This window comes from Ruditapes philippinarum, unplaced genomic scaffold, assembly GCF_026571515.1.
Source record: "Ruditapes philippinarum isolate M1 unplaced genomic scaffold, ASM2657151v2 ctg2557_1_1_1_1, whole genome shotgun sequence".
NCBI classification, from domain to species: Eukaryota; Metazoa; Mollusca; class Bivalvia; order Venerida; family Veneridae; genus Ruditapes; species Ruditapes philippinarum.
In genome coordinates, this window is record NW_026859120.1 from 1 (window position 1) to 144,179 (window position 144,179).

The following is a 144,179-nucleotide window of genomic DNA, read 5'->3' on the forward strand; positions in this document are numbered from 1 at the left end:
ATAGACAATTGTTATATGATAGTTATGAAATAGGAAATAGTAGAGAAAATTGACTATCTCTGTTTGTTTCTAATGCGTCGACGGTTCGAGCCGATTAGCAAGCAATGCACACATCGAAGGGAAACGAATCATATCAATTTTAAACACTAATACAAAAGATATACTTGTACCAACAATACCTTTGATTCATTTGTAAGGTTAGTGCTGACTTATTCGATTGACATATGTCGGTTTGCAAATGCTAAACGTATTGAGCGGGTGCATAGGGTGTGTTTAAAATGGCCATTAATGTTATCATTCCAACTAGCAATTAAAGTATATATGAGCCGCGTCACGACAAAACCAACATAGTGGGTTTGCGACCAGCATGGATCCAGACCAGCCTGCGCATCTGCGCAGTCTGATCAGGATCCATACTGTTCGCTATCAGTTTCTCTACTTGTGATAGGGTTTGTAAGCGAACAGCATGGATCCTGATCAGACTGCGCGGATGCGCAGGCTGGTCTGGATCCATGCTGGTCGCAAACCCATTACGATGGTTTTGTCGTGACGCGGCTCATTTGTTTGAAATGCCAAGGTATTTGACCACACTGTATTACCGGTACCAGTGATAGCAGATTGCTTCAATGATGACAGAAATCTAAAGTTTTCTAATCACTACGGAAAGGTTCTAAACTTGGTTGGTATATCTATATCACCCATATAAGGACAAATTCATTGCTATAGACTTAATGTCTATTGACTGGAGATACTATCAGATAAATATGGTCTCGTTTTCTCATATCATTTAAATATGTTGAGCCAATTAAATATAACAAGTCGGAAAAATATGTGAAAATGATTGTGTTTTGTTCAAAATATCTCAACTTTGAAATAGGCGATTGATTTCGTGTTATATACATAAACATTCACCATTTAAGGTCACACGTGATAAATATCAACCGTGTGGGTCTTTTCATGAGAATGTTACAGGCGTCCAAACTAGCCTGTTAGAAAAGAAAATGCTGTCGTTTTAGGCAGAAATGTATATTTGAAGCTGAATTGTGTAGGTAAATTTAAATTGAGCTAAAAACAGTATTAGGTAAGTTTCTGTATTAAGTAAGATTTCACATATATTCTAGCTTGTCTTGCAAAAATTGATATTTTCCGGTTGAAATTAATTTTAACACCGGCTCATATAATATATGGTATACTCCTTACGTAAGATGAGGCGGATTGTTTTATGTATTAAAATCATTTCATCAATATATCCTTCTTAAATGAGATGATGTTATGTTTATTAATTTAATTTATGTATGCATGCATATGCTGGGTAAACAAATCCCACTAGAATAAAATCGTGCATATCATACGTGTTTATTATAGTCATCTCGATCTGCTATCACGTATTTAAACAAGTATGTATTTTTTTCATTCATTCATTCAGTTATTTATTTATTCATTAATTGTTAAATTCATCAAAGATTTTATTTTTCTACTTTCTTGTGTGAATAGATGCCAGTTTGAATTCACGTAAATGCTATTTAACTCATTAACTAAACATGCAAACTAGATTGGGTTCACTGATTTGCAATCTGCGCGTCAAAAGCATGTCAACTTTCAGATATTCACTATCCCTATCACTTCCTGCATTATTGACACCAATCTGTTTACCATAGCTGGATAGTTTTCTCATATAAAGATATACAACAACTCAAATATTGTCCGAGATGATTTTGAAATGATCATCTTATATGTAATTATCATTTACAAACTTGATACATAACATCAAATCATATCACAATAGATGAAACATACATGTTCATTGTAAACAAATATTAACAAGTGTTTTATCACAGATTTCTTTAAAAAAAAATAAGAAAGAACATTTTTCTATCACAGATAATTTTGCTATTTTTTTCCAAATTACTTCAATATGACAACAATTAAACCTGTAGTGAGTAAATTAACGAAACATCTATAAATACCTCTTTTTCCTCTATATAATATAATCTCACAAATCATTATTTTAGCTCACTGTGACATAATTATCTCCTTTATTAAAATTCATGCCAATTTTCATAAAACATTGAAAATATATTAAAAAGTAAAATATTGTGAAGTACTCAATTTCACACATTACAAACGGCACTTATAATACTCGTATAAATAAATTGCCAAAGTGATGTCAAATTATGCAACAAATTCCTTCACTGCGTTAGTCACGCAGCAGTCATATGCTTACAAATACTTGAAATTAGTCATTAATTGCACATAATATGTAAATTATTATTTGAATCTTGAATATTTTTACTTGTATATTTTTCTAAAGTTATTTTCTGAAATTTTTGGGCTCATCTGGAGGTATGCAGCTTTAAATAATATTTGCAACAGTCATGTAACTCAAAAATTTCTAACGACCACACATGAACAATGCTTTATTTGCGTAATTAAAAATATAAAAAATATGAAATTGTAAAAAAAATACATACAAAATAAGAGTTTTTAATACACATGGTGATTTATCAAAAAGAGGATTTTTTAAGAAATTGATTTTCGAATTCCGTACACATACAGCTTTCACATGAGACTTATTATCCTTTTGGACATGAATTTGAAATAAATGGTCCCTGTCACAGGTACTATTACATCGTATTTTAACTTTTGACTTTATTGCTATATATTAAATTTTTAACTACCCTGTAATATAACGGAGCAATTTGTTTTTCTTTACGCAACCTCGAACCTCATAAACATGAACATATAGAAATGTTTCCGATAATAATCAACATGTTTTTTACATGATTTATGCAGTGTTTAAATTAGAAACAACATATGTTTTTCTTAAACAGGAAATAATAACAGAAATATTTAAAGCAACTCGTCCGCACTTTTGTATTTTGTTTCTTGATGATATTGTTTTTATTATGGAATTGAGAAGTTATTCAAAACGCTTGGAGGTGTATAAACACTTAGATATCGTAGAATTTAAAACAAAAAGAATTAAAAAAAATAACATCTTTAAACTAAATAAGAACAGTTATGAAGAAAATCTATATAATCTATATATCATGCTTTTAATGTGTATGACAAATATTATGACAAATAAATATGTGAGTAGATTAAGAACAAAGTTTGAGCAAGTCGCTTTAAATAATCAAAGAAAATAATACATCTCAAATAGTTATTATGTATGTACATAAATGAAGAAGAAAACAACAGACGCCATTGCATTAAACGGGTAGACTATCATAAATACACAAACACATCTCTATCATCTTACACGTAAAATCAGAAAACAGATACTGGTTTTAAAATCTAATGAGACTTTTCTTTCTTATCAAATCACGTTTCTTTTTATTTTCATTACAATACAGTATTGCGTCATGATTAATATGCATGTAAAATCGATTTTTGGGCATATTCAAACTATTTATCACTTCATAAAGGCCGCAGGTACATTCATTACATATGGTATGTAATGAATTTTTCTAGGAAATAATCACCCAACATTAATTATACTATTAAAATAAACACCGGATTCATCATCTGCATATATGTATATGCAATGTATACTTTGTATTCTTATGTCAAGATTTTGAACTCCATTTGCATACTGACAAACTGCATTCGATAGTATAAGCTAAGACCCTCTGTTATAGGCATTTGGTACTGAAGAATGCATTAATGTTACAAAACTTTAGAAGGGGAGCAAAATGTATTGATATGATTGATGACTGCGATTTCTATTATGAAAAAGTTTTTTTTCTACTATCATCTAAACTAATTGTCTCTGGTCAATTTAACCCTTTGTCCTTCAGGTGTCTTTACCCAACGACGCTCGCCAGTTCTTGTGTTGTATTCATACACATTATTTGTTGCTGAAAATGAGAAATTTACAAGACCTTTACAACATCAATCAAATGATGACAACACCACCGATAAAGCACACCATATATGATGATGTACTCATGTATGACTGTTTCAGACAAAATATATTATGTTTACTTGATTGACAGTTTCCATCGCTATATAGCTAGAAACAAAAATGGAAACTTGACTAAAATCCATTGAGAAGAGTGAAAACATCTTTTTTTTAAACTTGCAAGAGCACGAATTTTCGACAGTTCGAATAAAGATATAGACCATAATTATGAAAAGCACCTGCAATATACTGTATCTTTTGCAACTGATAATGCAAAATACCATGACCGGCATTAATTGCTGTGACTAATGTATGATCCGTTCCGACACAGAGTTACCTTGATAATACTCTCCCTTGAACTTAAAGTAAGTAACGTTTTAAAAATAAACCGTTTAAAGGTTGAACATACTTGGATCAATTGCACGACCATCAAATTCTCTGTTTATCACCATATAATTTGCGCTATCTGTAGGCAAATCGGGTCCGTCTTTAGCCGTTACTTCGGGACGGGGCGGCCTCGAAGCTGGGGGCCGAACCGGTGCTAATCGACGAGGTGGTTGAGAAGTCTCTGTTGGCACTGGGCTACTTGCACGGAGCTTTTCCGGTTTCTTAACAAGTGTCGGACCATCCATTTCCGGACTAAAGAGGTTGACATCTTTTGGTCTATCAACCGATTTGTTGCCTACTTGAAAGGGAACTTTCTTTGTCTGTGGATAAAAATACGAACACCAAAATCATATTATAAGACAAAAATTAAATACATTAACCATAAAATAATTAATTTTGATAGAAATCTTCAAACAAAACGCTATGTATTTGTTAAATATTGATACAGTTATGCTTTAACGTCTCAAATAAAAAGTGACTTTTTAACAAACTTTTAACGAATATGCCATTAAAATAACATTTTGATCAAACAAAGTACTTACAGCTGAAGGCATCGGTAATGCAACTACGGGTGGAGGTAAATGTGATTTATCAAATGGTTTTGGCTCTTTGTCAGCTGAAAGAAAAAACAATCATTGATTATATAACACTATTAAAATATCAAACTATTATTTAAGTTTGCTGTACATTTCACGTACATGGTCTTTTATAACTACTATCACACACATTGTACTTTTGAAAAATTATCATCAAAAGGTAAAATTTCACCAGAGGCTCGTACATTTATACAGAACTTATTGATTAATACATGTTTTGTCAAAGGAAAAAGCATCTTAGTAAAGTATTTGCAATGTTTATCCTGCTGTAATTTTTGAAACATGAAAATCTTTATGATGATAACACAGACTGCAAAATAGAATAAAGTCAACATAATTTAAATTACAAAACGTTCCTGTCCTATCATTTTTTATTTCATTTCATTTATTTACTTATTTAGTTTTAGCTTTATATTGAAAATACCTAATAGGCAAAATAATGACTTGGAATAAATTCGTATGGAAGAAAAAATAAATATTTTGTTCAAGAAAAACTCTGACATGAAGTGTCCTTATCGTGAGGATGACTGTTAAAAGGTTTTTAGCCTACAATCCTAATATATCCACAATATATCCACAAATTGTGTACACAAACCAATGCAAATTAATGGCTTAAATCACAAAAACACACACTGTCAAAAACAAAACACTACAAAACAAATTCCTTTTTCTGAGTGATCTTCAATAAAGACTAATAATTAGTATTGGCATAACTGTTCATATTAGCATGACATAGCTCCCTCTTATCATAAAACATAAAATGTGGCTGCATAATCAAATGGTTAACGCGTCTTATGATCGTTAGCCCCGTCTAATTGTTTTCGCCTTAAGCAAAAAACTTTACAGTAATTGCTCAGTACTGGTTGGTTCCGAAAATGGATTCGAAAGTGTGATTAGAAGTTTATAGCTTCTTTCACAATCGAATTTAAATAGATTTTCGTATAAACTAAAGCCAACAAAGGTGAGACCGGGATATTAAACAAGAGGGCCATGATGGCCCTGAAGTCGCTCACCTGTATATAGGCCCCCCGGAGCGGGGCAAGTTTAAACCCCATGGCTTTTATTTGAATAAACTTGGTAGACACCCATTAGAAGATGTTTCATGCTAAACATCTAAGGTCTAGCTTGTTGGGTTTTTTAAAAAAAAGATTTTTTAAGTTTTTTCTTTACACATATACTAGTATTTAAAAACAATGACACAACCTAGGGCAGGGCCAGTTTTGACCCCAGGGCTTTTATTTGAACAATCTTTGTAGACACTTACCAGAAGATGTTTCATGCTTAATATCTAAACTCTAGCTATTCGGGGTTATTTCCAAGAAGATTTTTAAGTTTTGCTATACACATATAAGGAAAATCAATGTCCCCCGGGGCGGGGCCAATTTTGACCCCAGGGCTCTTAGTTGAACAAACTTGGTAGACTTCCATTAGAACATGTTTCATGCTAAATATCTTAGCTCTAGCTCTTTGGGTTCTTTAAAAGAAGTTTTTTAAGTTTTTACTATATTCATATAGGGAAAATCAATGACCCCCTGGGGCGGGGCCAATTTTGACCCAGGGCTCTTATTTGAACAAACTTGGTAGACATCCATTAGAACATGTTTCATGCTAAATATCTTAGCTCTAGCTCTTTGGGTTCTTTAAAAGAAGATTTTTAAGTTTTAACTATATGCATATAGGAAAAATCAATGACCCCCTGGGGCGGGGCCAAATTTGACCCAAGGGCTTTTATTTGAACAAACTTGGTAGACACCCATTAGAAGATGTTTCATACTAAATATCTTAGCTCTAGCTCTTTGGGTTCTTTAAAAGAAGATTTTTAAAGTTTTTACTATATACATATAGGGAAAATCAATGACCCCCTGAGGCGGGGCCAATTTTGACCCCAGGGCCTTTATTTGAACAAACTTGTTAGACACTCACTAGAAGATGTTTAATATCAAATATCTATGTTTTTTAGAAGATGATATTTAAAGTTTTTTCTTTTGGTTGCCATGGCAACCAGAGTTCTGCATGGAATTAAATTCTTTGAACAATTTTCAAAGGTGACCACCAAAGGGACATTCATGTGAAGTTTAGATGAAATTGGCTCAGCGGTTTATGAGGAGATGTCATTTAAAGTAAAAGTTTACGGACGACGGACGGACGGACGCCGGAGGAAAAGCGATCTCAAAAGCTCACCCTGTCACAAAGTGATAGGTGAGCTAAAAATTACATTCATGTCAGAGTCACCGAATATAATTTACGGAAGCTGTTATTTTCTCATTGAATATGTCACATGGTTATTATCATATATTTCTGTTTATCAAAGAAAACGACCAAAACAAAACATAACAACACACAATATCGCTAAATGTTGGCCTCCGCACATCAAAAAAGGCTAATGCATGCATTTGCAAAATTATTTACAAAAGAAAAAACTAGCTTATATAAAGGCTAGCGCGAGAGCTGGAATGCACCAAAACTTACAAACACCCGTTTGTGGTCTTGAAACGTCTGAAATTATGATACAACGTCTCTGTGAAAAATATTTACATTTTTGATATATCGAACCATATGAAAGCCTCTTGTATACAAGTGCAATTCTAGCAAACAGATGTACTTAATGTAAATCGTATTCGTTACAAACTTAACCTCATTTCATTTGAAATGCTCATGAATTTCATGAAAACAAATTGGAATTATAAAAAGGTCATCTTATTAACAATATAGCCTTTAATGATCTCAACGAATGAATCTTGATAATCTGGATAATGGCATACACATAGTTTTGTAGGTACAACAGCAAAATATTGTCACACTTTCAATAATAAAAATGCATTTTTAAAACAGTAGAGTACTTTTTTTAACGACAAAAGTAAAATACTCCGGGTAGTATTTGTAATGGATGCAATGAGTGACGGAGTGAATATCCGTTTAATTTGTATCTGTGTAGCGATGATTTAAAATAGATATGTACAGGAATTTTGATGGCAAGTGTCAGATGTTCCTGTTTTATAAAACAAGCGAAGTAGTGAACGAATTGAGGGACAGTAAATAACATTGAGAACCTCCTGGTGGCATAGTGATCTGTCAGTCATCCTGCAAACAAATAACGAACCGAAGCCGAAGGCTGAAGTCCTTTCATTGTTTAACGAGGTTGGCTTGGAGGAAATTATATTGTTATGAGGTCTGAATAACTGTAATATACCGCACGTTGCTAAAAATGTTTAAATGTCAAATATAGTATAATCGTATTTTATAAAAATATTCTTAGCTTATATATACTCGTGGATGTCTGACAGCAGGACAATAATGCATGCTCAGGCGGTAACTATACCTCTTCATCTGATAGATGACGTCATTCCGAGTACTGGTTATTATATCATTTAAAGACCCGATGACCATTATATAAACAAACGAGAAAGAAATTTATATAATGAATAATAAAGTGAAATAAGAGAAAAACGCACAGAACTAATAAAAATCTACTTTTATTTAAATCAAGAATCACTTACTAAGGTATATAAAGAATATTCGGAATGTTAAAGCATATTTATAATCATGTTTGTCCCTCGAAAATATCTGGTACTTACTGAATATCATGTTATTTTTGTGATGATATTGATTCTTGGCCACCTTATCGCCCTCGTCACTTTCACCAACTTCCACACGGTTACTATGTCGACCTCTACAATATTTTAACATTTTTATCAACGATTATTTATTTAAAGTAAAAAACAAAAAAGTATAATGTGCCTTTAAATTATATTCTTGCGTTACATGTATTCAGATGGTTCATGTATATGGTCAATGAGTATTTATTTGAAACTGTTATAAGATACCAATATCAAAAAGGTTTTGAGAAATAAAAATGATATCATTTTACGTGGTTTTTTCTTATTGCGCCTTAAAGGGTTATATACAAAGTCTTACCCTGACGGATGTCGCCAAGTATAACATAGACAGGCTATCGCAATAACTACCAGTGCGAACACTGCAGCGGCTACAACTGACACTGTCACAATACCAGGTGTGGTTTTTATCCAGGGTTCAGATTCCTCCTCTGTCGAGTCGGGCTGGAATTTTTCAACCCGTGTTATCACGAACGAAGTCCAGCTAATTCCTGTAAGTATGTTAAAGTTTAGTTTTCTAACTGGCTGTGTTCCTTTTATGGTCATGTTTATGATTTGATATAAAGAATCGGGTTTACGTATTTTTAAGGGATATGGCGATAAGAAAACCATAATGGCCTGTTTATGAGAGATATTTAATAATGCAATCTCTAGCTTTTGTCCAAATTAATTTCTCGAATTCCGATTAGCTTACACGCTTTGTAATCTGTGATGTGAAAACCTTGACGATCGGAAGCGCGAACGAATAACAAGAGTTTTATTGTAGACTGTTACCTACACGTACGCATATAATCAATTGTTACTTTTCATTTATGGTATATATCTTGATCCATAAATGAGCCGTGTCATGACAAAACCAACATAATGGGTTTGCGACCAGCATGGATCCAGACCAGCCTACGCATCCGCGCAGTCTGATCAGGATCCATGCTGTTCGCTATCCGTTTCGATATTTGTTATAGAGTTGTAAGCGAACAGTATAGATCCTGATCAGACTGCGCGGATGTGCAGGCTGGTCTGGATCCATGTTGGTCGCAAACCCATTATGTTGGTTTTGTCATGACGCGGCTCAAATAATTTTTTCACGAAACTTTTGGAAAGTTATACCGCAAAGGAGGAATATATACTTGCATTACTTCTGCTTGGGCAGCGTTCGCGTAGCAGTTAAAAATCCCACGTGCATTTCGATGAAAATACTTAATAGCTGTTGATTTGTACTAATAAGGCGTGGGGCAAAGAATATTATCTTAACACTTTGCTCTTTGTGGGTTTTTTTCTCTTAAGCTAGTCATCTGATAATTTGACAATATGCCAGCGAAGATCATATCATATTCAATAGCTCCTTAGTCAATAAATGTTTATTGTATTTTTGTAATATCGTTATTAGTCCCCTACCGGTTTAACCGGAGGGGACTTTAGGTTTACCCTCCGTCCGTCTGTCTGTCTGTCCGTCTGTCTGTCTGTCCGTCTGTCCGCACTCACAGGAGAGTAATTATGTGGCTAGAGGGACAATAGGTAACTGTTCTTTCTCTTTGATGTCATTCATTCTGTAATTCTTTTATGTGGCTATTTTCTTTTGTGTGGCTAAAGAGAACAATAGAGAGAACAAAAGAGTAGCCACATAATTACTGTCCTGTGAGAACGTCCGTCTGTCCATCTGTCTGTCAGTCCGTCAGTCCGTCCGTCCACAAAACTGGATCCCGCGATAACGCAAAAAGTACTGAAAATATTTTTATGAAACTTGATATATGGATAAATGGCAGTATGGAGATTATGCACGTCTTTTTTTCTACCTATGTTGAAAATTCTGGTTGCTAGGGCAACAAATAGTCTGAAAATATGGCAAATTTAACACATAAACTGGATCCAGTGATAACTTAAAAAGTACTGAAAATATTTTTATGAAACTTAAAATATGGGTAGATGGCAGTCTGGAGATTATGCACATCTCTTTTTCTTTTCTTCCTATATGTTGAAAATTTCTGGTTGCTATGGCAACAAAATAGCCTGAATTTCAAGATTTCTGATTTAAATTTTTCAGCCTTTTCACTATAAGTTCTTTATTTCTTAAGGTGTTTACTTCAAACTTTAAATATAACTTTCTGGTCATCAACCACATCATATGTGACAAGGTTTACAACTCTAGCACAAAAATTATCAGTATTACCTCCCTTGAACTTAGAATTTTTATGTAAAAAAAAGTTGTCTTTTTTAAATAACTTCTTTATTTCCTTAAGTATCTACTTCAAACTTCATATATATGTTTCTTATTATCACTTAACATTTTTGAGAAGGTTAAATACTCTAGCAAGACTATTTCCAGAATTATGTCCCCTTTGAACTTAGATTTTTTTCGAGAAATTGGTATTTTTCACTCCACCTTCTTCATTCCTTATAGGATTACTTTAAAATCCCACATTGTAATAATATGACAAGGTTGTATAAACATAATTTCCTTACTAGGCAGGGAAACTTAACACATTACTGTGATATAGACAAACTTAGAACTCAAAAGATATAAGTTCATTCATGTCATTCATTCACTGGTAAAATTGAATGGCCAATGGCCCATCAGAATGTTGCTGGGGTTCTTACCGGTAGGGGACTTATGGATTGCTTGCAATACTATGATAATTGCTTGTTTTATATTCTTTACGTCAATAAGAATATCGTATGCATTATTTTCAATTTATTATACAAGTTGCTGACGAGATTTGCACGTATATATGCTGGCACCTCGGGTCATATTTATTTCATTATATTTTTCCGTATAAACACGACTGTTTAATCTTTCAACAGTCTTTGATTAAAGGGGAAATAACTCATATATATGCATAACATCAACGTGCAATTATCCCTCAATGTTGAAAACGTACAGTATTATAATGTGCTATATAAATGTACCTGAAATTACGCCAGCAGGAGTACCAGCATCATCAGAGGCTGTTATAGCGTATGCTTCGTCCATGGTTAGAAACTCTTTGTCAGTGTTTAACTCAGCCTGGTCATCAGTAGCATCATCATTCTTTATAACATACACACGTACAATACAAGACCTATGGAAAACCAAAGTTGTAAACAGTTAACACGTTCAATGTAAGACCTGTATAATACAAAAGTTGTAAACACGTAAAATGCAAGACCTGTAGGATGTCAAAGTTGTAAACACGTAAAATGTTAGACCTGTAGAATATCAAAGTTGTAAACACGTAAAATGCAAGACCTCTAGAATACATACCACTTACATCAACATAATGAATTAAAGAATAATTGGATACATACTCGGAAAATGAAAACGAGTCATTGAAAATGAAACCAATTGAATCCAATTAAACTGGAAAACGCTGGTCATTGCATACATTTGATCAAATGTGAAATCAACAATATTACACGAAAAGAACGTTAAAAACATTATTGTATACAGATTTTTTACACATACAATATAAGAACTGTATAATAAAATATTCAGGTAAACACGTGCAATTTAAAAATGTAACACGGTGTCTTTTGTACATTACAAAATAAAAACTGTTGCTTTCAGAAAAAGTGCAAAAATGTGCTATACAATATATGACTGCAGAATACTGAATATCAGTAGTATACACACAAAATTTGAGTTGATGTTAAATTTTACAATCAGAGTAGGTCTACATTTTTATACATTTTTAAATCAGGAATATTATAAATTACAAAGCATTTGCATAAATGTACATTGAATAATATGCGAACTCTTTCGCACACACAAATACATATATCTATGTTTGCTTTGATGTATGCATAAAATATCAAATACTTACGTTGTCGAATCTTCAATTACACACCATCGTTTTGCGAGAGATTGTGCATATGTTATTTGGTAAACAGTGGTGAGTTGGCTAAGGAAAGTTGACTCCATGCCAAGATATGTGCTTTTACTAATGTCCATGTAGTAATTTAGCACAACAGCGGAAGGATCATATGTGTCAATCCTTATAGTTGCTCCTGTTGCCGATACCAATGATGGACTTCCACCATCGGAAGCTGCTGCATACATCCTGTAACCGACACCAGCAGGCGCATTTGCAACCAAAGTTATAGCGCCTGTTAAATGTAAAATTATTTCGGTTTGGGTTTTTTTACAATAAAGGGGTGGTATCTTATTTACAGCGGTATGTTTTAATAACTTCAAACCAATATAATTCATCAGTCTGTCGTCATGCCAGTTACTACACTTAAGATAATGTATAGTTACTGTAATTAAGTTACAAAGGATGGTAGAAATCAAATAAATAAGCATTTCCTGTTTTTCTTTGTTATCGACGCGCGATATACTCTGATATTATACGACCAAAAGGCATTGAATAATTGTAAAATTAAGGATTGTTTGAAGTTTATATCATTGAAAGGGATAAAAATTTACCTGAAGATGAATCCAGGGAGAATAAGTGAGGGTTATTATTTGTTGTCACAGAATAAGTGATATCGGCATTTACTCCATCATCTAAATCAGTAGCTGTAACTGTTGTAATTGTGACTTGGCAATCGTCGTTGTATGCTATTTCAGAATTATAAAACGTAGGTGAAAACACTGGATTGTTGTCATTTTCGTCTCCTATTGTAATCTCTACTGATGTTGTAAATGACAATGGCGGAGTACCCTGGTCCGTCGCGGTTAGCACAAAATTTATATTTTGATATGTTTCTCTATCTATAGGTGACTTTACATAGAGAACAAAGTCTGTAGAATTAGGTTCAATGTATATATTTGCTGTAGAGTCTGAAATAGAAAGCACGATATTTTCGTTTACACCAGCATCTAAATCAGTTATAACCACTGTTACGATGCTAGATCCAGCAGGTTGGTTTTCTGTTGTTGTGGCAGTATATAATGTCTGACTGAAAGATGGTATATTATCATTGTAATCTGTTATTGTTATTGAAACCGTCGCTGTGGCAGTCAAAGTATTTGAACCACCATCTGACGCGCGGACAACAAAGACATACATTGATTGCGTTTCTCGGTCAAGACTTGCTGCTGTACTTATTTCGCCAGTTGACGTATCCAGGACAAAATGAGAGTTATCTCCTTGTGTGAAGTATGCAATAACATATATAACGGCTCCATTAACACCTGTGTCAAGGTCAGTTGCACTCACGCTATTTACAGAGGTTCCAGACGGAACTTGCTCAGATACATTGAAGAAATACGTAGTAGTGGGATCGGGTTGAAATATTGGGTAGTTATCATTAATATCACTTATAGTTACGGAAGCAGTTACTGTTGTGCTTAGTGCTGGAGTTCCATTATCAGCAATTGATACTTCTAACATATACTGGTCAGTCCTTTCTCGATCTAACGTATTCATAACTTGAATAAGTCCTGAGCTACTATCAATATAGAAATCATTATCGGTATTGCCGTTAGTTAAAGTGTAAGTTAAGACACTGTTTTCATTTTCGTCGTCATCAGTCACAGTTAAATTAAAAACAATAGTGTTTATAGCAGTGTTTTCAGCTATAGTTGAATCATATGTTCCCGCTACCACTGGTGGATTGTCATTTACATCAGTTATCACAATAGTATACGTAGCGGTTCCGGTGTTCTGGGACGGTGTTGCGCCTTGATCTGTAGCCAAGATGGTTAATGTGTAACTGAAAGATATTACCTATTGCTGTCAAAATGCATAAGTTATTTAGATTTAAAATTATTCAAAACTTTTATAGTTCTTTCGAATTTTGTATCTCAGAATTAAAAAAAAATATTTTAAATATGCAACTGATATACGTTTACGGTTATTCATATTGAAATTTCCTTAAGATATTATCATTGTATAAAACTATAGAACGAATTATAACTAGAATATGTTTAAGTAAGTAAAAGCAGTACAATGTAAATAATAAAAAAGTATCACCTAGCTGTGTTTTCTCTGTCAATGGCATTTGTAACAGTTATTGCTCCACTAGCACCGTCAATGGCAAACTTGTTTGATATTGGTGAAAATGTATAAATGATTACATTATTATTGTTGGCAGTGGAATCTGCATCTGTTGCAATAGCCGTCGCAACAGTTGTCCCAACAGCAGTTGATTCCAATATTGAAGTAGCGACGTTGGCAGCTTGAAAAACTGGCGTATTATCATTCAAATCAATCACCGTTATTTTCACTACACAAGTAGAGGACAGTTTTGTTACTGTTGCCCCATCTTCCGCTTTAATTACTAGATCATATGAGATAAGAGTTTCATAATCAATGACTGCGTTTGTTGTTATGATCCCGGAAGATCCATCTATAGAAAATATACCTGCCCCTGTTCCCGATACTATGGAATATGTTATGGCCCCATTACTGCCAGAATCACTGTCCGTGGCTATCACAGTTAAAACTGATGATGACGTTGCAACATTTTCATTAACGTTAGTAGAGTATGTATTTGAAGTAAAAGTAGGCGTTTCGTCGTTTTCGTCTGTAATATCGATTGTTAAAGTCATCGTAGCAGTTCGTGTATCTGCTGTGCTTTGTTGTTCAGTGTCTTGGACTTCTATTACCAATGTATATTGAGGAGTCGTTTCAAAATCTAAAGCAGTAGCGACTCGTACAGTACCATCAAAAAGATCTACAGAAAATGCGTTATTTGTATTTCCAGAAATCATATAATAACGTAAAACTGCAAAGTCTCCGGTATCGGAATCTGAGGCTGCTGCAACATATATACTATTACCGACGGTCTCTGCTTCTGATAGTGAAACTGAAACCATTGTTTGTGTAAACGTTGGTGCATGTTCATTTATAGCAACGACTTGAATAGTTACTATTGTTAAAGAACTTAAGACGGGTGTTCCTTGATCCTGCACGTTCACGGTAAGAATATATATTGACTGAGTATTTGCATCAACATTACCGTCAAGTGTTATCCAACCGGTACTACCACCGATACCAAATGGATTCCCAGTATTGCCACTAGTGATAGAATACTGAAGACCGGCTGTTCCAGCTGTCCCTGCATCATCATCTGTGGCTAATACCTGAACAAGACTTGCTGCGGATGCTGCATTCTCGTTTACAGTTATAGCATAAGATGATGGGTTGATTGTTGGATAGTTGTCATTTACATCGTTTATTGTTATAACGAACGTTTCTTCGGCTGATTTCATTGCAGCATCGCCGCTTATCATGTCACTAGCAGCAACAGTCAGTGAAAATGACGCAGTGTTTTCCCGATCAAGAGGCCCAGCCACTGTAATCCATCCGGTGGAGGAATCAATTGAAAAAAGACCAGCCGAATTTCCAGTTTTGATTTCATACCTAACGTCCCCATGGGTTGATCCAGTGTCAGCATCAGTAGCCGAAATTCTTACTACTTGATAACCAAAACTTTCATCCTCGTCTATAGAAGTATCATAAGGTGTACTTTGAAAGACTGGTGTGTTTTCATTTACCGGATCGACGTAAATTATCATGGTAAGGCTTGTGACTAGATTTGGTGCTCCTTGGTCATCTACTTGAACAGTTAAGGTATAGCTTGTTGTTGTTTCATATTCCAGTGCTGCCTGGAGCGAAACGGCACCTGTGCCGGTGTTTATCAAAAATTTGTTTTCGCTATTTCCGCTAGCAATACTGTATAAAAGAGTAGGTGATGCAACAATGTCAAGATCAGAGCAGATAGGAGAAAATATTGTCGTTCCAGGTGTCGTGTTTTCCGCATAAGTAGCAGTAAAACTTGAAGCATCGCAATTAGGATGATTGTCATTCTCATCATTGATTGTTATAACTATACTTGTTGTTGCTGTTAATGCAGACGTTGTTCCATCAGCAACCTCGATGTTAAGGGTATATGATGTAACCAACGGATTATCTCTGTCAATATCTGATTGTGTCTGAATTATACCACTTGACGTTCCAATTCTGAATTTTCCATCAGCATTACCACCTGTTATTGTATATATAAATGTAGTGCCTGATACATCGGAATCTGTAGCATTAATGTCATAAACTGTGCTCCCTATTGCTATGTTCTCGTTTATGGTGACAGTATAAGGTCCTGTCGGGTTGTAAGCAGGAGTGTTATCATTCACATCTACAAGTGTCACTCTAACTATAACATCATTGGTATGCATTCCATCAGAGGCTTGAACGGTTAAGTCAAACGTTGCTGTTGTTTCAATGTCCAAATTTGCATTTGTGGACACAACACCAGAATTAGAATCTACTGTGAATTCAGTGTGTCCAGAAGTAATGGAATACGTCAGAACGTTGCCAACAGTCGTATCTCCATCAGAGCAAGCTACTGTTACCACTGAAGTTCCAGATGCTGCATCTTCATTTACTGAGCCTGTGAATAGAGCTGCTGTACAAATCGGCTCATTGTCATTGATATCGTTTACGGTAAAAGATATGGTAGTCGTACCTGTGCGAAACGTTGCTTCCTTGTCAACTGCATGCACTTCTAATGTATATGATGTAGTTGTTTCATAGTCCAGAGATGCTACAAGTTTTACTTCTCCTAATGTCTTATCTATAGCAAACTTACCGTCACCATTCCCACTGAAAATGCTGTACGAAATTGAGCCTGGAAATATATATGTGCAATTTTGTGACTTTCTTTAATAAAGAACTTCCTACGAATATATGTCATATTTATTTAAATTCAAAGTCTGAGTGTACATCAATCTTCAAATGTAACTTTTCAAGCCGAAAATAGCATTGACAAGAACCGGTTGAACCGGGTGATGATCCCCGAGAAGGTGTTGGACACAAAAAAGTATAAAAAATGAACAAAGGGCAAAAATTCCAAAATTAGGCAAGGCGGAGTTATGTTTTTTTTTGCACTGCACTTCTAATCAATGAGATTTATTTATCTATAAATTTTCCTGATGATATCTCTTATAGTTTTAGAGTTATGTCCCTGGTAAAATTCAAAGTGTAGAAATACACAAAGGGCTATAACTCCAAAATTAGACAAGGCTTTGTTTAGCTTTTTAAGCATTGCAGTTCTATCCAATGGTATCTATCTACCTACAAAGTTTCATGTTAAAATATCTAATAGTTTTAGAGTTATGTCCCGGACAAAAGTCAAAAAATAAAAATTAACAAAGGGCAATAACTTCAAAATAAGGCAAGGCAGAGTTATGATTCTTTGGCACTGCACTTCTACGCAATGAGTAATGTCCCGGACAAAGTTCAAAGTGTCAAAATGAACAAAGGGCAATAACTCCAAAATAAGGCAAGACAGAGTTACGGTTCTTAAGCACTGCAAACCTACTCAATGAGATCTATCTATCTGCAAAGTTTCATGTTGATAACTCTTATAGTTTTAGAGTTATATCCCGGGCAGAGTTCAAATTGTAAGAATAAACAAAGGGCAATAATTCAAAAATTAAACAAGGCAGAGTTACGGTTCATATGCACTGCAAACCGAATCAATGATATCTATCTACCTACAAAGTTTCATGTTGATACCTCTTATAGTTTTAGAGTTATATCCCGGACAAAGTTCAAAGTGTAAAAATACACAAATGCAATAATTCAAAAATTAGTCAAGGCAGAGTTACGGTTCTTGTGCACTGTACACCAACTCAATGAGATCTTTCTACCTACAAAGTTTCATAATGATACCTCTTATAGTTTTAGAGTTATGTCCCGGACAATGTTCAAAGTGTAAAAATAAACAAAGGGATATAATTCAAAAAATAGGCAAGGCAGAGTTACGGTTCTTATGCACTGCACATCTACTCAATGAGATCTTTCTACCTACAAGTTTCATGTTGATACCTCTTATAGTTTTAGAGTTATGTCCCGGTCAAAGTTCAAAGTGTAAAAATAAACAAAGGGCAATAATTCAAAAATAAGGCAAGACACAGTTACGGTTCTTATGCACTTCACACTTACTCAATTAGATATATCTACCTACAAAGTTTCATGTTGATACCTGTCATACTTTTAGAGTTATGTCCCGGACAAAGTTCAAAGTGTAAAAATAAACAAAGGGCAATAATTCAAAAATTAGGCAAGGCAGAGTTACGGTTGTTCATGTGCACTGCACACCTAGTCAATGAGATCTATCTATCTGCAAAGTTTCATGTTGATGCCTCTTATAGTTTAAGAGTTATGTCCCGGACAAAGTTCAAAGTGTATAAATAAACAAAGGGGTATATTCAAAAGTTAGGCAAGGCAGAGTTACGGTTCTTGTACACTGCACATTTAATCAATGAGATCTATCTACCTACAAAGTGTCATGTTGATACCTCTTGTTGTTTCAAAGTTATGTCCCGGACAAGAAACGCGGACTGACGGACGGACGGACAAGGCGGCGACTATATGCTCCCCCAAATTTTTGTCTGGGAGCATAATAAAGAAGATCTAAAATTATATTGAGGTTAATAACTTGGTTTTATTTGTCAAAAATGCAATTGATATGTTTATGTTATGTTTGTCGGAAAGTAAAAGTAAGGCTATGCCTTTCATTTCAGTGATTCAGATTGTCAAAATACTGTCTAATTTTGAAAAAAAAATTATGAAACAACTTACACGCCATACCTTTCAAAAGTTGATCATTTGTATCAATTTATTTACAGGAATAATATACATAAGAAAGTTCAATCAAACGTACCAGCCAATCCTGTATCCGCATCAGTTGCAGCAACTGTTCCGACAATCGTAGCTAAAGGAATGTTCTCATTTTGGTTAAAATTGTATGGATCTAAAGTAAACGTTGGATCGTTATCGTTTACATCTGAAAATACAATAGTAAATTCATTACTAGAAAAAAATGACTATAAAATCATCTATAATCAAAGAAAGAGGATTCCAGTTAGATCTTAAAAACTGTTACAACCTAAAATAAATTTGATTTTATAGTGCCATATAAATGTACATGTAGATTACAAATCATTTTACAAGAATATAAAGAGATTGTGGTTAGAAGTTCTAATTATGTAATATCTGATGATTCTTGTTAAAATTTAACTATCAAAATAAATGATTCATCACCGAAAGTGTAAACTAAAACGACATATTGAATGTGGCGATATGTGCCTACGAAAAGGGAAAATAATGCTTGTTTATACATATTGTAAAAAGAGGATATTGAATGAATGTGAACTCAACTCTAAATTTATTTAACTCCTTGTAAACAATACGAAGTGAGCCTGAGTTTTATCCAAGGAGTTCTTTAAATTAAATACAGAATCTAATTCCCTATTCAATTTATCAGATAACCTTACAAGAATATGGTTTGAGACGATGGTTGCTCCACAATCCTGCACATTTGTCAATGTATTACATGTACATTATTCAAAGACTGTAAGATCAAAAGTGTAAAAGTGAGACAAAAAACTTAATTTACCCACAAGCGAAACCCCAGATACACAACTTAACATGCTGATCAACATTCCTGTACATTTTGTTGACTCTATCTTAAGCACTTGCACATGTGACACAACATGTGAACGGCCGGACGCACGGACGGACGGAGTTAATCTTAATTGCCCTCTCGCTAAAGTGGAGGCGCAAAATTGATTTTAAGAACCAAATACTTTGACCAAAGTAACTAAAATTAGGAGACCATCTGTGGTATGTTTCTATGAAACATGAAATACATTGGTCATTGAATAAAGGCTATAAATTACAACCAAAAGTGTAGCAAGCATTATTTAATATTATAAATGGAGATCATTAAATATTAAAGCAAGGTGGCATTTTAGATCCTGTGCAATACACATCCTCTCTATGGTCTCGGTCATTGTGTGAGGTGGTAGAAATCATTTTCAATACATTTTAAGCGTGCAATATTGATTTTGCGGCCCATGCATAACGGGAGATAGTTAAAAAAAAACTAAGCTATAAACATAATTATTATTCTTTATTATTGCACTTCCTCTGACTAGTCTTTATAACTGTGTGAAATTTTCATAAGATATTATTGGTAGTTTAGAAATTAAATTCTGGAAAAACATTATTAAAATAATTTAAATATCACATAACTTAGCAAGGTAGAAATAAGGCATTTGTAAATTGCAGTTCTTGTTTCTAATCGCCATCATTGTGTGAAGTTTAAATCACAATCCTTCAACACTGTTTAAGTTATTCTCCGGACAAGTATTATTAAATGTTATAAAAGGAGATAATTAAAAAGTACGTATTGTATAGTTATAGTTCTTTGACATTGCACTTCCTTTTACTAATCTCTACAATATATAAAGGTTCAACGAGACATCATTGATAGTTTAGCAGTAAAACGCCGGACACGCATTATTTAGGACACGCATTTTTTAACATTTTCAAGTATCAAAAAATGGAGATAATTCAAAAATTAAAAAATGTGTGTAGAATCATAGTCTTTGACACTGCACTAGTTTTTACAACTGTGTATATCTTCCATTAGATATTTCTGATAGTATTTTTAACTCATTAAAACAGTATAATGGGAATTCAAAAGTAAGTTATGTCGGGTTATGGTTCTTTAAAACTGCACTTCCTCTTCCTAGCCAGTACAGTTGTATGTAGTCTCAATAAGAAACCAGATATGTTTGTAAGCATGTATGCCCCCTATCGGCAGCCAATTAGTCATGTGATTAGGTTATTATACATGACTTCTGACCTAGTGAACAAAAAATAGGGTTATCTACTGGTCATGACTAGTCACAAGGTTATACTTATTGTGACTGCATAGGTTGTGTGCAGCAATTTAAGTTATTACAAATCTTACCAAATAATATATGCATAAATTTTATGAGTCATGTAGGCCTCATTAATGACAGCCAAGTTGTTATATTACATAAGACATTCAAATGTGAATACCAAAAGCATTTTTAGTTTAATATAAAAATATCAAACAAAACAACTTGAGTTGTTGAGTTATTGGTCAGAAACCGTCTTTAAGTACAAGGTCAATATGACACTGACCCCTTGGCCCCAAAATCAATAGGGGTCATATCATGACCAAGACCAATGCACCTACAAAGTATGAGTGCCAGCAGTTATGGGCTTGTCAAGTTATAAACAGGAAACCGTTTTCACCTACAAGGTTAATATGACTTGACCTTTGACTCATTAACATCAAAATCAATAAGGGTCATCTAATTGTCAAGTCAAATGCACCTACGAAGTAAGTTTGAGGGCCAACAGCTCATGGGTTGTCAAGTTAATGATCGTCAACCGTTTTTTCCAACAAAATAAATATGACCTTGACCTTTGACCCCTAAGCCCCAAAATCATTAGGGGGTCACCTACAGGTCATTAGCAATCATCATACCAAGTTTAAAGTTCCTAAACCTAAACGTTTTTAAGTTATAGGCATAAAGGTTATTTAGTTATTGATCGGAAACCGTTTTTATCTTCAAGGTCAATGTGATCTTGACCTTTGACCCCTAACCCCAAAATCAATAGGGTCATTTCCTGGTTATAATCAATCATCATACGAAGTTTGAAGTTCCTAGACCTTAGCGTTCTTTAGTTATTGATCGGAAACCTTTTCTACTTACAAGGACAATGTGGTCTTGACCTTTGACCCCTTAACGGCAAAATCAATAGGGGTATTCTACTGGTCATGACCAATCATTATACCAAGTTTGAAGTTCCTAGGCCTAAGGGTTCTTTAGTTATCACTCAGAAACCATTGGTCTACGGACCGACGGACCAACGGACCGACAGACAAAAGCAAAGCAATATACCCCCTCTTCTTTGAAGTTTGGGCATAATTATTTATCGTTTAAAAGTTATACTCAAAGCAAGCATTTTCAACTCGTTAAATATTACAAACGGAGATAATTCAAGAGAAAGTACTGTAGAGTTATTGTTCTTTGACACTGCACTCAGTACAACTGTAAGTAGTTTAAGCTACATATCATTGATTGTTTAGAAGTTATTCTCTGGAAAAGCATTATCTAACATTTTAAGCATCATTAAGGGAAATAATTGAACAACTAAGAGTTTAAATTAAGAATTATCATTTTTTCACATTGTACTTCCTTTTATAGTCTCTAGAACTCTGTATAATTTGAATTAAGATATCATTGATAGAAGTCAATACTCTGGACAATTATTTTACTTACGATGGAGATAATTCAAATAATAAGCAATGTATAGGTATGATTATTCGAAAATGCACTTCCTCTCTATGGTCTTCATCACTGTATGTAGTTTAAATGAAATTCCTTCAATTCTTTCCAAGTAAATCAACGGACAAGAATGTGAGGGAAGGACGAAAACGGTGCTACTATATCTTTCCTGAGTCGGGGAAGCAGCAAATGCACAAAACGTTGCAATGTGCTATACTAACTCAAAATGTTTACCTGTTATAGTAATGGTTAGTGTTGTAGTAGTGGACATGGCTGATGGAGTTGTGCCGCTGTCAGTGACAACAATTTCTAGTAAATAGTTATCTGTAGTTTCCCTGTCAAACACTACTGTTGTAGTAATTTCTCCGCTAGTCGAAATCAAGAATTCGCCTCCTAATAAAATGAATGTAACACATAATGTGTTGTTTGTTTTTGAATACTGAATTGCATAAACAATAAATCACATTTTTTGTGTCATAAATATCAAGATATTTTCTTTCGGTGTCACAAAATATGTTGTTTTTTTCTCCGTTAAAAATCTTACAAACAAACACATACACTAAATCAGTTAGAAAACACATTGGTACAAAATTTGAAGGGCATAATTTTAACTGAAATGTTATGCATTAACACATCTTTTTGAAATAAACTAATCTTTCCAATTTTCATGTAATTTTGTCGTTTTTATTGGTTCCGAGAAATCTCTTTTCCAGATTTCCATTAGATCCAGTATGTGACTTATTAGCTTGTTTAAATGAAAATGAAATAATATATCTGAAGAAACTAGAAATGTGTTATCATGCCACGGATGCCCCCGCATGCAGCCAAAATTTCAGATGTTATAATATTTAGTTCCAAATTTGTTTGCACAAATTATTTTTTTTATTTTACGTTCAAAGCCCTTAAAACTTTTCAATTTTTAAACCATTTTCATACAATGTTCAAGGCACTGAAATTATTCAGTCTTAACCTTTTGAAAATAGCATATTGCATATTTGTAGCCAAAATAATGGCTACATACATTTCCACAAAAGTATGTGTTTCAAAATTTTTCCAACATTCAGGAAAGATAAGTTCAAAATCATTGAACCACAACCAAATTCAAACTTAAACTGCTTATTCCTAAGATGTATCTATATTATTTTCAAAGTGAAAGGGACATAACTCTGCCAAAAAATCATCAAACCATGACCAAATTCCAACTTGACCTGCCCATTCCTTTGAGTTGAGTATGTAACACTGTTGGGTAGATAATGAACAGAAACTGTAAATTTCATATTATTTTCAAAGTGAAAGGGGCATTACTCTGCCAAAAATCATTGAACCATGACCAAATTTGGACTTGACCTGCACATTCCGTTGACGTATCCATATGTCAAGTTTGAGTTGAATGTGTTATACCGTTGGGGAGATAATAAACAGAAACTGAAAATTTCATATTATTTTCAAAGTAAAAGGGGCATAACTTTGCCAAAAATCATCGAACCATGACCAAATTCGAACTTGACCTGTATTTTCTCATGACATATTCATATGTTAAGTTTGAGTTGAATGTGTTATACCGTTGGGGAGATAATGAACGGAAACTGAAAATTTCATATTTTTTTGTAAAGTAAAAGGGGCATAACTCTGCCAAAAATCATCGAACCATGACCAAATTCGAACTTGTCCTGTATTTTCGCATGACATATTCATATGTTAAGTTTGAGTTAAATGTGTTGTACCGTTGGGGAGATAATGAACGGAAACTGAAAATTTCATATCATTTTAAAGTAGAAGGGGCATAACTCTGCCAAAAATCATCGAACCATGACCAAATTCGAACTTGACCTGTATTTCCTCATGACATATTCATATGTTAAGTTTGAGTTGAATGTGTTGTACCGTTGGGGAGATAATGAACGGAAACTGAAAATTTCATATTATTTTAAAGTAAAAGGGGCATAACTCTGCCAAAAATCATCGAACCATGACCAAATTCGAACTTGACCTGTATTTTATCATGACATATCCATATGTAAAATTTGAGTTGAATGTGTGCAACCGTTACTAAGATAATGAACGGAAACTGATGATGACGGAATGACAGAATGACGAAAGGACGGAATGACGGAAGGACGGAACAGGGTAACACTAAATGCCCCGGCCATTACATGGCGGGGGCATAAAAATAGCAAATACATGTACATTAAAAGCATTGCTTTTTTAAATCAGTTACAAGTTTATAATATTGTATATGACTATATATAATACATTACATTACAGATAAGAATAATAAACTGATCGAACCTGCATTTCCACTTGTAATAACATATGATGAAATAACATTGTTTGGTGAATTTGAGTCAGCGTCGGTACATGTTAATTGTATAACGGTCACACCGATGGCAGAGTTTTCAGCAATACTTGAACTATAAAGCGAACTGGAGCAGGATGGTTCATAGTCATTAACATCTGATAACGAAACAGTAAGTGTATATATGGAGGTTAATGCACCTGGAAATAGAAAATAAAAAGAAACCGTTAAACATGTATAAATATTACTATTATTTCCAACATATTCAATAATTTAAAAAAGGCCCAGTTCATGCCTTAGAAATGCTGTTTCTTTTTTTATTCGCAATAACCTTCTCTTTTTTTTCTTGTCACAGTTTCCAAAATTAATCATTTTCCACATAGATCTGTAGCTTTCTTTACTCTGTTACGATGGGTATAATGATAGTGACTGTGTACTTTGTAAGGAAGTAAAATACTACTTTCATTACATTTTGCTACCATTACAACAAACTACTGCACATTCAGCGCAACTTTCGTTTGTTGATCAACATCTTTAAAATATGGATATCAAAGGCATGGTGTGCCTTTAATAAAAAATTCGTTTACTTTGTGTTATTTTATATTAATTGACAATAAAAGACAGGATTTAGTAAGTACACACGAATCTGTTATTTAAAATAATTTATTGTGTTGAAATATAATGACTCTTTGTGCTTGTATTTACACTAGTTGGTTATTAAACGGGTGATTTACTTCCGAAACTAAAAACACTTCGTATCTAAGACAGAATTAAATAAGGATGAATTTGTCTTCTGTATTAATCAATTTACAAAAATAACTATTTAAGTTAAAACATATACCTGGAGATTGTCCACTGTCAACAGCATGTATCACAACAGTGTATGTGTTTGTTCCTTCCATATCTAGTGCTCCGCTGACAGTAACTACACCGCTTGATGGATTAATTGCGAATTTTCCATTTGCACCAGAAACAATTGAATATCTAATCACACCATCCAAACCATCGTCAGCGTCCGTTGCGTCTATATCAACTACAGTTAATCCTGTTGCAGAATTTTCAGCAATAGTCTGTGTTGAAGCTGATGATGACAAAACAGGTGTGTGCTCGTTATACCCAGTTATTTCAATTTCGACTGTCGCAGTACCAAAAAGAGACCCCGAGTCTGTAGCCCTTATAATTAAGCTATAAGTCTTAGTTGTTTCGTAATCTAGATTGGTGCTGTCAACAATAGTAATATCAGCGTTTCCAGTGGTTCCAGAAATGCCAAAAATGTTGTCGCCGTTACCACTGTCAATGTTGTAAGTAAATGAAGAATCATCAGCATCTACAACAGTTACTGTCAAGACAGTAAAACCATTTGCTTCATTTTCTGACAGTGATACCGCATAAACACCGGGATCAAATTCTGGTGTTCCGTCATTGAAGTTCGTAACAGTAATGGTAACAGTTGCTGAAGCGCTATTTTCACTAGGATTTGTTCCATCATCTGTTGCAACAACTATGACTTCATAAGTATTTGAACCAGATTCATAGTCAACATTGGCTTTCAGAATAACTTCTCCTGTGTTTGGGTCAATGTCAAAGTTTGGCATCGTAGGGTTTAATGAAAATGAGATGGAATCAGATGTATCAGCATCTGAAGCTGCAACTTGAAAGACCGTGGTTCCAACAACTTCATTTTCCGCCAGATTAGTAGAATATGGTGTACCAGTGAAAACCGGGCTATTATCATTTACATTTGTCACCGCCACATTAACTGTTGCTGTGACGGTTAAAGACGGAGTACCGCCATCCGAAACTTCTATCAGGATTGTATGTTGTAAGGTTGTTTCATAGTCTAATGCATTAGCAGCTCTTACAGCACCGGATGTGTCAACAGTGAATAACGTAGTACCAGTTGCTCCATTGACGGTAGTTAATGTATACGTTAAAATTGCATTTGTCGTTGCATCGGCATCATTACAATTAAGCGTTAATAACGTTGTCGGTAAGGTTGTTGCTTCCTCGTCAATTGAAACCGAATTAACCAAAGGTGAACAAGTTGGGGCATTGTCGTTCTTGTCAAGTATAGTAAATATCACATTGGCAGATCCTGTTCTCGGAGAAACAGCGTTGCTGTCGACAGCATTTATAACCAGAGTGTATGGATTGGATGAAGCAGTCTCAAAATCAAGTTCATCTGTTAATATTAACTCACCGGACGACCCATCAATTGTGAACTTCGAGTCGGTGTCACCGCTTGCAATGCTATAAACAATCTTTCCTGAAAATTACAAATTAGACAAATATAATGATATATATTTACATATTTACTATAAGACTTTTTATAACGTTAGCATAATTGACTGAAAATACATTCCCATTTCTCTCATTTCTCTTTATAGTTTAGTTTAATACAAGTTAAATATCAAACAATTTTTTTTCTTAAAATCGCAGTTCGATGTTGTTGCCGCAACAAATGACATTTTTGTTATTTTGGATATTATATTATTCAATTTATAAAAGGTCAGAAGCTTTACTGAGATAAAATATTATCATATCCTTACCGTTTGAAAAATAAAAAAGTCAAAGAAATGAGCCGCGTCATGACAAAACCAACATAATGGGTTTGCGACCAGCATGGATCCAGACAGTCTGATCAGGATCCATGCTGTTCGCTATCAGTTTCTCTACTTGTTATAGAGTTTGTAAGCGAACAGCCTGGATCCTGATTAGATTGCGTGGATGTGCAGGCTGGTCTGGATCCATGCTGGTCGCAAACCCGTTATGTTTGTTTTCTCATGGCGCGGCTCAAATCATGAACTTCGGCTTTCATTCTCATTATGCCATTTTTTTAAGAAAAAGTAATAACATCAATGAATGAATGACAAATGTCCAGTGCACTGTTTGGCATTTGATTATAACTTTTACTGTTTTAGCTGTAGTTCTGGTGTTTGTACGAGACAAAATGTCTAAATGCGCTTAAACATGTTTAGTTTTTTTTCAAAAAACATCCATTAATTGCAGACTTATGAAATATTACCTTTACTGCTTAATAGTAATGTTCATCTTTGAACTAAAGAATTAATCTCACTCACCTACCACACATGGGTTTCAAGCTCCAAATAATTATGCTAGGTAATTATTAAATATGTTAGTGAATGATCAAGATGTTGACTGGAAATAACTATCGATGATATCAAATCATGACTTTTGGCATCCAAATGTAACATTGACCTTTTAAACTGCCAAATTTTCTTGTTTTCCAATCCATATATATTGTGATGTAAAATTGATAAATAAGAATATGTTTAAACTAAACTGCCGACTTGGTTTTTGTGCACTACGTTTTTTGTCTCTATAAACCGCTTAATTGTGAAAAGTTATTTCATTTCAAATCTATCCAGGAATGACATAATCGTTGACCGGAAATAATTATTCATGCAATTTTAAATGATATATGTGACCTCGAGCTGTAAATATGGTTCTTGCATGTCATTTATTGTCTGAATGTACAATAACTTTATGCATCGTTATGTCTAAATCTCACAAACATTTTATTTCAAAATGCATCCCGTAATGAGAAACTTACTGACAAGAAACAGTCATATTTCCACAATTATATAATAACTTTGATATCCAAGTTTTGTTTTTACCTTTACAATGCTGGCCTAGGCTGGATGTTTTGATATAAATTCCTATGCCATCCTAAAGATCAACTTAAGGACTAAAATACCTTTCCAATGAACATGTTTATCTTTTGTAAAAGACTATACATTGTATATTATATCTAAATCAAACTTCCTTACAAAAGTTAGGAAATAAAAAGCACGCACTTTAGACCGTAATATGGTAATGGTCACCTGTATTGCTACTCCGATATTGAAGGAGTTATAACTTAGGAATTACCAGTTCGGATATTTTCCCAGAGACACAAAAATATCTAACTTCAAACTTAAGACATTCTGTAAAACGCAAACTTTGGTTTTGCACATGAAACGATCTCTCAATATTGCGCACATTCACTCCAAGTTACAAATGTATTTAAAAATAAGTTCAAGAATGACAAAACTGTTGACCGGAACAGCCATGAATGTACTTTCACAAACAATTCCCTAACAAGATAAATGTGGTCTTGATTTTTAAGCTACAAATCTTGATCTTGCATGTGACATATACATGTAGTCACATCTTTGCACGCGACCTGTCGCAATGCTGTCCAACAAATTCGTGACAATTCATTTTAAAATCCACCGAGCAACGACAGATGTGTATTTAAACATTTGATCCTGACCTTTTATCTTCAAACACGGGTTATTGCATGCGAAAAGGCAGGTTACTATTCTACACATTCATGCAAAATAAGAATTAAAATCCATCTATAAATGACAAACCTATATATCGGACAAAAATGGTCCGATGGATAGAAAGACGGATGCCCAAATATTTCAATATCTGTATACAACCCTTCGCGTGTATGAAAGGAAGTTCTAATATATTTTACCATTAACTCCAATATCAGCATCTGTTGCTGCTACAGTAATTACAGTTGTTCCTACGGCAATATCTTCATCTTGGTTAGCGTTGTATGTTCCGGACCCGAATACAGGGTCATTATCATTGGCATCTGAATAATCAAGAATGACATAAGCACGTCAGTACAAACATAGGTTGATGTGACCTGACAATACTTATCAGAAAAGGTGAATGTGTACAAGCATACTTTTCCCTTGCATTTCATGTATTATTTGCTATATAAATATATGTTTTAGCCTATCCGTATATTGAATTTAATTAACAGTGTTTTTCATTATTCGGAAACATCGTTTGCTTTACTTTCGTACGGAAAATAATAAAGTGACATGCTAACCGCATTAAGTATTGAATGATAACGTTAAACTATTATTGTAATACGATGCATTTTAATTAAGTACTTATTATTGCTCATACACAATATAATGTACCTTCTACTGTGATTGTTAACGTTACTGTAGTCGTCAAAGCTGGCGTTCCATCATCATCCACTTCAATAACGAGTTGGTAGTTATCTAGTGTCTCTCTATCTAGTGTCCCCATTAAGTTTACCTGACCACTTCCGAGAATAGCGAACATGGTTCCTATTTTATGAAAGATATTGCCATTACATATATAATAACATTCAGTTTTCTTCTTAATTAATAATGATCACACTTTCTTGATTTAACTACCTTTCTGTATAGATTTTTATAGAAGAATCTGTAAGTATGCTTTTTAATAAATTGTCTAAGTATAAACTAATACTTAAAAGAAATTTTAACTCCCTATATATACGCTGAATAAAGTAAGAAGTAAATATCAAAGATACTTTACCTGTATTACCACTTGTTATTGTGAATGTACTTATAACATTGTTCGGAGACTCAGCGTCTGAATCCGTGCATGTAATTTGAGAAACAGACGTCATCAGTGTGGCATCTTCACCTACTGTTGCATGGTAAACAGATTGACTACAACTTGGCGTTATGTCATTGACGTCCGTCACAGAAACAGTGAGGGAATATGTTGCACTTAATGCACCTGCAAAACAAATTTAAAAGTCAATATCGAAATAGTGTTCAAGTCCTTTGTACAACTAGTATATAAACGAAATTATAATCATAGCTATCTCCTGTTACATCATTTTGTGACTTTGTATGTCAGTGTCATTTCATATATTAGAAAAATGCATAAAAAAGCTAAAAGTATCTTTAAAAGTATAATAGAAGATAAGACAAATAATTAATATCACTAATTTATGACTGCGATACCTTTAGCATTACAAAATCAAAAATTACTTGGATTTGTTCCTTTATCTGTAGCAAGAATCGTCAGTTCAAAAACATTTTGCGATTCTCTGTCCAGAGTGCCACTGGTTGAGATTACACCAGACGTAGGATCAACTGTGAACAATGCAGCACCGCTATTTGTGACACTGGAAATGCTGTATATGATTTCTCCATCTACACCATGGTCGGTGTCCGTAGCATTTACTACGTCAACGGACGTTCCACTAGCTGATTCTTCTGTGACACTAACTGTATTTGAAATTGCCGTAAGAGTTGGTGTAGCCTCATTTACGTTTGTAATCTCTATCGCTATTGAAGCTGTACCTGTATTACTAGCAGTGTCCACAGCTTGAACAACTAAAATGTAATTACGTGCCCCTACATCATAATCTAGATTTGTCACGTCATTTATAACTACTTCACCGTTAGCGTCTACACGGAAAATATTGTCACTATTACCACTTGCAAATGATAAAGTCAGTGATGTGTCAGCACTGTCAATATCTGTGGCAGTAACTGTAGTCACTGTGGTTTCAACTACAGCTGTTTCAGATACAGACCCGCTATAAACACCAGGATTAAAAGTTGGCGTTCCATCGTTTGCGTCTGTAATTGTAATTGTTACAGTTTCAGTCGTACTCTGTACCACTGGGCTACCGTTATCAGTTGCTACGACAGTAAGCGTTATAGTTACTGATGGTGCCAGAGCATCATAATCAATTTCTGCAATGGTGTAAATGTCTCCGGAAGATGAATCAATTTCAAAATACATGTTTGATGGATTGATAGCGTAAGACACTGTATTGGTATTATCAGCATCAGTGGCTGCAATAGAGTAAACAGAATTTCCCACTGGTGTGGTTTCTGCAACGTTTGTGGAATATGGAGTACCTTGAAAGACAGGAGCAGCTTCGTTCACATCGGTTATGCCCAGTTTCACTGTTGTCGTGAATGACAAAGAAGGTGTACCTCCATCAGCTGCCTGTAGTAACAAAGTATACGAGGCAGTCGTTTCGTAGTCGAGTGCTGTGCCTGCTGCTGTTGTAATAACTCCAGAGGCATCTATTGCAAAAAGGGTGTTAGAGGTGTCACCATTTACTGACACCATTGAATAAGATATATCACCATTAACACCGTCATCAGCATCTGAACATGTTAATGAAGCTATTGTGGTTGACCCAGCAATGTTTTCTCCATACTGAAAGGATTGTAGCACGGGTGAACATAAAGGTGAATTATCGTTTACATCTGTTATTGTTAGAGAAACAGTGGTTGTACTGGTAAGTGGAGCTGTTCCATCATTATCTCTACCTTCAATGACTAAAACATACGGGTTTGCGGCTGCTGTTTCAAAGTCAAGAGCTACAATCGTTTTTATATCCCCGCTGGCACTATCTAAATCAAATGCGCTGTCGACGTTCCCAAGTGTTAAAACATAGGTAATTGTTCCTGAAATATGTGTAGAATGAATTAAAATATGATTGTCATATGTAACTGATTCATACACAATTTAAAATAGAGAAAATAAGAATTTCTAGAGAATAAAAAAAATCAGCAAAGTTGAAATTGTGGCAGAATAGGTTTTGTTTTTATTTTTAATCTTCATAATTATTAAACATAGTTAAATGTACCAAACTGTTCCAAAATGGAGTTACAGTGAAAATTCAACTTGTATTTCTTTTGCGTATGACTTTTAAGAAAGTATTGCGTATGACTTTTAAGAAAGTATTCTAAGAATTTCCAGGAATTTTGATTGGAGATAATATATTTGTTTTACTAAAAAGCGGCGCATGATCAAGTAGGTTTATTCTTTAACTACAAGACAAGAATTTATGTGTCGAATAAAAGCTTTGAGTGTAGAACCACTGTTAGAATTATTACGATGAAAATACATATACATTCTCAATTTGATACGAAGAAACCGTACATATTTTGAGAAAAAATAATATTGATGAAAACACTTCCGCATAGAATAAAATAAGCAATTGTATTGGTTCAATTTTTACCTGAATCTTCACTATCTGTATCAGTTGCAGCAACTGTTCCCACTACTGTACCAACAATTACATCTTCCGATGATGTAAAGTGATAAGGATCAAGACCAAATGTTGGCGCATTATCATTTATATCTAAAATGCAAAATGTATCAAACATGAACAAAATCAATAACGCATTCATTAAAGCCACATTATGCCTCAGAAATCAATGATTTTATCATTGTTCACAAATGTCAAATGTGTGTTTAATAGTGGTTTTAGAGCATGTTAGATGTTTAACAACTAAACAAGGTACCACGTAACATAATACATAGGATGCAGAATGTAAAAAAAAAGTAAAAGTGGTATTTGATTTCCGTACAAAAAACAAAATCAATTTAATTGCACAAATTGCAAAAGAAGCAAAAGAGTAAAAATATGGTGCGACATATGGCAAATGAGTAACTCTTTGGAAACTGTGAACAAATACTAAAAAAAAAAAGTTTAAGAGATAAATGTGCCTTTAAGCGTTAACAAAGAACATTGCTCTCATATTTCATATAGTAAAACAAATGTTGACAAACTTGTACATGCTTACCTGTGACAGTTACTTGAAGCGTTGTTGTTGTTGTGAGTGGAGAAGTTCCACTATCAATTGCTTCTATAACAATAGAATAACTGGCTACTAATTCCCTGTTAAGAGCGTTTACAGTGGTCACTTCACCAGAGGCAGACACGGCAAAATCACCGTCTGAAAAAAGTTAATTATTTAATTCAAGTTTTAATATGTAGTTGGTTGAGTTGGTTTCTGAAAATTTAGTTTGAATAAAACCTTCTTTACAATGGGAGAAATAAAACAAGAGCAGAAATGCCGTAAGTAGCTAATGAGTCTTTGAAGTTTTTCATTTTCTTTTATTTTAAATAAAATTGTATATACTTGTGTTTCCTGACTGAATGTTGTACGTCGCAACATCCATATTTGGAGACGTCGCATCATTGTCCGAGCATGTGAGTTGAAAAACAGATGTTCCAGTGGCGACATTTTCTGCAATACTAGCACCATATAAAGAACTTGTACATATTGGTGTTACGTCGTTAACATCGTTTACTTGAACTGTCAATGTATAATCTGCTGTTCTAGCGCCTGAAACATATTTTATGTTTACGGAAATAATTTTACAACTCAAGCTAATGTTTTGTTTTATACAATATATCATATAAGCAAGGTTACCAAACATATCAGAACTGAAAATGCTGCAGACTTCAAGTAATCAAACTTGTTCATAGATGATAGCAGGGAATAAAATCTACCGCCCAAACTCCTACGCTACCTTAAAACATTCATTATTTCCATTAAACGAATGCCAAATGATCAAAGTGAAGTTATATCCATATTTATCCAAAACATAATGAAAGTATACTACCATAAAGATAATGATAAAAGTTACATTGAAAATATCAAGTTCGTCATATTTCATAGTCTTATAATCCAAATGAGTTGTTAAAGCATGATGTATAAAGTGGCAGTAAAAACATGTTTGGTTAAGATTAATACGTACTTGGATTTGTTCCACCATCGGTAGCTTTTATTGTAAGGGTATATGTTTGAGTGGTTTCTCTATCAAGTGCACCTACTAGAGTCACGTCTCCAGTAGACGGATTAACGGCAAATAGACCGTCAGTATTTCCTGACGTAATTGAATACGTGACATCCCCGTCATGACCATGATCTGCATCAGTAGCCGCAACAGTGACTACTGCTGTATCCGACACCGTGTCTTCCGTTAGTGTTGATGTGGAACTTGTGGTTGCTCCATAGCTTGGCGCGTTATCATTATAGTTTGTTACAGCAACCGCAACAGTTGTTGTACCTGTGTTTGTTCCATCATCAGCAGTTACCACTAATGTGTAGGCTTTTACTGAGGAATCATAATCAAGGTTAGCAATATTGTCTACTACAATAACCCCCGACGTCTCGACTCTGAAAACAGCATCAGCATTTCCCGATGCGATAGTATATGTTAATGGAGAACTATCTGAATCCGTTGCAGTGACAGTAGTTACAGTAGTTCCAACATTACTATTTTCTGGCAATGTTGAAGTATAAACAGCGGGGTTAAAAACAGGTACACCATCATTTGCATCTGTCACAGTTATAGTAACAGTAGCCGTTGCTATTTTTGGTGTGGCACCATCATCAGCTGCAAGTACTGTTACTTCATAAGTTGGTGTTGTTTCATAATCTACTGTGTCGATCAACGAAAGTACCCCTGTTATTGGGTTAATGTCAAAAACAGTATGAGCCGGGCTAAGCGAAAATGTTAAAGTATTTGCCGTATCTAAATCTGTCGCAGCGACTTGAAAGACAGAATCACCGATGCTCGCTGTTTCAGCGACAGTTTGTGAATATGGCAACCCTGTAAAACTTGGCGTGTTCTCATTAAAATCAGTTACAATTATATTCACAGTTGCTGTTCCTGTCAATGCGAGAGTACCACCATCGATTGCATGAATAATTACTATTAAATGTTGATCACTTTCAAAGTCGAGAATTGATGCTGTTGCTAAATCAAATGCTCCTGTAGAACTGTCAATCTGAAATGGCGTTGCCGTAGCAACAGCATCTACCGTTGAAATAACGTAAGAGATATCATCGTTTACTCCGGAATCTGTGTCAGCGCATGAAATTGTTCCAATATTTACTGAACTAGCTGTATTCTCTTGCACTTCGAACGTCTGTACTGCCGGTGTACACGTTGGTGCATTATCGTTGACGTCATTAACGTTGATAGTTAAGGTGGCCGAACCCGTCCTTACAGTCGCTAACTTATCAATTGCATGAATTGTAAGAATATATTGTGGTGTGGTTTCAAAGTCAAGCACACCTACCAATTTAACATCACCCGTGTTACTATCAACAGCCAAATTTGAATCTACGTTTCCACTGAAAATACTGTAGGTGAATGAGCCTGAAAAATATGTTTTACGTCAACATAAAACAATTTAATGGCAAATCATATCTGAAAATTGCATATAAACTTATAAAACTAAACATTTAATCATTTTTTTAAATAAAAAGTCAATCCTAAAACAATACAAAACAAATACAAAACAATATATGAGCCGCGTCATGACAAAACCAACATGGTGCGTTTGCGACAAACATAGATCCAGACCAGCCTGCGCATCCGCGCAGTCTGATCAGGATCCATGCTGTTCGCTATTAGTTTCTCAACTTGTAGTAGGGTTGGTAAGCGAACACAAGGATCCTGATCAGACTGCGTGGATGCGCAGGCTGGTCTGGATCCATGCTGGTCGCAAACGCACTATGTTGGTTTTGTCATGGCGCGGCTCATGTATGTGTGATTTTCTTTATTGTGTTGGCATATTTACCGGCATTTCCACTGTCTTGATCAGTTGCAATCACAGTGGTAACTATTGTACCTACATTATCATCCTCGTCTATACTAACTGTGGTATCCGCAGTTGAAAACACTGGATCATTGTCATTGACATCTTGATAAAGAAAACATGACATTTTACAATTAATTATGTTTATTAAATATTACATATTATATATAACGATTAAAAGATATATTTGATATTAAAAGTGCAGTTCATATTTATTTTTTATACAAAGCCAAACTTGTTTTACTTGACACTTGTCATATTTCAATTGCATCACTCATATAATCTTGTTCGTATTTAAACTGTCCTGTCCTATAACCGCCAATGTTACTTTAACTAGGATTTCAAAAATAATGTACCGGTCAAGGTAATAGTTAAGGTCGTAGTTGTTGACAAACTGGGAGTGCCTCCATCTGCAGCTTCGACAAGTATCTGGTATGTAGGCGTGACTTCCCTGTCAATCGTTGGTGTAGTTGCTACTAATGTTACCACTCCAGTTGTTCCATCAATAACGAAATTACCATCTTAAATGTAAATTATCTATTATGTACCATTTTCTTGTAAATAAACCATTGGTCGGGGTTAAAACTATATCATGGACACTGGTCATTTCGCTAAGTAAAAAGTTAAACCAATATTTATCTAATGTCAAGATGGAAATGCAAACCTGTAAGGGTGGTGCTGTTCTGTAGAAAGCCTTAAGTGTAATTGTTCTTCAACATTTATTGATTGTCTATGATAGGAAAATAATACACAAGGTTAAAACTGTAGATACGTGCCAACGTTTTCCATTAAGCTGATTGATAAAACAGTTCATTTTCCGCAATGTTCCTTAAGTTTAAAATGGATAATTCTCTTTATTTGTGTTAACATAAAACATTTAAAAATATCAATATTAATGTAATTTTATTTTGAATAATATATTTAATGCAAAAGTATACTCTGTCGTGACATTTTACTAAAACAGCCTATAAGCACACTTGTCAAATACTTCGCTGGACAATTTCAGGTAAATTGCTTCAATAAATTGCAATCAAAACACTTCATAAACAAAACAGAACAGGTAAAACAAATACTTACCGTCTCCGCCAACAATGGAATACGTAACAACATTATTTGGGGAATCAGCATCATTATCTGTGCAGGCTATTGTTGAAACACTTGTGCTAGCAGCAGCATCTTCAGCTATACTTGCGCTATATAAAGATAGCGAACATTCTGGCGTGTTGTCATTTACGTCATCAATTGTCAGTGTTAAAGAAAACGTCCCAGTTAAAGGCCCTATAGTATAGAGATGAAAAAGGTTAAGATGATGATGAAAACAAATAGCAAATATATGTAATAAAGAATTTATATCGAATCTTGTTTAACAATAAATTTAAGAACTTCGTCTGACTTGAAATGATGACGTACTAATCAGCGTAATCTTACAATATGCTTATAACGTGTATGTAAAATAAATACCTGGTGAAGAACCGGCGTCTATTGCTTGCATTGTAAATGACAGCGGGTTTGTTAATGATTCTCGGTCTATATCACCAGCAACTGTTACTATGCCAGTTGTAGGATCGATTGCCAGTATGCCTTCAAACCCAGTTGGTACGGTGGAAATAGAATAAGTTAAACTACCATCAACTCCGTCATCAGCATCTGTAGCATCTACGTCAATAACAGTATCACCTGTGGCCGCATTTTCATTTAAGTTTACAACAGCACTTGCTGGTGCAAATATTGGATTATTTTCGTTGTATCCAGTTATTTCAACGTGAACTGTTGTAGAGCCCGTATTTGCTGCTGCATCAACAGCATGGACAACAAGAGTATAACTTTTCGTACTTTCATAGTCCTGTACATTGTTTTGTATTGTAATGACTCCGCTGGAATCAATTTGGAATATTGAGAAAGTATTGACTAAACTGTATGTCACACTTGAATCATCTGCATCTGTAGCAGCTACTGTTGTAACAGTTACACCAATGTTATCATTCTCTGATATACTAGCAGCATAAATAGCAGGACTGAAAATTGGAGTCACATCATTACTATCAAGTACTGTAACAGCAATAGTCACCGTTGTAGATAAGACACTAGGGCTTGTTCCATCGTCAGTAGCAACAGCAACAAGATCAAAAGGATTTGTTCCTAATGTATCAAAATCAAGTTTTGACGTTAACAAAATATCTCCGGTGTTAGAATCAATTTCAAAATTTGTATTAGAAGGATCAAATCTGTAGGTCACAGATTGCGATGTGTCACCATCGGTTGCTGCAATGGTAAATACAGAAACAGCAACGGCCGTTGTCTCGGACAAAGAAAAAGAGTAGCTAGCAGAACCAAATACTGGACTGTTTTCATTGTAATCAGTGATATCAACTTTCACAGTAGCTGTCGAAGAAAGAGACGCGGTACCACCGTCAGAAATACGTACCAGAATGCTGTACGATGTTGTTGTTTCAAAGTCAAAATTCTGGCCATTGTCTAATGATATGATCCCAGCCGTACTTACAGCGAACGGTGTAGGGGATACACCCCCATTAACAGAAACAATTGTGTATGACAAGAGATTGTTTGGTGAACTGTCATCGTCGTCGGTGCATGTTAAAGTTGAAATAGTTGTTCCCGCCACAGTATTTTCAGCAAATGATACAGTTTGTAGGGCTGGAGTACACGACGGTGTTTCATCATTAAAATCTGTCACTGTGATAGTCACACCAACTGTGGAACTTCTTGGAGATGTACCTCTGTCATGTGCCACAACATCAAAGGTGTGTGATTGTGCTGTTTCGTAGTCTAAAGTTGCTTTAAGAAATATTTCCCCGGTATCCGCATCAAGGTAGAAATTGGCATTGGTATTCATACTAAAGAAAACTTCACCATCATTTCCGGCATCGGAATCGCTTGCCACAACTTGCAATAATCTTGTGCCAACTGCAAGATTCTCAGCAACCGTGTGGGGATACGAGCCTGCCCCAAAAGTTGGATCGTTTTCGTTGTCTGGAGTTACGGTGACTGTTACAACAGCGGTACTGGACATGGCACCTGCTGCGCCATTACTGTCAGTCGCTTTTACATAGAGAGTATAAGATGTTTCAGTTTCGTAATCAAGTACCACCGCAGTAGTTATTTCACCACTTGATGTGTCAATAGAGAATCGACTGCCAGTGTTACCAGCTATAGAAACAAAATATGGCATTAATATAATAATGTAATAATATCCTAAATTTGATATTGCTAAAGGAAGCTATGCATTCAGAGTGCAAAAGTATATAAAAATTAATGTTCAAAGGTTAGATATTTCTAACAGCACTTTAATTAGCCTTAAGATTAAAATATTCCGGACCACTCTTTTATTTCAGTAACATATGTCATGAATTGAGCATTATCTTGATTAAATTTATTTTATTTTGAGAAACTTTTGTATTTTTTTATATATTTATTATCTGTCTATCATCATGTAATATATATTTATAATGAATAGTAAAACAAGTGTAACCAATATTTGTTAACCTGTGATACTATATGTGATCGTTCCATAGTTGTTAGTTGCCGGATCATCAGCGTCAGATGCTGTCATAGTTGCTACGGTAACACCCGCTGCAGACGTCTCTGGCACATTAGCACTAAATTATAAAGAATATGGCAGTTGTAAACCCTTTTAAAATGAAAGATAACTGTTCTGAATGATCTTAAAACTTTCTAATAGGTATTTCCATAGATGTAACATGTATGTACATGTGTTCTTTAGAGCTTTGCGGTTTAAGATTTAATTTTCAGCGCTGCAATGCTATTCAAAATATTACAAAAACTATCATAAATTTTTCAAGAGTCTACGTTTTTTACTGGCTTAAAAAATGGTTGATTTACCTGTATGAATTCGGACTGAAAACTGGAGCGTTATCGTTTTCATCGGTAACAGCAATTGAAACTGTGGCTGTAACACTGTTTGTTGTATCAGTGGCTTGTACAAGAAGAGAGTAAGATGGGGTTGTCTCCCTGTCCAATGTCCCTGCTAAAAGTATCTGACCAGACAGTTGGTCGAGGGTAAAACCTGTAGGCGGTGTTCCCACCCATGAATATTCCACAGTGTCGCCTTTGTCGGGATCTGGTGCGGAAACCGTTGCTAACAGATTTCCAGGACCTGTGCTCTCAGATTTTGAGACCGTATATGTTGCTAATAAAGAAAAATGTCTTTATTAATGTGTTAGTTTAGTTTTTAAAAAGCTCTATACATGTAAGCGATGTATAAAAAAGTCACCCCTATCGGTTATAAATTAAAACAAAGGGTTACGATTCAAATACATATTTTTGTAGATGGTCACAAGTTAATTTCAGGTTTTGTTTTACGTCGCATGAACATAGTATATGTCATATGGCGGCTAATCAGCTTTATAGGTTGAGGAATACCTCAGATCCCTGTTTATGTATTATTTCAGGTAAGCCACAAGTTCATGCTGCCTTCCAAATACATGACCTCTAACCATTTTTGTTTTGTTTCTGAGACGCTTTAAAAATTGCTATTCTATACACGTTAGCCATGGGATGTCACATACTATTATCTAAACGCGTGTTTTTTTTTGTAAGATAAGGTATACTATATTAAACGGCGATCAATTTGAACACAAGGAAACTTTCATTTTGCAGGGGACAGCAAAGATAAATATCTATGTTAGGCATTACAGCTTCTTAGAATATATTGTACATTCTGAACAATTCTACATTACAATAGAGGTTGCTCTTGTTGATCTACTAAGTTTTATGTAAAACAATAGACCCAAACGGTGCGATATAATATAACGTTTGTATATAAATGCTATGCCATGGTGTTAGCTATCAATCTTTACTCTTTACCGAGCGATTTCCAATAGGAATTTGAGCACATTGTGATGTTATGGGTAGATGCTGTTAAAAGAAGATCGAAAAGCGCATTCCATACCAAAAGTTCAATTCATCTTTTAGAATATCCCAGGTTAATACAAACATTACAAACTGGTGTATATCAAGATCTTACTCTGGCTAAAGGCAGGTGGATCTTCATTTACAGCTGTTACTAGCACACTCCCGGTTACTGTTAACACATTAGTTCCATCAGAAACATCTATTTCGAAATCAAACTGTGGGTCTACTAGAGTGTCGTAGTCAACTGTGGCTTTCAACTGCATAGATGAATTTACATGATTATGAAAACGATTATGAGTAAACAAGTCTAATAGTATAAAGAAAATTAAAGTTTAATGTACTTAAATGACAAAGCTTTATATTGCCGACAAAATTAAAGAAATATAAGAGTTACATTTAAGATTTCATCAACATATTTGCAAATATTTCAAATTTATTTAATCATTCCTTAGACAACTCTATATTGGAAATTATTTTAGCATGTGCTTTGGGAATATAAATAGAAATAATAGAATTCAATTATCAAACAAAATATGAGTCTTCAGCAAACAAAAATTGCACATACCTTTAAATCAGCTCCGGTCATTTCAAAGTAGGTAGTGTCACCTGTGGTCATAGTATACGTCAAGGAATCTCCGTCGGCGTCGGTACAAACAAGACTAAATAAAGTGTCGCCAATTGTACCTTCTTCAGCTTTTGTTACACTGAAAGCAAGATCTGACGTACATGTAGGACTATTATCATTCACACCGGTAACCATTATATTAACCGTGGCTGTTGCAGAGTTATCCGCTGATTCTTCGATTGCCTGAATAACTAAAGAATAACTTGATGTCGTATCAGCATTAAGTACACCAGCTACTGAAATTTTTCCAGTGCTTGGGTTAATATTAAACTTCCTGTCAGTGTTTCCGCTGAGGATAGAATACGTCAAACGTCCGTATGTGCTAGATGAAGAGTCAGGGTCGGTTGCAGCATGCGTTGCCACAGAAGCGCCCACGGAGGCTGATTCTGCGATAGATTCTGTAAACGTTGCAGAACTAAACGACGGTCCGCCGTCATTGACGTCAGTCACGGCAATATCAATATAGACAACCGTGGACAGCGCTCCATCCGAAACAGTGACTTCGATTTCAAAAGCATTGCTTGTTTCGTAATCAAGAGCACCTGCATTGAAAAAAATGTTTTGAATTAGTCAATATAACAATTTTATAAAGGTTATTGTAAAGTGTAAAACAAGTTCAATTGTTGTTTTCATTATCAACAATCAGCTTACATTGATGATTTTAATAACCAAAACAAAAATACAAAAATATGCGTTTATACCTTATCCTTTAACATCACCTAATATTCGTTTATAAAATTCGATTGCCTTTAATATATCGCCTGTAAATTACAGTACAATACGGCATTTTCAAAATAGCAAGAGTCCAACGTCATTGCTTGATTCTTAACAAGAAAAAGATGGATCTCAACAACTCACTGTTTAACCGCAACGTAGGTGTGGCACCACTAGTATCTATCACAAAATTATTTGAGGGACTTTGACTTGTAATTGAATATGTTAGACTTGCACTATCAGCATCTGTACATCCAAAATTCGTTATGACGTCCACGCCGGTATCTACGGGTATAAAAAGAACAAATGTGTTTATAGAATATTTGTACAATCATTGGATGACCGTAGTCGATTTTGTAAACCATACCACTTTTCTCAAATAATGTATTGTACTAGAATATGTTTTTAAAATCTATTAAAATTGATGACATGTGATTATACAATATGTAATTGTATCTAAGCAATCACTTTCAAATGACTTGTTACCATAGTTATAACGATTACAACTAAAGATATGTTGTTCTTCAGATAAAGGTGAAAACCTTTGATTTCTTTAGTTATGTGTGCCAAATAAGATCTACTGTTTTTACTTTATCTTTTTCCCGACCTTTCAGACTCCAACCACATTGAAGATATTGTAGATATTTGGCTTTGAATAGTACAAAATTTCGATATTTTCTGGTTTCCGTTTTACTTTACTATTTGAAGTATATAGTACCACATTGTAAGCCCTTAGTTAATATTTTAAAATACAAACCACATATACGAACTAACAAAGAATTCATATATATTTTATCTTTTATATTATGCTACAAAATAAGAATACTAATGTAACTACAAGTGACATATTTTAATTAGTCGCAACGGCAGCGCGTTTTTATTTCTGTGAAAAAATGATTAGTAGAGTCCTTCAAAATATTCACCATGGACCTCCACACACTTTTCAAGCCTCAGAATCCATTCCGAAAAGCAATTTTGAGCTGTTATTTTGATATACTGTTTATAGACTCGTAGAGAGCGCTTCCGACGGCACTACGGGTTTCGAACCGGTGACTGCGAAGGCAAAATTTGATGAATGGATTTAAACAAAAGTCACCAAAGTCGGCAAGGTGAGAATAATTTAAACTTTAACCTTTCTTTCAAGATGGGAAACACATATGACGCACTAAAGCCGGATATGTCACTTATCTCCTCCACTATATATCTTGCATCTTCATCACCTATGGCTTTGACAGTGCTGATGTCTTTTCTTTTTCAAAGGTAGGAAAAATTGGCCGCCCAGGGCGGGGATCTTCCTAAAAGTAGTTGTACCTTCCTTAAACATTGGCACCCACCTGACAATTGTACGATATGGAAGGGCATTTTCTCAATAAACTAAATCTAGATCCGTTTTTATTTCTGACGCGCATTTACCCAATAATCCATGAATTTTGCAATAAGCTTTTTTTGCTACTCTCTCAAATCACAAAGCAATGCAATGTTTACACCACATGTATTTAAATGACCTGCTTAAATTTTGTTGCACGTGCAAATCGTGCGAAAATAGTCGTTGTGACAAAAATCAATAATCTTTCCAACGGCATATAATACATGTACTTGAATCACGTGCAAAAAGTTCCACAAGCATAATCATATTTTAGTGCTTACTTGTATCTTCTGTAACAGAGATCACGTGGGCAGCTGGACTGCATGACGGTGTGACGTCATTTACATTAGAGACTTGAACAGTGACCGTTCCCGATCCAATAAGCTGCAAAGATCACATTTGAAAAAAATCATCAAAACTCCACTCTACAACGAATATCAAATGAATAAAGTCGTGACTCATTATGCAAAGATTGTACCTCCTACCTTTCTTTGAGTAAAATGCCACGTGGTACAACTAAGTACAATCCGTATTGTATCCGAGATAATTATTGCTAACTGGCGAGGTGTAACAAATGAAATCTCAGTCGTGATTAAAAATATTGAAATGTATTGCATATGAAGTATGTGTCCGTGTATTTATGCATATTAAGGAACCTTAAGATATTTGCGATATCGAAGAACATACAAGGGAATTTGTAAATATAAACAAACAAATGTATACAAGATAAAATAGTTAGTACCTGTGGAGTTCCTCCGTCAGTGGCCGTTACCTGGATAACGTAACTGTTAACTCCTCCATCGTAATCTAATGCTTTGGCTAATTTGATCTGTCCGGATGTCGAGTCAATACTAAATAAACTTGTTCCGCTATTAGTAACTGAAAATAAAAAAACAATGCTAAGACGTGAATTTAATATTAAGATGAACTTATTGTGTTTACGTTATTTTAACCATTCGAACGTTAATAGGATTTCTGTCAAACAATTTGTTATATACAGTAGATAGATTATATGTTCATATACAAGTACTTGCCGAACAAAGAATGTTTCCAGACAATTTAAGTAAATTCTAAATATGTTATATAAACCTGAAGTAATGGCATAGGCTTGGATATTATGTGGGGATGCGTCTGCGTCAGAAGCTACGTGTGTTGCTAAATTAGTCCCGACTGCCGTGTCCTCCGCGAATGTAACGTCAACGTTGGCACCAAAAGTAGGTGTGTTTTCATTTACTGCTCCAACTGTAACGTCGACGGGAACTTCAACTGTATTCGTTCCGTCCGAATACTCAACAACTAAAGCATAACTCGTGGTCCCACCGTCGTAATCCAATGCTATAATACATAAGAGTGATATGGCTCTATTTTCGTCATTTTGTATGATTTATTTGATATGACTTTTCGGTGCAACATAAGAATGAAACTTGCTTAACGCCTTAAAATGTGATAACATTTGTTCCTTTTTTGTTATATAACGTTCAATGAATCAATGATTTATGACCTTACTCTATAAGTTTTAGTTATAATATATTTAAGAATCTGTCGTTTCTTAACTATGTAACACTCTTGTTTCAATTTCAGCAATTTGATTTCTTTAGATGTAAATCTAAATAAAAAACATCAGTTAATTGTTGAACTATAAAAAGCGGATATAAATGATTTAAAGATAAATAGTTAAAAGATTGCCATACGTGCATATTCCAAATACTTATAAACATTTCTCAGATATCATTCTGTAAATAAAAAGTACAATTGCTTTATGTTGATAATACATTGTTAACTGTGTCCACTTACTAGCGGCAAGAGTAATCTGGCCGGCAGCACTGATAGCAAACTTTCCCGCAGCATTTGTAGCTCCAAAGCCAAACGTGGGTGTATCGACGGCGTCGCGATCCGAGCATGTTAACGCCACAACCTTCATTGTGTAAAACAGATGTAGTGCTATACAAACTTTAGTTTACTGTGGTATCACATTAAGCTTTCATTATTCATGTGTAACTCGTAATAGTCTAATAACATCAGGGAAATTATATATTGGTCATGTAGAGTTTTATAGTATTATTCTTGCGCTTTTAATATATTACACAATTTTGCCACCTCTTCGTTTCGTTTTAAGGTATCAACTACCGGAACAGGAAAGTTAAAACAAAGATGGTTGATGTACAAAAACAAAATCAGGGGAACTCACGTTATCGTTAACTGACCCTGGCTCATCTACTGTCACAGAAAGTAAATTAGTTGTGCATGTAGGTTTCTCGTCACTGACGTCATTAACGTTAACCGTCACGGACGCTGAAGCGCTTCGTGCCACTGAACCACCATCGGTTCCCGTGACAGTCAAAATATACTGCGGGGTGTCTTCAAAATCCAACCTTTGAGATATTGTTATCTCGCCGTTTGTTGGGTTAATTGTGAATTTGTTGCCTGTGTTTCCACCTAAGATGCAGAAATAATTCAATGAATAATATATTATTAATACACTTGTTACTATATATAGTAACAAAATTGCCTATGATTTCAACTGATTATGAGTGTCACGTGACCTATTATGAATTTGCGGCCCGGGGCCGAGAACTAGTTATCAGCCCGCAGAACATGTGCAAGTGCACAAACTGAAACAATGACGTCATATTTTACGTCATCAAACAGTTAACTGTAAAAGTGAAAGTAGGTTGTCAGCACGAATCGCTTTATTTTTATTATGAGAGCTTAAGCGTATTTAGTACAAACACATTTTTGTTACTATTGAAATTTGAAGAAATAATACGACAAATTCATTCCGAAAAAAATGAAAATAAAACTTGCTTCTAGATTAGAACTAGATTTGAACACACAAACAGTTAACATCCCTGTAAAGAACAGTAGAAGAGTAGACAAGAATTTCAACGAAAGAACTTTGTTGTTGTTGTTTTTTTTAAATGCTACTATTAGATCAAGTGTATTAAAGACATTAATACACGTCAGAGTAGGGCCGGAAGGTGATAATCGGCCCTGAATGAATAATAGCCCTCGGGCTAAAGCCCTCGGGTCCATTATTCATTTTGCGGGCCGATTATCACCTTCCGGCCCTCTCCTGCCGTGTATTAATCTCTTAGTATTCAAACATTAAGTTTAAAACATAGTACTATCCAATGTTCCATCAGCAGTTTTTATAATTGTAACTAGATTTTACAATAGTTGAATATGTGAAATAGCTTCATTGATATACTCAAATATCTTATAAAAAGCAACACTTTCATAATTATACACACTGATGATATTAATTTGATTTCCTAAAAAGATGCATTATTTTGATCTTATTTCTTCTTGGTATACAGCTCGTTAGTTTGCTATTGAAATGAATTGACCCATATATCAACCCTTCGGTTCAATGAAAAGATTAGGTACAAAGAAGGGAATATGTTCTTATATTTTTACCTGTGATTGCATAAGTAAGATCCCCATCACTGCCAGTGTCGGAATCAGAAGCTACTATTGTAGCTACGGTTGTGCCTACAGCTCTATTTTCATCAATCTGGAATGATGATGTAAAACATTGAAAGACAATATTTTTAAACGATTGCTTACATAAAGCTCAAAAAGCAAAGTGACTATTAACATTAAAGCAGCGTCTGCGAGACCAATATTTACAGAACTGGAATACTTCTATACAAAATATGCCCAAGCTTGATTATTACAGAAAATTTAAAACTTCTTTTTGTTATGAAAAATATCTTGATGTTTTAACAAATAATGTGTTAAGAAAAGATTTTGCTTGTTTCAGACTAGGCTCGCATAACTTAGAAATAGAAACTGGAAGATTTTTTAACATTAATAGAAACGATCGCAAATGTAAACTATGTATATATAACTCTATTGAATCAGAATACCACTTCCTTTTATGTTGTCCAATTTATACTATTATAAGAACCAAATATTTAGGACACATTTCATGGCCTACTATACAAAAATTTTCGACTATTGTCCACTAATAACAAAAGGCTTATTCTTAAATGTGCTCACTATGTTCATAATGCATTTAAGTTGAGGCAAAAGTCTCTTGAAGATGTAACTGCTTCTTAATTAGTTTCATTCTTGTACTCTTTTTGTTATATATTGTATGATATAATGTTTGTAACTATTTAACTTTTGGCCATATTTGTCATGATACTCTGTTAATGGCCAAAGGTATTGTTTATTTGCCGATTTGCCAATAAAATGAAATGAAAAAAAAAATTAATTAGCGTTTCGTTACTGTATCAAAAACTGGATGAATTATTTTTGTTTTGTTCTCGGGCCTACTATGTTTGCTATAAAACCGTTACGTTCTTTTGATATACCGGTTAGTCCCTAACGTTGATTAAAAAGTATAATATTTATTCAAATGTCAAAGGTTTAAACTGTAAATAAACTCTTTACTTACATAAAATAATAGGAACTATAAATATACATGCAATCTCTTCTAGAAAACAATACTATACATTTCACTTTTGAACTTCCTTTCATCTAGTGTTCGTATATATACATATATCAAGCACTTCCTTTTTCATTTAGATAAATTTTGTACGATCAATTTAAATTCATACACTTTAAAATAAGACAGTGTAAATTATTTACATTTTGCGTTACATCAGACGCAAAAGTAGGATCATGCTCGTTCTCTGTTGTTATGGTTACAGTGACCTGACAAGTACTGGAGAGAGCTCCATCAGATACTTTCACGATCAGGTTATATGTAGAATCTGCGCCAGTATCCAGGTCAACGACAGCTGTAGATAAACAGAAGATGGTTGAAGACATAGTGAATTTAAGTTTCTAGTGTGGCTTGTGATTCTCTTTATTAATCAAAAATATCTAATTCTTTTTTGTAATATCGTTCAATATCTTTTCGTGAACAACGGGTATCTGCATACTCACCATAATAGCCATATCGGTAGTTTCTTGTTTTACTATCTATTTACTTTAATTAAACACCTAAGTTTGATATATAGGTTTAAGATCATATTTTATGACTTTGGCATTTTTTCCATTTACTTCATCTTTTTAATAGTTTTTTTTTTATATTGTGTAATATCCTTGTTTTAAGGTGAAAGGCACATTGTGATCTTCTTACTTTACCTTTTAAGTTTAGTTGGTTAGGTGTTGTTGTATCCAGTCCGAAATAAGTACTGTAAGAAGAAGGTGTACTTGACGTTTCTATACTATACGTCAGAGTAGCTGCTGTTTCGTCATTATCTGTCGCCGCCAATGTTAAGAGACTAGTTGCTGCAGATAGAATAAGTTCAAATTTGAGAAGTTTTACAAAATTTAATTGCCAAAAGACCTTACCAAAACTATGTTGACTGTACTGTATTTCATATCAAATGCAAAAATATTCTACGGATCTATTTTCAGTTAAATGTCAGAGGGAAGTAAACGTTTAAGCAAAAAAATAAACGGCAAAATCTGTTTTCAATATAATTATGTGGAGTTTAGTTTAATAATTTTAGTTTTCTCAAATCTGAATAATATAATAGATGTTATCCGGAACTCTGCAAATGTGGATTTTTCCCAGCTAATCCGTAGGTACAAACAAACTTTACCGTTATAGCTTCACGATGCACTACCGGTCACACGTGTTGTGCTTACGGTATTTCTCTAAGCTGTAACTGTAAAGGGAAAAAAACAAATTATTCTTAATTCCGGAGTAACTCTATTCTATAGCCAGGATACCTGCAGCGGTTGATTCAACTTTTGAAACAGAGTAGATATTTTGAGCAAATGTTGGCGTATTGTCATTGACGTCAGTTAGTCCCACTCTCACAGTCCTCTCAACAGAACGAGCAGGTGTTCCTTGGTCGATAGCTTTAACAATGACGTCATAATATTCAACACCCATTGTTGCGGTATCGCGGTCGAAACTGTTACTTGTTGTCGTCAAAATGCCTGTAACTTGGTCAAGATGAAACAAACCAGTTTCTGTTGTTGAGGCGCCTGAAAAATAAAATCATATCTTTTCTATAAAACTATTTCAATTTAGAATTCAAATACAAAGTAAAGCACGTCAGTAATTATATTATGCGGAGACATATGCTTAAACGCGCGAGAGAGAATGTAAGTTCCCGTAAAAATAAAATGAAACATAAGAACTACTAATAATAATTCATTAGTAACAGTTTATCAAGAACCTTACTGGATGTCACTGTGCCCAGTGAGTACAAGATCTGGCCGTCACTACCGGCATCACCATCTGTAGCCGTTATGGTAACGATGGTTGTGCCTATGCCCATGTTTTCAGCATAAGTTAGCGCTGTTGTGGCGCTTGTCCATGCCGGTGAGAACGTTCCCCATGCTGGATCATCCTCATTTACATTTGATATCTGAAATATTTATTAATTAATATAAATAATGATTACTGAACTATGCCAGCAAAATATGATTTAAATATAGGACATGGTGATAGTCGAATTAATGTAATCGATTTTTAAATGCCATTACATAGAAATTTATTTAAAATACAATTTTGAGAGTTTACGAGAAAATACTACAACACTCTAAGAATGCAGCAGTTAACTCCCCTTGATCAGTACAATATAACAGCAATAAATACAAATGTAGTTACTTTGAGACCATGTTGTAGAATCAAGAAATTTTATTAAATAATTTCATTTCGGACCTATTGCCCCTAAAGATGGTTGCTCAGTTACGAACTAAGAATATTATTTTTTCATAATTTAAGATTGTCTTCCTTTTGAACTTTCAAGCACAAATATACTTAACATGTTCCTTTTTTAGGAGTTATACAACAATAACAACATTACTTCTGCCGATTAAAGGCTGCCAAAATAAAGCTTTATACCCTATTTGATACATGAGTGTAAAAATCTAAGTTAAGATAAAAAAATATTCATAGCAGAATTTGTCAGGACATGTTCTACTTTTATTAACTTTTTCAGTTGATTATCTAGTAAAAATCATAGAATAATTAATCATAGATTCCATGAAAATCACCAGTGAGGACTATCTTTTAGTATAAAAGACTGCTCAATAACTTTTTAATATTTACAATTGACAACATGTTTTGCAGGTTTTTCTGTAAAGAACGTATTTTATAATGTACTTTGTTAGTTTGTCAGTATTTAGGTTTCTTACTTACCGAGACAAATACCGTCGCTGTGCCAATGTTTGTCCCATCAGTAGCTGTTACTATCAATTTGTACAAATAGTTAGATGCCGTAAGAGTGTCGTAATCGATAGGATTCGATGAAGTTTCTATGAGCTTTCCGTTCCCCGCGGCAATATCAAATTTATTTGAAGTATCGTCTCCGGATAGAATATTCACGGTGACCGTGTCGCTAGAATCAGCGTCCGTCACAGTCACTAAGACAACCGATACATCTGCAATCAAGAGCAACAGTCAGCAATGCATGGTCATAAACTACGTAAATATTAACGACTTCAAAGTTAGAATACTTGTTTTAGGATTATAATACACAACATTACGTTCTTCCTAGAATAGTTGGGACAAAACATACTGGAGTACAATTGTACATGTATTGTGAACATTGAAATGGCGCAAATATTTTAATAATGTAATATTGTAATTTTAAACAAAGGGAACATGTTATATGTGATACATGGACTTTATATACCAAGTTCTTATATATGTTTATCGTTTCAAATAAAAGATTCTTCTCTTTTGTGTTATATGAAATACAGAATTTAAAAACTACCTTAAATGCCATTATTTGTGTATGATTCTATAACAGATTTATAGTATAGTAGGCAATATTTATTTACCTTGAGCTGTATTTTCCGCTATTGAGGCGTAATAAATTTCAGGAGAAAATTTCGGGGTATTATCATTTACATTCAATATATTTATCGTCATAGTTTCTGTGTCTGATAGACCACCGCCGCTGTTAGTGGTGGCTCTGAAATATATATGACAAAACCAACATAATGCGTTTGCGACCAGCATGGATACAGACCAGCCTGCGCATCTGCGCAGTCTGATCAGGATCCATACTGTTCGCTGTCAGTTTCACTACTTGTTATAGGGTTTATAAGCGAACAGCATGGACCCTGACCAGACTGCGCGGATGAGCAGGCTGGTCTGGATCCATGCTGGTCGCAAACACATAACGTTGTTTTTGTCATGACGCGGCTCATATTATGATATGATTTTATATAGATATTTTGAGAGAATTATGTAAAATGCAATCCTATTTATATAAATACAAGTCATGATAAGAAATAACTCGTCTCTAAAATGTCTATGATGCTTTGTAACCTTTTTTCTGTTGTTATCAAATAGATCAACCCTGAATCTGTAAATTGGGTGTTACCAGTAATACAATTATAAAGAAGACTATTAAAAAAGTTTTGAAATTAGCATGATACAGTGTTAAAGATGTTGATCTTTATGGTACGTGTATCACCAGATCCACAAGCAGTTTGTCTCGCAATTTGAAGGTATGTGTATCAACTGTTTAAATTCAGATTAAAACTATTTAAGTATTAACAGAAACGTTCAAATGTAAAAAGCAGCACATGTCTTGTGCTTTCAGCAGTTAACTGCTGTCGTAGTTGTCGCTGTCACTTTCATTATCATTATCAGATTGTTAATAATGTTGTCGTTTCTGTTGTTGTTGTTGTTGTTGTTGCTATTTAATGGTAAAACTTACTGTAATGTTAAGGTGTAACTTTGAGCCGCGTCGGTCTCATAATCAAACTCTCCTGCCGTGGTTATCTGCCCCGTCGAGCTGTCTATAGCGAATCTAACAGGTGTGGCAGGTGCCTGAGACTGTATGGCGTATGTTATCGTACCATTATCAGCATCAGTTGTTACAACTGTGTAAATCGAAGTTCCGGTTGCGGTGTCTTCATTTATATCAATGCTTGTCCCGCTCCCAGGAGTTACGAACACAGGAAGAGCCCCTATTGGAGGAAATGTTCAAATTTTGAAATTGCTCATGTTAGCTTTAACATAACTTAACATTTAACTATTTCCAAAACGCACACCCCCTAATGTCCTACTTTATGACCCATTCACTATATCCAGTGGTTGCATGGTTTTAATGTGATTTTAGATGTATAATTATAATACAGGAGGAAAAAGGTATACCAACGTGTTTCATTGATATTTTTAGTTTGGTACAGTAATACATTAAAAGCACAAGTCTTCTTTGCATTTTTGTTTCATTTTTATTAGTTTGTCATCATTTGTTCTTCATAACCATTCTTGAAGTTACAATAAATTTTACTACAAACTAAAGCCTCTTTATGATGTACAAGTATGTATGTGCTTGATACAATCAATATGCCGTCATAATAAATCTTTTATAAAACATGCACACACTTTGGCATGAAATATATCTTTTTCCTGTTTAAATTTGGCAAACCTTAACAAGTATTGTTATGATTTTGTCACAACTGTATTATCAATAACATACCTTGTGATATCTGCACACACACAAAGGCCGTCAATGTAATTACTAAAATTTGTTGAGAGGTAGCGTGTGCCATCGTCACACACCACGTGACAAGCGTATGCACGCGTTGCTTGTCGACGTCTGCTTAAAGGTAACAGTTGTTTCTGTTCTCCTAGACAGCTTTAAACGCTACCACCATCTACCTAAAACGAAATTATCAAAGTTTTATTGGATCATTTCAAAATGCTCCGATTTTGTTTTGCTATGATTTCTTTTTCGAACTCCTGCACTATGTTTTAGTTTAAGTGACATACATTAATATTAAGATATCATGTCATAAGTAACATTATTTTGTATCATTACGTTCTAATACAAAACCTTTTGCAAATTGCATGTTTATTTATTTATTTATTTATTTATTTATTATTGCCTTCGTTCATTGATTTATTTATAATGAATTAATTCACTTCTTTATTCATATTTTTTGTATTTTCATATAGATATATGAACATTTGTATCATTTTAGAGTTACAGTAAATAGACTTTGCAGAGCGACCCTCTATATAGCAATTACATCTGTACAACAACAACAACAACAACAACAACAATACTAATATTTTTTCTTCCCGAACTAAAGAGCTTCCACTATGTTTTACCTTCTCTAAGCAAAAACCAAAATATTTTGTGCCAAAAATGGTGTGTCTCTGCAAAGGTTATACAAAGAAATTTGATGCATCTCCTAACCCCAGCAAGTAATAAAATAATAATGAGTATTACTATTGTACAACAGCGCTGGTCGTATGTGACTATAATTCATAGAAAGAAGGCATACTTAAATGAGTATAACTGTGTGTAAACAATGCTGCTTATTAATTTTAACTATATGACGAAATACTATAGAATCCGTAGAAAGAACGCATACTTACTTTATCACTTTTAAAATTTTAATTCCTTAACACGTTCTTGATGTAAAAAGGTATTTTTCCGTAGAAAGCATTTGCAAGTTTATAAAGATCTCGGAAAACATACTTTAATGAAAAAATTAATTCACTATCGTTTAATTTCGTTTATACATAAACAAGAAAAATGTTTTTTAAAAGCATTTTTGTTAACCTAATTGTCAGACGTGATAATCCAACTTAATATCGATTGACAAAAAAAGAGATTAAAGTATATTCTTCAAACGTAACAACACGCAAACACATGTATTAAAGTAAGATTAAAATAGTAAATGGTGTCCCTTATAAAACACGACTATTTATATTTTTTGTGTTGTTTAGATCAAGCAGACAAAAAACGTTATTGTTGTAATTGTCTTTTTTCTCTTTTTGGTGGTGGTGGTTGTGTGGTTGTGGTGGTGGTGGTGGTTGAGTGCTATTGTTGTATTTGTTGTTGTCGACTGTCGTTTGCGATGATTTATCATTATTATTATTATTATTATTATTATTATTATTATTATTATTATTATTATTATTATTATTATTATTACTATTATTATTAATTATTATTATTATTATTATTATTATTATTATTATTATTAGCATTATTATTAGCATTATTATTATCTTCAGCATTATTACGACCACCATCACTATCATCATCACGACCATAATCATTATAATGTAAGACTGTAGACTAGAATTTTGACCAAAAAAAATGTAAAGTATAAGTAAAGGACATTTAGTATGTGAGAAGTTAGCAGTTAACAGTGAGCTAAGCAAAAAGGCATTACGATTTATATAGGGAAATCAATGATCTGCTGTTATGCTCAGCTGGGTAAACAATCTAGCAGAGCATTCCAAAATAAAGTGTAGAAATGCTTTGCTGGTATGCTCAGCTGGGTAAGCAATTTAGCAGACCATTACTAAATAAAGTGTAAAAATGCTCTGCTGGTATGCTCAGCTGGCTAGGCAATCTAGCAGGGCATTCCTAAATATAGTGTAAAAATACCCTGCTGTTATACTCAGCTGGCTAAGCAATCTAGCGGGACATTCCCAAATATAGTGTAAAAATGCTCTGCTGGTTTGCTCAGCTGGCTAGGCAATCTAGCAGGGCATTCCTAAATATAGTGTAAAAAATACTCTGCTGTTATACTCAGCTGGCTAAGCAATCTAGCGGGGCATTCCAAAATATAGTGTAAAAAGCTCTGCTGTTATGCTCAGCTGGCTAAGCAATCTAGTGGGGCATTCCAAAATATAGTGTAAAAATGCTCTGCTGTTATGCTCAGCTGGCAAAGCAATCTAGCGGGGCATTCCCAAATATAGTGTAAAAATGCTCTGCTGGTATGCTCAGCTGGCTAGGCAATCTAGCAGGGCATTCCTAAATATAGTGTAAAAAAACTCTGCTGTTTTACTCAGCTGGCTAAGCAATCTAGCGGGGCATTCCAAAATATAGTGTAAAAAGCTCTGCTGTTATGCTCAGCTGGCTAAGCAATCTAGCGGGACATTCCAAAATGAAGTGGTAAAATGCTCTGCTGAATTGCTCAGCTGGCTAGGCAATCTAGAAGGGCATTCCTAAATATAGTGTTAAAAATGCTCAGCTGGCTAGGCAATCCAGCAGAGCATTCCTAAATATAGTGTAAAAATGCTCTGCTGGCAAGCTCAGCTGGCTAAGCAATCTAGCAGAGCGTTCCAAAATATAGTGCGAAAAATGCTCTGCTGGTATGCTCAGCTAGCTAAGCAATCTAGCAGGGCATTCCTAAATATAGTGTTAAAAATGCTCAGCTGGCTAGGCAATCCAGCAAAGCATTCTGAAAATTAGTGTAAAAATGTTCTGCTGGAATGCTGAGCTGTCTAGGCAAACTAGCAGGGCATTCTTAAATAAAGTATAAATGTCGTTGGTCTGCATCTGATTATTTGGCACTCGTAGACTTTCTAAAATATTTAGTGCCAATGCAGATAATGACATTTTCTACTTCTACGGGACCCTTTAGTGTCTTTTTCTTAGGTCTCCGACTGATTCTGGGACGATCGCAGACTTTCAGGAATTTTTGGTGTTAATGCAGATAATGACATTTGTGAATTTTTAGGACCATCCAGAGTCCATTTCGTTGGTCTGCGAATGTTTCTGGAACACTCGCAGACTTTCAGAAATGTTCGGTGCCAATGGAGATAATGACATTTTTACTTCAAAAGGACCCTCCTGAGTCTATTTCGTTGGTCTGCGACTGATTCTGAGTCGCTCGCAGACTTTCAGGAATTTTGGTGTCAATGCAGAAAATGATATTTCTGACTTATTGGGACCTTTCTGAATCCATTTTTGGGGTCTGCGACTGATTCTGAGGCACTCACAGACTTTCAGGAATTTTTGATGTCAAGGCAGATAATGACATTTTTTACTTCTAGGGACCATCCAGGGTCCATTTTTTTGGTCTGCGACTTAATCTTTGACAGTCACAGACTTTCAGGAATTGTTGGTGCCAATAGAATTAATTACAATTTATGACATTTTTGACCATCCAGAGTCTATTTCGTTGGTCTGCGACTGATTATTGGGCACTTGCAGACTTTCAGGAATTTTTGGTGCTAATGCAGATAATGACATTTTAGGGGTAAAAATGCTCTGCTTATGACTAAGGGGTCCTTAAAAGTAAAAAAGTCATGATCTGCAATGGCACTAAACATCCTGAAAGTCTGCGAGTCGCAAGGAATCAGTCGCAGACCCAAGAAATGTACTCTGGCGGTTCCCTAAAAGTCAAAAATGTCATTATCTCCATTGGCATCAAAATTCCTGAAAGTCTGCAAGTGTCCCAAAATCAGTCGCAGACCAGCGAAATGAACTCTGGTTGGTCGCTAGAAGTCAAAAATGTCATTATCTTCATTGGCACCAGAGATTCCTGAAAGTCTGCGAATGTCCCAGAATCAGTCGCAGACCATAAAAATGGACTCTGGCGGGTCCCTTGAAGTAAAAATTGCCATCCTCTCTATTGGCACCAAACTTTCCTTAAAGTCTGCGAGTGTCCAACGATACGCTGCAGGCTAATGAAATGGACTCTTAAATGTCCATAGAAGTCAAAAATATGATTATTTCCATTGGCACCAACCATTCCTGAAAGTCTGCGAGTGTCCAAGAATCAGTCGCAGATGACCAAAATGGACTCTTGAGGGTCCTTAGAAGTCTTAATTGTCAATATCAGCATTGGCACCAAAATTCCTGAAAGTCTGCGAGTGTCCTTCAAAACGTCGCAGGACAATGAAATAGTCTCTTACAGGTCCTTAGAAGTCAAAAATATCATTATTTCTATTGGCACCGAAATACCTGAAAGTCTGCGAGTGCCTCAGGATTGCCTAGAACTCGAAAATGTCAATAAAACTTTGGCAACAATAAATCCTGGAACTCAGAATTAGTCTGCCAACTGAGCATTCCACCAGAGCATTTTTAACTATATTTCGGAATGCCCTGCTAGATTGCCTAGCCAGCTTAGCATTTCACCAGAGCATTTTTACACCATATTTAGTAATGCCCTGCTAGATTGCCTAGCCAGTTGAGCATTCCACCAGAGCATTTTTTCACTATATTAAGGAATGCTCTGCTGTAGTGCCTAGCCAGCTGAGCATTCCAGCAGAGCATTTTTAAACTATATCTAGTAATGCTCTGCTAGATTGCCTAGCCAGCTGAGCATTCCACCAGAGCATTTTTTCACTGTATTAAGGAATGCTCTGCTATAGTGCCTAGCCAGCTGAGCATTCCTGCAGAGCATTTTAACACTTTATTTAGTAATGCCCTGCTAGATTGCCTAGCCAGCTTAGCATTCCAGCAGAGCATTTTTACACTATATTTCGTAATGCTCTGCTAGATTGCCTAGCCAGCTTAGCATTCCAGCAGAGCATTTTTACACTATATTTAGTTATGCCCTGCTAGATTGCCTATCCAGCTTAGCATTCCAGAAAAGCAATTCTTCACTATATTTAGTAATGCTCTGCTAGATTGCCTAGCCAGCTTAGCATTCCAGCAGAGCATTTTTACACTGTATTTAGTAATGTCCTGCTAGACTGCCTAGCCAGCTTAGCATTCCAGCAGAGCATTTTTACACTGTATTTAGTAATGCTCTGCTTGATTGCCTAGCCAGCTTAGCATTCCAGCAGAGCATTTTTTTCACTATATCTAGGAATGCTCTGCTATAGTGCCTAGCCAGTTGAGCATTCCTGCATAGTATTTTAACACTTTATTTAGTAATGCCCTGCTAGATTGCCTAGCCAGCTTAGCATTCCAACAGAGCATTTTTACACGTTATTTCGTAATGCTCTGCTAGATTGCCTAGCAGCTTAGCATTCCACCAGAGCATTTTTACACTATATTTAGGAATGCCCTGCTAGATTGCCTAGCCAGCCTAGCATTCCAGCAGAGCATTTTTACACTATATTTAGCAATGCCCTGCTAGATTGCCTAGCCAGCTTAGCATTCCAGAAAAGCATTTGTTCACTATATTTAGTAATGCTCTGCTAGATTGCCTAGCCAGCTTAGCATTCCAGCAGAGCATTTTTTCACTATATTTAGGAATGCTCTGCTAGATTGCCTAGCCAGCTTAGCATTCCAGCAGAGCATTTTTACACTATATTTAGTAATACCCTGCTAGATTGCCTAGCCAGCTTAGCATTCCAGAATAGCATTTGTAAACTATATTTAGTAATGTCCTGCTAGATTGCCTAGCCAGCTTAGCATTCCAGAATAGCATTTGTACACTATATTTAGTAATGTCCTGCTAGATTGCCTAGCCAGCTTAGCATTCCAGCAGAGCATTTTAACACTATATTTAGTAATGCACTGCTAGATTGCCTAGCCAGCTGAGCATTACAGCAGATCATTACCTTCCCTATATAAATTGAAATGCCTTTTTGCTTCTCACATACGGACATTTATATTGAATTATTCAAGTGACTTCATTAGTAAAACGTTTTGCTAGTGCGGACGCTTTTTAGATAAAACAAATTATTTTTAACAATCATTTCTACATTATATAAAGGGTTAAGAGTTGTAAATGTTTTTACTGGTATAACAAAAGAGACGAATAGAGCAGTTTAAATAATGATGATAAAAATTTGGAGGATCTATCAATACTTTCAAACAGCACTCATGTTGTAGGAAAAGAAAATTACATATGAGTTAAATGACGGTTTTAAAGTGCGTAGTTACGATTTTATAACTAGTATTTTGAATATCAGCACTCATCTGTAAAAGTGTTTACTCTTGATGCATATATGCACTTGACATTGAAATGATAAACTTATAGTGGGTGCCTTTATAAATTATCTCCCAATTAGCTAATTTCTGTATTTATTCCTTTTTCGAAAAGCTGTAATTTAACTTGATATTTTCATTTTGATCACATTTACGCTCAGCCACTGTTACACACACACCATTTTCAAAAGCTGCCTCATTCTTAAGAATTCGAAAGTTCAATTTGATTTGCATAAATTGAATAAATTATGTATACTTTATATAAGACATTTTAAATACTATATGTATGCTTTATTCTAGGCTGAATGAGGGTCCACCCGCCCTTTCAAGGACTGAGAGTACGGACCACGAAATGATAAACTATTTGATAAGCATGTGCTTATATAGACAATGATATCCGATAAGAACCGTAGATCACCGCAAAAGTTCAAGAAAAGAACAACAAATTAAAGGTAATTGATGTTATAATTATATCCAGCCTGTAATTAACTTTCACATATCGTAACACTGTTAAAGATATAATACGTACGTTTAATGGAACCTTTTGACTACAATAAGGTTTATCGTACAATCCAAATCTAATAATTGAAACTGAATCGTTTACATACGCAGTTTATAGAGGGAACATAACCGGAGAGGGGAATCAAGTTTAATATGTATATATTATAAAGCAAGGGTCGGGATCATAAAGTGCGTTTTAGAGTACATAGTTACAGAAAATAATTTAGTGCGACTAGTACGATTAGCTCCCGTCGAATAACCAAAATGTATAGGTTACACACGTCAAACTCTATACTATCTGCAAATAAAAAGTTATTGAGAAAATGTATCTGTTGTATTTTTATCTGTTCATCTTTTATTATTTCACACCTGAGGGAACAATCATTTACGTAAAAACAAACATATCAGATCTCTCTGTTTATATACAGTAATCAGAAGTGGGTTCGTACAGTTTAAGATAGTTTGAGCATTAGGGAATGAATGTAAAGAATTTTAGAGCAACAAAAGAAATTTAACAAATGTGTTTAACTGTCCTCAAAGTTACGAAAATCTTCTGTTGGCGTTAGTGCTTTTACCGACACTTACCGCTTTAAATTTACGTCACGATAGTTCGTGAAGAGATTTACGTAATGAAAGTGAAATGTCACCATAAAAGCTGTTCACATTAATAATAAAATAACTCCTATTAAACCAAGTATCTTTGCTGCTTATTGAAGGTCCCTGGGCTTACAAGGTGTAACTTAGATATGTGACGTGTCAGCCGGGTACATGTTATATGAGCCGTGTCATGACAAAACCAACGTAATGCGTTTGCGACCAGCATGGATCCAGACCAGCCTGCGCATCCGCGTTTTTTCATGACACGACTCATATGATTATTACATATATGTGATTGACATGAAATCTAACTTACTACGGCACTACATATATGAACATTATGACTGGAACCAACAAGTACTAAGCAATGAATGTAAAGTTTCTTGCCCAAGGAAACAACGGCTTGCCCCTGACAGTGTCTGAACCCACGCGGTCAGCAATCCTTAGATTACTAGTCCGACGCGTTAACCACTCGGCCACGCCAACACAACTCTCGGATTCGAGAGTGTTTCAATAAGCTAATAGCTTCCAACACAATCGAACAAAAAATAAATTTGCACAAACTAACATTATGACTGAAGTAACTGTTGTCATTCCCTTACTACCAGGGAGGTGGTAGGTTGGCATATAGATCTGCCCTCCGTCCGTCCGTACCGCTTTCATGCTGTCCGTATATAGACAGACAAAACAGTGTAATGTGGGGACATCCGTGTCATATTAACTTATTTGCCATTATTTAACAATTCCTTTACTAACGAAATAATTAAGGGATATTTATGTGTTTTCTGGTATATAATAGATACTTCCTATAGAAAGTGAGGTCTAGATTATATTCTTTATTTGTTTATTTTACATTATGTTCATCGTTTCGAAAGTTTTTCTTAAATCACATGAATCCTGAAATATTTTGCTGAAAAGATTCATTTATATAAACTGAAAACAAGAACACCTTTCATTGACCAAATAGAACCACGTAATGTATGTTTATTGTATGTACTACTGTAAGTTTATTTGCCATTAGTTGAGATTATCTTAATGCCCTGTACAATAGATTTATTATGAAGGACAATATTTACATGACACATTAAAACAAATAACACGGCCATTAGATTGTAACTGAGAACAACTTTGCTCCCTTTAAATCAAAGTGCACCTGACTCCTATATAAAAGTACATATGCGAAAACAAAATGTTCTGTTAAACATAAGACATAAGCAAATAGCTTAAATCTCAAAGACGAGCAGAATAAAGACGCTTGATAGATCCTAATTAGCTGCCCCAATGCCATGTGATGAAATCATATGAATTTCTTTATTTTTCGTTACGTAGAATTATCTTAAAGTGAATTATTGTAACAGTTTGAGATATGAGAATTATCAACAAATCTTTAGATATATAGATATAACAAAATGATATTAGTACAATGTAATCAAACCAAAGATACACCATCCTTAACGATTAGCGACAAAGAAATACTATAAGTTGCTGATGGAATATACGGGAAAATATAGCCTGAATGAGATAAATATGGCCGAGTACTTGTATGGCAAGATTATGATAACGCAACTTCTTAATGACGAGAAGTTCATAAAAAACATCAATTTTAGACTGTTTTCAAAGAAGCGCGGGAAAAGAAGCACGTAATCTACTGCTACGCTAACGCTGCGAAATAAAAGTATGTAGTCATCATTGCGGTGTACCTTGTAACCTTAATTTAAGTAAGGACATTTGAATCAGGAAACATGCCATAAAGAACAAAACTCAATAAAAATGCATGTTTATGCACCCACGAATTTAACGAAATACCCTGTTATGTTTGCGTGCTTCGGTTCTTCAAGATATATACGGCATAGTATATAGAGTGTTTATGCCTATCAGAATTTGAGAAATTTATTTGCATGATTAAAGATATGTATACATATTTTTTATTTCAGTCTCATCTATGTACACTCGTTCATAAATCACATAATATTACATTTATATTCATACAGCCATTAACTATAAAAGAATTACGAGATTTACTGACCATAAACCACTAAGACATTTAAAATTGTACAAAAACGTTATTTAAACAAAACAAAAGATGACAATAACTATCTTGTTTACTCAATATAAATTGTATGAGTTCAACTAAACCTGTCATTAAAACGAAAAAATACTTTATTTACACAGACATATATTTACTCTGGTTAGAATTTCGAGGACAGTTTTAGGCGCATTTTCTAATTACTGGCTTATTTGTAAACAAAGCTTTCAGATGAAATCATAAAAATTAGGTTCAATGAATAATTCATTCCTGGTATCCTCATACATATGACATTATAACAAAGCATGAATCTCGGTTTCTACTACATATCACAGAACAGACATTCTCTATCTTAATAAGCAAGATTTTCATATCCTCTAGTTTCATATATGAGCCGCGTCACGACAAAACCAACGTAATGCGTTTTCATCCAGCATGGATGAAGACCAGCCTGCGCATCCGCGCAGTCTGATCAGGATCCATGCTGTTCGCTATCAGTTTCTCTACTTGTTATATGATGTGTAAACGAACAGCATGGATCCTGATCAGACTTCGCGGAAGCGCAGGCTGGTCTGGATCCATGCTGGTCACAAACCCATGATGTTGGTTTGCTCATATATCGATGGTGCTGGATTGCATGCATATTTACAAAAGACAGATGTATGTTTTAGAGGTAATATCTTCGGTAAGAAAATATAATTAAAAGGTGCAACAAGCTCTTAACTTCAATCCACCTCGACATGACATATTTGCATGCCTTATGCGAGGCAATTCTTTCGCTTAAAAACTTCTTCAACACATACCTTTCAATGGTGTAACGTGCATGTACTTATTCCTAGGTATAGATATGGACCAAATGAATGAATGTTGTTTTCGGGGGCTGTTTTGGGTTGTGGGAGTTTCTTTGTTGATGTTTGTTTTTTTTTCTGTTGTTATTTTTATTACCAAATATGAAAATGTCACGATTACAGAAAATTTACAAGCTCACTCACTCCACTGTCTTACTTTTTTACTAACTTATATTTGTAAAATATATGTCCGATATATCTCGTGTTCTGCTTGCTACACGCAGTTCAAATTTGAGCCGCGCCACGACAAAACCAACATAGTGCGTTTGCGACCAGCATGGATCCAGACCAGTCTGCGCATCCCTGCAGTATGGTCAGATTCCATGCTGTTCGCTATCAGTTTCTCTACTTGTTATATGGTTTGTAAGCGAACAGCATGGATCCTGATCAGACTGTGCGGATGCGCAGGTTGGTCTGAATCCATGCTGGTCGCAAACGCACTATGTTGGATTTGTCGTGACTTGGCTCATTTCAATGTTAATTGTGAAAAAAAAGAGGATAAACTGGCTTAACCTGACACAACTAGTTAAATCAATGATAGTCAAAATAGTTACAAAATAAACATTTAACTTAATCTAGCTTAAAGGCACGTTATGTCTAAGATATAGCAATCATTAGTTTTACAAGGTTTATATAATGATGTTAAAAAAATAAGTTGATTATAAATCACTTGAAAAAAGTAGCCCTGAATTTGAAATCATATGTTATAAAAGTAGCAAAATGTAAATAAAGAAGTATTTTGACTTCCGTCACCATATTATTACTAATTGTAAATAAGCAACATAAGCAAAATATGGTACCTGTAATTGAACAATGTGTATTTTTTAAAAAGAAATATAACCGGACAGCAAAATGAAAAAGCTTTTGAAAAACGGCATAATGTGATTTTAAAACGAATATTATTTATTCTAGTACCAAACAAACCATGTGAATAGTCATGAATTACATTTGTCATCATGACAGGCTGAGATAAGAATTCGAAACAAAACAAATCGTTTGTTAACAAAAATATGTAGAAATCTTTGTATAAACACAATCAAGATATTCGCTTGAATATTTTTTTAAATCCACATTGTTCAAGAAATAATAGAATGGCCACCATCAAATACGGAAAACAGGTGAGGATATTTCAACTTCATGAATTCACGATTAAAACTTCGGAAATTCTTAATTTCAACTTCATGAATTCAAGTTTTCAAAATACAGAATTCACAAATTTAAGATTTCAGCACACGATTTCAACTTCATGAATTCAAGATTCAACTTTATGAAGTTGAAATCGTGATTTTGAAATCATAAATTCGCGAGTTAAATTTGTGGAGTTGTAATTGTGAATTCATGAAATTGAAATCGTAAATTCGTGAAATTGAAATCTTCAATTCATGAAGATGAAATCGTGAATTCGGGAAATTGAAATCTTGAATTTGTGGAGTTGAAATCGTTAATTCATAAAGTTGATTTCGTGAGTTCGTGAAGTTGAAATTATAAATTTGAAGAAGTTGAATTCGTGATGTTGAATTCGAGAATTTAAGAAATTGAAATCATGAATTTGTAAAATTAAATCGTTAATTCATGAAGATGAAATCATGAATTCGTGAAGTGGAAATCGTGAATTCGTGAAGTTGAAATCGTGAATTCATGAAAATGAGATCGAGAATTCCTGAAGTTGAAATCGGTATTCGTGAAGTTGAAATCATTATTTCACGAAATTCAATTTCTTGAAGTTGAAATCGTGAGTTCATGAAGAATAAATTGTGAATTCATGATTCATGTGAATTCATGAAGATGAAATCGGGAATTCGTGAAGTTGAAATGTCCCCACAAGTATTTCGTACTTTTATGATATCAGTTCCGTTTTACTCCGATCAATTTTTTCTGATCGCAACTATATACGACATCTACAAATCAAACATAAAATGTCATAAAACTGTTTAATCTATATTTTTACCATCTAGGCTATGATTTTTGTTGCTTTTTAAGTCATATCGACACTGAATTGGTACAATGGTATTTGCTATCTTATGTAGTGGTGAAATGACTCTCACACATCTGGGTATAAATTTACGACCATGACGGAACCTGAGTGGAAAACCGACCTTGTATACGCATTACTCATAAAAGAAATTAGCGTTTATATTGGTGTTCGAACTCGTGTTTGTGATACATCACCGCGAGATATTCATCCACACTGGTCATGAGGTTGACCTTGTACAATGAGATAATTTTTTTTTTTGCTTTGAGTTTTCAGTAATTCGTAACTGAAATCTTTAAATTATTTTGGTTTTTTACACTAGTTTCATTTATATATCTTTATTCATTTATTTTCATTTATGTACTTTTTATTTTATGTTTAACAAAAATATGACAAAAGCAATTGCCAAAAGTACAAAGGTTTAAAATAAATTATAATAAATAAACGCGATTATTGAAAGATCCGAAGAAAAACCAAAAAATTAAAAATTCGTCTCTCTATAAATTACATTTTTTAATAAACTTACAAATTTGTCAAAGCTATCATGAAAACAACATCACGTCAATATAGTACATTACATAAATATAAATATATACATTCGCTGTCAAAAAAGAAAAATCTTACTAATATTAATCTATAAATATATAAAAAAACAATTATTTTTTTCTAAAACAAGCCGCTCCAATAAATATCATGATGCAAATAGTTTATTATCGGAAAAAAGTTTTTAAAACTCACCATTTTAAGCTTTAATCCAATTTTTAAGGGGGAAAAAGTCCACTTTTTAATTATTATTATGTAACTGTAATTAGTTTCGCTTAAAAAGATACACTAGAAAATGTCACGTGTAAACTTAGCAACAGTGAAGTATTAACTCGTGTCGTACATATTTTTCTTTTTTGAAAAGGTAAAGAACGCAATCTCAAGAAACTCTTAAAAGATCGAATTATCTCAGTACGGGTATTAACAATGCTGTTTTACGAGCGATCGTTTGGTGATACTTATTTAAAGTATCCGTCAGTTCTATTCGAATCACCGTCTATTGTTTTACCCTTATTGTAAGATATATCTGTAAGACGTTATATGCGATAGAACGATTGAATGATAATTTTTAGTTGTTTTTTATTATGATTAATTACAGTCCCATTCAAACGTATTACTCTATTATGCTGCAAAGTATGGGTCAGCTAATTTAAAATACATTTATACAGTGTGTAACTTCACATCTTTGTATAAAAGTTAATAAATTGAAAAACTAAGTTTAAAACAGTTTGTAGAGTCATTCATTTTAATGTACATGTAAATAACGAATATGTACCTTTTTCTGGTCGAATATTTACAGTCCCTGTCGGATGGGACGCTTATTTATTTTAACTTAAACTTTTTTTCGTCAACGAAATCTCTGGAAATTCCAATTTGAAGTTTAGATTTAAAGTCTTTTATTCATCCAAGAAAGACTCTAAATTGTATTATATTGTATTATATTGTATTATATTGTATTACATATACTTGGTACAACAAACTTTTCGTTACAATATATCCTTTTTATAGTTAAATATATATAAATAAAACTGTGTACTTAGTCTTCAAAACAACATAATACATCTGATGTAAAACGTTAAAAATGAAGAAGGAGAAAAATTACATCAATCACAACATATGTATCACTTAAATTATCTATGCTAAAATAACTGATAAGACATTTCAGCTATTACAGTGTCTAAAATGCTGATCAACAATTTAAATTCAAAGCGGTAGAAAATTCAACTGCAATTAAAGTTATTAAACGGTGGGTATTTGATGGTACGTGTTGGGACCGGACAGAACAGGACCATGAAACTCTGTAGGTTACGGTAGAATAGGGTAGGGTATTAGTGTTGGTGTTGGTATGGTGTGCTGTGCTGTGCTGTGCTGTGCTGTGCTGTGCTGTGCTGTGCTGTGCTGTGCTGCGCTGCGCTGCGCTGCGCTGCGCTGCGCTGCGCTGCGCTGCGCTATGCTATGCTATGCTATGCTAAATTGTTTTTGTTAAAACAAGTAGTTTGGCTTCAGATTGCACCTTTACGGGCATGACATCAGTAATATGTAAAATACTTCCAAAATGTTAAGCATTGACTCGTGACGAAATATCAACCAAAGTATATATCTACAAAGATTATTATTCATATTCATTCTTTATAGGTACACATAGAGAACTCGTTAGGAACCTAACTGTAATTCATTCAAGTACATTATTTTGATGGGCAATATCAATACTAAATCAGTTTCCTAATTACAAAAAAAATCATGTTTATCCAATACTTGTCATTTAATCTAAGACATTAAATACAAAATTGGAAAAACGTATCACTTACTAATTTGTCAGCTATGCAAATCTATCGTTTATTTACTGAAAGACAATGTCTCGTAAAACAAAGATTTGTTGTCTATAATATATTATCAGGATATACAATTCTATTATCTAAAGGTTAGAACGAATAAACAAATCCGTTATTTACGGCGGGAAAAAGGTTTGTTATTCATCGAAACTTGAAAAGAATTTTAGATCGGTACTGAATTGTACAATAGTCGTCCTCCCGGAATAAAAAAAAAACAGAAGAAATAATTTATTTTGAATTAATTAATCTCAAGTTTGATAAAAGATATATTACTTGATTGAGTATATAAAACTATCAATTACAAACTGTGTATTTTAATCTAATGAATAGACATTCTTATGGTCATCGCCTATAGTGGTATTCACATATATTGAAACATGAACATATCGTATAATTTAAAAAATAAATTATTTAATCTTTTTACGCAAATTTGATTGAAGTCAGAGGTCTCTTTTTATGAAGTGTAATAAAGCTTTTCTCTTTTTTATTTAAGAAATAAACTTTAAACTAGTACATTCTAAAATGTGTTGAAATTCATTCTTTTCATACCTTCTCTAATGTCGGGACAATAATACTATTACACTTCATTCGCACGGACGGACACTTTTGCCATGCTCTTCAACTGTCATTGAGCTAGAATGTCCATGTATTAACAAAATACAATTTTATTACATTTCTAATTATTGATATAATGTGGATGGTAATAGGCATGAAATTATGTTAATGCCTCAACAAAATCTTGTTTCTTGAATCGATGGAGAGAAAATTATAAATAAAAAAGTACTTTAAACTAATTGGGAGATCATTTAATCTCTTTAAATATCTATTAGTGATATACATGATATTAAAGAGGAACGCAGTATTATCTGCTTGTCAATTATATTTGCACTTGAATAGGTACTTGAATTCAGTGAAGATTGCATAGCGTCTGTTTGATATATGCACGCCTTTTTTAGGATAATTATGTTGAATAGCATGAAGTAAAAATAACTGCTGACAAACGGACTTTGGAGTAGGGGGGTAATTATAACATGGAAGTCTATTCATAAGATCAGGCGTTCATCCTTATAACTACAAAATCACAGACCCCATCGAATATAAAAACGATTATAACACCATTTTAACACCAAGTTTGATTGATTCAGGTATACGCGTATTAATTAACCGATTTTCATTAATCATTTTATGCAGAACATAACAGAGGTCATTGCATGCACATAGGAACATCGTCATAACAAATATGTTGAAATTTAAGTTCAGTGTAAGATCGGAATATATTTCACCGAGTGAGCACCAAAAGGTATATTTCACGAGTGGCGCAGCCACGAGTGAAATATGAACTTTTGGTGTTCACAAGGTGAAATATATAGAGGATATTTGTTTAGTTCAGTGTAAGATCGGAATATATTTCACCGAGTGAGCACCAAAAGGTATATTTCACGAGTGGCGCAGTCACGAGTGAAATATGAACTTTTGGTGTTCACAAGGTGAAATATATTTCGATCTTACACTAAAATAAACAAATTTTCTTTTTATTATATGCAAATAAACGTTTTAAAAAGACATTAAATCTAATACTGAATGAAAAGCGCGCCAAATAAAAATACAACGTGACGTCATTTACGAAGTCACGTCATTAAGTTGGTACCCAGTACTGTGCACGCTGGTATTTCACGGAAACAACGTAAGGGGCTTAAATTCAAAACAGTGAAATTATCAACGTGGTGATTTCACTGTTTCAAACAGTGAAATTACCAGTTTTAATTCACTGATATATTTCTATAAACCATCGAAAAGCATGTAATAAATTTCGATCTTACACTAAACTCAACAAATTTTCTTTTTATTATATGCAAAGAAACGTTTTAAAAAGACATTAAACCTAATACTGAATGAAAAGCGCGCCAAAAAATAATACAACGTGACGTCATTTACGACGTCACGTCGTTAAGTTAGTACCCAGTACTGTGCACGCTGGTATTTCACTGAAACAACGTAAGGGGCTTAAATTCAAAACAGAGAAATTATCAAAGTGGTAATTTCACTGTTGGAAACAGTTTTATACCACTGATATATTTCTATAAACCACCGAAAAGCATATAATAAAGAGAAAAAAAACAATACAGAGCAATGGGATATTTAATACATACAGTGCAATACATCACATAATTATACTAACAAAACTCTATTGTTAAATATTCATATCAATAAATTACTTCTGCAAATGAACAATGAAGTAAATTAACTTTAGAGAACGTCACAGTATATATAATGCCGAGGACGTCACATTACTCTTGAAGATTTCTAGAGTTTATATAAAGCGCCAGATATTTTGTCTTAACAAACAACTCTAATTCCACGTGAATAGATTTATCCATATCATCCATATCCAATGCACGCCGTATACGACTAAATAGGTGTGAGCTGTATACGGGACTATAATTCAACCGCAATAATATACGGAATAAAGCAGTTAACATTGACATTAAGTATGCGTCGACATCCATAATACCCCCAACACATTAAACGTGCACATTTCCAGAGAAACAATTGATGTCACTGACTGTCACATATAGAACGATAAGCACTTTGTAATTGCTTATTTATTTATTTATTTATTTATTTATTTATTTATTTATTTATTTATTCTTTAAATAGTTATTCATTTATTTTATTTTGTTATTTTGTAAAATCAAAAGAATTTGGATCTCCTTATAGATATATAAGTTAGTCTGTTACTCGGAAGCAAACATGTTAGACATAAATCGATTCATTTTCTTATTTTTTCAATTTTCAAATTTTTGTGTATTTTGTATCATGATAATAATTATAATAGTTGTTTATTTTACTTCAACATTTCTACAGACCATTCTCTAATTCTTATTTTAGTAAACTTAATCTTTTTGCATTGAGCCAAATACCCCAACGAACAGGAAAAACTACGAAAAAAATCAATTTTCATACATAGCATTAAGAATACACAGCAGAGGGCAAAACTTATAAGAGAGTCTGAGTTTAAAGCCTGGACAAAATTGAGAGCAAAATATAATAAAGGGCAATAATTTAAAGATATTGAGTGAAAAGCATTTCCAATCTAACAAATCTATTCACCGCTGAAGTTTCAACTTGGTATTTTAAAAAAGCGTTTTGGATTATGGCCCTTGAAATTTCAGCATAGAAAAGGACAATTACTTTAAAACCATGGAGTAGAGTGTCGTCATTTTTTGCAATTTGCATACCTCTTTATTGTTGCCTATCCTAAAATGAAGTTACAAATAAATATCTCTTAAATTTTATGAGTTCTTGTTCGGACATAAATTATGCTAGAAAAGGAACAAAGGGCAATAAACATAGTGTAGTATTGATGCTGTAGTGTCTCGGTGTATGTGAAAGTATCAGCTGAACACTTATATTCGTTCAACTATTTGTAAATATAACCCGAGCTGTTAGGCGAGGGTTATATTGCAAACAGCCGTTTAAATACGGCCATATAACCTGTCAACAATCTTTATAACGAATATAATACAGCAAGCATCATTTTTAGAGAAAAAAGTAAGATTTCTTCATGAATCGACAGCAGTCGTGTATATAAAACTTTATAAAACTGCACGTTTGTAACGTCGCTTTTCATTGGATAATCGTGACGTATATATATAATTTGATATACACGGCTGCTCTGAATTCATGAAGAAATCTCATTTTTCTCTAAAGAAAAAGAAGTTTGCAGTATTATAAATTCGTTATAAAGATTGCTGACAGGTTATATGGCCCTATATAAACGGCTGTTGCTCGGGCTATATTTACAAACAGCCGTTTATATAGGGTCATATAACCTGTCAGCAATCTTTATAACTAATAATATAAACGTCACGATTATCCAATGAAAAATGAAGTTACAAACGTGCAGTATTATAAGTAAAATGTATACGTGTAGCAAGGTTTAGAAAGCGGCTTTTTTACAGAATAGAGCTGCAATAGTAAAAATGCTTCTATATCTGTACATTTTACGTTCTTGACAATCAAAAAACTCATCCATAATATATTATTAAAGTGCGAGATATACTGTAGTGATTGTATTTTATATGATCTACTTCAGAAATACATCTTATATGACACAATGAAATAATATAACAGTATTTTATATGATACTTCAGATTCAAATAACAGTATTTTGTATGATCACCTTCAGATAATATTGCAGAATATTATATGATACGGCACAGATATACATAACAATATTTCATATGATACACTTCAGTATAACATTCATGAATCTTGTATGATACACGTTAGATACACATTACAGTATATAATATGATACACGTTAGATACACATTACAGTATTTAATATGATACACTTAAGATACACATTAAAGTATATAATATAATACACTTTAGATACACATTACAGTATATAATATGATACACTTAAGATACACATTACAGTATATAATATGATACACTTAAGATACATATTACAGTATATAATATGATACACTTAAGATACACATTACAGTATATAATATGATACACTTAAGATACACATTACAGTATATAATATGATACATTTAAGATACACATTACAGTATTTAATATGATACACTTAAGATACACATTACAGTATATAATATGATACACTTCAGATAACAATCAAATATACGTTATAGTATCTTATACAATACATTTTATATGTACATTACACTTTTAAAAACCAAGTTCAATTAACCTTTTCAGAAAAAAAAACACACACACAGATCTTAGGTCAAAGTTCTGTGGTAAGAGTAACTTACGATCACAAGGATAAGAAAATTTTAAGTGCGAAATCTGTCGTACCGTTACGATATCTTAAGCGACCTTCTTAATTACACCTTTTACTTTTTCTAATGTGTCCCTTGGCATATATATCGTTTACTTAAGTAATTAAGTATATTGCAAAATTCAAGTGTATCGCAAACAAACGTTACAACTATTTTGACCCGAGACTTCACTGTCCCTCAGTACTTAATGAGTACTTTGTAGAATTTATCATTTTTAAGGTTATCGTACCTGAATTTGAGGTATCGTTGAGGTCGTCGCAACATAAAATAAATCACAGTTATTGTTTTCAGACTTTTTTAACCTGTCCAGTCCATTGTCATGTAAAAAAAATCAGTGGAGTCCCTTTAAGCTTATGTGACTTTCCAAACTTCAGATTAATTCTCGTAAACTACATGGACAGAAACGAATACTTTAGGTGAGTGCTTTAATGTAGTCATAATTGTCAGGCTAAGAAAAGTGCTTTTTTTTCCTCTAAACTAAAAAGCGGACGGTTTTGTCACAGTTTCATTTTATATAGGGTTTAGTATTGCATTAAATACATGTTTACAAACATATCATACAAATAATGAGTATATATCAAAATGCAAATGGGTTGGGCAACAAGTTCTTACAACATTAGATTAAGCCCTTCCCAGGAATAGATATAGGGTAAGAACAAGAACTTTCAAAAAAATATTGGATTTCGAAGTTTTATCATGTATTAGCATGTATATGGTGCTTTCATAAAATAAATATTCATAGTATCTAAAATTGCGTCTGCAAAAGAAAATAATAATTAAAAGAAAATAATAAAAGCATTATATATAGATCTAAATTGATTATCTTTATTAGTTTAAATAAAAACAATCATAACCGTAAAATAAAATTGTGTTTATTTAAGTTTCTAGACTTTCTGAGTCATGTTAATCCATCATCGAATCGATAGCTTCTTTCTTTCTTTCTCTCTTTCTCCCTCTCTCTCTCTCTCTCTCTCTCTCTCTCTCTCTCTCTCTTTTCTTTCTTTCTTTCTTTCTTTCTTTCTTTCTTTCTTTCTTTCTTTCTTTCTATGTTTCAATTATTTTAGTTTTCTTTCCTTTTTTATGCCGTGTCTTAGGTTCCGATTCAGTCACAGCCAGTTTATTCAATTTATAAGTCGTGGTCTTTTTAAAATGAAATTAAAAAGCGGATATCTTTATTACTTATGCTTTGAGAATTTTTAAAAGAAAAAAAATCGCAAAAGTAGGCCTTTTAGTCGAAAATGTAGATCACGTGATGCGGGAAGCCAAACTACCGTGAGAATTATTTTTTATAAAAGAAAACAACATTAAAGGTATAAATGGCACAAATTAGAGTCAATTGATGCAACTTACATTTGAAAGGGTATTCGAACTTTTTAATCCCTATTACATGAAGACTGGTTATTAATATGCAGCTATGAAATTAGGATTATAAGTTAATTAATGAAAAATGAAGTATTTATAATTTCTAAGGTTAAGTACTGTAGATTCAATTAACATTTAATCTTGCTTTCGTAAGAATTGGTGTTAGATCTAAATATTTTTTTTTTCGGTCATGATTCTTAAATTTAACGTTTGACATATTTTGAATATTTCCATACTGCATTTCTAGTGAACTTTTTCATCAGTGCAAAAATATACTGAAGTCCTATGTTCCAGTTTGAGGACAAATTTTGTTTACAGATTAGACTATATTTAAGCGTCTTAATTCGACCTTAATGCACTGTAGATCTGTCTACTGACAAATTGTTTCAGATTTAACTTAATATTAAAAGAACATGGGTTACCTTCTGGTGGACGCTTACGTCACCATTCTCTGCCCCCGCGATGTACGTGGGATTCAGACGTTCGTTTCATGGTTCTGTTGTAAATTTTGGTGACACTTGATCTTTTTCAACATATTTCTAACATTCCCTATCCAAGATTCTTACCATACCATAATAACATGACGGTTGGTTTATTCAAAGCTGCCGAATACATGTACATAAATATCTAATGGTAAAAGCAGACAACATGTCCAGTCGTAGCAAAGTTGGCGTCCATTTTAAACATTTACACACATATGTGACGTCATTTTCTCAAGACGTTAATGACGTCACAATTATCATAGTATTTGCGGTATTCAAATATTTCAAGATAACTTGTAAATGTCTACCGCATCAAGACAGGTGTCGATTCTAAGGCCCATGTCACTATCTAAAATGTCAAGGTCACAGTGGTTGGAAGAAGAGCAACATCAACAATGGTATATTATAGTGAACATTCTTAGGTAACCTGTGACATCGAACAAAACTGTTGTGGTGGCATACACCTTGCTTTTTGAAAATTTTATTCCTCATTAGCCTTGCTTCATTTATAATACGCATAAGCTAAACACTAAACTTGTTAGTAACTATCATACTATTGAGTCCCTTTGTAAAACATAGGCTCATAGAGGTTAACACGGAACAGGAGTAAAAATGCAGATGCCTTCCAGTTAATAACTCACAGATCAAACCGTTATGTTCGGGTTTTTTACAGGAAACAAAAGGCTCGGTGCTCTTATGTAACAAAAAATAATTAAAGTTGTCTTCAACCTTGAAATGATCGTGTGGTCTGTTACACCAGAGAAATAAGTTCATATTATGCCCCCTGATATCCGTGAGACACCTTAAGCCCACCCTCAATAGCAATCTTACCATACATCTCAAGGGGGGAGGGCATACGCAAAGAGTTCTTGATAGATCTTTGGTCCTCATTTCTGAGTTTAATCATAAGCTGGTCACACAGGCCAAACTGACGTCGTCGTTCAATTTATGGTCTCACCCAGATGTGGCGTCTTATTCTCCTCCTTCGTCTTCTGGTTCGTTGACCATTATAAATAGTTAAATTTGTGATTTTATAATGGTGTTAAAGAAGAGAGTAGGCTCTACTTCCATCGTCACTGTCGGCCTACAACTGACGAAGATGAGGAAATGGGACCCAGTATATATTTCAGCTCAACTAACCACTTTCGGATGCTACTTATCATATAAGTATCATACCTTTTAGCGTCACTCTAGCGTATCAAGCTTATATCTAACGTATGATGAGCATATGCGTAACGTATATGCTATACGCTCGCATACGCTGTAAAAATTTTGAACATGTTAAAAAATTTTACCTCTGCGAATAATAACGTACACCGACGTATATCAGCGTGCTTTGAACGTAAACGACTTATGTCAAACATGCCCCAAACGTACATCTGCGTATGCGAGTGTGTGAACAATTTTAATCGTACGCTCATATATGATACTAACATACCCTATAGTGTGACTGCTACATTAACAAGAGCACCGCTAGGCGGATCATTATATGCCCGAAAGTGATTTTTTTGCTTTGTTAGTAAGGATGAAACATTTGTAAGACATGGGAATTAAAAACAGTATTACCTCCTTCAAAAAGCAATCCTCCTTTATAGCTGAAGAACCTTCATATATATATATATATATAAATATATATATATATAAATATATATATATAAAGGGAGATAATTAAATTCAATACAGTTATACTTTCCCCTGCGTGGGATCACTTAAGATACAAGTGTGCAGATAAATTGATAGAAATGAGAGAATATATACACACATACCACCACATCGATATGCCAGTCCAATTACGGCACAGCGCCTAGCAGAACAGTCATGAAAGCATAGCCACTGCTCATCCACCATCACAATAATGATGGTTTCAGAACAGCTTTATATACAGTCACAAACTGCACTACACATTGAAACAAGCTCAACATTCTCATATATAGAGTTTGTTCTCTGTTAACATATCTCACAAATCAACGATGACATTTGATTGTCTTCTTCACTGATTGGGACCAGAGAACTATATATCTATTTCCGAAAGTCAACTGGATCACGTAAGATCAAGTAGATCCGTAGGATACAATGAATTTAGACAGATAAAGTATATATAAAGGGAGATAATTAAATTCAATACAGTTATACTTTCCCCTGCGTGGGATCACTTAAGATACAAGTGTGCAGATAAATTGATAGAAATGAGAGAATATATACACACATACCACCACATCGATATGCCAGTCCAATTACGGCACAGCGCCTAGCAGAACAGTCATGAAAGCATAGCCACTGCTCATCCACCATCACAAAAATGATGGTTTCAGAACAGTTTTATATACAGTCACAAACTGCACTACACATTGAAACAAGCTCAACATTCACATATATAGAGTTTGTTCTCTGTTAACATATCTCACAAATCAACGATGACATTTTTATTGTCTTCTTCACTGATTGGGACCAGAGAACTATATATCTATTTCCGAAAGTCAACTGGATCACGTAAGATCAAGTAGATCCGTAGGATACAATGAATTTAGACAGATAAAGTATATATAAAGGGAGATAATTAAATTCAATACAGTTATACTTTCCCCTGCGTGGGATCACTTAAGATACAAGTGTGCAGATAAATTGTTAGAAATGAGAGAATATATACACACATACCTCCACATCGATATGCCAGTCCAATTACGGCACAGCGCCTAGCAGAACAGTCATGAAAGCATAGCCACTGCTCATCCACCATCACAAAAATGATGGTTTCAGAACAGCTTTATATACAGTCACAAACTGCACTACACATTGAAACAAGCTCAACATTCACATATATAGAGTTTGTTCTCTGTTAACATATCTCACAAATATATATACAGTTGCTGCTTTCAAAGCACCAGCATCAAGTTGTAGTTATGCTCCAGAAACCACAACTTTCAGTGTAAAGATCATTGTGACCCTGACCTTTGACCTTATGACCCTAAAATCAATAGGGGTCATGTATTGGACATGGCTGTTCATCCTATAAAATTTTACAGCTGTAGGTTGATTAATACTTAAGTTATTGAGCGGAAACTGTTTTCAGTTTTAAGGTAATAGTGACTTTGACCTTGTGACCCCAAAATCAATAGGGGTCTTCTACCCAATATGGACAATCATCCTATGAAGTTTGAATACTGTGGGCCAAATGGAACTTAAGTTATGCTCCGGAAACCATTTTCAGTTTTAAGGTAATAGTGACCTTGACCTTTGACCTTGTGACCCCAAAATCAATAGGGGTCTTCTACCCAATATGGACAATCATCCTATGAAGTTTGAATACTGTGGACCAAATAGAACTTAAGTTATGCTCCGGAAACCATTTTCAGTGTTAGGGTAATAGTGACCTTGACCTTTGACCTTGTGACCCCAAAATCAATAGGGGTCTTCTACCCAATATGGACAATCATCCTATGAAGTTTGAAGACTGTGGGCCAAATGGAACTTAAGTTATGCTCCGGAAACCATTTTCAGTTTTAAGGTAATAGTGACCTTGACCTTTGACCTTGTGACTCCAAAATCAATAGGGGTCTTCTACCCAATATGGGCAATCATCCTATGAAGTTTGAGTACTGTTGGCCAAATGGAACTTAAGTTATGCTCCGGAAACCAAATTGCTAACGGACGGACGGACGGACGGACGCCAGGGGGTATAACATAATATGCCCGAAATTCTTTCGGGCAGATAAAAAGTGTCAATAAGACCAAGAGTAGCTTATATTCTGCATATTCCTTTTTAAAATTTGTAACCTACATATAGTGTCCAAGTATCTTTGCAGAAAAAATACTTATACCAACAAATGATAAAAAAAATTGTTAACCACTCTTTGATCTAAAAAGTCCAAATGGAAAAAGTCAGTATGTAAAATAATAAGCACTACAATTATGATTTAATATTTATATTTTTATTTCAAACAACATATCACAAAATCATATAAAATGCAGGTTTAATTGAAATTTGCACATTGAAGACTGACAACCAAACTTTGTTCTCTATACATAGATGTTTTGATGCAAGTTCTCAACATGTTATAATAAATATATATAATTTAAAGGTACAGAAAATGACATAGGATTTGTACACGGAAAAACTCAACAGCAAATATCATCATAACATTCTTACATGTTTAATATAACAAACAAGATTGCATTTGAGAAAAATGCTATGCCACCGCATTAATACAACACTAAATAGTAGTGTAGGAACAGATTTTTTTTTGTTTCTATACAATTGAAGATTGTCATAATGCATAGATCCTTGACCTATCTAATTCTTATTATCAGATTAGTGATTAAATCTATTGTTAATCAATAAAAGATCAGAGCAGGAATATATCAATGCACTTGAGTCTAGTGAATTTGGTGGTGAAGGTCATATTTCACACAGCCTAAATTTCATGACTACATCAAAGGACAACACAGTAAGACACTTTGTCAAAATCTAGGTAAGCTGATATCAAAGTCCACTTTACATCTTAATCTGTGCACTTGGTTCAAATTTCATAGCTGTAAATCAAAGCACAAGAAAGTAGGTCACATTATCAAAATCTAGGTCACCTGATATCAAAGTTCAATTTTACAACTAAAACTGTGCACATGGTCAAAATTTCATTGCTGTACATCAAAGGACAAGAAAGTAGGTCACTGTCCCCTTGGTCAAGGCAAAATTTTGACCCAAGGGTTTAATTCAAAACAATCTTGATACAGGTCCACCAAACAACATTTCAAGTCAAATATCTAAGCTGAAGCTTTCTCTCATTCAGAAAACATTTGTTTTATTTTCTGTTTTTACTATGTGTACATAATGAGAATCATGCCCCTGGGCAGGACCAGTTTTGACACCAGGGGAAAAATTTGAATAACTTTGGTAGAGGACCTATAGATGATATTATATAGCAAACATGAAAGCTCTATGCCTTGTACCTTCAGACAAAAATATTTTTTATTTTTTTACTATATATACATAATGTAAATCAATGACCCCCGGGGCGGAACCAATTTTGACCCCAGGGCTAAAATTTGAACAATCTTGGTAGAGGTTCACTTCACAAAGTCTCATGCCATATATTTCAACTCTAGCCTTTGTCAATTCAGAGAAGAAGATTTTTCAAGTTTTTACTTTATACATATAAGAAAATCTAGCGCCTCTGGGGCAGGGCAATTTCAACACTAGGGGCATAATTAAAACAACTTTAGTAGAGGACCCAAAGATGATATTATATACCAAATATCAAAGCTTTAAGCCTTGTACCTTCAGATAAGAAGATTTTTTAATTTTTACTCTGTGTTCATAGTGAAAATCAATGACCCCTAGGGGTGGGGCCAATTTTGACCCCAGGGTTATAATTTGAACAATCTTGCTAGAGCTTCACTACACAATGTTTCATGCAAAATATCTTACCTCTAGCATTTGTCAATTACTAGAAGATTTTTTTTTAAGTTTTTACTGTAAGTTTTTACTATATACATATAAGGATAACCAATGACCCCCGGGGCGGGGTCGATTTTGACCCCAGGGCTATAATTTGAACAATCTGGGTAGAGGTCTACCAGACAATGCCTTATGCAAAATATTTAAGCTCTAGGCCTTTTGGGTCTTTTCAAGAAGGTATTTTAAGTTTTTACCAGATGTACATACAGTGAAAATCAATGACCCCTGGGGTGGGGCCCATTTTGATCCCAGGGCTATAATTTGAACAATCTGGGTAGAGGTCTACCAGACAATGCCTTATGCAAAATATCTAAGCTCTAGGCCTTTTGGGTCTTTACAAGAAGGTATTTTTAGTTTTTACTATATGTACATATAGTGAAAATCAATGACCCTTGGGGCGGGCCGATTTTGACCCCAGGGCTATAATTTGAACAATCTTGGTAGAGGTCTACCAGACAATGCCTTATGCAAAATATCTAAGCTCTAGGCCTTTTGGGTCTTTACAAGAAGATTTTTTAAATTTATTTTTATAATTCCTTTCGGTTGCCATGGCAACCAGTTTCTGCATGGAATGAAATTCTTTGAACAACTTTGGAAGCCCTTCACCCAAGGATCAATGCTGCCAAGTTTGGTTTAAATTGGACTAGTGGTTTTTCACAAGAAGATTTTTTAAGTTCACTATATAATCTATATAACACACACACACACAAACAAACACACACACAGGTGAATCGCTATATGCCACCGCATCGCAGATGCTGCGGTGGCATAAAAACTGACATAACTAGCTACAAACTGTTTCACAAGAAGATTTTTTAAGTTCACTATATAATCTATATAACACACACACACACAAACAAACACACACACAGGTGAATCGCTATATGCCACCGCATCGCAGATGCTGCGGTGGCATAAAAACTGACATAACTAGCTACAAACTGTAAACAAAATACTTAAGTTAGTTCTAGTTTTTTTTTCTTACTACTTTGAAGCTGGAATGAATTGGGTTTTTTTTATAATAAAAAATTCACAAGAGTCAAAACTGAAATGTTTCTTAGAGCAATTAACACAAACATTGCCTGTATATACTTTTTGAACACAGAATATATTTGACACTTGACTTTTCTTTTAAAAAAATTTATGCATAACAATATTCACAAAATACACGCAGTACAAAAGAAATTTTTAAATGCATAATTTATGACAATATTTCTTAACCCCCTTTAAAACAGCATCATATTTTCACAGAAAATACAGACATCTCTGAATTAATATTTTTAACTCTTAAATAAGAATCCTTGACATCTGGGGAAAAAGCTAAATAACATTTACATAGTTAAAAAGTATTAAATATACCAGCATGAATGAAATTTAATTGATACTGTTGGTTTCAATACCAAAAGAATCTTTCATAACAGATACTTCATGTTTAAGTCTGATAAATCAAATAATATATCCAATACTCTGTACAGAGTTACCTCCCCTACTGTAGTATAGCACTTTATAGTAAAATATACACATTTCCAATTTCTTCTACAAACTAATTTTTTTTCATATTTCCTCAACAATAGAGCATATATATAACATATATATATTTATACATAGTAATGTATAAACCTTTAAGCATAGTAACAGTTTAATAACAAATAAATTAGAAAACTTTTAGTTTAATAACAAATGAATTACATGAAATTTTAAGACTTTCATCATTTCAATCATGCAACAAGATAATAACCGTTCTATACTAAATACTTAGAAGAAATTATTTCAGCTATTCTTATCTCATTTTTTGGTAAAGTTATAGTCACAAATACACTGCATAAGTCATATCCTGACTTTTCTTACCTTACAGGTGAAGGAAGGTCCATGGTTTCCCTCAAATCATCAATTTCGTTTAAAAAAAAATTAATAGTCAAACACTTAGCTAACACTCAACATACCTTACACAATTTCAATCTAAGGCATTGAGGGAAAATAACATAAAGTCAAACTGAGACACCTTAAACCTTAACCTACTGAACATGTGTAATGGATTTGACCAGCTCTGAATTCAGAACAGTCCATTCAAAGTATAAGAGATTTCCATATCCTGATGCAGAAATTTAGCTACTTAAAGTAAAGAACTTGGTTAGACTGCTGATAAAACAGGGTAGACTGGCTCTATAGTGGATGGCAAAAGCTTATCATTTTTCGTTCAAGCAGATTATGGGTAAATCACTCGCTAAGAAGACTCCAATACGATAATTTTACCGAAATGAAAAATGTTTTTGCTTGTTAATTTGATAAAGGGTATGGATTGGAGAAAAAGAATAAAGAATAATGCTCATTTTTACAAAAGGAAACAAACAAAACAATCAGCCTTGAAATTAATGTTAATAAATGTAAAATTGCACAATTTGACCTAGCTACTAAATATATGTGCAAAAAAAGCAAAGTTTCAAGAAATTCTTACAATTCTTACAATGCACTATCTTGGAAACTTGCACTCTTAAGACATAGATGCATTTACATTTTGCTACTTAAAACAGGCTTATCGTACATGAAAACAATAGAATTGACATATATAGACTAGTAGACACATGGATACACAAAGTATACAATTAATAAATTTTGTTACTATGGTAAACTAACAAAAACAATAAACATGTATATGTATATACAAAATTTTGTTTCAAAATACATTGTATGTAAGTTAGTGAGAACCAACGATAAATGAAGAAAGAAATGAGCATGAAAGTTTCAGGTTTTACTAAAGACTTGCCTATTCTTAACCAGCTTACAACTTCAATGTCAGAGCTCAAGAACTTTTCAAACAAAGGTTTTATGAAATCTAATTACAATTTTTACACGATTTTACAAACAAATCATACAATAGAAAGGAAAAAAAGATGATGTAGGACAATATAACTTACAGTTATGTCAAAAATTCATCAGTTAGTGCTGTACATAAACAAAAGGAACAATGTTTTCAAAATAACCTCTTCAGTCTAACTTTTAACAGATCAATTATTCCTATGATAAATTTAGGAGCAATAAACATGAGTCTTTGACCTAATTTTTTGTACAATTGAAAGACCAAATTGAAAAAAAAAAGTTTCTGTTTCTTATAAACTATCTTCAACAACCTTTATTTAATCATATTTTCATTTAAATGTCCTGTCTATTTGGACAAACTATGCATGCATACAAAAAGTAGGTCCACAGCTAAGCCAGTTAGATGAACCCTTATTAAGCAAAGACAAGCTTGGGATAATAAGAATCTTATTTCTTTTATTATTTCAAATCAAATTCAGAGTTGTTTTAATTTTCTTAGATTACGACAAGCACTTTTCAAAACTGTGCAAAGAGTCATCAGAAAATAATCTAAAATCACACAATTATGTAAATAATATATTTATCAAAAGTACCCTGATATTAACAAAATGTGTCCTTTAACTTTTGAGTTTGCTACAAGTAAGTTCATAGTAATACATAAATAATCAGTTTTATGAAGAAATAATGATACATGATGCCCCAAGTTGCTCATATGAGACCCACTGCTAGAATAGCCATAATTCTGTAATGCATAAGTAGGTAATTGGGTTGTTTATATTTGACCCAAGGGGCATAATTATTAACAGCTTTTGTAGAGGTCCACTAGGAAATGCAACATGCTAAATATTTAAAAGTTATTGGCAAAATAATTTTCACATAAGGAGACATAACTGTGTTTTCCTATTTATGTCTATATTGACTAAGTGACCCCAAGGGTAGGGTCAACTATAGTTATTAACTTTTATAGAGGACCGCAAGATAAGGGCAGAAACTACATGCCATATCTCAGCTCTGGGCACTGTGACTACTGAAAAGATCTTTAATATACTTTATTTTCAGCTCTGTTACCTACTTGCACCTCAGACTGGAACCAATTTATATAAATTTTGTAGAAGGCTTTCTATAATGTTGTTTAAACAAACTGTGAATAGTGATGCAATACTGAAGATAGATGAAAGACATCATGTAATCTCTAAGCATCAGAAACACAATCTCTAAGATTCAGAAGCCTTAAAACTTTGACAATCTTGTTTAAACATGTTGATGATTGTTAATCAATCATTCATGCTCTTATTTACATATAAATTAAACAACAGAATGGTCAAAAAAATACTGGAAACGTATATATATCAAATATTTTCTAATTTACACAAATATATACAAAAAATACAAAATAAATGAGGAAACAAATGATGAAATACAGAATATTTGTTTGTTTTTAGTGAATACATACTATATCTAACCTACTAAAAAAAGTACATGTACGAAATTTTTTAATATACACTGTATCAACTAAGAAGTAGTTTCAAACAGTGTGATATCACTTATGTAATGTATAACTTTCGTCAAATCTTGTCTTGCTTTTGATTATCACTACAATGTCTTCATTTACACTATTTTTGCTTTTTAATGTCTTGCTAGTAATAGGTAAACAGCACAATATTCTACATTGTATTGTTATAATAAATCGATGACTTTCACATGTTACACGCTTAAAGGTATCAGGTATAAAGTGTAAAGATATCGCTTCTCTAGGAACATAATACATGTACTCTAAATAAATACATAATCATGAAGCTTTCTGTTATCAGCCGCGCCATGACAAAACCAACATAATGTGTTTGCGACCAGCATGGATCCAGACCAGCCTGCGCATCTGGTCAGGATCCATGCTGTTCGCTTACCAACCCTATAACAAGTAAAGAAACTGATAGCCAACAGCATGGATTCTGATCCACGCTGGTCGCAAACGCATTACGTTGGTTTTGTCATAGCGCGGCTCATATGATGAAATCTTGTACATAATGGTCTCACCTTTACACGTCATATCTTAGCAACATTTTCAAAGTTTACTATATAAGTGCAATAGTCACATGATAGAAAAGCAACATATCCATTAAAGAACATGTAAAGCTGTTAATAACAGATAAATATTTTCAGAAGAAAAAAATTGTTTACCATAAAAATGCAAAAAATAGAAATTAAGATTATAAAGATCATGTTGGAATCTCAATTTAGCTGACATTCTATATTACACTGTTACCATAAGAACTATACTTTGAGATGAAGCTGGTGACATCAGAATATATTCAGCTGTTATTTTACTGGTCTATAGGAATAATGAAGAAGATTTAGAATGTAAGGTGAACATCAACTGTACGGGGCTCTACATAACACAGTTGGAAAATCTACATTAAATCTAGGATGTGAAAGTTCAACTTCTCCCTGAAACAATAAAATATAAAAACATTGATATCTATTGAATTTAAACAGTATTTTATTAAATAACAACACAGTAAAGACATAATTCTTGTTCAATACTATATGTTAATATGTAAACTTTTGTCCAATTTTATTTGCTGAATAGCTAAATTGCAAGTTTCAATCATGGAATATCAATATTATGTGAAATTCTCAATATTTTGAAAAGCATAAAGTTTGAGAACATCATACTGAATATTCTTCAATCACACATTGACCCTTTCTTTTTTTAAATAAAAAAGAAAACAGAGTTACACTAACTTACTAGGACAAAAGCAGTTTATTATAAATCCAACTAAATAAGCTCAAATTTTTACACAGCAGGTGCTTCCAGAATATATAATCCAGCAGAAAATACATGTAAATCAAAAACATTATACATTCATTATAATTTAATAATATTGAACTCTTTTCCCTTAACTTTACACCCCTATGGGGCCTTTATTAGAGAATTTATGCAGTACATAATATCAGATTGTTAAGAAGCAAATAAAACTTTTTACCCATGATATTACCTGTGGAGTTAGATTTTCATATGAGCGTTTCATAATATACTTATGTCCACGCTTCACTTCAATAAAGAACTCATGAGCAAGATCCCCATCCTCATCAAAATACATTGACCTGTTCAAAACATGAAAAAATACTTGATAAAAAGTTAGAAACAAAGCCTGAAGTTATAAGTTAGAACATTTTACACATATCTCTTTATATAGCATATCCTAACTTGACAAAATAGATCTTAGGAAGAACAACACATTAAACATACAAATTTAATTGATGTTTGTACATAAATAATAACTTTGTCATGTGGTAACTTAATCAAGTTTCCGCCAATCTCCTAAAGCAGTAAAGGCATGTATCATCACCTTTTTCAGGATTTGAACTTGTTAAAGAATGTACAGGATTTGAACTTGTTAAAGAATGTACAATGTAAGATTTTTGTCGAAATGCATACAATTCATTTAAAATTTAACACTAATTTTCATTTTAACAACATCTGTGCCAATTACAACTTTTCACATCTTTCCACCTATCTCCAGATTAAGAACTTGAACACAATCGTAAGAAATGCATGTATTGAAAGTTGGTAGTAGGACATCGGTTAAGCAATTTGAATAAAGCCTTACGGCAGGGTTCTCACTAGGACTTTAAAACATGGAGTACATGGACTCGCAAGCATGAAAAAGTTGGAGTCCAAAAGCGCGTTGCAATAAAAATGTTTACAGATTAGTCATTTAATGCTCACAATAGCATTGCTGATTATGATATTTTTCAAGAGACTTTCAAAATTTATAGATATTCAAAACAAACTCTGAACTACATAGTTTAATTATTGTTTTGTTGTTAATATTTATTATGAAACAATGAAATTATATTGCATCAGCACGTGGAAATTGTTTTTGTTTTTTTTCACTTTTATACCAAATCAAATTTTATTCTGGTTAAATAAGTTCACTCTAAAGACCAAAAGTCTATATTTGTTAAAAAAAAACGTAAATGTTTATAGGCAGCGTTTAGCGGAATGAATAGGAAAATCGTGTACAGCTTCACACAGTGTATAAGGGATTCATCAGATCGACAATTATTTTAGCAAATATCTTCAAAAGGGGGCAAATTGAAGATCGATATTTTTAGATTTAATGTTGATTAAATGATAAAAGGAACAAATGTAATGTCAAAATTGAGGAAAATGTATATAAGGCCATCCTTAAAAAAATGTTTGTTTGCAGTAACCCGACCCAGAATTTTCAAGGTGGGTAGGTAGGTCGATTTTTTTTTTTTTATTGAACTGTACTCCCAAATAAACATGGAATTTCAAAATGCTGGACAATATATGCTTTGATAATCTGTTAACAATTAATAAATTGATAACTGAATTCTAATTTAATAAGACCTACATTTTATTTCTCCAATTAACCTTTAAAAGAACGAAAACAAAGCACAAGCACAAAAAAAAAATTTTTTTATCCAGACCATGAAAAAAAATTTTGAGTAGTGGCAAATCTTGTGAGTCGGTCGCGTTACTGCAAACAAACATTTTTTTAAGGATGGCCTAATATACAGAAAATTCAAGTTTTTTTTTATAACTACAGGATTCATTTTTATCTTGTGGTATGAAAATTATGACATTTCACTTGTGGTTAACGCCTATCATGAAATATTTATTTCCATACCTTTCGATGAATAAATCCTGTATTTGTAGAAAAAACTTGAATATCCTCTATATGTCAATTATGAATAATTGGCCCGCTAATTATCTGATAAAAATATTTTTCAACAGAGGCAATATGAATTTAACATGTGTAATCTTTTCTTGACAATTTTTTTAACTTCTGTTCTATAAATAAATGAGTGCAAGTCAGTTGAGTTTCATCACCTTTGATGATTCCGATTAAACAGCAGGAACTACCTGTGTGTGAACATCAAAGATGGACAGATTCTTTTGAAGGGTCAGTGAAGTCATCAAGTGTGTAGATTTCAGGTTATGTCCTTAACTCCTTTTTGTTTTTTATTAAACTTTAAAAGGGCCAAGTTGACCCTATTCTAGGGCTGATCCTATCCTAATTTGTTTTTATTACTGGTTGGGGACCACCAAAACCGGACAACCACCAAACCCGGACGGCCCCGAAAATGCTTGATTTAGAATTTGCTTAGTTCAGTGGTTGTCAGTCACTTTTTTATCAACAATAAATGCATGTTTCTTCTATAATTAAGTAAATACATTTATTTCAACCTCCGTAAATGGTAATATTTTAATGTCTATTTTAAGAATGTTGACGTTGAAATTTGGGGGTCAAGAAAGCAATGCCTGACCTCATATAACAGCAATAATTTTTTGCAAAGTAAACAATAGAATATCCTAAACTTCAGCATTTGCTGCTGAAATATTGTGTGTCATGTTAAAAATAAAAAAAAAACACCAAAGCTTTTATCCGAATTAAATCAACGTTATTACATATCTGTCCGGACACATGGTACTGTAGTATGTACAATTTAGGTAATTTTGATACCCTCCTTGACGGGCCTCGGATATAAGTGTCAACATAATCAGAACTAAACAAACTAGTTTGTTAGTTAGGAGAAGAACCTAGCTGTACTGTGTCAAATTTTCGTACCTCTAGCTTTAAAATTATGAAATTTGTATAGAAAAATGTTCAAAAAGTGTCCGGTTGATGGTCCCTGACCAGTAGAGGGTCAAATTCCTAGAAATCACTATGTCAGGGGTTCAAATCCTGGTCAGTCTGAGATTTTCAGTTTGCAAAACAATATTTTTCTTTTCCAAATTTTAAGGCTTGTGGATTGGGTCTGGATCACCCTAAGTCCTGAGGATGCTATCACATTAAACAACAAAATCCCAATTCATTCTTACTGTCTATGTCTTTTTCTTGGTTGGGTTTTATGTCTCCCCAATACAGTATAGGTCATATTCATCATTGTGACTTTCCAGCTTTACTGGTGGCGGAAGACCCTTCTTTTCATTTTCTAAGGCATGAATGGGCATCAGAGTAGAACCACTGACTTTCCGTAAAACTCCTGTCACACAAGGGCAGCATTCTCACAGTGTTCAAAGAAAATTCAGAATGCCAAAGTGAGTGCAGTGACTGAGTGAGATCACAAGCATCACAGTGTCATCTTATAGAACGCCGAACAATGGTGTGAATTTTGAGCATGCTCAAAACATACACTGTCACTCAGCGTTCTGATAAGAATGCAGTGGGATTGCAGTAAGGACGCCGTAGCAACTCAGTAGCATCTCCTACAACACAAGGAGTGCCATTAAAGTGTAGACAGATTGCCAAATGAACGCCGTGGATATCCACAGTCCTTATATATGGAGATTGTGCAGCGTCTCTACCATGCTCATATTACCGTGCACAGCACTTTAATGTAGCTTTACGACTTCGGCACAGTTTGAGCACTGTGAAAGCGCAGAGGAAACGCAAAGAACCCAGTTTGCGCAGTCCGAATGCAGACAATCACCAATTAAAACGCTAGTTTAGTTTGACAGGGACTTTAGCTAATATGTTCTGGATTAAACCCTGAGGTAGTATCGATTGTAATCTTATTGCGTTTTCGTTGTATATTAATTTGTTTAAAGTATATCCAAACTTCTTTTTAAGCCTATCGTGCTATGTTTTTCAGTGTTTTTTACCCAGTCCTCTTGAATACGTATGGCGTTACAGCAAATCTTCCAACACCAGGCTCTGCTTGGTCGTCTGAAGTTGAAGAAAATACAGAGGATATTGACCTTGTTACTTTTCGAGCTACATTTGATGTTGTCTGCCCCATTTTAAAGCTAAAAGTGTTAAATTATAAAATATTCACATCGGATCCGCCATTAATACATGGTAGCTTTGATTATTATTTTTTACAGAATAGTGAATGATTCGTTTATGTTCTGGATTTAATCGAGCAAATAAATGTTTAGGTTGACCACTCGATTCAAACTAAATAAATTACGGTTTATCATAGAAAGATACATGACATGTTAAACATCGCGCATTCTTATTTCTCAGATCATTGCTCATTACATGCCTTCTTGTTGGTAGAATTATAAAGTAGATATTTAACGAATTATTACTTAATATTTTTCTCCCAAGCATGTGCTGTTTGAGCTTATTGTCTTCATATTGCATGATTTTCGTTTATTCGTTGAAAAAAAAGCAACAAAAAACCATCAACAATTAACAACATTATTTGACTTTAATGTATGCTTAGGAACATGTATACACATGTATTTTTTACCCTTTGTTATACATAAATTTTATTAGTTATACTGATTTTTGACAGGTTATATGGTCCTACATAAAGGTTGTGTGGAAATATAACCCGAGCCACTAGGCTCGTACTAGAATATGTTCAAAGTCAACTGTTATGCAGTTGATGTATGTGAAATTTATAACAGTTTCTATATAATTTGAAATATGTGTGTACCAGCAAGAGTTACCTCTCTTTATATTCTGCTTTCGTGAAAATTGGCTCCGCCTATTAATTTTCGTCTATTTCCGTGATAATTCCATATATGGAAGTTGCAAAATCGTTTACAAATGTGTGTAGTGTTGTATACCTGAGTTTTGTTACATTATCAACGTCATGATGCACAGCATTAAACGTATTGTGTACGTTCTATCATTTACATTTCTACATGTCGCAAATTTTAAGTTATATATACATTTATAAATACAGTTTACAATTTATCTAAGTTGCATGTTTACTGCTTCAATTTTATCAAATCGAGATAATCAAAATGCTTAATATAGTCTGATTTTATTTACCTGTCAATTATGAATACATTATAGGACTCATTTAAATATTCGATCCCACTTCGGTTTGATCCGTGTAGTTTACGAGAATTAATGTGGAGTATATTAGTCATGGATTGAAAGTCACGCCAGCTTAATGTAAAGGTTTTCGTTAATTCACAATAGGACAGTCGGTAAAGAGAATGACTGATAATTGAGAGGTCTGTGGTTCGATCCTTACTGTTGCCATTGTTTTAGTACTCTTTCTTTATTTTTGCAGTATATTTTAATGGAACAGATTTGTAGTATGTTTTACGGCATTGAAAAGACATTTATTGATTTTAATCCGTTTTAAATTTAAACATGAATTCTTAAAAGACATGTTATTTAAAAAGAGTATATACATAACAAAATTTAGTAAAACATAAACAAAACGAACAACATAAAATAATCATATATAGATTCAATAATGTTGAAAGTAATAATAAGAAAAAAACATGAACTTAAAACACGTGTTGCACTTAGATTATAAACTCGTGATTTACGCTTTTGTGCTTTAACGCTGAGTACACTTAGTTTAGCGATACAAATTAAATTAAATTCCATTGTATAGCGTACATCTCACGGAACTTACCGAACATCTACCGAAGATTAATATACTGTGTGCATCGACTGTGTAATCAGTATGTAATTGACAGGTTAATAAAACCAAACAATACCAGTGCAGTATGTAACTCTCGGATCGACAATTAGATTTTTACGAATCTGTTTAGTAGAACCGAAGTATGCATTGTCAAGTTTCAAAGGCTGGATTTTTGGCAACGAATAACCTCCATAGATAACCGCCGTATGAACACATCTGCGGATGTTTCATTACCAGTTCATGTAGCCTAATTAATTTGGCGTGAACGGTTTGACCCATTTTACAGACTTTTTTTCTTTCTGTCAAACCGTTACTGGAAAAAAGACAGCGCCCGTCCAAAATCATCTCGGTGTCTCTTTGACAAGTCTAATTAGTTGGACTGCAGTTCATGTAAAATGTGAGTTCCGCTTAAAGCCGGTGCTACGGGTCGTGGACGGTAAATTTCACTTTCCATTATCGTCCATTAACAGGCTCTGCAACATTTTCAATCTTGTTGTTTTTTGGACTTTCTTTAAGGATTCTTTATCTCTCTCTATTTTTGGGTTTTCAATCTCGGATTTTCCCAGAAAAGGGGTAGCTAGTTTCTTGAGTTATAATGATGATTGTTAAGTATGTCCTCCTACCGCATTCATCAGTCAGAACATTCCAAATCAAACACGAAAAATATTTCTGCCAAGTCCTGAAATTCTCGTACTATCTACATGTATATCTATCTTTATATGGAATAATCGTATGACGTCACGAATACATTTTATAATGATTTTTTTTAGTTAAATTTGCTTAAAAGTCGTGTTTTATTTCTTTTAGAGTTACTTTGTACTTTTTAGCGAATTGATTAAAAAGAAATTTAAAGGTCACATTTCCGAGGTGTTGATTTATACAAGTCGTGAATTTCAATGATGACGAGTTCATCATATCACCAGAGAATAATAACGAACGTCTTTTTTTAAACATTTCTGCTGGTATTTCCTTTGTTGACCACTTTTGTATCTTATTACATCTAAAATAAACTAACCATTACTAACAGACATGCTTATCCCGACTGAAGATCTAAATAATTTTCTACAATTGTTGAACTTTTAAGTTGGAGTAAAGTGCAATGCAATTGCTTATTAATGAAATTGATCGTTATATTCAAACTTAAATGTAAAATTTGCACTTTTATTTACAAGTTTTGGTGTCATAAAAATACAATTTTATGTTGTTTTCCATTTACATGTTTAAACAATATTATGTACGTTTGATGATAGTAACGTTTAATTGTTTCATTTTGGTCAGTTAAAGAAGTCTCATTTATGCTGGAACGTAAGTTTTTACTTGAACTTTATTACAGTCCGTGGTTTCTACAACATATCCTCGACGTTAAAAAAACTAGGTGACAAAAGTAACGTATGTTACATTTAAAGTGTTAACTAAGTCAAAGTGGCAGCAATAATTCTAAAAAATATTTTGACCTCCAGAAACAACTTCGTGTGAGAGCTCCCAAATGGAACACCAAAAACTGTGAATTAAATATATTAAATTTAAGAATTTGAAAAATGGAATGATCTAATTGGAAACAGTTGATGACCATTTGAAATTAATGTTCCTGGTTCTTAGACATGTAGATTTTGTATAGGTAAAGTGTTTGTCAGTGAGCATTAATGGAATTAATTATGTCATGGACCTATACTTTAATTAATTAGTGCGGAGTTATGTTTTGAAACTTTATACCGTGTGAGTATACATGATAAGCTATAATGTCCCAGATTTTACGATAATTTAGTAGGCCCTATCCATTTTAAAAATGAATTAAATTAACCAAATAATTTAAAATATGGAACGATCACAGTTTGTGATAAAATGTAGTAGAATTATTTGATGACATAGTAACTCGTGACCACGACATGGTATCTCGTGCGCACGAGATAAATAAAAACACACACGCACATGTCACCTTTGTGCCACCGTACATATGTCCGTTAAAATGAAATATTGACGAAATAAACTGCATACTTTCATTTTTATTATGTTCACTATAAAATGATTTTTGCAGCGAAACATATTATTGTATTGGAGATATTTTGACTTGTAATAAATCCGTGCTCAAAATAGAGGAAAAAATATATAATAAACAGAAAATTCGAGTTTATTCCTATAAATAAAAGATTCATTTTCATCTCGTGGTTGGAAATATTTATTTTCAAACCAATCGAGTATTTATAGAAATGAATATCCTTTAATTATTTCAATGCTAAAATTGCGTGGGGATTTAATAAATGCTAACAGGTGCCCGCAAATTAATGACGTCATAGTTATTGATCTTGGTTGACGGAAGTAGTGAAGATACAATACATGAACGTGTATGCAGTGTTTTTGATGGAAGTTAAATTTTAATTGAATCGAAAATGCCACTGTTTGGAAGAAAGAGTGATGGAGATAAAAAAGACAAAGGGAAGGATGGCGATATTAGGAAGAAATATGATTTAAAAGAAACTCTTGGAACGTAAGTAACAATTATGTACATGCAAATTTTGTCAATAACTCCTACATAATAATATCAACAAACATTGATTGACAGTTGTGTTTGTAAATAGAGCAAGGATGCTTGATTGGTCTGTAACATTACGCAACAGAATATAGTTACGGAGCGATCTTATTGATAAGAAAATCAAGCGTTTTTAAATAATTTTGCATGTATTTTGCCTGAACACTAGAAAGACATTTACTGAACTGCTGAAGTTATGATGTCATTAAAATCATAATTAGTTCACAAAAATACATTTTACGATTTTAATATACTAGATTCTAGTATTTTAAATGTCACTTTTTTTTAAATCATGTGTATATTTTGCTTAAAATTAACATTAATTGTAAAGAAATTTTTTAAACTGTCAGTTTTGTACATTTTTGCATGGTACAAAATTAAGTTCTGTGATCTATTGTAATTTTGTTCTCATATCATAAATTTGATAAAAAATAAGATTGTGTATGTTATAGCTCTTTGGTTATTGATTGAACTTTATATTTTTTAGCAGGTTTAGTGTGAGTGTTCAATTATAAAGTATGAAGCATAGAACCTGGGACTTATATAAATGATAACATCATTTTATGCCCTTGAGATAGAACTCAATATTGTAATAAATTCTTTATCATACTGTACTGTAGACATATAACTCATTAGCTGGGAATATTCTGATTGACCCCCACTAAATAATTCATATGGTGGTCAGGCTAAGTTATTCTTATTTTTTTGTTTGATTTATATTCAATCAATTTCACAGTTAACTAATTCATTTGGGGAATTTAACCGTGCTTGAGGATAAAAATTAATTTTTACTTTGTAAATAAAGGCCAGTCTAAGGGATGGACCATTTTTGGCTTACATTATAACATAATAAACACAATACATGAAACCCACATCAGCTGTTTAATATACATACATATATGTATTGTAAGAGATCAATATTTGGCTATGATACTGAGAAATAATACCTTAAAAGTTGTGAATATAGCTGAAAATGTGTTAATTTATAAATACCTCAAGGATATAATGAATATATAGGTTTACTAATAATCACTTTGTCTCCTTTCTCTGGTACAACAGGGTCTTTCAAATAGAATGGTTTTGAAATGCGCTATGTAAACCCTTCTCGCTACAATTTAACATGTCTCGGTATAACTCTGTATATATAGTTTGCCATACTCAAGTTATGTGTAAGTGTTCAAGAAATGGGTGAAAATTAAATACAATATTTAGCGAAACTGAAAATTCTTACAACATGATGTTCTTTATAAAATCTTCAAACTTGTGAAAAAGATAAATATTTCAGATAATGTTTTGAAAGCCATTATCTGTTGAAAAACATAGATTTCTTGTTCATGATATTTGCTGACAAACTGCACCAAATGCACCAAATAAAACATCAAATATTTGTAAATAACGTCATAATATTATAAAATCTTTACATGATACGATTAAATAACATTTTCTCTATTTAAAATCAATGTTCTATTTTGTCATGGAACAATGCGTAAATAAAAAAAAAAGCTTATGAAACTCGCTCCTATATTTTCAAATATTAGCAGTAGATTTTTACATTGGCACAGAGAACGAAAAAATCCTTATTCATTGCAAATCTATTAATTTGTCACTTAATAAAGTAAAAACTGATAATGTATTGTTACTTGGCCAGGATTTTCAGAAATTTTTTGATCAATTTAACAAAAAAGTATGTAATAATTTGATTTTTTGAACGGTGATGTACTATGCCAGATCTATCACAGTCTGTAGATAACCTAATCACGTGACTCAGCAGAGACATATCTTTCTTTGTAAAATTGGTATAACTCTAGACCATTCTTTTTGAAAGACACTGGGTACAATTTCAAAACAGAACATATTTTTATGAAAAACATATTATTTGGTTAGACATGGAATAAAAATCCCCATGAAATACATGTGTATGCGAGTGATTTATCTATTACAAAACAAAAATTCATGTTCAGTTGAGCAAGTGAAACTCAACTTAAATTTATGCACTATTGTTATAGTTTTAAGGATACATGTTTACTTTACTTCTAAGTGTCTAAAGGTTCCTTTACTACATGTAGGTATATTGCAAATCAATCAATGTCAGATTTATTCTTTCAGCACAGATAGTGCTAACTTGTAGTTGTATTGACGTGATAGGAGGATCATGATAAATAATTTGATAAAATATTGACCAACTTATAAACGCTCGTTTGAAGTTTTGCTGACAGTTCTTGCAGCTGTTTAATGTAAAAAAATGTTGAGATTGATAGAAAATTCCTCCTGGAATTATTTATGGTTGAAATTTAAATGATCTTGTTTGTTATGAAAATTTGTTTCTATAGTTACAGACTGCGACATTTTTTTTTAAACAATTTCTAAAACACAGGGTTTTGTACTTAATAAAACATACCCACTTACATGTACTATAAAAATAATGACCTAGCTTTGATCTTTAAAAAAGAACTTACCCCTGAGAATTTCAGTGGGTTAAAATATTATAAATTTAAGTGGTTATTTAAGCTTTGCTCAGCAAGGCTTTGTAATCCTTGATTTATCCTGACTGATTCCTTTATTGAACACTTTCATTTCTTGATCATCCGTTCAATGCTGATTGTTTTCCTCTATTAATGCTGATTGATTCCTTGATCAATGCTGATTGATTCCTTGATAATTCTGATTGATTCGTTGATCAATGCTGATTGATTCATTGATCAATGCTGATTGACTTGATCAATGCTGATTGATTCATTGATAATTCTGATTGACTTGATCAATGCTGATTGATTCCTTGATCAGTGCAGATTGATTCCTTGATCAATGCTGATTGATTCCTTGATAATTCTGATTGATTCCTTGATCAATGCTGATTGATTCCTTGATTAATGCTGATCAATTGATTCCTTGATCAATGCTGATTGATTCCTTAATAATTCTGATTGATTCTTTGATCAATGCTGATTGATTCCTTCATAATTCTGATTGATTCCTTGATCAATGCTGATTGATTCCTTGATCAATGCTGATTGATTCCTTGATCAATGCTGATTGATTCCTTGATCAGTTCCGAATGATTCCTTGATCAGTGCTGAATGATTCCTTGATCAATGCTGATTGATTCCTTGATCAATGCTGATTGATTCCTTGATCAATGCTGATTGATTCCTTGATCAATGCTGATTGATTCCTTGATCAGTTCGGAATGATTCCTTGATCAGTGCTGATTGATTCCTTGATCAATGCTGATTGATTCCTTGATCAATGCTGAATGATTCCTTGATCAGTTCTGAATGATTCCTTGATCAGTGCTGAATGATTCCTTGATCAATGCTGATTGATTCCTTGATCAATGCTGATTGATTCCCTGATCAGTGCTGAATGATTCCTTGATCAATTCATTGATTGATCCTGAATAATACTTTTAATTATAACCTGTATTAATTTAAGGGTTCAAGATATTGTTTATGTATGATAATGATATAATTGCCCTAGATACTAAGTTGTTGGAACAGAAGTATTGTAGGACAGACAATTTGTCATCGCCATTTTTTTTGGCATATATGTGTCGATAATATTTCTTGAAATGCTATGAAAGGAGACAAAATAGCGTTCATACATTCTTATTGACATTATTAGTCGATAAAAAGGTGTGTTCATATAAATGTGGAAAAAAGTACAGTGTGATAATTGCACCAATGGTTTATATGTATGCCACCAAGGGCATATTTGACCCCAATTTTTTATGTAAATAAAATAAGTAAAAATAATAAAATTATAAAATGACATAAAGAAAATGCAAATAATAATAATAATATTTTCATGTATGAATGTGAGTGTGTATGTAATCTATTATAATGTTTTATGATAAATGCTTTATTTTCAGATTTAATGTAATGTTTTGAATTCATAATCATATTGTTAATTAACTTACTATTTAGGTGTAAAAAGCCATAAGGCATATTTTTAGTAAAGTTTATCTTAATACTTAAATATCACATATGTCAGTCTTTTTGACACTTGAGAAGATTATTTTCACTTTTAGAAATCTTTTACTCTTATCAACACCTTTTGGTTTAGGTGCTATTCATTTATAATACTTAGTAGCTTTTAGCAATTAATGCTATTAGGAAATTATGTAACTTACAGGATATGTTTTATACCTTTTTTCATAAGATAATTTTTATCCAGATTAAGCATCATGTAATACTTTTCTATTTTTCATTGGTCAATGTTTTTCAAATTTCATTGGTTATTCAATTAATTATTTAAATTACTAATACTTGAGAATATTATATATATAGAGACAAAATAAGTTAAGACGGAATTAAGATTTAAGAATGAAGAATTAGAATCTTTAGGGTGACAGAATTAAGAATTAAGAAATAAGAACTTTTAAAATTAGGAATTAGAATTAATGTAAAAGTGTGTTAAAAGTATCTTGGAAACCCTTTTGATAAGAAACATTGTGGACTTAATATATTTTAATGAAAGTGAACTTTAAGAAACTTTGTATGGAATATAATATTAGTAAACTGTGAAATAAAGAAAATCAATAAATTGAATAAGTAATTAGGAACATTTGTGTTCATCTTCATTTCATCAAAGTTATCTGCTATCACACTCTACATACTGATAGTAAACTACGTGACCGACTGCTTGGGGTGGACACTTTATATTCTGTATCAGGACTCAGCCTAGACCTCGGCTAATTCCCCACAGCTTAAACAACCGGTACCGCATAGCTCTACCGGAGGTCTAGGTTCCCATACAGTGTTGCTGTTATTACTGGAGAAGTTGTGACGTGCAATAAGGGCCGCCGCAACCCCAGCACAGTGTAGCAGCAGCCAGCCCCAGCCCCTAAGGCAGCCCCCGGTCGCAGTTGGTGGAGAATCCGGGTACTCAGTAAACTGCTGAGAGATCATTTGGACATTTTATGACATGAGGAAACAAATACAGATGTAAAACGACAAAATCAGTGAGATGATCGGGCACTAGAAGAACAGATTCAAACATTTGTTTACGCAGGGCAGCAGGATTTACGTGAGGGGACGGAGCCACAAAGACCACTTGAGGACATTATCAGATGGATGTTGGGTGAGTGCAATTTTTGTGTGCATGCCTTTCATATACCTGTTTATATGTGACCAAATAATGAGTCTGTTTTAGGGCAATTGAATAAAATACTATGATAGGAAAAATAGGGCATTAAGCTGTATATTAGATTAAGAGAAATTTTTGTTGAAATATTTTTGCAAAATTTTAATGTGCTTAGGTCTATTTTTGTTATTTTTGGTTCACAAATTTTTGTATGTGAACAATCATTTTTTGAGTTTCTTCAATTTAAAATAAGTTTATATTGCTAAAATGGAGAACTGGTGCTGTTCTAAGGAAAATTGTAAATTAAATAGATCACAAAAGAAACAATTGATAATGGATGTTGGTTTTAACCCAAAGATGGAGAAAAATTATATGAAAATCACAATAGGAGAGCATAATACCCCTTGCTTAGTAGACTCTGGAGCCGATATAAGTGCTATTAATAAATATCTATTGGACATGGTTGCACCTAATGCAAAATTAAAAAGAAGTCAACAAATTATTGGAGTATGTGGTGAAAAGCATCATGTATTAGGTCAAATTGATATAACATTTAAATGTGAGGGTGAAACTTTTACACATAACTTTCATGTTTTTGAACAACTACATTCTAAGATTCTGGTTGGAATAGACTTTTTAAGAAAATATAAGGTTCAAATCAATTTTGGTGAATTGGAAATGATGGTTCCAAATTCTGCAAGTGTTAGAACATTTAAAGTGCCAACTCAGAAAAATATTCCTCCACAAACATCTTGGGCAACAACAGTCAAAGAAGTTATAGTACCACCACATAGTGAAATAATCATACCAGTAAGAATATCCAGAATACATTCTGATTCAACAGTGCTATTAGAACCAAGAATGAACTTACAGGATCTAGACTTAGCTGGAGGAAAAACAATTACAAATGTGCTAAATTCTAAAAGTGTTTATAGACTTTTAAATCCAACCAGTGTTCCAGTATTTTTAACTGCAAGACAAAGAATAGCAAAAGTTTCTGTGATAGACAATCCAAAATCTATATCCGTACTCAAAAAACAAAATTCAGCAAACATTTACAACTTAAGTGCTACAGAATCAAATCGAACTTTAAATTATGAAACATTAGTGAAAGATTTAGGAATAGACATTGACAACCATGAACTTAGCAATGAACAAAAGCAAAAGTTATACAAATTTCTTGGACAAAATCGTGACATCTTCGCAAAAGATTTATCAGAACTAGGGGAGACAAATCTGCATGAACACATCATTGATACAGGAAACTCTAAACCAATCAGTTCAGGTCCTTATAGACAACCACCAGAGAAAAGAAAAATTCTACAGAAACTGATCAAAGAAATGGAAGATTCAGGGGTCATCGAAGAAAGTAATTCTCCATGGCACAGTCCAGTAGTCTTAGTAAAGAAGCCAAACAATGAATGGCGTTTTGCTGTGGATTATAGGAAGCTGAATGCAGTAACCGAACCAGTGTCATTTCCCATTCCGCACATGACTGATGTATTTGATACCCTTGCAGATGCCAAAGCCTCCATGTACTCTACACTAGATTTACGTTCAGGATTTTGGCAGGTACCACTACACAATTCAACCAAACACAAGAGTGCATTCATTACAGACCAGGGAATTTATCAATTTAATAGGCTCAGCTTCGGACTGGTAAACGCTCCAATGACATTCCAAAGTCTCATGACTAAAGTGCTTCGCAACCTGAACTTCAAAATTGCTCTCGTTTACATTGATGATGTTTTAGTGTTTTCACATGACTTTGATGAACATTTACACCATTTAGATCTAGTTTTCAATAGTTTAAGATCAGCAAATTTAAAATTACATCCCAAAAAGTGCAAATTTGGAACTAAATCAGTGAAATATTTAGGACATATTGTTACAAAAGATGGAATGAAAGTGCTACCTGAAAATACAGATAAAATCAAAAACGCAACTAGACCTAAGAATGCTAAACAAGTGAAACAAACGTTAGGAATATTTGGGTACTACAGAAAATTTGTGATGAACTATGCAAAAATAGCAAAACCTTTGACTAATTTATTAAAGAAAGATGTAAAATTTAACTGGACTGAAGAATGTGAAAATGCCTTTCAATTATTAAAACAGAAACTAATATCAGCACCAATATTAAGATATCCAGACTTCAACAAAGATTTTATTCTCGCGGTAGACTCATCAGATTATTCGATAGGATATGTTCTCTCCCAGATGCATGATGGTAAGGAACATCCAATCTGCTTCGGAGGAAGAGCCCTGCACGACAATGAACTACGGTGGCATATAACGGATAAAGAAGGACTGGCACTAGTAGAAGGGATACAACATTTTAGACACTACCTTGCTGGACGGAAATTTACGGTGTACACTGACAACGTCTCTGTAAAATATCTTCAGAAAATCAAGGACTGTCAAGGGCGCTTAGGCCGTTGGAGTATTCTTCTTCAAGGTTACCAATTCGATATCCTCCACCGATCAGGTTCAACAAATTGCAATGCCGATTTCTTATCAAGACAACGTTTCCAAGATTCAACACAAGCAGCCTCTAGTGACTTAGCCGACCACATTGGCTCACTACATGAGGAAAACAAAGAATACACAGGCGTGACACTTGTGTACCCTGGTGAAGATGAAGAGACAATTATAGCAGCTCTTACATCAGAACAAGCCATGGATCCTGAAGAAGGGGCATTCAAAGACTTAGCTAAGCATCAACGTGAATGTCCCGACTTCAAAGATATATACAACTATCTTGCCAATCGTAAAGTTCCGGAAGATCAGCAAAAAGCCAGAACAATAGTTGCAGAATCCTACAATTATGAACTGGTCGACAAGATCCTACATCACTTTTACTCCAGACGTGGAAAACAAGTGTTGCCAGAGGAACGCCTTGTCAAGCAGATCGCCATTCCTAGGACTTTAAGAGATGATGTACTGAAACAGTATCACGACTGTATTGCAGGAGGCGGACATCAAGGATTTGAAAGGACATATGCATCACTTCGTAACAAATACTACTGGCCTTCAATGTATGAGAACATAAGACAGTATGTTAAGACTTGTGAAGTATGTCAACAGTCAAAGAGAGCTTTCAACTCCAAACCTCCTCCATTACAACCACAGCCTGTTGATGATGTTTTCAGTAGATGGCAGATGGACATCCTGAGTGGACTTCCTACCACAAAGGACAAATATAAACATATATTGCTAGTAGTTGACAGCTATTCTAAATGGGCAGAATGCTTTCCTTTACGAACGCAAACATGTGAAGAAGTTGCAAGTGTACTGTTTAGGGAAATCATCTCAAGATATGGTGCACCAAGAGTACTACTTAGCGACAGAGGAAAAAACTTCATGTCAAACCTTGTAAAGGCTTTATCAGAGCTATTTAACATCAAGCAAACCTTTACAAGTGCTTATCATCCAATGACAAATGGATTGGTTGAGTCCAAGAACTCCTACATTCTTCAAGCCTTCAGAGCTTATTGTAAAGGTCAACAAGATGATTGGACAGACCTTTTACCAGGAATAATGATGGCTTACAGATCTACACCAGCAACACAGTCAACAGACTTTAGCCCATTCTTTCTCCTATATGGTAGGGAAATGCGGTTACCGATTGACACAGTGCTGCAACCTAAGGATCATCTGCCACAAAGTTACAAGGTACATCTGGGCAAAATTCTTCAAAATTTGGAAATCTGTAGGAAATTAGCAAACGAAAATATTCAGCGAGCCCAAGAAAAGTACAAATATCAACATGATAAATACAGCAAAGCTCCTGAATATAGACCTGCTGAGAGAGTTTGGTTGTATTGTACTAAAGTTCCACCTGGGAAAGCACCAAAGTTACATAGAAGATGGGTCGGACCATATTACATTACTATGATTGGACCAAACTACACCTACAGATTACGACATGCGAAGACCAACAAAGAAGTTAAATCATTGGTGAATGCCATGAGACTTAAACCATACTTTGACCCTGATAACAGACCAACCAATCCACCAACAGAACTCGAGAATCAAGAAGATGAGCTAGATCCAGAGGAGATTCATGATGTGAACCCTTCGAATGGGATAACAAGACAAAATGATACAAATGTAAGAAGTAATGAAAGTAGCCAGAATAATGTAAGAAATAGGCAAAATGATAGGCAAACTCAAGTTGTAAATAATGAAAGAAGTAAGCAATCAAGAGAAAATAATAATAGTAACAGAGTTAGAACAAAAGGAACTGAGACTGCACCACGGCAAGATGCCAACAGAAATAGTAAGAACAAAAGAAAGGGAAATAGTGTACCACAGAAATGTAATATAGAAAAACAAACTAGTAGAAATACAAATCAGCAGAGGCAAGAAGCCAAAAACGATACAAGAAAGGAAGATAATCAAAGACAAAAGTCCAATACAGAAAGTCATAACATGCATAGAAATAAGAATGAAAGACAGAAAAAACAAATAAATGATAATAGAAACAAATGTCAAACACAAAGTAAAAGACTAGATGTGAATGATAGATCAAACCATGAACAGAAAAATGTGGCAATTAGATCAGACATATCAAATAAGAAGCCAGAAATAATGAACCAAAATCAGAACAGACATGAAGCGCAAAAACAAAATTTACATGATGCTGTAAACCAGAAATCAGAAATAAAATCAAAATGTATAGAATGCAGACAAGGAATATGTAAACCCTTCAAAGTAGAAGATATTAAAGTGATACTAGCATCAAACCGTAGCAATGGAGCACTGTACTATAAAATTAAGTTCAATAACAACAGCACTGAATGGCACTATGATTGTAAAGTTCCAAATCAATTAATAAGAGAATTTCATGCAAACAAAACCATGTCAGGTAAACGAAGAAAGAAACCACTTCAACAAGGTCACAAATTTTTTAAAGAATCAACAGAATCTCAATCAAATATAAATTCATTAGCAAAAGATGGAAACAATAAAGAAAACAAAAGACTTGTTGGAATCAAAATTATCTATGGAGTCTACTATTTCCTTGTTCAAAAAGGCAATGAAACACCTGAAATTCAAAACATATTTACAGCATATTATTTAGTTAGAAAGTTTATCCTTGAATTAGAAGAGTTTATAAAAAAGAAGCACTTAGAATTCAAATTAGAACATACACAAAGAAAACACAATGGTACCTTACATGAATTACAAAAAAGGATGTACTTAATCAGCTTTAAAAACAACATCAGTGAAATTACAATTAACCAGGATGAGGAAATACAGTGCTTAGTAAATTTTCAAAATCCAGAAATTGTACCAGAATGGCTAAATCTGGATGAAGTCCCGCCGGGATGTAATGAACAGTTGTTAAATGATCTAAAGACGAATTATAAAAAATGTATTTTATAAAAGTTTTTATAAACATACCAGCTAATGAAAAAAAAAAATATATATATATTCAAGGACCGGTAGTGGCAAATTGTAAAAAAAAAAAAAATTAAGGGGATTCTTCATAAGGTGGACTGATCTTAGATATTTTAAAGGTATTTTATTAACCTATTCTTAGGTGTTTTATAGTGCTAAGATTAATATATGACTGCAGACATATTTAATCAACCCAACCTTTATTATATCTGACATTAGCTAAAACAATATTTGACTAAATGAATGTCATGAATGTATTTTAATGGTAAAATATTTTTTCTTTTGGGAAATATTCCATCTATGTTGATATAATTAAGAATTATTTTTCGTGATTTTAAAGGTAACCATTCTTAAGTTAGAGCACTTGTGAGTTATACAGTGGCCGGGCTTAAAACCCTTAAATTGCTGCTTGAACAGTGCAACTTTAAAGAATGGATAACTTTCAGGCATACTGTATAGATTATTTTTGTATTTAATGAACTCTAAAAATTTTACTCAACTAAACTAGTCTATATAAAATTGGTCACATGTAAAACGGTGTATGTAAGTCATGTACTAATAAAATTTGCACTCCACAGAAACTAACAATTACAGCAGTCGAGATTATTGTGATATTGTGAACAATTGACAGTAAATCAAGTTGAAATTCTTTAACAACAGTGTGAAACAAAAACATTAGTGTGTAAATGAATAAATGTATTATAAAGAACTTTAGAAACACAGTCATCATATTGAATTTTTGTGCTTTTGTATGTTCATATAAATATTTCTAAATAATTGCTAAATGTGCATGAAGAAAAGTATTGTAAATATCATGTATATATTGTTTAATTGCTTTAAGTTCGGGGACGAACTTTATAAAGGAGGAGGGTACTGCCACCAAGGGCATATTTGACCCCAGTTTTTTATGTAAATAAAATAAGTAAAAATAATAAAATTATAAAATGACAAAAAGAAAATGCAAATAATAATAATAATATTTTCATGTATGAATGTGAGTGTGTATGTAATCTATTATAATGTTTTATGATAAATGCTTTATTTTCAGATTTAATGTAATGTTTTGAATTCATAATCATATTGTTAATTAACTTACTATTTAGGTGTAAAAAGCCATAAGGCATATTTTTAGTAAAGTTTATCTTAATACTTAAATATCACATATGTCAGTCTTTTTGACACTTAAGAAGATTATTTCACTTTTAGAAATCTTTTACTCTTATCAACACCTTTTGGTTTAGGTGCTATTTATTTATAATACTTTGTAGCTTTTAGCAATTAATGCTATTAGGAAATTATGTAACTTACAGGATATGTTTTATACCTTTTTTCATAGATAATTTTTATCCAGATTAAGCATCATGTAATACTTTTCTATTTTTCATTGGTCAATGTTTTTCAATTTTCATTGGTTATTCAATTAATTATTTAAATTAATAATACCTGAGATTATTATATATAGAGAGACAAAAATAAGTTAAGACAGAATTAAGATTTAAGAATGAAGAATTAGAATCTTTAGGGTGACAGAATTAAGAATTAAGAAATAAGAACTTTTAAAATTAGGAATTAGAATTAATGTAAAAGTGTGTTAAAAGTATCTTGGAAACCCTTTTGATAAGAAACATTGTGGACTTAATATATTTTAATGAAAGTGAACTTTAAGAAACTTTGTATGGAATATAATATTAGTAAACTGTGAAATAAAGAAAATCAATAAATTGAATAAGTAATTAGGAACATTTGTGTTCATCTTCATTTCATCAAAGTTATCTGCTATCACACTCTACATACTGATAGTAAACTACGTGACCGACTGCTTGGGGTGGACACTTTATATTCTGTATCAGGACTCAGCCTAGACCTCGGCTAATTCCCCACAGCTTAAACAACTGGTACCGCATAGCTCTACCGGAGGTCTAGGTTCCCATACAGTGTTGCTGTTATTACTGGAGAAGTTGTGACGTGCAATAAGGGCCGCCGCAACCCCAGCACAGTGTAGCAGCAGCCAGCCCCAGCCCCTAAGGCAGCCCCCGGTCGCATGTACCATAAACAACATACCTGCTTACTCAAGCTTATGCACCCTGTTTCATTTTTATTACAAAACATATTATTCTAATTTCTTAGTATCATACATGTACAAGTATGTACAAAATCAGTTCAACATACTAAAATATGCAATTTACACTGAGAGGGTAAATTGTCTAATTAGTAAATATGTGAGTTTTATTTTAATTGTTTACTTACTTGGTTAACAGGACACTTGATTATAGTGATTTAATTTTTCCAAGGTGTATCTATTTCTTTTTAATTTGTATAACCTGGTGATTAAGACCTGGCACCTTTAAATAAGACATGTAAGTACATATAAAATCTAATTCTGATAGGCCAACATAATGGTTTTAAATTTGATAATGTTCTGTTTAATTTTAATAACCTTTTAACAGCTGACCACTTGTCAACTTGTCAATAAGAGACTTACTTTTTCAGCACAACTTTTTATTTAAAAGGTTTGCATGCTGTAGTAGATCTTCATAATATCATATCATATAGATAAAATTTATATAATATATTATAATGTTCACCTTAAAGAAAAAAAAATACATATCATTCATATGATTTTAGTATCATGTCTTTAAGGATTATCATTCACTGTCATTGTTACTACAAGACCCATGTCTCCATAGATTTTGACTGAATTATTCCCCTTTGTGAAAATTGAAAATTTTTGATAATATTCCTTTGAACTTTCTGGCTGGTCTTTGGAATCAATATTGTAAGTGACTCAGTTCATGAACATTCTTCAAGGAGAGTTCATTTAAAAAAGTTCATGAACGCCAATCATGAACTATTCAAGTCCAGTTTATGAACAGTTCATGATTGGCTTTAAATATGCATAATTTCATGAACCTCATTTCACAGGGGTATCCATAATCTAAGAGTCATACCTCTAGCATGAAGTTTGACATGATTATTCATCTTGTCAGAAATATCCTCCAAATATAATCCATGGCAAGTTATATGATAATGATCTGTCCATTTCTGCCTCTGCCTGATCAAATCTCTCAACCATGAATAGTTAGTAGGCATTTAATATCAAAATCTTGTCACAAATTGTTCAATAATGGTTCTCATCTTATATACATGTACATTTTGTAATGTATAAAATCTGTTATGATAATCATGATAGTGTTTAATTCTTTTTAATTGACTGGCAACAAATACAGAAAATCAGATTTAACTAATTACATCTTCAATATCTTGTTACCTTTTTGAGGATTGCAATATCTATTACGTATTTATTCTTTCATTGACATGAAAGTCACTATGAATGGGAATTTCAGAATCATGTGTGATTTAAGAAAACAAATATTATGCACCCATTATATTGCATTTTGAAACTTCCTGAACAAGTTTGTCACATCCAAAGGTACTTTGTAGAATGACATACTATTGTTAAGCACCCAATAGGTTCTGGAGCCAGGGTTTTCCTTTGAAATTTCAGACTGGGCACACATGTTTGAGATTTTGGGAGTCCATTCATTAGTTTAAACGTGTTCCATGATATCAAAACATAATTTCATTTACTGAAATCAATCAAAAAATGTTCATACTTTTTAGTTACAATGTACATGAAGGCTTCTATTTCAAGGACATCCATTTTTAGCTCGACTATATGAAGTATATGGAGAGCTGTCCTACTCGCCCCGGCGTCGGCGTCCGCGGCCGCGTCCAGATTTCAGATTAAAGTTTTGGTGCAGTAAAATATTTTTCACTATAACTTTGTCATTTCTTAAGGTATCAACTTCAAACTTCAAATATATGTTCCTTATCATCAACCACATCTTATGTGACAAGGTTCATAACTCTAGCACCAATATTTTTAGATTTATCTCCCCTTGAACTTAGAATTTTCCTTAAAAAATACTATTTTTTACTGTAACTTATTTATTTCTAAAGGGATCAACTTCATACTTCAAATAAATGTACCTTATCATCATCCACATCTTATGTGACAAGGTTCATAACTCTAGCACCAATATTGCAAGAATTAATCTCCCATCAACTTAGATTTTTTACTAGAAAAATGTTATTTTTTACTATAACTTTTTTAGTTTTAAAGGTATCTACCTCAAACTTCAAATACTTATTCCTTATAATCAATTATATTTTATGTGACAATGTTCATAACTCTTGAAGTAATTTTTACAGATTTATCTCTCTTTGAACTTAGGATTTTCTTTAAGAAATATTATAACTTTGTTTCTTTTTAAGGTATCTACTTCAAACTTCAAATATATACTTCTTATCATTACATACATGTTGTGTGACAAGGTTCATAACTCTAGCGTGACTATTTCTAGAATTATTTCCCTTGATCTTGGAATTTATTTTAACAAATGTTATTTTTACTATAACTTAATACATAATTATACATAATTGATTTTTCTTTCATAGTTTTGTCCTCCTTACTGCGTCCAGTATTTTATTAGTCGAGCTTGGCTGTCTCTCCTGTGACAGCTCTTGTTAAGAGATATACTGTACAGCTTGTAATCTAATACACTGAGAAGATCAAATTTTATTTATAAAAAAGTTACAGAATTACCATATACATATAGGAATGGAAATTCAAGGTGAGTATTGAGGCTCCATGGTATGTTCTGACTGCTTTTAAAATGGCAATCCTTGGACTAAAACTTGCGTCATTGGAATATACAATGTATGTGTGTAAGGAAAAAACCATGGTATCATGGGTTACTAGAGATATTTGACAAATATGAATTTAACCTGACATTACTTCATTCACTAAATCATAGTGTCTTTTATATGGTTAAAGCAATTTAATTTTGTTTCAGTTATTACATGTAAATATGATTGTATAAATTAAGCATTGTAAATCATAGATTATGAGAGTCACATTTTGCATTAATAATATCAAATAATACTGATTATAAACTAAGCCTCAGAAGTCAATGAATATTTACATTAAATTACATCACTTAGGTACATATGTATCTAAAGTAAGTCTTTGGGGGCAGTTTGGTGAATAATTTGCAGTCTGTGAGTTGAATGAATTAAGTGTAGATAACTATAGGATTTACAGAACTTGTGTTACTCTTGTCCTTATGGAAACATATAATTGCATGAATATATTTGACCATTTTGTCTGAGGTCATCCCAACAGGCGTTTGAAATTAAGATTTTCCAGAAGCAGTGTGTTTCGTTTTGCTGCCATTTTTGTGTCGCCTCTACGGAGTAGTGGCGACATATAGGGATCACTTCTCCGTCGTCTGTCTGTCCGTCTGTCCGTCTGTCCGTCCGTCTGTCTGTCTGTCTGTCTGTCCGTCTGTCCGTCCGTCCGTCACAAAACTTGTCCGGACTACCCCTCATAAACTACCGGTGCAATTTCATCCAAACTTTACAGGAATGATCAGTATCAAGTCTAGTTGTGCATATTGTCAGCATTTTCCGGTTCAATGATTTTTGTCAGAGTTATGGCCCTTTAGAAATTTTTAATTTTAAAGTTTGTCCGGACTACTTCTCTTATACCACTAATGCAATTTCAATGAAACTTTACAGGATTGATCTGTAGCTCAAGTCCTTGCGCATATTGCAAGGGTTTTCCGATTGAATGATTTTTGGCCGAGTTATGGCCCTTTGATAAAAAGGTGTTTTTTTCTGTGTGTTGCCAGATACACAATAGCTTGTCCGGACTACTCCTCATAAACTACTGGTGCAATTTCATCCAAACTTTACAGGAATGATCAGTACCAAGTCTAGTTGTGCATATTGTCAGCATTTTCCGGTTCAATGATTTTTATCAGAGTTATGGCCCTTTAATAGTTTTTATTTTTAAAGTTTGTCCGGACTAGTTCTCTTATACCACTTATGCAATTTCAATGAAACTTTACAGGATTGATCTGTAGCTCAAGTCCTTGCGCATATTGCACGGGTTTTCCGGTTGAATGATTTTTGGCTGAGTTATGGCCCTTTGATAAAAAGGTGTTTTTTTCTGTTTGTTGCCAGATACGCAAAAGCTTGTCCGGACTACTCCTCATAAGCTACTGGTGCAATTTTATCCAAACTTTACATGATTGATCAGTACCAAGTCTAGTTTTGCACTGTCCGTCTGTCTGTCCGTCTGTCACAAAATTTGTCCTAACATGAAATTGGCCATTATGAGGCGACACATGTGATTACTGATCGCTCTTGTTCATGTAGGAAAACAATAATATAGGAGATTGAACATTATCAGATTATCGTCTCTGTTAACTATAAAATCAGCTGGAGGCTCACATTAATAAATGACTGGTAGAGATGATTTTCTCACTGTTCAGTGTTGTTAGACGGTTTCTGCAGGGTAATTGGCTTTTACCGGCTGATTTTGATTGATTTCTGTGGCGAAATTCGTCTCCACACTTTTATATTATAAATGATGTCCGAGGCAGATTGTGCAACAGCTATATTAACATTGAAGTAACAAGAAAACACCATCACAATACTGTTTGTGTAGAAATATTTGCTAGCTTCAAATGCTCATGGTAATCATAGTGACATTCAATCAGTCAATTATTTTTTAGCATGAATATTTCTATGTTAATAATGGCACAACGGGTAAATTTCCCCGCTTCTGCAGAACAAATAATTGTTCACATTTTACTATTTTCATAAATCTGAATACATGTAAATATGCTTTTAATAAACAATTAAAATGATTACCGAGTCATATTGTTTCATTTTTAGTAAGTAAATCAAATTTGTTTTATGGGCATTTTGTACCGCCTCTGTGGTTGAGGGGTTAGAGTCGATGACTTTTAATCCAGTTACCTCTCTGGCGTGGGTTTGATCCCCGGGAGCTGCTTTGGTAGTTTAGCAGGGAGGAAGGTAGTCTAGTACTGGTGTAACTCTCCAGGAACGATGGTTAGGAAACTACCCGCCTATATGACTGAAATACTGTTGGGAAAAGGCGTAAAATGAAACAAACAAACAAATTATGGGCATTTTGTTTATCATTATTTAGAATAAGTCCGAGCAGATATCATGTCAAGAGGTTTATTTTGAAAATGATTAGAATGGCCTTGAAAATGATTAAAATGGCATATACAGGTTACAAAATACATTGACATACACAACAAACCTGGTAAAGAAACCCTTGTGGACTAGTACATGTATATTCCCTTACAGAAGAAATATTCTTGTCGTCAGTAAAAGGCTTACATGTACACTTCCAGGTAACTTTGCTTCAACACAGTTACTGTTGTCCATGCCTTTTTTCCTCATTTGCATGCTTTTATATGCATATAATGTGATGATCACAGTGCCGTCTTTTAACGTTACCCTGTCAGTTACAAAGGCTGTTTAGGACCTTGTTGTCTTACTTAAATCTTCTGCTGTTCTTAATTACCTCTCAATGAAGTGCATATTCCTCGAGGTCTAAGTGTGATTCTTTCAGAGCAATATGTATACATGATACTCCTCAGTCACTGATGGATGATTTGGCCACATGCAGTCAGGTTCCCTTCAATGATATACATTTTTTAGGAGCCTTGAATTAGTAGAATTCCTTAAATTTTCAATTTTGCCATTTGCGATGTTCTATAGCCCTGGATCCTTTTATGTTTTTTTCTTAAAGAAGGACTAATGGTTTTCTTAAAAGTGCAATGTAGGTAACGTAATCAGGTCGTGATAAATAACCAATAGAAATAGGTATATAAAAATAACTTAGCAATGCAGTGGAAAAACAAATGCTGCATGGTAATTTAATTAATTCCTGGCAAAACACATCTGGGCCATTATGAAACCCAGATTTAAAAAGACTTCCTTGCATACAAGAATTTTAAGTCAATAAAAGGTGGGATGATATTTATTTTATTACATTGCTGGCTGATTAAATTGCTATATTGCATAACAAACGAGAGGGGAATGAGTAAACTCTGTGACAGTCGAGCAGGAAGAATTCTATAAGCCGAACATATTTCTATTACATGTTATTTTTCTATTATGAAATGGAAACTGGGTAAATCAAATAGACACTTCCGCTTTCCATAGACAAGAATATTTTTGAATTGTTGGCTTTTGTCGATATCAAATTGATTTCCTATGATTCTGTATTCATCTGCTTAATCGGATTTATTTGCAGGAGGTATTCTTTAGTAATTGGCAAATTGATTAGTTTTATTTGTGTTCTTCCTTTGAATAGTTCTGTAGTGTTTTTGCTGTCCCATGTGGCTCTGAGACAACAGATACTGTAGCCATATTGAAAACAATTGAATGTTCTGTTTATCACTTGTATACTGTACTTTTAAAGAAAGAGTAAGAAATGTTGTTATTTTTGGCTTTAGGAGAACATTATTAGTCATCAAAATTATAACTATTGTGGTGAGTTTATCACTTTGACTTAATGAATTATTATCAGCCTGTTGCAGAGCTTCCATCAAGTTCCAAACTTTGGAAGTCAGAGAATGCAAAATGTCAGACATTGAAAGGCTCATGATAAATAATAATATTAGGTAAAGAACGAAAAGCATTACAATTATTGGAAGTCACAAGCAAAAATCAAGGAGTAAATGACTCCTAAATACCACTAACTAAAGGGGTAAAAGCTCTAACTGTTTCCCATGCTTGAACATTATAGAGTAAGACTATAATAAACTGCCAGCTATATTAGATAAAACATTTTTGTTATTTAAGGCTTCCATTTTTATGCCCATGATCATCTGTCATCAGAAATTCAAAGTTCTTGTTTCTAATTTGGATTATACATATTTATTACATTGTTATTAAAGAACACTATATGTCTTGTTTGTATCTGAAAATGACTGCCTGTTTTTGTAAATACTGAGAAATTAAAATTCATCGCAAAAAATTAAAACAGACAATATTACACAGTTATATGAGATGATATTATGTGCTTGCAAGAGAAATATCATATATTCTGAATGTATATGAACAAGGTAATTCTGCTGATGACTATACATTGTATATATTTTCATGTTTCCTGGGTGTGACTTGCTTAACATAATATATATGAATAAAAGTTATATATATAGTATGTGTTCTCACTTATCTGATATTTTTTAAACATGTAAATATAGTCTAGACTGCCTTGTTTTATAAGTCAGGGAATTAGAGAATTGTATGTAATTTGTGTTTTTATTTGGTCACATGTGTAAACCTATTTTCTACACTGGTTTTTTTTAAAGCTTGATTAAATAAGAGGCTGAATACATTATTCTGTATACAGGGACATATGGAAAATTATTGGATGGTTGTTTAAAGGTTACAAGCCAGCTTAATGGTCTGTAAAAAAGACATCTTTGGTGACAATTTGGTGACAATTTTCTTAAATCTCCTCAGAGTAACTTTGTTTGTTATTTAGTTTAAATTCAAATGACTATGTCAGTAGGGCAACATTTTGGCTTCAATTGTCACTAATATCACTTGAATAAAAATGTTGAGAATAAAAAAGTTATTGAGGTTATCCGTGATTAAGTCACTGTGTTGGCAGGCCATACTTTCATTTATTGTCAATTTTAATGTGTTTTATGATTACATTTTATGTTAAAGTCATTCCTGAACACGAAGGCTGTTTGATGATCCAGTGAGAAATCTTGCAACCAGACCATTTACATGACCAAATAAAGTGAGCAACAGATTGTCCAGATGTGCTAAATACATGTATAATGTCTAACGTGAAACAAATAAGGAATAAGGCTAAAACACATACTGATCAACATACAAAATAAATTATCAAGAATACATAGTAAAACTTCATTTATTAAAGTTAACATTTAATATATTTTATAAATAGTATTTTATACATTTGAAATGATGAAATATTGATTAATCAAGATTTTGTAATTCACTGGAGCACAACATGCTCAAAGTGATCTATTGTGATCATCCTGTGTCAGGAGGCATTTGTCAACGTGGTTGTGTGTCCCTTGTGCATAATGACAGCATCAGGATTTCCTAAACTGCTTGGCTAATAGTGATGAAACTCATAATGCAGGATTTGATCAATTAATAGATACTTCTGTATAAAATTGCTCAAATAGTTCAAGTATGCTAAACAATATGATGGCCAGAGCAAAAAGTAGAAAAACATTCTAAACAACATCTCTTCGTCAACCTTTGTAAAAGGAATGATTATAAGGTAGGCCTTTTCAAAAATTGCTCAAATCATTCTGGTCAGTAATGAAAATGATGGCTGCCAGAGCTTTAAGTTAATAATAGAGATAAGCTATGAATGTCCTTTGATAGATTTTCATGAAACTCTACAGAAATAATCATTAGGTGGTCCATTACTAAAATTGCTAAAAAATTTCCAGTCTGATAAACATGATATAGCCATCAGAGATAAAAAATACCGTAAGAAAATTTTAACTTTTTGCATAAGCAGAACTTTTATTTATTATGTAATTATTTGCGTTTCACTAAACTTTCTTAGCTAAATATTTGCGTAGGTTACGCTCACTTATAGCTGGCGTAATTGCACATTATGTAAAGGGAAACACAACTAATACGTAAATTAATGTTTTGCGTAAGTCCAAATTTAAGTAAAAAGACCAAAACTTACGGAATATTAGTGAAACGCTCGCCAGATCTACTAGGTTATTTCTTATAAATTACCGTATTTGGTTCACCTTGTTGCAGAGTCCTGTTAGAAAAAAATTGTTTGAAGTAATTTGAAACATGCTGAGGTCAAAGGTCAGATAAAAGATTGTAAAAATGTGAGTATTGATCGCTTAGATAATATGAATTCAGAATTATGATATTTCAATGTAATTTAAATGTTCATATTGAATGAACTGAACATCATGCTATGATGTGTAATTTTGTGACAAATTCACCAGGCAATAATGGTTATCACTTATTTACTAATTAACCTTGATATCTTTTATATTTAGTAAATATTACCATTTGTTAGTCTTCTAATTTTTGGTTAAGATCGACTTGAACACTGCTTTGCTACATACTGGTTGATCAATATGATTAATTAATCATGTTTATGTAAAGTTAGTGTTATTATAACTGATCTATCTATTTATGCTAGTAATTGGCTGTTAAAGATTATATCAAAGTATCATGTAATTACTTAATGGTTTTTCCTATATCCAAATCTAACAAACTCTTGAATGATCAGTACATGTAAATGTTTTCAAAAGGTTTAAGTTTCCTATTATTTAACTTTAAATCTTTATGTTACACTAAGAAATTGAATAGAAATGTATAAATATTACAAATGTAATTATATTGACTAATATATACATTACTGTGGATTAAAAACTTAAAAACATATTTTAAAAGAGAAACATATTTTGAAAGAGAATCGAGGAAGATTTGTTTAATTAATGAATTATATAAATGGATATAAAGAAGTTTTATAAAACCTTCTTGTTTTTTCAAACTTCAGACAAAATAATATTTTAAATTATTATATACTTATGAATTAAAAATTGGGAAATATTGTGATGAAATAAAGTGTCTATTTTCATTTTGCGTATTTTCACTGCAAACATTTATTTTTCACTGCAATGAAACACATTTTCTGTATTTTCCCTGTTAATTGTCTAAAATTGTCGGACTGCAGCGAAATTCTTCTTAATTCAGCCAATACACAAAATAAAAGATGTCTTAAGAATTGAAAGGTCAAAAAAGAAAAAAATATATAATAAACAGAAAACAAGTTATTTCTACCTAATGTTATGAAAATTATTATACATGTATTTCGATCTTCAAATTATCATTATTTTTATTATATATTTATATAATTATTTATTATTAAACCTTGAATGATCTTTATTTTTGTTTGTTTCAAGACCAAGCAAGTTGCAAGGGGCACAATTTGTTTTAAATGGCCTTCTTAATTTATTATTAATCAGTGAGTGTTAAGTTTCATGCTAATGGAAACAATGGCTTGCCCCTGACAAAGGTTTAAACCAACTAGTCTGACATGATAACCTCTTGAAAATACTGCCACACCAATTGATACTATCAGAACAACAACAAAAATGAAAACTCCCAATTAGTTAGATTTAGTAGGGAAAAATGATAGATTTTATAGGGATTGTCCAAAAAAAGAAAAGCAAAACTAAATAACTGCCATTTAACAATTTAATAATTCCTCTGTTGTCACTTCTATAGGTGTGATATATGGAAATATATAACTGACTACAAAATATAACACATAAAAAATTCATCAGTTCACCATGTCTGTACAGCTTAAAGTTCATTTTTCATTACACCCACAGCTTTGTTAACGCCTCCATATTATGTGTTCCTCTGATATATCATACAGTCATTTCTTCTGCTAATTCAAACTGATCTTTTTGATGCCATCATTCCTTTCCTTATCTGTGGTCTTTCCTTGACAAAGATTTAAGAAAGTTGTAATTTTTTATTGCATTCTTTTACAAGCAATTTTATTTTATTGCTTTCTGTTTTGATAATTGCCAATAGAAGTAATAATTGACATTCTTTAAGCTAGGCTTCATGACAAAAGGTATTTGAATGGATTTTATATCAAGATAAAAAGCTTTAAATTGTATACCAATAGGAGGTATTTCTCTGTTACACAGTGCTGGCAGATGTAATATAACATTTACTGCTCATCATTAGTGAAAATCAGTGACAGGTTTGTTAAGACTTATACATTAGTTTGTCTGGTCTATGAAATTTGCAAAGCAAACAACTTGAGTCCATTGGTATCAGGACATGGTTTATAAGCTTTTTCTTTTATCTTTTTGTGGCATTTTTCCTCATAAACCAGTAAAAGAATTACAGTTATACCAACAGTTTTAATCTGGTTTCCCTCTTTTTCAACCATGGTTAATATTAACAGTTTTGGGTGAAGCTCATACACCATAACATGTTGGCCTTTCCTGTTCATAATCCTTCTCCAGAAAGTATAAACCATGGTTTATGAAACACTGAGCATGACAGTGAGTATGAGATGACCCATTTTGATTTTGTGGTCATAAGGTCAAAGGTCAAGGTCATATTATTTTACAACTTTGATTCAATTGGTTTCAATTTAATTATGGCTCTAGGTGTGCTACGGGTGGGGCAGACTCAGTAGCCAAATGGTTAATGTTTGCCGACTTGAAACACTTGCCATTGAGCCTTGTGGGTTTGAATTACCAATATTTAAACTCGCATTGATTTTATTGTGTGTGCAGAAGCTGTCAGCAAGATTATAGAGCATCATGCTCTATGCTTGCACCCAAGTCAAAATATTTTGATGTGCCATTTAAGCTAGATTCTGAGATTATTTTTGTTCTGGGTTACAAGAACTTCACTTCTAGAGGGGAAATATTGCCATTCATACACAAAACAGCACAATAATCTCAATGCAAAGTACAATTAGCTGGACTACTGAATGCACCTGAGAAAATACATAATTGAGGATGCCTGTCATTTCTTCCGGAGAAAGATTTCTCCAATAAGTTAACCGCCATCAGTATCCCTGGAAAGTCACCAGTTTCTGTATGAGTCATCATAAAGCCCCAACAGCAGAACAAATATCCCACACAATGACTTTCTGTTAAATAAAGAATCTTGACATACTAAAAATATATTACTCCCTATTGCCTCCTAATGTCAGTATTGTTTTCACCATATTTCCCCCTGTTTTTGCTCCCCTGGAATAAGAAATTCTTCATGCAAATTGTTACTGTAAAAACAGTATAATATTAAGTCCTTTGCTGCATCGTAAAAACTATTTCTGGTAAATAAAATCAAACATTACATGTACCCTGTATGTCTATTTAGTAAGTTTTTTTTTTCAGGATAGATAAAGTAATATCAAAAACATGAGAAGAGTACTGTTTTTTAAGATGTTAAGTGTTTATTAATGTGACACAATGGGGACATTTCTACCTTCCACTGCTTTAATGTAGAAAAAAAAATTAAAAGTAATTTTGTCTTAAAATCAATAAGAATCCCTAGGGGCATTAACTTTATATCATCAGCTTGTTGGTGTTTATCAGTTGTGAAACATGACATTACACTCCCTGAATCCTTTGAATATAAAATATTTGTACAGTTAACTTTAAAAATTGCCTGGAACTTTCATGTACAGATTATTTTGGTCCTTCTTTGAAATTTTTTAATTAGTATGACAAAACATAACTCTTATGATAATAACCGTTAATGTTAGAAAGTACATGTACATAGTGTTGAGAAAAAAAACGTTTGTTGCTATAAAAATATCAATTCGATTTTCATATCTAACTTGTCTGGTTTAAATAAAAGGTCTAGCTAACTAAAGCTATATGAATGCTGGGCCATCAAGTTATTGTTTTGGTGGTGTTGTGCAAAAACTGTTATGATAACACACAGAACTTAAATTGTAAGATTATAAACAAGAAGCTATAATTTTCGAGGTGTTTTTTTACTGTTTTGAAATCTTCTAAGGTACAAATGTATGTACAAAAAACTTGTATTATTTGATAATTATATGCCACAGTTGGAAGACAAAGGGGCATTATCCTGAAAGTAATATCTTTTTGAGTTATTTCCCTTGTTAACATAGAATTTTCATATCAATTTATTATTGACAGTGCATATCTTTAGGACACAGGACATAACTAAGTGATCAGTATTTCTTGAGTTTAGCTCCTTTTTTACATGGAAAATTAATAAACTTTTGTATAAGTACCTATATCTCATATTTCACAATCACTAAGTTGTCTATCTTATTCTGAAGTTATAATTTATGCACAAGAGAAGTGATATAACAATTAATTTTTATTTTAACAGACAGAGAAGAAATGGTACTGCATGTGGTGCTCTTAATTTTTAAAAGTTAATTTAAAATCAGCCTGTCTGTAACTTTATAGCAATAATTATACCCCCAAAAACGAAGTTTAGGGGGGTATATAGGAGTCATCCGGTGGTCGGTCGGTCCAGACGTCCGTTGCATTTTCCTTGTCCGGAGCATAACTTGAAGACTGATGATTGGAATTCAAAATAACTACACACAATGGTCAAGCACATTGAGAGGAAGTGCAGTGCACAAGAACCATAACTCTATCTTGACTTATTACAGAGTTATAGCCCTTTGTTACTTTTCCTTGTCCGGGGCATAACTTGAAAACTACTGATTGGAATTCAAAACAACTTCATACAATTGTCAAACACAATAAGGGGAAGTGCATTGCACAAGAACCATAACTCTATCTAAAGTAATTACAGAGTTATTGCCCTTTGTTACTTTTCCTTTGCTTTCTTTTGTCTGGACCATAACTTGAGACTAATGGTTGGAATTCAATATAACTACATACAATTGTCAAACACAATAAGGGGAAGTGCATTGCACAAGAACCATAACTCTATCTAAAGTAATTACAGAGTTATTGCCCTTTGTTACTTTTCCTTTGCTTTCTTTTGTCTGGACCATAACTTGAGACTAATGGTTGGAATTCAATATAACTACATACAATGGTCAAGCACATTGAGAGGAAGTGCAGTGCACAAGAACCATAACTCCATCTTGACTTATTATGCCCCCATTTCGAAGAAAAGGGGGTATATTGCTTTGCACTTGTCGGTCCGTCGGTCCGTCGGTCCGTAGACCAAATCGTTTCCGAGTGATAACTAAAGAACCCTTAGGCCTAGGAACTTCAAACTTGGTATGGTGATTGGTCATGACCAGTAGATGACCCCTATTGATTTTGGGGTCAAGGGGTCAAAGGTCAAGGTCACATTGACCTTGTAAGCAAAAACGGTTTCCGATCAATAACTAAAGAACCTTAAGGCCTAGGAACTTCAAACTTGGTATGGTGATTGGTCATGATCAGTAGATGACCCCTATTGATTTTGGGGTCAAGGGGTCAAAGGTCAAGGTCACATTGACCTCTTGGGTAAAAACGGTTTCCGAGTGATAACTAAAGAACCCTTAGGCCTAGAAACTTCAAACTTGGTATGGTGATTGGTCATGACCAGTAGATGACCCCTATTGATTTTGGGGTCAAGGGGTCAAAGGTCAAGGTCACATTGACCTTGTAAGCAAAAACGGTTTCCGATCAATAACTAAAGAACCTTAAGGCCTAGGAACTTCAAACTTGGTATGGTGATTGGTCATGATCAGTAGATGACCCCTATTGATTTTGGGGTCAAGGGGTCAAAGGTCAAGGTCACATTGACCTCTTGGGTAAAAACGGTTTCCGAGTGATAACTAAAGAACCCTTAGGCCTAGAAACTTCAAACTTGGTATGGTGATTGGTCATGACCAGTAGATGACCCCTATTGATTTTTGGTCAAGGGGTCAAAGGTCAAGGTTACATTGACCTTGTAAACAAAAAGGGTTTCCGATCAATAACTAAAAAACCTTAAGGCCTAGGAACTTCAAACTTGGTATGGTGATTGGTCATGTCAGTAGATGACCCCTATTGATTTTGGGATCAAGGGGTCAAAGGTCAAGGTCACATTGACCTCTTTGGTAAAAACCGTTTCCGATCAATAACAAAAGAACCCTGAGGCCTAGGGACTTCAAAATTAATATGGTGATTGGTCATGATCAGTAGATGACCCCTATTGATTTTGGGGTCAAGGGGTCAAAGTTCAAGGTCACATTGACATCTTAGGTAAAAACTGTTTCTGATCAATAACTAAAGAACCCTTAGGCCTAGGAACTTCAAACTTGGTATGGTGATTGGTCATGACCAGCAGATGACCCCTATTGATTTTGGGGTTAAGGGGTCAAAGGGCAAGGTCACATTGACCTTGTAGGTAAAAATGCCTATACGATCAATAACTTAAGAACCCTTAGGCCTAGGAACTTCAAACTTGGTATGGTGATTGGTCATGACCAGCAGATGACCCCTATTGAGTTTTGGGTCAAGGGGTCAAAGGTCAAGGTCACATTGACCTTGTAAGTAAAAACTGTTTCTGATCAATAACTTAAGAACGCTTAGGCCTAGGAACTTCAAACTTGGTATGGTGATTTGTCATGACCAGCAGATTACCCCTATTGATTTTGGGATCAAGGGGTCAAAGGTCAAGGTCACATTGACCTTGTAAGTAAAAACGGTTTCTGATCAATAACTTAAGAATGCTTAGGAACTTCAAACTTGGCATTGTGATTGGTCATGACCAGCAGATGACCCCTATTCATTTTGGGGTCAAAGGTCAAGGTCACATTGACCTTGTATGTTAAAACGGTTTCCGATCAATAATAAAAGAACCCTTAGGCCTAGGAACTTCAAACTTGGCATGGTGATTGGTCATGACTAGCAGATGACCCCTATTGATTTTAGGGTCAAGGGGTCAAAGGTCAAGGTCACATTGACGTTGTAGGTAAAAACGGTCTATAACTAAAAACGCTTAGGCCTAGGAACTTCAAACTTTGTATGATGATTGGTCGTGACCAGCAGATGACCCCTATTGAATTTTGGGTCAAGGGGTCAAAGGTCAAGGTCATGACCAGTAGATACTTGATAACCCTTATTAATTGTTTGATCACTGGGTCAGAAGTCATGCATAATAACCTTATCACATGACTAATTGGCTGCTAATAGGGGGCATACATGTTTTACAAACATATCTTGTTACAGAGTTATTGCCCTTTGTTACTTTTCTGTGTCCGAGGCATAACTTGAAAACTACTGGTTGGAATTCAAAACAACTTCATACAATTGTCAAACACAATAAGGATAAGTGCAGTGCACAAGAACCATAACTCTATCTAAAGTAATTACAGAGTTATTGCCCTTTGTTACTTTTCCATTGCTTTCTTTTGTCCGGACCATAACTTGAAGACTAATTGTTGGAATTCAATATAACTACATACAATGGTCAAGCACATTGAGAGAAAGTGCAGTGCACAAGAACCATAACTCTATCTTGACTAATTACAGAGTTATTGCCCTTTGTTTCTTTTCCTTGTCCGGGGCATAACTTGAAAACTACTAGACGGAATTCAAAACAACTTCATACAATTGTCAAACACAAAAAGGGGAAGTGCAGTGCACAAGAACCATAACTCTATCTAAAGTAATTACAGAGTTATTGCCCTTTGTAACTTTTTCATTGCTTTCTTTTTTCTGGACCATAACTTGAAGACTAATTGTTGGAATTCATTATAACTTAATACAATGGTCCAGCACATTGAGAAAAAGTGCAGTGCACAAGAACCATAACTCCATCTTGACTTATTACAGAGTTACGGCCCTTTGTTACTTTTCCTTGTCCAGAGCATGACTTGAAAACTACTGTTTGAAATTCAATACAACTTCATACAGTTGTCAAGGACATTAAAAGGAAGTGCATTGCACAAGAGCCATAACTCCATTTTGACAAAATACAGAGTTACTGCCCTTTGATACTTTTCCTTGTCCGGAGCATAACTTAAAACATACTGGTTGGAATTCAAAACAACTTCATACAATGGTCAAGCACAATAAGAGGAAGTGCAGTGCACAAGAACTATAACTCCATCTTCAGTATTTATAGAGTTATTGTCCTTTGTTTCTTTTCCTTGTCTTTCTGGACTTCATCAATGGCCAACCACATTGAAAGGAAATGCAACATACAAGAACCACAACTATCTATAATTGCCCACAACCATAACTCTATATTTCAATTCTTTTACAAGGTATTCTGTTACTAGTAACATCCTCAATTCTGAAGCAGTCTTGTGGGGGTATTAATCACATTTAGTGATAGTTCTAGTTTTTAGCTCGACTATTCGCAGAATAATCGAGCTAATGCAGTCACCCATTTGTCGGCGTCAGCGTCCCTGTGGTTAAGTTTTTGTATGTAAGCTGGTATCTCCATAACTACTGAAGGGAATGGATTGAAACTTCACACACTTGTTCTCTGTGATTATCTAAGATGATTGGTACAAGTCCCATAACTCTGATTTGCTTTTTTACATAATTATGCCCCTTTTTCGACTTAGAAATTCTTGGTTAAGTTTTTGCGTGTAAGCTGGTATCTCCATAACTACTGAAGGGAATGGATTGAAACTTCACACACTTGTTCTCTGTGATTATCTTAGATGATTGGCACAAGTCCCATAACTCTGATTTGCTTTTTTACATAATAATGCCCCTTTTTCGACTTAGAAATTCTTGGTTAAGTTTTTGCGTGTAAGCTGGTATCTCCATAACTACTGAAGGGAATGGATTGAAACTTCACACACTTGTTCTCTGTGATTATCAAAGATGATTGGCACAAGTCCCATAACTCTGATTTGCTTTTTTACATAATAATGCCCCTTTTTCGACTTAGAAATTCTTGGTTAAGTTTTTGCGTGTAAGCTGGTATCTCCGTAACTACTGAAGGGAATGGATTGAAACTTCACACACTTGTTTTCTGTGATTATCTTAGATGATTGGCACAAGTCCCATAACTCTGATTTGCTTTTTTACATAATAATGTCCCTTTTTCGACTTAGAAATTCTTGGTTAAGTTTTTGCGTGTAAGCTGGTATCTCCATAACTAGTGAAGGGAATGGATTGAAACTTCACACACTTGTTCTCTGTGATTATCTAAGATGATTGACACAAGTCCCATCAGTCTGATTTGCTTTTTAACATAATTATGCCCCTTTTTGGACTTTGAAATTCTTGGTTAAGTTTTTGCGTGTAAGCTGGTATCTCCATAACTACTGAAGGGAATGGATTGAAACTTAACACTCTTGTTGTCTGTGATTATCTAAGATGATTGGCACAAGTCCCATAACTCGGATTTTCTTTTTCGCATAATAATGCCCCTTTTTGGATTCATAAATTCTTGGTTAAGTTTTTGTGTGTAAGCTTGTATCTCCATAACTACTGAAGGGAATGTATTGAAACTTGAAGGGTTTGTTCCTTTTCGGACAATTTTATGTATTCATATAGGTAAGCATTATTATAATCAATGAAACACCCTTGTGACAAATTTTCGAATAGTCGAGCGTTACTGTCCTCCGACAGTTCTTGTTATTGATTCCAAAAGTATTTGTGCATAGTTTGCAGACAATGTTATTTACAGAACAATGTTAAATCCAGTAACAACTTGGCCAAGTCGACGACGTCCCAATACCTCAGTGAAAAATGTTTGAGCTCAGAGGAGCTTTTCTTTTACTTTTGAACTTGAACCTTTTATGGCCTGAGGTAGTTTCTATTGCTCAAGTTCATCCTATTGTTTTCTTCTTCGATCCTCATTGCATTTAGTTTAAATATTAGGCTATAAATTGTAAATATATTTAGTCTTTCATGAGAGAAAGGGTTCTGCTTGATGGCAGATCTTATATTGATTCTACTGGTATTGTAAACTTGTGCCTGAAATAATTAAGTCACAAAGGCCCATAAGGCATCTTCAGTAAGTTTTCCTCCTCCACTTATTAAATTTAGAAAGTCACCAGATGACTTTTACAGTCTAGGTGTCACTTATAAATAGTTTATAGTACCAATTTTACCATCATCACATCTTAAATTAGACAGACTAAAATTGACACACACATTTGATGCAGGCTGATCTTAGGTTGCTTGTCCCTTAAATATACAGTGGCCTGGCTCTTAAAATATTTTTTGGTATAAGTTCTTCAATTTTGCATCCTTTAAAACAGTAAAAATATCCCTGAGTTAATAATTCACTTATTTGTACTTTCAGTGGAGCCTTCTCAGAAGTTTTATTGGCCGAAGACAAAACAGATCCTGGTAAATTTGTTGCTGTGAAATGTATTGATCGCATGGGCATAGTTGGAAAAGAAGAATCTCTTAATAATGAAATAGAAGTTTTAAGAAGGTAAGAAAATTAAGTTAATGGGATTAGTAAGTTGTTGCATCACAGTGCGAACAATTTAACTCGTGGCTTATGTATGTATTCATTGTTTCCATGTAAATTGCTTCTTGACACTAGTGTTCTAAGATTGCTTTGAAATTTAAGAAACTTGAAAATTAGATTACAATGTATTACATATACTCAGAAAATGCCTTGATTCAAGTGCTTGCTGTTTGTTTTGAAATGGTTAGATGATATGCATTGGTATTTATAGACGGTTTTAGTAAGCCTGAGTGACCATACAAAGCGTCGGACATGAGACCAGTCCTGCCCAAAGTGGTGATAATTTAACTTTGTTCAGTTTTCCACAGTGTATTAGCCAAAGAAAATTTTGAGCCCTAAGTAGGTCACTGTAATGAGAAAGGAGCACCTAAACATACAGTTATCAGTGACAATAATGAAGGAGCTTTACCCTGATACAGTGTGACATCATGATGTTCATGGTATCATGAAGAAGAACACATGATGTTATGTGGCAAAATCAGTAAAAGAGACCTAAAAACACCAAAAAGCATGAAATAAATAGAAATTTGTTTGTTTTGCATATAAGATTGAAATACATTTCACTCAGGAACACCAGCTATTATATTTTCACTTGTGGCTACGCAACTCGTGAAAATATTGCATCTGGTGTTCACTCAGTGAAATATATTTTTGATCTTACATTTGAAGCAAACAAAATTAATATCCTCTATATATATATATTATACACCATCTTTTTTCTGTTGCTTTTGGCAATTTAAAAATTAGTACAGTTATACAGATTTAGTGTTTTATATGGAAGTCAAAATATTATTTTGTTTATATCTTGTAAGTTTTATGATGACCATACCATGATAAACATTATAAAGTTCATTCATGTTTGCCGTTTCTGAAAAAGTTAAAATTTATATTTTTCTGAGGAATTATGTGCATGTTATAAAAAATGAAAATACTGTTGTTCTCAAAATATCTAAAAATCATGTTTGTTCACAAGATTAGATTTATAAAAATAAGCTGTTAAAAAATATGTTGAAAACAAGACTGCAATTCTTATATTATATATTTATGTATTATTCTAAATATGTTTAACGCAAGATACAATTTCAAGTTATATTAAAATTTTATACAGTTTTTTTTTTGTTGTAGTCATCGTGAAATGCCAAAGGTAGCTAGGCAAATGTCACTGGAATGTAAATGTTAATCAATTTTACTCTAAATTAATTAAAAGCAAAGAAAAACTGTTAGAATGTTTTGAAATGAGAGCTGTAAAATCAATACTAACAAAGGGCTGGAGAATCTGTGCATAATAGATGTAACTTTATTGTATGTAACTACATGTATATTGAAAAAAGATAAGAAAGATACAGTTGTTTTGCATCATATCTGTGATAAAAAATATTGTTAGTTTTGCTTGCATATCTAAAATATTAGATATAAAGTATGTACAGCATAAACAGATAAAGATTATTAAAGATAAGCTGCTCTCAAATCTGCTCTCTGGAGCCGGGAAGTAACATTTTTATAACCGGAAAAGGGCTTCAAAACACATTCTTGCATATCAGACTGGTATTTCTGTTAGTTTTCATGCTAGAAATTTCATTTTTATGAGTAAAATCAGCATTAAAATGACGTCATTTTGGCGCAATTTTGAATAAAACTATGTGTCTGAGATGATGTAATTTCGCCGTTATGAATAAAAAAACTGCAAATTTGACATAGGCAGTATTGTAAATGTAAATTTACAGTTCACTGATCGGAATATCCATATTCAGATGTAAACTTGAGTTTGAGTTCTCTGTTTGCAGCCAGCCCGTGTCAGGTTCATGTGGCAATTAAGTCACACATAGTGGTCAAAGGTCAGATATAAAAATGGATATATAGACAATTTTATAGATTTGAATTGTACTATTGTATCACAAAATGTTCACAATCACGTGATTGCAATATTGTGAGCCTATTCAGGTTAATATAATTATGCAAGGTCAAGGTCATCTTATGTTACAAGATGTAAGTGCTCACCATCATGTTATTATCTTATTTGCAAAACTCACGGTGGCTCATGGTGTTGAATTCTATGTGTGACTTTGCCTTTGGCCACAGGGACCCAAGTTTTGTGTGCAACACTGGTGAACATTTGTGTCAAGTTGTATTGATATCCCTCTGTATATAAATATTGTCAGATTTTAACATACATGCCATAACGTCCCGGATGCCCGGGATTGTCCCGGAAATCGGATGTCTGTCCCGGAGATGTCCCGGGCATCGATTTGATCCCGGAAAAAAAAATCATGATATTTTGCAAAATTTTCATAAATTTTCTTAAATCAAATCTCGCACATTTCACCTCTAGATCGTAAAACATAATCTGACCTGGTACACATAATACACAGGAACGTTGACACTTACAAGTTTACAATATACAGCCCCACAATTATCGGCTGTCGATTCCCCTTGGCAATAGATTCTTTATGCATCGGCAATTAACATTCTCTGTTGAATTCGGCAGCGTTTAATGGTCGGGTTAATTAATTGTTTACGGCCCTAAACAGTTATCGTTAATCCCCGATAATCATTAATTTTTAGATCAATCGCTAACATGCCGAAAGTCTAATTATTACAGTTTAACAATGTAAATATATCTATCAAATAAAAAAATTAAAGGTGTCAAATAAATGGTCACCCAAATAAATCTCCTTGCTGTGTTTGTTTTTATGACTGGAAGAATTGCATTACGTGACATGTAGTAATTATCATGACTTTAAGATATAACGGGTGAACAACATGGCTGCGCCCATTCACCGGGTTTATAACTTACAACTTACTTGCTTTTAGGGAATAATAAATTAAATAAAGAAATACTTTTAAAATGATAAATATGTCGACCTAAAAGACAACTTATAAAACTAGTAAGTTAACTGTTTATCATTAAAATTCAGGAGAAAGTCGTCCTAATTTAATAACGTTATACGATTGACACCCCCCCCCCTTTTCCACAACTGCATTCACATCCATTATTGCCGCGATGAAAAGTGTCCCGGAAAGCTGTCCAAAAATTATGGCATGTATGGATTTTAATGTAAATTTTATTGTTCACTATTTTGTGACTGAGCATTCATCAATGTGACAGGCATATTTTGTGACAAACTGGCACTCTTGTTTCTTTATCATTGTACTCGTTATGAATTATAGGCATGAAATTACCAATTATAGCATCGCTTTTCCTGGAACGATCAATGATTATGTCAGAAGTTTTACCAGTGCAGGTAATATAACAAAGCAAAAAGTCATATATTATAGAGAGAAAAAAAGAAGAAAGAAAATGCGTTGTAGAATTAGAGCCTCATTTTCATTGTATTATCGACATACACTTTTACGCTGTTGTCTTTCATGATGACATTATAATTAGGCAATTTGTAATAAGTCTATTGAGAATTGGCTAAAAGAGACTTTATCTTTTGTATACATAATTCCCTAGTAAATATTAGCATGATGGGGATTGTAATATTTTATTTTGAGGGAAAAAAGCGAAACAGATGATAATGATTTGAAATTTAACACTAATAAGTTTTGAAGGAAAATTCTTGTTATATATATTATATTGTGGTGGCCTGCTGGGTAAAAACAATTTTTGTATATTTTTGCAACTCTTATAAATCGCAAGGGGTTTCATTAATACTTAGCTTTGTGTCCCAGACGGATAATATCATCATTTTTATGCCCCCACAATGTGGGTGCATATAGCGTTGCACTTGTCCGTCCGTCCGTCAGTCCGTCCTTACGTTCCCAAATTTTGTGAACGCAACTCCTCTTAAACCGTATGGCAGATTTTGCTTAAACTTACAGGGATGAACAACCTTAATGTGTAGATGGTAGTAAAGGAAGGAATTTTCGCTGCGACCAAATTTAACAGAATTATGGCCCTTTGTTGATTTTTTTACTAGATACTATGTAGAAATTTTGTGAACGCAACTCCTCTTAAACCCGATGGCAGATTTTGCTTAAACTTCCAGGGATGAACAACCTTAATGTGTAGATGATAGTAAAGCAAGGAAATTTCGTTTTGACCAAATTTAACAGAATTATGGCCCTTTGTTAATTTTTTCACTATATACTATGTAGAAATTTTGTGAATGCAACTCCTCTTAAACCGGATGGCAGATTTTGCTTAAACTTCCAGGGATGAACAACCTTAATGTGTAGATGGCAGTAAAGGAAGGAATTTTTGCTGCAACCAAATTTAACAGAATTATGGCCCTTTGTTGATTTTTTCATTATATACTATGTAGAAATTTTGTGAACGCAACTCCTCTTAAACCGGATGGCAGATTTTGCTTAAACTTCCAGGGATTAACAACCTTAATGTGTAGATGGTAGTAAAGGAAGGAATTTTTGCTGCGACCAAATTTAACAGAATTATGGCCCTTTGTTGATTTTTAGTTTTCAACTTGTGGCACATGTAGTCCAAAAAATATTTGACCTAGAGTCATAAGATTGACAGAACAGTGGCGTGTGGGGGCATCCGTGTCCTATGGACACATTTCTAGTTGTACATTATACTAGTGCCCTTATGTATATTGTTTGGATTTTGCAATTTAACCATTTTAGGTAGAATTGTACACCTTGTTTTCAATTATATATATATATACATGTGATATAAGTTCATATTTGTAAGAGACCTAACACTGTATAAGCAACCTGACGGTGACAATTTTCCTTCACTTGTTTTGTTATTACTATTGTTTTTGATGAAGAAGTTGTGTGACTATAAAAATGGTGATAATTTGTTTCATTTTTAGCTTAGAGGAGTGTTGCTTTTGTCTTGTCAGTTCTATTTTTGCTTGAAGTGTCAATAGAAAACAAGGCTCAACTCAAGACTAATATGATACATTAATATTGACCAGTTAAGTGCTCAGGGATCGTTCTGGCCTGGTTTGATAGTGAGAGAATTTCTCTCATTTGGCCAATTCAGATTGTCAATGAGATTTAATAAAACGCTGAAATCAAATACTGTTTTTAGCTCGACTATTCGAAGAATATGAGAGCTATTGTAGTCGCCCCGGCGTCGGCGTCGGCGTCGGCGTTGGTTAAAGTTTTTTGTAAAGTCAAATATCTCAATTATTACTTGAGATATTCAATTGAAACTTACAATACTTATTAATAGTAACAAGGCACATCAGATTGACAAGTTGGATAACTCTGCCTACAATATTGACAGAATTATGCCCCTTTTTAACTTAGAAATTTTGGTTAATGTTTTTTGTAAAGTCAAATATCTCAATCAATGCTTGAGATATTTAATTGAAACTTACAATACTTATTTATAGTAACAAGGTACATCAGATTGACAAGTTGGATAACTCTGCCTACAATATTGACAGAATTATGCCCCTTTTTAACTTAGAAATTTTGGTAAAAGTTTTTTGTAAAGTCAAATATCTCAATTATTGCTTGAGATATTCAATTGAAACTTACAATACTTATTTATAGTAACAAGGTGCATCAGATTGACAAGTTGGATAACTCTGCCTACAATATTAATAGAATTATGCCCCTTTGGAACTTAGAAATTTTGGTTAAAGTTTTTTTGTAAAGTCAAATATCTCAATTATTGCTTGAGATATTCAATTGAAATTTAAAATACTTTTTTATAGTAACAATGTACATCAGTTTGCAAAATTGCATAACTCTGCCTGCAATATTTGCAGAATTATTCGCCCCTTTGAAACTTAGAAATTTTGGTTAAAGATTAAAGGTCTTCAAAGATATTTACTTGAAACTTTACACATGCACTTAGGGTCATAATTGGAGGGTCATAATTGTATGTCACTGACCAAGTTCCATAACTCTATCTTGCATTAAGGCTGATTCATATCCCCTTTTCTACTTAGTCTCTTGGTTAATGTTTACATGCAAGTTTTACATATCTCAATAACTATTAAAGATATTTATAAAAAACTTCACATATGCATTTAGGGTCATAATTGTAGGTCACTGACAAAGATCCATAATTCTATCTTGCATTTAGGCTGATTTTTCTCCCCTTTTTCAACTTAGAAATTCATGGTTAAGTTTTTCTTGTAAGTTGTTATCTCAATAACTACTGAAGGGTTTGTGCCTTTTCCGGGACAATTTTATGCATTCATAATAATAAAGCAGTGATTTACTTGATAAAACATCTTAATAAGAAGCCTTTGTACCTTTTCTGCCAAATTTATTTATTCATAGGTAATTAGTATTATTATACTCAATAAAACACCCTTGTGACATTACCTTCCGAATAGTCAAGCTAATACTGTATAATTAGACTCTCTCTTAGGCCTTATAATAACATGAATTTATAAAAAAAAATTAGCCCTTTTGTGAACTTAAAAAATTAAACAATATAAAGGCTCTTTTACTATCAAGCACTTAGAATAGTCGAGCGTGCTGTCCTACAGACAGCTCTTGTTATTTAAACGAGTTAGAGTGAAAATAATTAAGCGAAAAGGTGAAAAAAACGAAAGGAATGAAAATAAAGATTGCCGCTGTGAAGTGCAAGAATTTCTCTCATTTGACCAATTTCAATGCGATTTCAGCGTTTTTTAGCAAGAAATCGCATAAATCGCCCCCAAGATTATGATCCCTGAGTGCTATAGTAGAAATTACAGGTCAAATATTGTAACCAGTATATAACACTAGAGCTTTAATGAACCACTGTGATACAATGTATTGTTAGACCTGGGCTGATATTCCTAAAGTAACATATTGTTTCCCAAAACATAAAAATAATGATGAACAGAATGGCATCAGACAAAAACGCCATGTGATATTAAGGATGAAAATTTCACTTTTTTTTTTTTGGATGTCATGCAATTATGGTGTTATTGTGTTTACAGTAATTATCTCAAAAATATGGATTTTCAGTATCAATTATTTTACCCTGATCAAAAAAGAATAAAACATTTATGCATTTTGTTGCAATTATCAGTGACTTACACATGTATTTTTATCATTTAAGAAGAAATTTCAATGTTTGATACTTGCATTTTCAGGTGCCAGGTGGTGAAACATGCATTATGCATAAGTAGTGTATTGTTAAAAATGCGCGCATATCTGTGACTATAAAATTAATAAATTTCTATGCAAATTAATCATTAGTGGTTTTTAATTTAGATTATGACTATATGCCATTTAATGCTTTCTATGATTATATGCCATGTGTTGTTTTTAGATCAGTCCTTGACTATATGCCATTAATGATCTTTAAATTAATTAGTCTATGACTTTAATGCCATTAACAAGTCTATGACTATATGCCATTAATGATCTTTAAATTAGTCTATGACTGTGTGCCATTAGTGGTCTTTAAATTAGTCTATGACTGTGTGCCATTAGTGGTCTTTAAATTAGTTTATGACTATGTGCCATTAGTGGTCTTTAAATTAGTCTATGACTATATGCCATTAGTGGTCTTTAAATTAGTCTATGACTGTGTGCCATTAGTGGTCTTTAAATTAGTCTATGACTGTGTGCCATTAGTGGTCTTTAAATTACTGTCTATGACTGTGTGCCATTAATGATCTTTGAATAAGTCTATGACTATATGCAATTAGTGGTCTTTAAATTAGTCTATGACTATATGCCATTAGTGGTCTTTAAATTAGTCTAAGTCTCTGCCATTAGTGGTCTTTAAATTAGTGTAAGACTGTGCCATTAGTGGTCTTTAAATTAGTCTAAGACTTTATGAAATTAGTGATATTTTAATATTCCTTTGATCTCTGAATAATGTTATGAAGTATTGAGAAAACCAATTTTGATAAAATAGTAACAGATGAGACCATATCTTTATCATAATTATAGAGACTGACTGAAGTATTTAACCTTTAGTTAAATATGATGAAATATACTTATAAGACCAACAAGTGCTTATAGTGTTGTAAGTAACCCCTCAATTACATGTACATTTTTTTATTTTATAGCATTCATTGACATTTATCTAGGGGACACAAAACTAGAACTGTCAACAGTCAAGTTATAAAAGGAAAGAAGCAGTGTTATTTTGTTTCACAAATAGTCATAGGCCAGTTTAATCTCTGTGTTTAAAATTTTAAATGGCAGAAAGGTTAAGGCAGCGTTATGTGTATAGAGTCCTCATGGCAAAAAGGTTAAGGCAGCTGGCAGAAAGGTTAAGATAACTCACTGTGTATAGAATCCTCAGAAAGGTGTAAGGCAACCCATTGTGTTTAGAATCATCATGGCCGAAAGGTTTATGGAAATTCACCTTGTTTTGAATCCTCATGGCAGAAAGGTTTAAGTCAATTCATTTATAAGAATCCTCATGGCAGAAAGGTTTAAGGCAACTCACTGTGCCTAGAATTCTGTGCCTTGAATTCTCATGGCAGAAAGGTTAAGATAGACCTATGTGTTTAGAATCCTCATGGCAGAAAGGTTAAGACAGCTTGCTGTGTTAAGAATCCTCATGGCAGAAAGGTTAAGGCAACTCACTGTGATAAGAATCCTCATGACAGAAAGTTTAAGGCAACTCACTGTGTTAAGAATCCGAGACATGGCAGAAAGGTTAAGGCAACTCATTGTGTTAAGAATCCTCATGGCAGAAAGGTTACGGCAACTGACATTGTGTTAAGAATCCTCATGGCAGAAAGGTTAAGGCAACTCACTGTGTTAAGAATCCTCATGGCAGAAAGGTTAAGGCAACTCACTGTGTTAAGAATCCTCATGGCAGAAAGGTTAAGGCAACTCACTGTGTTAAGAATACTCATGGCAGAAAGGTTAAGGCAACTCACTGTGTTAAGAATCCTCATGGCAGAAAGGTTAAGGCAACTCCCTGATCTTGGTCTTGTCACATGAGTAGATTCAGGTAAAGGTTAAAAATAAATAGAAAAATTTAAAGACGCATATTATACATTATAATGGTTGTGATTGAGGTAGAGACAATGTCATTAATTGTTATTGATTAACTTATGATTTATCTTATGGAGGCGTAATATATTTAAAACCCCAGTCACACTAGAGCTTACGATTACTTGCGCCCACCGGCGACTTGTAAAACTGACGATCATCAGCAATTGTCTGCGACCAAAACCATTTTTGCACAGATGAATTTACTTCTGCGACTATCGTAAGACAAGTCATCATTGACAATCGCACGTCAGGTCATAAGCAAACTTACGATAGTCTCAAGATTGCGTGGGAATACTTACGACTACCCGTGACCTGTCATGCGATCACCTACAACTTGTCCTACGACCATCACACGATAACTTAAGGTAACTCAAGATTTTTTAGTGACTAGTGCCAATTTGTAGAGACTGTCGTAAGATTGTCGCACTTCTGAACGACGATCGTGCAACAGCCTAAGACCTTATAAGATCACTAGGACCTGTTTGATCGTAGGGAGGTTGTTGTGCAAGCTCAAAGACCTCTCTACGACTGAAATTGGTAGTGGGACCTAAATCAGATAACCTGCGATTGTCAAAGATCACCGATGACCGTCATAAGACGTTTTAAAGATTGTCCGCGACCAGAGGTAACTGGTGATCGTGAACTCACAGGTCTTCACTGGTCGTAAGCTCTAATGTGACTGGGGCTTTAGATAGATATGAAAGAAATTTAAGATTTAAAAAATGTATATTACATGTACCATCATAAGATTCTACGAATGGATAAGACTTCAGTTGAATGAAGAGCTTCATATACATTAAGTACTGCTTTTAGGCCTTGGGATTTAAACTCTATAAATGTCCACTTGCATAGTACATAAAATTGATTGAAAGTGCTGTCACTTGTTATAGCACACATTTAAACAGCTAGAAAATTTAAAAGATTTGTTCATCTAATTACTGTTGTTAAAATTTACTGTAACAGATGCATTAATTGCTTCATAATAATTGACCTACAAGTTTAAATAATTTAAAAATCAATGTTGTTACTGAAAATAATAGTGTTGGTGTACATGTTTAAAGTCTTTGATCTAAATACTGGAACATGTAAAATAAATGGACTTAATAATTGTCAGGTGGTTCCAATTTTCTCCATCTCGCTGGCCTGATGGCGTCTGCGTTCAGGTTCACCTTTTTGTTAAGGTCCATTTTCTCAAACACTATTTAAGCTACTCTCTTCAGACTTAGTGTACACATTTATTGTCATAAAAGGGTGCGTTTTAAAAAGGGTAGATAATCCTATTATTATTTTTTGCAAAGTAACGTCCCTTTATTTTGCTTCAACTATCCTGATACTCGGGCCAGCTCTGAGAAAAGTCAGGAGCGCACTGTCCACAAACACTGGTCTTGTTTTAAGTTAGAGGGATGTCAGTATCAGAAGGGCTGTTACAATAACTTGGATGATCTCTGGAGGTTCATTGACCTATATTAATAAAAATGTCTAATAACTATTTTAATTAATGCATACTTTTGTTAACTATTTAATTTTGTTCACATTTAACATGCATAATTATATATCTTTATTTTCGAATGAAAGTTGGAATGTAAACCTAAACTTTTTTTAAATGTACTAAAATTGACAAGTTATTCTTGATAGGCATTTTTATTTTTCATTTGAAATATTTTTAAATAATATTATTTTTTCTTTTAGTAATAGAATAAATGATTTGTGTTTCGAATTGGTTCGTGAATCGTCCGATCTGAAATATAGATCAGGTCAGATCAACACCTGGCCATTAAAACACAGCGCTTATTAATTCAGCCAGCTTTTAAAAGGGTAGGTTAAAGTGTCCAAAACATAATTTATTTTAGCATAAAATTTTACTGAGTTTTACCTATTTGTGACCTTCACATATTTCTGTTTGCATGTAAGTTGATTTCTTCTCATTGGCACTTAAAGTATCCATTCAGGGCTGAGTGATACCTCTCACATATAGATCATAATAATAACTTTACCAATTCACCCATAAATATAATAAAAAAAGATGAAAAAAAAGATAAAAAAAGGAAACAAATTAACTTGATTGCCCAGTACATGCAATACAAAAATCTGTAACTTATTTTAGGAACAATCACTGGGGCTTTAAAAAAGTTACAATTAGTATAGAGTGACAACAGCCTTATACATGAATGATATAATATTCCAGTTTAAATTTCTGTGATGTCAATTAAGTTCTTAAAGTCTATATATATTAATGATAAAAGCAGAAATTATTTCTCAGCTCTATTTTAGTAATTTGTAATTGACCTGATCATTCTATAAATGACAGATGTTTTTATGTCATGTTAACTTATAGAAACATATCTATAACAAGATATATTGTTATTCAATAGCATCAAGCTCAATAATCTATTTTAGCTTTGACTTCCAAATATATTTCCTAATATATTGGTGTAATGATTATTGTCTTTATACAAGGAAGATTTGATTTGATTGTTCTCAGAATGCTAGGAATATGTTCTGAGAAGTCACATAAAGTGATTGGTGACATTTTGGTGACATTTGACCAAAGTTAATTTCCTGTCGACAAAGCTGAGGTTGTTTTTTTTTGGCAGTTGGATATTAGATACTTCAGGCATGATTCTTCTGAGATACAAGCAAAAAAAAGTGTATATTAAATGTTAAGTAGCTGAAATCTTGCTTAGTCATTCTGTTCAACTTAAATAGTAAGACCTGTATTCTCATTAATTTCAGGAACTTTCATTTACAAGCAGCACTCTTAAAGTGAAATTGTTACATCTTAATGTTTTTCTCATTATATTCATAGTACAACCCTGGTCTCCATGCATGGCCAGTTGGTTATGTAGGTGATGCCAGATCAGTAGCTCCTCAGCTGTACAAGGTTTGAATCCTGATACTTGCTTGAGCTCAATAGAGAGAGCATTGGATTTAAGTTATCCAGCGGTGAATGGATCATTTTTCGGACAGGCGTAATTTCTGATTAAATCATTAATTGACTTCATTTAGACAAAATTTGGTCATTTGTCTCTCTCTAACTGATTTAAAAATTATATGCGTTAAATAGCCAGTCACTTGCAAAGAATTTTGTTATTACTGGTTAGTAATATTATGAAAAGCTGGCTTAAGGTTGATTGCCGGGATTTAAGAAAAAAATATATTAAAATTAGTGAGTAAACCAGAGTAACAAATAAATTAACCTTGATTCCTTTTTATGAGGAAGGATCCAGATAGCTTATAGAAGTTTTGCTCATTTCTGAAATAATACATGGGTTGGCATCTTTGGTATTGCTTTGGCAGTAAGATTAATTATCAAAGTCAGTGTATTGATTTTTACTGTGTCATAACAATAATAATAATAATAATAATAAAGACTTTATTTAAAGAGGCAACAATGTAAAACCCAGTATCCCCACCCCCTCCCTCCCTCCCTTAAAAACAACATAACAACAACAAAATAACAACCCTGTTATAGAGTGTTATTTCTCATTATACTTACTAGCACACTTACCCTTATATCGCAATTGTTGCAGGGTTCACACTTTGACATTTTGTAATACCATATAGGTGTTAGTAAGAACATCACCTTGGGAATACATTGTTGTCACTGATGAATGATATTACCTATACCAATCTATTTATCTAATACAGTACCTCTATTCCCCTGAAATGTCAAATGTGAAATCAGTAATATATATTTTCCTTGTTCATTTCATCTTGAATTATAAGCACACTATTATTGATATCTTGCAGACTCTGGCGAGAAATTTCTTGGTGTCTATGATAGTATAATATTTCATTTATAGAATTTGTAGTTATTTTTATAGAAAATCAATTGTCATAATGTTATATAATAATATTACAATTTTTTTTCTTCTATAAATTGTGAAATATATTACTTTTTAATGAGATGATAATGTAAAACAGTTTTTATTTAGTACTGAATTTGTCCTACTTTAAAGTTGAAAGTGACATTGTGCCTATTTTGTCATTGTCAAGTTGACCAGCTAAATTGAGTATATATTTCAAGAGATTGACTCTTATCATGATGATTGACAACCAGTTGATTATACTGAAAAACATTTTGAATAAAATATTTATCTGCCTTGAGTATAATAAGGCGACTCCACTTGTTTTTAGCTCGACTATACGAAGTATATGGAGAGCTGTCCTACTCGCCCCGGCGTCGGCGTCCGCGTCCAGATTTTAGATTAAAGTTTTGGTGCAGTAAAATATTTTTCACTATAACTTTGTCATTTCTTAAGGTATCAACTTCAAACTTCAAATAATTGTTCCTTATCATCAACCACATCTTATGTGACAAGGTTCATAACTCTAGCACCAATATTTTCAGATTTATCTCCCCTTGAACTTAGAATTTTCCTCAAAAAATACTATTTCTTACTGTTTCTTCTTTATTTCTTAAGGGATCAACCTCATACTTCAAATATATTTACGTTATCATCATCCCCATCTTATGTGACAAGGTTGATAACTCTAGCACCAATATTTTTAGATTTATCTCCCTTTGAACTTAGAATTTTCCATAAAAAATATTATTTTTTACTGTTACTTGTTTATTTCTAAAGGGATCAACTTCATACTTCAAATATATTTACGTTATCATCATCCACATCTTATGTGACAAGGTTCATAACTCTAGCACCAATATTGCAAGAATTATCTCTCCATAAACTTAGATTTTTTTACTAGAAAAATGTTATTTTTTATTATAACTTTTTTATTTTTAAAGGTATCTACCTCAAACTTCAAATACTTATTCCTTATCATCAATTACATTTTAGGTGACAATGTTCATAACTCTTGAAGCAATATTTACACATTTATCTGTCTTTGAACTTAGGATTTTCTTTAAGAAATATAATAACTTCTTTACTTTTTAAGGTATCTACTTCAAACTTCAAATATATATTTCTTATCATTACACAAATGTTGTGTGACAAGGTCCATAACTCTAGCATGACTATTTCTAGAATTATTCCCCTTGATCTTGGAATTAATGTTAACAAATGTTATTTTTTTTCTATAACTTAATATATAATTATACATAATGGATTTTTCTTTCATAGTTTTGTCCTCCTTACTGCGTCCAGTATTTTATTAGTCGAGCTTCGCTGTCTCCTGTGACAGCTCTTGTTTAAATTTAACTTATAGATATTTACAGAAATTTCCTTGTGTCATGCGAGTTGTTTATTCAGTTCATGTGAAATTAATGAAAAAAAATGAAACAAATTATGGCAAAAAGTTAACTCAATATTTTCTTATTTCTTAGTTTTACCTGTTACCACTTACTTTATATCATTGGATGGGCATAAGGTCACTTAAAGCCTGCCCATTGCAAAGTGTAAATATCATATTAATCAATATTGAGATTCCCAGCCGATGGTTATTATAACAGGCTAAGTGTATCTGGCAGCCTTGCCACCAAGGGATTTTGGGTTCGATCGAGCACAGTACTGGGTCACTACCCTGTCTTGAGCCCAAGTCTCAGGGTTCAAGCAAGCATTATATGCTTCCTTGACATTATCAAGCCAAAACAAATAATGTTTAAACTATTTAAACTGAGAGAAGTGTGATGTCAAATTATATTAAACTGTATATTTGCGAAACTTACATTTGAGGTCTTATAGAACTTACGCCACTAAGCCGCAGGCAGGACCTTCCTGGTATTGAAGTTTAATGTTACTGTCAATATCACTTTTATCTACATTTCAAGCCCATTAAATCATAAGATTTTCTTTGTTCAAATGAAATGCATTAGAAGAAAATCATTTCCCCTCATTTTGTTCCTATCGGAACAATTGGGCGCTTTCAATGCACCTTATTCAGCATGTGTTGTTAAATCATTCAGTGCTGGGACAACCATCTTAATTAAGTCAGCTTGTGTGAAGAATAAACCTAAATTTAAAAGGCTATGAGATTCCATCAAAGGTGTTGTTTAACTGTAATGTAGATTGCAGTTTATACTTAAACGTAATGTATTTTATTTGGCATTTGATGTTACTTGTCAAATGGAAGTTTGGTGTGTGACTGTGCGTGTATTTGTCCGATCTGGTCTGGACTAACTTCAAACTCTTTGAGAGTTTATCAGTGACATTAAATAATTGAACTTGACACATAAGTACCAACCTCAATTGTAAAATGTTTGTACCTGTTTGTTTCCTATATGCACAAATTTATGGTTCCTGTAAAAATGCAGGAATCAGACTATTAATATATAAATTGTTTACAGTTTTTTTAAGGCTCTGAAAGGTAAAAAAAGCTAATATCTAGACTCTGTTAATTTCACCTTTAAACAATATGGGTCAGTATTTTATGTCAACTTTGCAAATGAGACTGTTTTGTTTAAAATGCACAAGAAACAGAATTGTGAAAAATTTGAATCCCAGTGCTTGTAAGTTATTGATGCTTAGTCGAATTTTCTTTTTAATTTGATTCCATTCAGTTTGTCAATTTAACTGATTACAGTATCTGATAGACTGTTTCAAGCATACTCATTTTTCATGCTGATCAAATTTTGACTAAGGAGAGTGATTCTAATTTACAGTGAAATGATAGAGGAACTAGAACAAATTGGTGATTGTTTTTCATTAAAATTGCTTTTACTGGAGAACAATTTGCCAATTATCAAGTATTTTACGCTTTATCTTTGCCTGTGGTAGTGTAGAATGTAATACAAATGCTCAAAACATTGTGTAATAGATGATTAGGATAAACATAAAGCCTGAATTAAAATAAATTTGTTATAAACCAAGGTAACCTTGGGAAGGAATTGTTAGATTGCTTGATTAAATCCTGGTTTGCAATTGCATTGTTGTGAGCTTGTTGGTGATTTGTAGTTCTTGTTGGATAATGGGAACAGAATATGTGTCTAAAATGTGATAGAAAGCAGCTTATTACTGAGGAGGACCATTTCAGTCATATCCATACTGTTAATTTGTCATTCTCTCTCTGCTTGATAACTGAAAAAAACTTAATGATATAATTAGTGGCCATGCTGATGAAAAGCAGTTATTATTTTCATGTCAAAGGTCAAGGTGACAGTTAGATGTATTCATGTCAAAGGTGAAGGTAATAGTTGGATGTTAGTGAAAATGGTTTATGATCAAGAGTTTGAATATATAACATTGCATTACTTCTTAAAAATTGCTGAATGTTCTACATACCAAAGGTCAAGGCCATTCACTACCTTTTTGACACTGTACCATGCTATATAACTGAAGTCAGATTGAGGTCAAGGTATCTTAAAAACAAATTTTACAAGATGTACTCTTTCTATTTGCAGATTAAACCATCCGAATATTGTAAGATTAACAGATGTGTTTGAGGATAAGAACTATGTTTACCTAGTCATGGAACTGTAAGTATATCTCATATTTGTAGCAAATGATTACTGTATGAGTATAAATTTCCAATATGCCTGCATCTGAAAGTGAGTTCTTAAAATATTTTCCTTCTAGGTCACTGACTCAAAAACATGCATACTAAAATGTAATGATATTTCACATTATTAGCTTGACTTTTTGAAGAGTAAGAATACAGTTATTGCTTCAGTTAGTTGCCTTTTCTGTTGCAGATGCTGTTGTTGTTGTTTGTCAGAAAACTTTTATGTTAGTCATATTTTTTTATATTTCTCAATGGATTGCCTTCATATCTGGACACAAAAACATTTTAGACAATACCTTTAAGGTGACAAGACTGAACTTGACCTTTAATAATCTCATGAATGACCTTGACATTCAAGGTAAAATGTTTAATTTTTGCTTGATTTTTGCTTCAATTGGCTAGAACATTGTTATTTAAAAATGGATTGTCTTCATACTTGGATGCCACAATTCCTATCAGTTGATCAAATTGATTATAACCTTCACTTATCAATGACCTTGACCTTGAAGATCACTTAATATTTGCTGTAATTGGTAATCACTTTATTGTTTGTTATATACTTGAGCAAAACTACCTTAAGGACAATTATTTGTCTAAGATCAAGTGATTGTAATGTTCTTTGCTTTAATTGACTGTAACTTTGTAAGTAATAAATGCATTGTCTTCAAACTTGGAAAGAACAATCCTTGGGACAGGTCATTAAAAAGATTAAATTGAACTTGACCATGACCTTAATTTTACCTTGACACTAAAGGTCAAATAAGTGTATTTTACTACAATTTGCCATATCTATGATGACCATAAATAAGAAAAAGTTGAGTGTGGCCCCTGCTTGGTAGTGGCTCTTGTTTTAATGTTTTCATATTCAGCATTTTGCAGTTTTAAACGATTTCACCCATCAGACAATCACTGAGGCTATAATGAGTAAACATTTTGCATTTTTCTTAGAAAAATGAAGCAGAACTGGCTTTGAAAAAATGGGGCATAACTAGAAGAAAATTTCACTTAAACAAGCTTAGTAGAGAAAAGTCTTTTGTACAGAGCTTTAAGCAAGTAATTCACTAAAGACAGGGATAGTCGAGGTATCAAATGCATATTTGGGGCTGCTTGAGTTATCTGCTCCTGAAAATGACCTAGTGTCAATATAAAAGAGCAAAATCTCAATTTAAGAAGCAGATAACTCAAAAAGTAGCTTAACGACCCATGTTTTTTCATAAGTTTGTTTCAATTATCCTTTCATGATGGAAAGTTTCAGAAAATTTTCTGTGCTACTTAGTATAAATTTTACTCTTTTGTCTTTGTAGAAAATGGGGGATACTGTTGAAAACATCTATTATTATGTTATCTAAAACAAGTAGATCTATCCATTTGATGAAATTTCATTTGTATCTGCCAATTTGACAATGGTAATTAATCAGGTTTTCTGAAAGAAAATGCTGGTTATTAGATTGGTGAATGTCGGCAGGCGTAATTAATTTTTTTCTGTGCTTAAGCTCTCCTACATTTCTCAACAGATGTCAATCAAATTTTCACAAAAGTATTGTCACAAAGTTCCTTAATGCATATTGTCAGAGTTTTGTGATTTGATCATTTTTAGCTCCATTTGGCAGAGTTGGTGTTCACATAGGTGTTTGTTAATCAGTTTTCGTTAAAGACTTTGTTTATGGTCATTATAATAACTTGAAAATTAGCATACCTTAAAGATAACATTGAAACTCAATAATATGACAGTGCATCATGAAGCATTGGGGGTGCCAGATAAGTCAATGTGCTATACAATGGCAAGCTTAGGATGATTTAATTTTTGCTTTATGAGTGAAGTTGTAATTTCATGCATAGTTGTAAGAAAATATTTTCGGTGTAATGGCCAAACTTTCCATGAAAAATTGTATAATTAAGGTAAAGAATTCGAAATATAATGCAATACAGTAGAATATGCTAGAAAAAATATCTGACATGTGTTTGTGGTTCGGATTGAAATATCCATTTTTTGGGAACACACCCATAGGCGGGTCCATTGGAGACGGATATTTCGATCCGAACCACAACATCATGTTCTTGTCTGCTGAACAAGATCGAGATACATTATATATTATACAGCAAGATTCCATATAATTCTATGGGCTGCTATCAGTAGAGTGTAAAGGTCCAATGAGATCAATAGATGGAGTTTATAGGTAGCCTAATGACCAAGGTCTGAGGTTATAAAGCAATTATCTAAGCTCAAACTCACATCTCAGGTATTTGATTGGTCAGAAACTGCCACATGATGTACACTGACCAATGAAAATCCTGAGATTCAAGACAGAACTCAGGAAAAAGTGTTATAACCTCAAGGTCTGGGGTAAAAAAAGTGAGCCAGTGATCGTAACATGAAACTATAAACTATATATAGTGATTTAAAAATTTTGAAGAATAGATGTTTTGGTGCCTGATACCTTTATACACCTATAATTCACTTAGATATGAGTGCCATGCAAATATGTTTTCAGTGTGACAGGTGGGGAGTTATTTGATCGTATAGTCGAGAAAGGCAGCTACACAGAACGGGATGCTAGTCTCCTTATAAAACAGGTTTTAGAGGCTGTGGACTATATGCATGATAAAGGCATTGTACATCGAGATTTAAAGGTTTGCTTTTGAAATATTAAGTTAATATAATTATGTAAATATGGCATAGCATAGCTTAGAGATTTAGGTATATATAAGCATTTTTTGACAGAGCTTGGAGTATGAAAGAGCTTTGAGTATTTCATATAAGCATAATGAATTTTGTCAGTTTTATGATATATAAGCTAATATGGCAGAGTTTGGAGTCTTTTATATAAGCAGATATGACACTGCTTGGAATTTAAAGTTTATATAAGCATATATTACAGAGTCAGTGTGAAGTTTACCGGTATATAAGCCAATTAATGACAGTCAACACATACATGCATGACATAAGCAAAGCATTTGATTATTTCATTAAGTTCTTGTTCATAATATGAGCACTCAATAATGATATTTTTGTTGTTAATAGATAAAAAAGAAATGTTTTTACAAACTAATTGATTGTGTCTGTTACTTCTCGGCTTGAAAATTCAGAGCTTCAGATAAGCTTTCAGAGGTAAATGGGCAATATATACCTGGGTATTTCAAATTTTCAGAAGAGTATTAATGCAATTTTTACACTGATATTTCAAAGTTTTAAATCAGGAAATTAATACCTGGGAAGATTTTCTTCCCAATTGAATATAAACTACTTACCCACACTAAAGTTAAAGTTTTAGTTTTGTTTACCTATGTACAAATTTTGTATATCTGAGGTT

General features: G+C 33.4%; 3 protein-coding genes across 4 annotated transcripts in view; 1 reads left to right on the forward strand and 2 right to left on the reverse strand.

The window, feature by feature from the left end:
- Window positions 1-3,262: 3,262 nt before the first annotated feature.
- Window positions 3,263-74,319, reverse strand: LOC132755309 (cadherin-23-like). Of its 2 annotated transcripts, XM_060746160.1 has the most exons (46): window positions 74,093-74,319; window positions 53,017-53,198; window positions 52,249-52,501; window positions 51,362-51,495; window positions 50,718-50,959; window positions 49,755-49,941; window positions 49,295-49,555; window positions 48,701-48,847; window positions 48,200-48,351; window positions 47,021-47,117; window positions 45,792-46,039; window positions 45,398-45,518; window positions 44,693-44,938; window positions 44,346-44,482; window positions 43,885-43,987; window positions 42,382-42,522; window positions 41,464-42,065; window positions 41,011-41,155; window positions 39,867-40,173; window positions 39,510-39,622; window positions 37,467-39,173; window positions 37,083-37,283; window positions 36,362-36,526; window positions 35,988-36,110; window positions 34,154-35,563; window positions 33,532-33,738; window positions 33,193-33,345; window positions 32,625-32,747; window positions 30,628-32,067; window positions 30,164-30,370; window positions 29,779-29,931; window positions 29,319-29,441; window positions 25,674-27,098; window positions 24,826-25,032; window positions 22,771-22,929; window positions 19,089-19,211; window positions 14,393-17,048; window positions 12,901-14,132; window positions 12,299-12,581; window positions 11,406-11,557; window positions 8,803-8,992; window positions 8,463-8,557; window positions 7,357-7,383; window positions 4,834-4,907; window positions 4,314-4,611; window positions 3,263-3,860 (listed from the first exon to the last, which is right to left on the reverse strand). In XM_060746160.1, exons 2-46 carry the CDS (start codon window positions 53,087-53,089, stop codon window positions 3,763-3,765), a joined length of 16,740 nt encoding a protein of 5,579 aa, XP_060602143.1. In that variant the 5' UTR covers window positions 53,090-53,198; window positions 74,093-74,319; the 3' UTR covers window positions 3,263-3,762. The 2 variants fall into 2 exon arrangements, with proteins under 2 accessions (XP_060602143.1, XP_060602144.1); XM_060746161.1 differs by lacking the exons at window positions 7,357-7,383; window positions 74,093-74,319 and adding an exon at window positions 65,855-66,159.
- A 10,305-nt stretch (window positions 74,320-84,624) lies between these two features.
- LOC132755310 (tumor suppressor candidate 2-like) lies at window positions 84,625-89,274 on the reverse strand. Its single transcript, XM_060746162.1, has 3 exons — window positions 89,062-89,274; window positions 85,421-85,529; window positions 84,625-84,869 (listed from the first exon to the last, which is right to left on the reverse strand). Exons 1-3 carry the CDS (start codon window positions 89,196-89,198, stop codon window positions 84,795-84,797), a joined length of 321 nt encoding a protein of 106 aa, XP_060602145.1. The 5' UTR covers window positions 89,199-89,274; the 3' UTR covers window positions 84,625-84,794.
- A 3,821-nt stretch (window positions 89,275-93,095) lies between these two features.
- LOC132755312 (calcium/calmodulin-dependent protein kinase type 1-like) overlaps window positions 93,096-144,179 on the forward strand; it is a 73,529-nt gene continuing 22,445 nt past the window's right edge. Inside the window, exons 1-4 of the mRNA XM_060746163.1 lie at window positions 93,096-93,279; window positions 124,411-124,545; window positions 140,768-140,842; window positions 143,361-143,499. Of these exons, the coding sequence (XP_060602146.1) occupies window positions 93,182-93,279; window positions 124,411-124,545; window positions 140,768-140,842; window positions 143,361-143,499 (447 nt within the window). The 5' untranslated portion in view covers window positions 93,096-93,181. The remainder of the gene's footprint in view (window positions 93,280-124,410; window positions 124,546-140,767; window positions 140,843-143,360; window positions 143,500-144,179) is intronic.

Bases quoted from the DNA above. Each gene is read 5' to 3' on its own strand.
- LOC132755310 (XM_060746162.1), bottom strand. From the start codon at position 89,198: ATGGGGCAGACAACATCAAATGTAGCTCGAAAAGTAACAAGGTCAATA. The intron at 85,530-89,061 runs GTAAAAAACACT...TGTTTTGAACAG, and splicing joins TACGTATTCAAGAGGACTGG to GTCAATGTATTTTGATGAGG. The intron at 84,870-85,420 runs GTAATATCATGG...TTATTGTTTCAG, and splicing joins ATGAAAATCTAACTCCACAG to GGAGAAGTTGAACTTTCACA.
- LOC132755309 (XM_060746160.1), bottom strand. From the start codon at position 53,089: ATGGCACACGCTACCTCTCAACAAATTTTAGTAATTACATTGACGGCC. The intron at 52,502-53,016 runs GTATGTTATTGA...TTCCTCCAATAG, and splicing joins GTGTGTGCAGATATCACAAG to GGGCTCTTCCTGTGTTCGTA. The intron at 8,558-8,802 runs GTAAGACTTTGT...AAAATATTGTAG, and splicing joins ACTTGGCGACATCCGTCAGG to AGGTCGACATAGTAACCGTG.